At 37.5% G+C, this 138,050-nt stretch overlaps 14 protein-coding genes and 1 long non-coding RNA gene across 30 annotated transcripts in view; 5 read left to right on the top strand and 10 right to left on the bottom strand.

Moving 5' to 3' along the window:
• crlf2 (cytokine receptor like factor 2) overlaps positions 1-3,032 on the bottom strand; it is a 3,789-nt gene extending 757 nt beyond the window's left edge. Inside the window, exons 1-4 of one of the 2 annotated variants that reach the window (XM_083537897.1) lie at positions 2,896-3,032; positions 1,300-1,410; positions 448-581; positions 91-238 (exon numbers count right to left, since the gene is read on the bottom strand). In XM_083537897.1, the coding sequence (XP_083394023.1) occupies positions 91-238; positions 448-581; positions 1,300-1,378 (361 nt within the window). In that variant the 5' untranslated portion in view covers positions 1,379-1,410; positions 2,896-3,032. Of the gene's footprint in view, positions 1-90; positions 239-447; positions 582-1,299; positions 1,674-2,895 lie in introns of those variants that run through there. The other variant, XR_014532985.1, reaches the window with a different exon arrangement.
• A 6,400-nt stretch (positions 3,033-9,432) lies between these two features.
• slc25a6 (solute carrier family 25 member 6) lies at positions 9,433-14,839 on the bottom strand. The gene is made up of 4 exons (XM_083536574.1): positions 14,601-14,839; positions 10,988-11,474; positions 10,744-10,884; positions 9,433-10,572 (listed from the first exon to the last, which is right to left on the bottom strand). Exons 1-4 carry the CDS (start codon positions 14,709-14,711, stop codon positions 10,415-10,417), a joined length of 897 nt encoding a protein of 298 aa, XP_083392700.1. The 5' UTR covers positions 14,712-14,839; the 3' UTR covers positions 9,433-10,414.
• An 11-nt stretch (positions 14,840-14,850) lies between these two features.
• On the top strand, positions 14,851-16,028 carry LOC310723482. The gene is made up of 2 exons (XR_014532699.1): positions 14,851-14,901; positions 14,989-16,028. It is a non-coding gene; the product is annotated as an uncharacterized lncRNA (long non-coding RNA).
• asmtl (acetylserotonin O-methyltransferase-like) lies at positions 15,096-22,837 on the bottom strand. 2 transcript variants are annotated; one of them, XM_083536561.1, is made up of 14 exons: positions 22,637-22,837; positions 21,984-22,091; positions 21,776-21,907; positions 21,620-21,667; positions 21,475-21,539; positions 21,295-21,359; positions 21,100-21,208; positions 20,432-20,777; positions 19,797-19,968; positions 19,453-19,637; positions 19,159-19,291; positions 16,819-16,959; positions 16,146-16,268; positions 15,096-15,523 (listed from the first exon to the last, which is right to left on the bottom strand). In XM_083536561.1, the coding sequence occupies exons 1-14, from the start codon at positions 22,742-22,744 to the stop codon at positions 15,309-15,311; spliced, it is 1,950 nt and encodes a 649-aa protein (XP_083392687.1). In that variant the 5' UTR covers positions 22,745-22,837; the 3' UTR covers positions 15,096-15,308. The 2 variants fall into 2 exon arrangements, with proteins under 2 accessions (XP_083392687.1, XP_083392688.1); XM_083536562.1 differs by having other exon boundaries at positions 21,984-22,124; positions 22,637-22,754.
• Positions 22,838-24,456: 1,619 nt separating this feature from the next.
• On the bottom strand, positions 24,457-28,456 carry p2ry8 (P2Y receptor family member 8). Its single transcript, XM_083536571.1, has 2 exons — positions 28,361-28,456; positions 24,457-26,139 (listed from the first exon to the last, which is right to left on the bottom strand). Exon 2 carries the CDS (start codon positions 26,116-26,118, stop codon positions 25,081-25,083), a length of 1,038 nt encoding a protein of 345 aa, XP_083392697.1. The 5' UTR covers positions 26,119-26,139; positions 28,361-28,456; the 3' UTR covers positions 24,457-25,080.
• A 3,326-nt stretch (positions 28,457-31,782) lies between these two features.
• Positions 31,783-36,656, bottom strand: upf3a (UPF3A regulator of nonsense mediated mRNA decay). Of its 2 annotated transcripts, XM_083538177.1 has the most exons (11): positions 36,407-36,656; positions 35,431-35,537; positions 35,225-35,331; positions 34,959-35,057; positions 34,719-34,829; positions 34,495-34,550; positions 34,221-34,379; positions 33,955-34,091; positions 33,543-33,831; positions 32,982-33,059; positions 31,783-32,544 (listed from the first exon to the last, which is right to left on the bottom strand). In XM_083538177.1, exons 1-11 carry the CDS (start codon positions 36,602-36,604, stop codon positions 32,380-32,382), a joined length of 1,506 nt encoding a protein of 501 aa, XP_083394303.1. In that variant the 5' UTR covers positions 36,605-36,656; the 3' UTR covers positions 31,783-32,379. The 2 variants fall into 2 exon arrangements, with proteins under 2 accessions (XP_083394303.1, XP_083394304.1); XM_083538178.1 differs by lacking the exon at positions 32,982-33,059 and having other exon boundaries at positions 36,407-36,654.
• Positions 36,657-36,948: 292 nt separating this feature from the next.
• LOC310723479 (uncharacterized protein) lies at positions 36,949-40,223 on the bottom strand. Its single transcript, XM_083536580.1, has 2 exons — positions 39,973-40,223; positions 36,949-37,231 (listed from the first exon to the last, which is right to left on the bottom strand). The coding sequence occupies exons 1-2, from the start codon at positions 40,142-40,144 to the stop codon at positions 37,080-37,082; spliced, it is 324 nt and encodes a 107-aa protein (XP_083392706.1). The 5' UTR covers positions 40,145-40,223; the 3' UTR covers positions 36,949-37,079.
• Positions 40,224-42,078: 1,855 nt separating this feature from the next.
• On the bottom strand, positions 42,079-50,626 carry cdc16 (cell division cycle 16 homolog). Its single transcript, XM_083536563.1, has 18 exons — positions 49,784-50,626; positions 49,392-49,446; positions 49,170-49,267; positions 48,753-48,791; positions 47,361-47,501; positions 46,416-46,575; positions 46,184-46,278; positions 45,936-46,069; positions 45,361-45,440; positions 45,229-45,278; positions 45,070-45,143; positions 44,772-44,897; positions 44,526-44,678; positions 44,367-44,430; positions 43,772-43,833; positions 42,859-42,994; positions 42,665-42,755; positions 42,079-42,584 (listed from the first exon to the last, which is right to left on the bottom strand). The coding sequence occupies exons 1-18, from the start codon at positions 49,829-49,831 to the stop codon at positions 42,355-42,357; spliced, it is 1,836 nt and encodes a 611-aa protein (XP_083392689.1). The 5' UTR covers positions 49,832-50,626; the 3' UTR covers positions 42,079-42,354.
• A 2,006-nt stretch (positions 50,627-52,632) lies between these two features.
• dcun1d2a (DCN1, defective in cullin neddylation 1, domain containing 2a) lies at positions 52,633-58,608 on the bottom strand. Of its 2 annotated transcripts, XM_083536572.1 has the most exons (8): positions 58,478-58,603; positions 56,773-56,887; positions 55,633-55,849; positions 55,308-55,476; positions 54,404-54,534; positions 54,223-54,305; positions 54,019-54,115; positions 52,633-53,527 (listed from the first exon to the last, which is right to left on the bottom strand). In XM_083536572.1, exons 1-8 carry the CDS (start codon positions 58,549-58,551, stop codon positions 53,448-53,450), a joined length of 966 nt encoding a protein of 321 aa, XP_083392698.1. In that variant the 5' UTR covers positions 58,552-58,603; the 3' UTR covers positions 52,633-53,447. The 2 variants fall into 2 exon arrangements, with proteins under 2 accessions (XP_083392698.1, XP_083392699.1); XM_083536573.1 differs by lacking the exon at positions 56,773-56,887 and having other exon boundaries at positions 58,478-58,608.
• Positions 58,609-59,742: 1,134 nt separating this feature from the next.
• On the top strand, positions 59,743-69,696 carry tfdp1a (transcription factor Dp-1, a). Of its 6 annotated transcripts, none has more exons than XM_083536564.1 (12): positions 59,743-59,892; positions 62,046-62,147; positions 62,253-62,319; positions 62,442-62,545; positions 62,889-63,010; positions 63,218-63,383; positions 63,568-63,714; positions 64,841-64,909; positions 65,002-65,153; positions 65,354-65,520; positions 68,256-68,334; positions 68,476-69,696. In XM_083536564.1, exons 2-12 carry the CDS (start codon positions 62,136-62,138, stop codon positions 68,612-68,614), a joined length of 1,224 nt encoding a protein of 407 aa, XP_083392690.1. In that variant the 5' UTR covers positions 59,743-59,892; positions 62,046-62,135; the 3' UTR covers positions 68,615-69,696. The 6 variants fall into 6 exon arrangements, with proteins under 6 accessions (XP_083392690.1, XP_083392693.1, XP_083392692.1 ...); XM_083536567.1 differs by having other exon boundaries at positions 59,744-59,892; positions 62,063-62,147; XM_083536566.1 differs by having other exon boundaries at positions 59,807-60,183.
• Positions 69,697-70,809: 1,113 nt separating this feature from the next.
• On the bottom strand, positions 70,810-72,216 carry mettl21cb (methyltransferase 21C, AARS1 lysine b). The gene is made up of 4 exons (XM_083536576.1): positions 71,926-72,216; positions 71,724-71,841; positions 71,251-71,522; positions 70,810-70,980 (listed from the first exon to the last, which is right to left on the bottom strand). The coding sequence occupies exons 1-4, from the start codon at positions 72,067-72,069 to the stop codon at positions 70,861-70,863; spliced, it is 654 nt and encodes a 217-aa protein (XP_083392702.1). The 5' UTR covers positions 72,070-72,216; the 3' UTR covers positions 70,810-70,860.
• A 4,266-nt stretch (positions 72,217-76,482) lies between these two features.
• On the top strand, positions 76,483-78,767 carry jam2b (junctional adhesion molecule 2b; the record flags this gene model as incomplete). The annotated part of the gene is given in 7 exon segments (XM_083537892.1): positions 76,483-76,543; positions 77,798-77,833; positions 77,991-78,095; positions 78,098-78,155; positions 78,252-78,325; positions 78,328-78,425; positions 78,648-78,767. Coding segments are annotated over 7 exon segments (552 nt in total).
• Positions 78,768-80,817: 2,050 nt separating this feature from the next.
• gabpa (GA binding protein transcription factor subunit alpha) lies at positions 80,818-86,753 on the top strand. 4 transcript variants are annotated; one of them, XM_083536821.1, is made up of 10 exons: positions 80,818-80,916; positions 82,517-82,615; positions 82,810-82,954; positions 83,048-83,132; positions 83,231-83,458; positions 83,742-83,936; positions 84,019-84,072; positions 84,349-84,477; positions 84,715-84,907; positions 85,361-86,089. In XM_083536821.1, exons 2-10 carry the CDS (start codon positions 82,539-82,541, stop codon positions 85,605-85,607), a joined length of 1,353 nt encoding a protein of 450 aa, XP_083392947.1. In that variant the 5' UTR covers positions 80,818-80,916; positions 82,517-82,538; the 3' UTR covers positions 85,608-86,089. The 4 variants fall into 4 exon arrangements, with proteins under 4 accessions (XP_083392947.1, XP_083392944.1, XP_083392945.1 ...); XM_083536818.1 differs by lacking the exon at positions 80,818-80,916 and adding an exon at positions 81,014-81,158 and having other exon boundaries at positions 85,361-86,753; XM_083536819.1 differs by lacking the exon at positions 80,818-80,916 and adding an exon at positions 81,336-81,640.
• Positions 86,754-87,483: 730 nt separating this feature from the next.
• Positions 87,484-101,172, bottom strand: appb (amyloid beta (A4) precursor protein b). Of its 4 annotated transcripts, XM_083536814.1 has the most exons (17): positions 100,703-101,172; positions 96,779-96,946; positions 96,225-96,354; positions 95,951-96,063; positions 95,385-95,572; positions 94,980-95,233; positions 92,693-92,863; positions 91,653-91,786; positions 91,487-91,561; positions 91,063-91,221; positions 90,847-90,975; positions 90,662-90,761; positions 90,208-90,405; positions 89,339-89,392; positions 88,305-88,396; positions 87,998-88,144; positions 87,484-87,885 (listed from the first exon to the last, which is right to left on the bottom strand). In XM_083536814.1, the coding sequence occupies exons 1-17, from the start codon at positions 100,760-100,762 to the stop codon at positions 87,784-87,786; spliced, it is 2,274 nt and encodes a 757-aa protein (XP_083392940.1). In that variant the 5' UTR covers positions 100,763-101,172; the 3' UTR covers positions 87,484-87,783. The 4 variants fall into 4 exon arrangements, with proteins under 4 accessions (XP_083392940.1, XP_083392941.1, XP_083392942.1 ...); XM_083536815.1 differs by lacking the exon at positions 91,487-91,561; XM_083536816.1 differs by lacking the exon at positions 92,693-92,863.
• Positions 101,173-107,955: 6,783 nt separating this feature from the next.
• Positions 107,956-119,211, top strand: LOC310723478 (uncharacterized protein). The gene is made up of 6 exons (XM_083536579.1): positions 107,956-108,223; positions 111,575-111,615; positions 113,093-113,410; positions 113,515-113,571; positions 116,862-116,986; positions 117,200-119,211. Exons 1-6 carry the CDS (start codon positions 108,216-108,218, stop codon positions 117,254-117,256), a joined length of 606 nt encoding a protein of 201 aa, XP_083392705.1. The 5' UTR covers positions 107,956-108,215; the 3' UTR covers positions 117,257-119,211.
• The last annotated feature ends 18,839 nt before the right edge of the window (positions 119,212-138,050 follow it).

The raw sequence follows: 138,050 nt of genomic DNA, 5'->3' as shown, positions 1-138,050 counted from the left end.
TTTCATGTAATGGAAAATGTATTTAATATATATATTCTATTGAGTCCAGATCTAGAAGACTTAACTGCCAAAATGTAGAGACACCGTTACCTGTGTCATTCCTCCAGTTTTTTATGGGACTCCATTGTCCCCAGTTCTTTTGGGTACATTCTAGCCTCATCCTTAATCTGAAAGCATAGTTCTTTTTCATATCAAGTGCAGGCAATTCAAACGTGAACCCTGGAATGTCAGTATGATTCTGTAAAGAACATAAACCAAGCAGGTGTGTTCATATTACACAAAACCCATTATGTGATAAATCATGAGGAAAAACTCAAAGCGTCTATTATTATATATAAGATTTACATTCTTAAATACTTAGTCGATTGGGTTATAAATTAAAATAGTCATTGTGGTTAGAAATGACAGGATTTTTCCCACTGTATTCGGACGTGCAATAACCAATACCTTCCAGGTAGTGTCACACTGGCTCCTGTACTGCAAATCGGTCCTGTAACACAGCTTGTTTTTTTTTTCATCTGGTCTCTCCCAGGACAAATTTATGCTGTGTGATTTGTTCCTGACCTTTAAATTAAACATGTCTAAATAAATGAAAAGAAAAAAGAAAACATACATTTTACAATTTTACATATTCCATCTTTTTGTAGTAAAATTCTTTTTTTTAACTTCCTGCACCGGATTTATGAGCTACTGTGGGTGTCACGTAATGTTGAAGCAACTTTTGATGTGGCTCCTCAGTCAATGTCAGCATACTTGCCATGACGCACTTACCACTGTGTGGCTCTGAGCTAGAACCATGTCTCTGTGGTAATGCATGCTTTTCTATGTGGGTATGTCATCTTTTTGAGATTTAAATCCTATCTATCTGAGCCCATAGTTTTGCCAGTTGAGAAAGTATTCTTATGAATATAAGTTATTAGTTTGTTTAATTATAAAAGCTTAATTACATTGAATAAATTATTTATACAGATTGTAAATGTATTATTATTATTATTATTATTATCATTAATAAAAAAAATAATTAATAATTAATAATAATAATAATAATAATAATAATAATAATAATAATAATAATAATAATAATAATAATAGTCCTTTAAATGTTATCATGAATATTTATTCTCTAAATAATATATTAATTTTCACCAATATACATGTCTTTATATTCTTTTATCATGGTAACCACACATTTAGGTCATTTTTATGAGGATAATATGAGGACTTTATTTACACAGTTTTTAAAATTATATCCCAAACAACCAAAAAAAAAGGACACCATTAAACCCTTAAGCCACTTACCCACTGAAGAACATCTGACCCTGGATTGAGCCCAAAGCACAACAGACAAGATTAGCAGTACAGAACAAGTGCACTTCATCACCGGTCCTCATCAATGGGTGCACTCACGCTCTTATGAAGTAAGGAGCACAGTGAGAATATATATAGTCTTTTACCACTTAACCACGCTTACTTCCTCTTTCTTATCTGCGATAATCTTTTCACTGCTCCTTAGTTTCTTATAGCATGATCTGTCTGCGGAAATGCAAACTACACATTCAAATGAGAGTACTGACCTTGTATATAGAGGCTTGACATTTGAAATATTTTTTCGCTGTAGTCCATGTCAAAGGTTATTGTAATAGTGTAATCTTTCTTTCTAAAACCTGTATGAGTTTTTTTGAATGGTGATTATCATGACTGGCGGTCTACTGTTATTAAAAAATATATATAACCTGCTTATATGTAAGCAAAGTAACAAAAAAAACAGTTAATTCATGCTACCATGTAGCATTGTGGTAAATACACACAGCTCAGGTTTTAATGGGGGGTTTCCTGAACATATAGAACCTAAATTCTTAGAAAATATTTCTCTGTTTCATTTGAAACATTTATGTGAATGGGGTTATCTTTGGTAATGTGTTAACCAGTCTTGCACTGTTTCACCAGGTTGCACACGATGCACTTTATGTGGCGAGGACACTTACTAGTCTTTAACTCTGTTTCATTTCACTGTGTACTGCGTCAGCTATATATGGTTGAAATGACAATAAAAGCTTCTTGACATTTATAGTATAAGTGAAGGAGGCACATACCTTATTCTATGTACTTGAAAAATGACTGGCTAGTAATGAAAAAACTCTTTTCATAGGCAGACAGCAAAGCGTAATGTAAGCAGCCACTCTGGTTTATATGGTGGTTCAGGTGTCCGTGTCAAGATAATCTAGTCAATGACAAATATTTTTTGTTACTCACCATGGAAGAGTTAAAAATGACTGTTGTTGTTTGCTATTACAAAGCTTACAAAGCTTATAGCTTCCAGCAGATTTTATAACAAAGCATATTTTTAATCTATTTTTTTATCTATTTTAATACTATATTTGGCCTGAGATAAATAAGATTTAAAGGAATGAAAGTTAATAAACATGTAAATAACTGGTCACATACAAACAGATCTGCAAGTTTCCTGTATAATACATTGTTAATCATAGTCCAGAGAGCAGATAAAATTGTGTACATGATGCTATGAAGATTATGTTTGTCTTCATTAAAAGCAACAATTGCTTTTGTCAAAATATTTTTACAAAATTGTTTATTTCTAAGTCTAGAAAAAAATGTTATATTATAAAATAACTCTTTACCCTTGAGAAAAAGAGGAGAAATTGCCTAACAATCTAAAGAACCCTCAACATAACCTTTTATTTAAGGTTGAAAAACAATTAAGGTCCTTTTCAACATTAAATTTAAACATGTCATAAAATAAAATAGTTGTACCCTTTAATACTATTAGATATGTAATATGAAAATGTCTGTATTAAAAAAATGTTAATGTAAAACCTCTCAATCACTGGAACACTGTTATTTTCTGGAACATTAAAGAAATAAAAGATAACCTACCTCCTCAATAATTTTGATCAACAGTAATTAGTTAAAAACTTGTTAAAATGATGTGCTTAGTAAGTTTAAAGCTACATCATTTATATGGGAAACCACCTTTGTATTATTTTTATTATCTTGATTATCTCTGACTGTACATGCTGATTGCTCATCTTGGTTTGTAGTCTTGATTTCCAAGAACAATGATTATCTATCTCAGTGATTTAATCCAATATGTGCTGTCAGAGCAGATGTTTCATTTATATGTTCAGCTTCTCAATTATATAAAAATCAAAGCTGTTCACCACAAGAGGGTGATGTAGGCATCTAAGACAGGTAACTTTTTTTTTTAAAGGGTCCTTCAGGTAATTATTCTTTTTGAATATTCAAAAAAAAGGTTTCAGAAATAAACTGAAGGTATGACTACAGCTGAACACTTAGGTTAGAAACAAAGATATGGAAAATGCACATGGGTAAAAAAAAAAAAAAAAAAAAAAGGTATCTAGGTATGTGTCATAAGTGTCATTTTCTTAGTTTCATTTAATAAAATTATTCCATTCTTTATCAGTTTAGCATCTCAAAAATATTTTAATGGGGCTGGGGCTTTTAGGAAAGAAAAGAATCCTGCCTCTGATTTTTTTGATTCACTTGAAGAAAGATACTGAGTTTCACTGGAAAAAATATTTTTTCTCCAAAACCAGAAAGGATGGTTTCTCTTTTTAGTGCTGCAGTGTGTCTGTGCAATGGTACAGCATGCTAATCGAGGCTCGTCAACTACACCTAAGCAGTTCCAGATCTGGAGCTGGAAACCATTACTGTGCACCTCTCCCCCGTCCCACAGCAAGGTTTAAGGTTTTCAATTACTAAAACTTTCACTAAAATGTTTGTTTATCCTAGTACAAGCTGGCACATGGGTTTAAGCAACAGCAAGGTTCAGTTAACTCCTATACTGTTTAACCTGTTTCCTGTGTTGTGTTACACACCAAAAAAAACCTAAATGTAGTAAAAATTTTTCAATGTACAATACTGAGAAATATAGCGGGATTGTTCTGTGGCCATGAGTCATTACGGCCATATGGAATAAAATGTCTGTGTTACCACATGATGGTGCTTTACTAAAATTAGTCATACACCATGTGGTTAGTAGGATGTTGGTTTATGAAATGTGTCAGCTCTCGCTGTCAAAAAAATTATAATTGAATTAATTAATACAGCTTTTTTTCACATAATGTTAAATAATTTTTATAACAATTACTGGTATAGTAGGAACATATACAAACTTATCAAATGTTTAAACCGAATAAATGTATAATTTGAAAGAAAAATAAGGTCATTCTAAAAAAGATGGCACAGGGACAAAAAAAGGCTGGAAAAGTAAGTGTTATTTTAAAAGAAACATGGTTATTATTATTAGGGTAATAAAAGTTTCCGGGTGCTGAACTGCCCTTCTTGCAATCCAAACCTTTCACTATTTGAAAACATTTCAATCAGACAATTGGACAACATTCCTCTCCCATCCCAAAACTCCATCAGCTGGCGTCCTCAGTTCCAAGACATATGCAGACTGTAGTTAAAAGCAGTGGAGAACATGATAAACAAGTTAACATAAAACGTGGTAAATATGACTCTGTCCCACATTTTAAGAAATGTGTTGTAGCAATCAAATTCAAAATGACCTTATTTTTTCCCTGAAATGGTACATTTCCTCACTTTAAACATTAACTGTGTTGTATCTTTTATTTGCCACTGATCACCATAATATCTACAAGTTTTTCCAAAGATTCAAGCCAATGTGTTTATGCATGTAACAATAATTATACATGTGTGGTTTTTTCTTATCTACAATACAAGATTCCTAAATTAATATGAACCATTTCTGCTCAAATATTTACCCGATTTTCTCTCAGACAGTGACAAACACTGCAACAATCCAAACTGATCTAATACAAAAAATTTGTAGGACATTTTAACATGCTTTTTTTATTTGTATTGTTGTGTTTTATTACATAAACACAGCAACAGTTTTTAAAAATGTTTGTAATCATGGTAATGTATTGATGCCTTGATGCCTGCTAAATATTCCAGTAAGCACAAAAGCTGATAAGTAGATCTGATAGAATTTACATTTATCTTGCACACATATTTTTTGTTTGATTTATTCAGTGTGATAAATATTAAGAAGTTGATGTTTAATTTTTTGGATCAGAAGACCGACTGGTTGCTTGTGTTGAGAGTCAAAATTTCCCCCTGCAATCAATAGTCCAGAGTCTTAACTATTAAGCCACATCATTACTCAAGCTAATCATTAACTAATTAAGCTATTGATTTATTGTTAAGGCTAAATTAAATCCATTAACAGTGTGCTCACTGACTGATTGTGAAATATTCAATCTATAACATAAAGGTAGCTAAACCTAATAATGAACAAGTTTGTGTCCTAGGTCTCAAAGTGACTAATGAATAGTTGACTAAGATGTCATGTCTGCTATTCAATACCTTTACATGCCTTATAAATTACTAATATGTAAATGACTACTACCATCATGAGCTAGTTTTAGTTTCAATACATTTGTTCTATCAACATGACCTTGAAATGCAGTTTTTAGAGGTGAGACGCTTCGCCCAGTAAGTAAAGGGGAAGACAGAGAGTGAAAAGGAAAGGCATACTCAAAGAACCAGGAGAACTCTTGAAGAAATGCTCAATTCCACACCAGCTATGTTATATGATCCTCCTCTGGGAAAGAGTGTTAGTGTCGAGGAAAGACAAGGCCTGTCAGGACAAAGAGTCAAATTCCAATGATATGTTTAGCTAAAAGGGCGAGTGAAAAGTGAATCAAAGCATAGCAGGATCAAAGAAACTCTGCAGAAAAGTCAACATGGCTGCCATGGGAGCAGCAGGAGATGCATATCATTTTTTAGTTGTTCTTCAGTGCCTTCTGATGTTGGGCAATTTATTGATATAGTTGGCAGAAAGAGAGAAAGAGAGAATCACTGAAATGATCATGAAAGTGGACATAAAGTCCAGCATCAGGAGAAGGTGGTCAGTGCACTGCATTTAAAGGAGTTCATTGACATTTGTCATGCCCCTAACACTGATAGGCAGTGATTGTAGTTTGTTAGATAAGGGTTCAAATATGATTTTCATCAATTCTCCACCAGTGAATCTATTAAGGCTGAGTAAAGCATTATAACACAAGGTCTCACTGATGGCAGAATAAGTATAATGTAAAGCAATCTCTATCACAATGTTGTTTATTTGTTATTGGCATATAACTTATTGTGGCTGTTTAAAAGAAAGAAATTGTGTTATAATTTTTTTATTATATATTTAAAAAAACACAAGACTAAGTCCCTCTAGCACTTTTATACCAGCTTTATCTGGAAAACTTAAACAAAAAACTCAAACAATGAACATTGAACATACATGTTTTTTTGCCATTCAAGCAAATGAAAAAAAAGACATCAGTGGCATTCACTTCTAATTCAAACACGAAATTGGTGTTATTTCATTAAACAGATTTCTATCATGCCAAAAAATATTGTCATTATATTTCATTATCTGTGCACTAATGAAACTTTACTTCAGAGAGAAGCAGAACTCATCAAATTTATACCAAACATTATTATCAAATATTATGAAAGAAAATATTTCCCAATATAAAGCATGTCCTGAAGATTAAATTAAATTAATTGAGGAATTAACAATTGGTGGGACTTTTTAAATAATATTCTCTCTGCGGGAATTTTATTTTTGACCAGTTCACAATTGGTTAATTCCTCAATTAGGTCATCATTACAAAATCTCTGGAGTTTGTGTGTTCAAAGGAACCAAGCCTTTTATCTTGTATTATCTTTTTTTTTTATTTGCAAAAACATGTTTGTCAAACAAACCACACCAGCCGCTGTTTCCTTTCTCTGACATGGAATTTTTCTTTATCAACGATTGTTATCACTTAAGTACATGCACAGGTTTATCGAATTCTGCAGTGTTAACAATGTTTCCTTTAGACTTTACATCATCCACCTTACATTCTTCATTCGACCCTTAACTGGCCAGTGAGGCAAAGAGACATACAAAAGGAAGGGTGGAATTGACAATTGTGAAGCCTGTGACTTTTGTTGCTTGCTAGTTGAGGAGTAATTGATATTTAACTGATAATAAACTTGCTTGCAAGTAGGCCTGCTTTCTCAGAAGCAATCCAGCAACTGTCAAGATGTTTCTAGATTATATATATATATATATATATATATATATATATATATATATATATATATATATATATATATATATATATATATATATATATATGTATGCATGTTTGTATGTATGTATTCATTTAATTTGCACTTTCACATTGAACTTTCATTGTTACAATCTCAAAAGTAATCAGAAAATGTAATGGTAAGCAATTTCCTAGCCAGTTAATTCCAGTAATAAGAACTCTTAATACTGGACTCAAGCGTGATGATGATACATTGAAGGAGGCCATCTTTAGGCTGAAAAAAAAAAAAGAAATAAATCCTATTACAGATATAACAGAAATCAACAAATTAGGATATTCTTGAAAGGAGGAAATGCAATAGTCAACAAAAACTAAAGGCCTGGAAGATCACCCAAGACAACTAAAGTGGATGATTACAAAATGAATTTCTTGGTGGAAAAAAACACAGTTATATGTAGGTGTAGGTGTAGTAGGTGGTGGGTATATTATTGTAATATCTGCAGCCAATAGACACCTTCATTAATATAAATGTAGGTTTACCTCAAGGTTTACCTCAAGATACTGGCAACTACTAGTCACATTTAAGAACGGAAAAAACAGACTGAAAAATATCTGCCCAATAGTGGAAAAATATTCATTTGTACCAGAATATTGGTAAGAAAAGAGTATGGAGAAGGAAGCCTGCCACCAGAGATGGTGGGATGATAACAGAAGTGAACTGTACTTTATTTTCAAATGCTGGAAACCTGATATAGTGGCACTTCAAATTATAGATAGATAATGACCTACAACATACTATTCAAACAACCCAAGAGACAAATAAATAAAATGTGTTGGTCAAATGGCTGAATCAGTAACCTGATCTCAACCCAACTGAGCATGCGTTTAAATTGACTGCAGAAAGACCCACAAACAAGCAGCAACTGAAGGTGGCTACAGTAAAGACCTGGCTAAACTTCTCAAAAGAATAAACTCAGCATATAAAGATGTCTATGGGTTCCAAACTTCATGCAGTCTTTGGCTTTAAAGGGCCTGCAATCAATAGGTAAAAATAATATTAATATTTATGAATATGTTTATGAATAAGTTATCTTTCAGCCCGACATGAACTGAAGGAAGTAAAATCGTAAAAATGCCTATAATTTCTAAAAACAATATATATAAACAAGAAGGGTCGGGGTGATTTAATGGCATCAAAATATCTAGGATTCAGACACATGTCTCAACACTGAGGCTCCTTGTAAACTTTAATGATTGTCAATAGTCCTGCCTTTTTTTCCCCCTCTTTTTTTTTTTAATCAATTTCCTTTTCAACAGTGCCATCATGTGGATATTGAGTGTAATTGCGTCACCGATTCCAGAACCTATATTATGAACAGTATATAATAAAACAGTTATTATATTATAATAGTATATTATAAAAAATAAAAAAAATAAATAAATAAAAAAAAATATATATATATATATATATATATATATATATATATATATATATATATATATATATATATATATATATAAAGTATAATGTAATATAATGCCCAGAGTTTTTTTATAATTACATTTGTATGTTATATTTATGTACTAGCTAACGGATCCAAAAATACTTTCTTAAACATTCTGTAGTAAAAAAAAAAAACAACAACAACAGATAAGTTTATGTCACATACTATGCATATACACAGTTTTCTGTCCCAACAACATATGGAAGCAGTTGTAAATTTGCTGCTATCTGAGAACAGTTAATGGTTTTAAACCAGTCATTTTAATATCAAAGCACTTAACACTAGTGCAGCAATTACTTGCAGGTTGGCAATCCCAAACCGTTGTTAGAGCTGCACTTGAAGGAAAATGGCTTAATATTTGACATGTACAGTATGATGGGAGTCAGACAAGGCAGCTCACATTACAGAAGATTGCTCAGTTTCGCAGTCATTTCAGTAATTGACATTGGCCTTTGATCTCTACATACGTTGCATGACTTGTGTGGGTTTCATTACATAGACTTCCAAAATCTTTCTGTTGATAAACAATTGGTAGACATTACAGACTGAGTGTGGCCAGCTGCAATTTGAGACCAGTCTGATTACAGACTGTTTGAAAATTTTGGTTCAAAAGAACTATTATTTTCTATTTAGACATAGATACTTATTTTTAATTAATCTATTGTGCTGATTTTGGATCAATTTACAGTATCAGGTAAAGCACAATGAAATTACAGTATATTATGCAATATTTAAGTGTAAAAGTGTACCAATATTAACCTATTCATTTTATATATATATAATTATTAGATTCTTAGGACAAGAAAGACAAACAAAAAAACAAGTGCATCTGAGGTATATACTTTTATTGTGTTACAAGCATTCCTGCTTTTTAGTCAAGAATAAGATCTCTGCAAATGTGGTTTCTCAATGTCTGATTACAACATACTTCACATGATGGGCGATGACTTTTTTCACTGTCCTATGTGGACACAAACGGCTGTCCTTTTCACTTGAGGCATTGAGATCAGTCTCACATAATTTGACATACTGACAAGAAAATCGCCTTGAAAATATGGTTTCCCATATTGCTTGAGAAAGAAAATACTTTTAGCAGTGTTCCACAAAAAAAAGCAACTTGTCATGTCACCCCGGCTCTGAATGTGAAGGCCATTACTCTGGCTCTGTGGAAACAATGTTGGAGCCATTTATTGTGTTGATCATTCTCCAATTCGCAAAGTGGGGAATTAAAACATCATGCTGAATATATCTCTGAACCAGCCAAGCCTATGTTTATCCAACTTTGAACATAAAGGACAAAAAAGACCATTCATGGCTCAAGTATTAATCTGTTGTATTTGATAATTGATCTTCTTTTTTATTCTTGTTATTAGAAACCTTAAGTAGCATCTTGCAATTTTCACCAATATTTCATGGAGTGAAGATAAACTATTGCTGAATAGTACTAGCCATTACATTAGAGCCTGGTCCATTGGCAAGGCAAGTACTGTTCAAACCTATTACACAAACACAGTCTTGTTTTAATTTCAGACAAGCTTTCGTATGCAAGTAAACAATAACATTTCCAAATCAAAAAGATGTGCAACAAAAATAAATTACTATTTAGATTTGTGCATTAGTGCATACTATAAGAAACTAATTCACATAGTGTATACATTAATGCTCCACAGGTTTAATACTATCATTTATGCTGGCTGTTTACATAGATAACTGGCTACACACTGCATATGTTCGGGGAAAGCATGAAAAACTTTAGCAGTTAGATCTATTATATTATTATTTTTTTTATTCTTACTGCTTTGCTTGGCATATTTAAACAAATTTCTTAAATTCATCATATAGCACAAGCACAAAAGCACCTCCCATGCCTCTGAGAACATTAGACCAAGCTCCTTTGAAGAACGCTTTGGCACCCTCATCGCGTGCAATAGTCCTCCAGCAGTTGATCGTCCCAGTGTACATAATGTCAGCTGTGACAACAAAACAGGGCTGAGCTTAAATAAACACTCATTATGGGGAACAGTGAAAGTCACTAGTTAAAAAGTCACACTGTTCCTACTATAGTGTTAAAAATATGTTGTTCTCAGTATTATTATGGTGTGTGTTTGTGTGTGTGTAAATAGTACGCTTGAGAACTGTACCTCCTTTGCGTCCAGACTGCATCATCATGCGACGCCTCACGGTGTCGAAAGGATAAGAGATCACACCAGCCACTGCAGTGACACTCTGTGCAATCATCCAGCTGACCACAATGTGGGTGTTCTTAGGGTCAGGAAGCATACCTGGCCACCACCACATAAAACAACAACATATTTAAATCAGCTTATGGTATGCACTACACACAATACCCACATCTTTCATGCGTCCAAAAAATTGATGTTTTACCTTTGGCTGTATCGTAGACTCCAAAGTAAGCTGCCCTGTAGATGATGATGCCTTGCACAGACACATTAAAGCCCTGATACACGCCTCGCAATCCATCAGACTTAAAGATCTTAGTCAGGCAGTCACCAAGGCCTTTGAATTCTCTGGTGGCGGAGGCTTTTCCAACATCAGCGGCCAAACGGGTACGTGCAAAATCGAGGGGATAGACGAAACAAAGAGACGTGGCTCCTGCTGCACCTCCAGATGCCAAGTTTCCAGCAAAATAGCGCCAGAATTGAGTGTGCTTGTCCACACCACCCAAGAATACCTTCTTATACTTGTCCTTAAAGGCAAAGTTGAGGGCTTGGGTGGGGAAGTAGCGGATGACATTGGCGAGATTGCCACGCCAGAAGGAGGCAAAACCTTGCTCTTTGGGAATCCTCACAACACAGTCGATAATTCCTTTGTACTGTTTGTCAGCGCTGATTTGCTTGCTGGCATGCTGTACCTGCATGGTGAAATAGGTAAGTCAACAACTGTCAAGAATTTTGCCATTTATTTTGAAGTTAATTAATAAATTACACCTTAGCAGCTCACATGTTATTCAAACTTTTTTTTTTTTTACAAAAATGTTTTAGCTTAAAGATGACGGATAGCTAAGTGTCAGTACAAACAATGGAAGAAACAAGTACATTTTTAAATGTACTCTATTCTAAAACAAATACATTTATTGATTGACAGTACAAGTTAAAAGAGAGAGAATGGGAAGGGGATTGTCAGAGGTTGTTTAAATATGGCCTTATTTTGGATTGAGGGTTTTTCATTTTCAATTTGGGTACTGAACCCTGACTGCAGGACCATGTTCAATATAACATTATAGCAATTTGAACTCAGTTCATTCTGTAATTACACTTTATTTTAATTAATTGTAGTATTTTTTTCAGAAGACTCCCAATTTGTGTGAATCTGATGAAGCACAGATATACTGCCAACAACTGTTTACTGTGAATGTATCATTTAATTAATATTAATTTACTATTAAGTTATAAGCCCTGGAGACATCTTTTAGTTAAAAAAAAAATCTTGCAACAAGTCCATGCAATTCTTTCCAGCATTTTTATAATTTTTTTTCAGATAGTTTGACTGTTCTGTACTTGATACAGTCTGGCAGCTCAAATCAAAGCTCCTGGTTATGCAAGTTTAGAGAATAGTTCAGCCATTCAACAAAGGTGTGTGAGTCAACAAACAATAAATGATCACCAGTGATCCCAACAACTTGACCCTTATTTTTTTCTCTTAGTTTTATTTATTTTATTTATTTATTCTTTACTTTTGGCTACATGTACAGCTTATTTTATATATATATATATATATATATATATATATATATATATATATATATATATATATATATATATATATATATATATATATATATACACACTTTATTCCATCATGGCCCTAACTACCCATATATATATATATATATATATATATATATATATATATATATATATATATATATATATATATATATATATATATATATATATACAGTGGGTACGGAAAGTATTCAGACCCCCTTAAATTTTTCACTCTTTGTTATATTGCAGCCATTTGCTAAAATCATTGAAGTTCATTCTTCTTCCTCATGAATGTACACACAGCTCCCCATACTGACAGAAAAACACAGAATTGTTGACCTTTTTGCAGATTTATTAAAAAAGAAAAACTGAAATATCACATGGTCCTAAGTATTCAGACCCTTTGCTGTGACACTCATATATTTAACTCAGGTGCTTTCCATTTCTTCTGATCATCCTTGAGATGGTTCTACACCTTCATTTGAGTCCAGAAATTTTTGATTATACTGATTGGACTTGATTAGGAAAGCCACACACCTGTTTATATAAGACCTTCCAGATCACAATGCATGTCAGAGCAAATGAGAATCATTAAGGTCAAAGGAACTGCCTGAAGAGCTCAGAGACAGAATTGTGGCAAGGCACAGATCTGGCCAAGGTTCCAAAAAAATTTCTGCTGCACTTAAGGTTCCTAAGAGCACAGTGGCCTCCATAATCCTCAAATGGAAGACGTTTGGGACGACCAGAACCATTCCTAGAGCTGGCCGACCGGCCAAACTGAGCTATCGGGGGAGAAGAGCCTTGGTGAGAGAGGTAAAGAAGAACCCAAAGATCACTGTGGCTGAGCTCCAGAGATGCAGTCGGGAGATGGGAGAAAGTTGTAGAAAGTCAACCATCACTGCAGCCCTTCACCAGTGGGGCTTTATAGCAGAGTGTCCCGACGGAAGCCTCTCCTCAGTGCAGGACACATGAAAACCCGCATGGAGTTCTCCAAGATGGTGAGAAATAAGATTCTCTGGTCTGATGAGACCAAGATAGAACTTTTTGGCCTTAATTCTAAGCGGTATGTGTGGAGAAAACCAGGCACTGCTCATCACCTGTCCAGTACAGTCTCAACAATGAAGCATGGTGATGGCAGCATCATGCTGTGGGGGCGTTTTTCAGCTGCAGGGACAGGACGACTGGTTGCAATCAAGGGAAAGATGAATGCGGCCAAGCACAGGGATATCCTGGACGAAAACCTTCTCCAGAGTGCTTTGGACCTCAGACTGGGCTGAAGGTTTACCTTCCAACAAGACAATGACCCTAAGCACACAGCTAAAATAACGATGGAGTGGCTTCACAACAACTCCGTGACTGTTCTTGAATGCCCCAGCCAGAGCAATGACTTAAACCCAATTGAGCATCTCTGGAGAGACCTAAAAATAGCTGTCCACCAACGTTTACCGTCCAACCTGACAGAACTGGAGAGGATCTGCAAGGAGGAATGGCAGAGGATCCCTGAATCCAGGTGTGAAAAACTTGTTGCATCTTTCCCAAAAAGACTCCTGGCTGTATTAGATCAAAAGGGGGCTTCTACTAAATACTGAGCAAAGGGTCTGAATACTTAGGACCATGTGATATTTCAGTTTTTCTTTTTTAATAAATCTGCAACAATGTCAACAATTCTGTGTTTTTCTGTCAATATAGGGTGCTATGTGTACATTCATGAGGAAAAGAAATGAACTTAAATGATTTTAGCAAATGGCTGCAAAATAAAAAAGAGTGAAAAATTTTAAGGGTGTCTGAATACTTTCCGTACCCACTGTATATATATATATATATACTCGAAGTCTCACGTGACAGATCAGACAGAGGATGCAGTATATATATATATGGGTAGTTCTCAAGGTATTTCAGCATGGCCAGAGTGCAGGCGTACTATAAATAAAGTGTGGTACAATACCGAGGTTAAATGTGTCATGTGTTATTACAGTGCGTGTGAAACGGAAACTTGGACCACCCCAGACAGAAGGCAGCCTAAAGCACATGCCAGGTGCAGATGATCCACAGGCTGCAGTGATGCTGCAGAGGACTCCAACATGGCCTCCCACTGATCACACCGGGATGTAGGAACTACTCACATGTCCAATTCAATTCATGCATGACCACAGATAATTAAACGTGCTATAAAAGCAAATAAATACATATAAATTATTTCTTAAATAACAGCATCGGCGAGAGAGCTCGCTGTCGTGTCATGGAGCTGGAGAACAAGATGTTCTTCTCACCTGCAGAAGCAGTTTCACTCTCTCGATCGGAGCGACGGCTGTTTTAGAAATTGCAGCCGCAACTCCGCCGGCCAGAAAGTCTTTTGCAAATGATATCGCGGCGTCCGCCATGGCACCTTAGATTAAATCTAGTAAACGCACGGATTAGCTGAACAGGAGAAAGGATGGCGATGAGCTGCTCAGCTGCAGAGGCCGTTCTGCGCAAACTCCCAGCGTCCGCGCAGGTGCGGAGAACTCACTTATCGCGAGAGCGATGCGGAGGAAGCGCGAGGCCTGAGATTCAGGAATAGCTGCTGTGTTTGTATGTACACTTGATGGGCAACATTTGCAATTAATGAAACCACTGTGCCCAGTTTCCTGACTCCCAAATGCACTTTGTCTAATCCAGCATACTAAGAAGCTGCACCACATAGACACACTGAACCTTGCCAGTCAAAAGCACAGAGGTTAGTGACATGTCTGCTCATCTACTGTGGACACTGAAAACCAAACCACTTTTATACAAGTCACTTTTATTACATTTGTGGTCAGAAAATTCATCTATCTTTTAGTTCTTGTTTTTTTTTTTTTTTTTTTTACAGATGTACAGGAGACAGCTTAAAACATTTAACTGACAATTGATACATTCCTGGACAGTTAAGTTGCCATCTAGTATAAAAATCCTTCTAATCATTTTTCAGCTTTTCAGGCAACCACAGAATAAACAGGCTAAGCTTCATCATCTTTCACAAAAAGCATGGCGTCTAGCATATTGCCTGTGTATCGGGTTTGTACAGGACTGAAGCCATGCTTCTTTATTAAGTTACTGTACTCTGCAGCACTCCTCTGCCTTCCTTCAGTCATGCTGAGTGCCTGCAGCAGGGCTCGACTCGGCTTGGTCCTGTCCTCATCCAGCAGAATCTCAGACAGCAGCAAACCACTGCCTGTATCACAGTGACACACAAATGGTTCATTCTACTTAATGAATGACCTATCTGTAAGAGTTTATCAGCTACTGTAAATAAAACTAAAACGTTTGGACCCAATGGACAGAGTGTCACAATGTTTCACAACTTTCACAAATGTTTATTTAAGGTCAGCTGGATAAAAAATATATACATTTTATATGATTACCTTTTCATATACAGTAATTTGGCAAAAGAAATACAGTTTCTGCACAATATATTGTGCAATAGAGTTCATTGTTGCCGTCTATCTACTTACAGTAACCCCTAGTGACAAAGCAAAAAAGTCTTTAGAACTGGCAATTGCAGCTTCTTGTGTAATACTATACAATATTTGCACACATGGATTTGGGCAGTGTTTCCCATTCTTTCTTAGAAAAATGTTTTTGCTTTGTCGTGATAGGTTATTTTGTGTAGATTATTGGAAAAATTGTAATCCATTATGAATTAAATCCAAACACAATAAAAATGTAAAAAAATAGAATGGGGTTTGAATACTTTTTTTTTTTAACCAACTTTATGTTAATACTTTGTGTTAATTAATGCTAATAATAGGGTATTTTAGAGGTAGTCGTCTGGTCTGCAGACAGAATGTTCTTACCTGGAGTGCATGTCTTGGACAATTTACTTAACAGCTCATGAATCTTCTCATCAGACCAATCGTGGAGAATTCGTGCCAGGATATAGAGGTCTGCTTTGGGTAGGTCATCCTTGAAAAAATCTCCTAATACCACAAAAATAGACAATTACACTATTTTAAAATTAGTAATATGACCACACTTTAATGCAACTTCAATAACTTAATAACTAACACAATTTTATAAAGTTTGCATCCCACATAGTTTTCGTACTTAAACATAGAAAATTGACAATTCATTTTAACTATTCAAATACAAATAAAAAGAATTCCAAGAAATTAAACATTAAATTTAATGAAATTTAAGAAATATGAAACCAGAAAACAATCCAAAACATAAGGCAAAAATCGAGATCAGTAGGCAGAGAAGTCAAGAATAACTGGAAGCAAAGATTGGCCTGAAGTTGAACCAGAGAAGTCATGAAGAATAGGGGAAATATGGCTTGCTGTACAAAGAATTTTTAAGAAATTTGAGGCAGGTATAAAGCAATTAGTTAGAAAACATATTAAATCCAAAAAGAAAATGCTAATCTTCGCAAACGGATTTAATATTTTAAAATAGTATTCTTTACATAGACATTTACTATTAGTGACTTATTAAGAGTAAAAATCTGAAGGTATACAAATTTGTGCTGACCAGCAACAAATGACACTCTGCTATCCTCTTCTACAGATTGGAAATGACTTCTCATTTCAATAACTGCTGGCAAGTCAAAAACTATTACAGATAGTTCAGGATGAGCTTTGGTAAACTCATATGCCATGGCACCAGTACAGCCTGTGAAAATAAAATACAGAGATACAGAGAGAAAATCCTTAGTGTGAGTTTAGCATCTAAATGGTTAGCACATTAAATTTTGATTCACTGCTTTTAACTTTATATATATATATATATATATATATATATATATATATATATATATATATATATATATATATATATATATATACACACACACATACATACACAGTTGAATTATGGTTATGACATACACGGTTATGTCGATGTCCTAGGGGGACGCCAAAAAGCGTCGAGATAACCGATGATCGAGATAAACGAAAACCAATATGGCGGCAATATATTAACGTGTTTGAAATTTCTTTATGTACATGGTGTGCGTTAATAAATGAGAATGTACATGCACGTGTTTTTGGAGGTTTTTTTACACAGCAGCGTTGCCGCGATTTGTTTGATGAAGGCATGTTATAAAAATGTACATACATGTTCGTTAACAACAAAAGGCATATGTGCACCAACTAACAGCAGATATTTACCAGTATACAATACAAACCACCAAAAAACGTGCGGGGTGTAGTTCGTTTTTACAAAAAGCTAACCAGTGTCAAAATTTAATTCTTGAGTCATTTCACTTTGACACACAGCTCTGAAAAGTATCCTACACTTCCAACATAACATCTGTCAGGCTTGATTTTTCCGCCGCTTCCGCGAGTTCTTCTGCGGCTGCACAGTGCCGTCTCACTACCGTATTTTCGCGTATATAAGATGCACCCTGTGTGAGGGGTATGTAAAACTTTCTATAAGACGCGTCTTATATACGCGAAAATACGGTAGTGAGATGGTGACGTGGCAAGAGGGTTCAGCGACATAAAAGAATCGACAAAGTGAAAATTTGGCGGTTACACTTCAAAAACGTCGACTGAATAGGGTACAAAGAGATAAGTGGGTTCGACTGTATATATATATATATTAGGGCTGGGAATCGATAAAAAAAAATTTACTAATTAATTGCACATTTTCTGTAATTAATTGCAATTAATTGTGTTTTCCCCCAAGCTTGTTATCATCAATATTTACATGTAGAATCACCTAATTAAATTAAACAACACAAAGTTTTTAATGTCATAACATTTTAATGACATTTGAACTGTAAACTGACATTTGAACGCAATCGCCACTCTTCATCTATGAAGTGCGCTGTGACACCCAAGTAGTTGTCATTGCTCACCGATGTCCAGTGATCTCCTGTGAGAGCGACATATTTTGCTTTCTCTAATATGTCCATCCTTCGCGCCCTCTCGCTGTCATACAAACTGTGTATTCTCGACATAATCGTTCTTCTCGAGGGTAGATTGTAAGACGTGTCTCCCGATGCAATTTGCATGCTTTCTCTCAGTCCCTCGTCTTCCACAGTGCTAACTGGGCGGCAGTTTCTAGCTATCCATTTAGCTAAAGCATCGGTTAATTTATCAGTTACAGGTTTGGTCAATGGCCTGCCACGATTACTGTAGCACTCTAGTAACGTGGATTGGCGAGGCGCTCCTGTAGCCTCGCTAGTTATGTTGCTAGCACCTGGGTGCTTTGCTTTTAAATGGTAGATTAAAGACGAATTGCTTCTATAATATTTGAATTCAGCTTTGCAAATCGTACACACCATCTTTGTTTTGTCAAACAGGCCATCAGGCAACTTTTTAAATGTAAACATTCGTCCTAAAACTCCATCTTTGTTCATCTCCATCATGACAGGGTGACTGTTCGGCACATTCACAATAAGCAATAGGAAGTCATGGAAACGAGCAAAAAAAAAAAAAAAAAAAAAAAAAAAAAAGTGCTGCGTCAATTGCGTTATTTGTTTTTAACGCGTTAAACATCTAAAATTAATCGCAAAGATTAATGCCTTAATTCCCCCATCCCTAATATATATATATATATATATATAGATATATATATATATATATATATATATATATAGATATATATATCCGCATGACCAATCAAACAAATCGCTGCAACGCTGTTGTGTAAAAAAACCTCTAAAACAGGTGCATGTACATTCTCATTTAATAACGCACATCATGTACATAAAGAAATTTCAAGCACGTTAATATATTGCCGCCATATTGGTTTTCGTTTATCTCAATCATCGGTTATCTCAACGCTTTTTGGCGTCCCCTAGGCCCTCGACATAACCGGGTTCCACTGTATATACAGTACATACACGAAGCACAACAGCGTTACCTCCAACATCACAGGCTGTTCTGAAGTGAGACAGATCAAATGCTGTGGCCACATCTCTTCCAGTCACCTTAGCAATGCTGTGCATGGCCTTCATAAAGTGAACAGTTACTTCATCATTGTTGAAATAGACATCCTTTTACAAAAAAAAAGAAAAAAACAAAAAACAAAAATTGCAATTCTTGTTTGCATTTAATTCTATTGTGCTGTAATGCTGTATTATATACTGTAAATTAATACTTATTATTATTATTATTATTATTATCCTGCACCACCAACTTTACTATCATGAGCAACCTTGAACCCATTTTCAGACTTCTTCCCAAAACTCCTCTCATGCTGTCGTGTGCCCTCCCTGACAGCGTTCTCTAAGTGGGTGAAAAGCGGCCAGATCTTGTCATTGCAGTGCAGGATATATGCATGCAGAGAGAGGGGACTGTCTGATACCAGGAACTGTCTGGCCTGGTCTGTGTTCCGATACACTATGACAGAAAATATACACAATATCACTGCTGCAATATGACAAAACACAGTCTTTACTTCGATTTACTTATGTTTTTACAGGTGAGTATTGCACTGAGACACTAAGCTTATTCTGGATTGTGTTGAATTCATTATTAACCTATATCATCGAAACTCACCAAGCTTATCTTCACATTTAAGTTTATACAGTAGCCCTAAAGACACAGCAGCATCCAGTAACCTTTCAGTGCCGAGCAACGAGGCATCGATTCGATTGGCTACTTCCTCCACTGTAAGCCCAGAGACATTTAGAACGTCAAACACTCCCAGTCTGGATGCTGTGAACAAAGTCTGGTAGAGAGGGTATCAGGTATTAAAATGTATATATTATCAGATGAATCCAAAATGTTAGGAAATCCTGAAATTTCAGCCTTTTTTTATTCACTCATCTTTATCTGTTTATCTTTACCACATTTGCACATGGGTTTGGTCAAAACCACAACCTGCAAACCTGAACGTATGCCAACCTGCTAGAATTGTTGTAATTTTGTTTTGTTTTTATACTGAATAGGTGTGAAAGAAATTATTTAGGTTAAAGCATTAAATTATATATTTTTATTATGTTTGGATACTTTTCTAGCAGGTTGTTATTTATTTGTAATTTTTCTGTATTAAAAAATTATGAACAGTAAAATTATACACATAAATCCAGAATATATTACAGTATTCTAAAGCATCACATTCTCGACTGTCAAGCAAGGCAATAATTCTTTTTTCACAGCTATCATCTTTCAAATATCAATACATTGCAAACCTTTGAAGCTTTAAATCCATCTAGTAGTTCCATTATGTTTTGAGGGAAGCCCTCAGTGTTGTCCTTGTTATCTTCAGGTCTGACCACATTGCACACCGAGTCAAAGTGGTTGAAGTAGCTAATTTCTGGTTTTACACATTTTTCAGACTGACAGCTGACTGAAGTCCACGGCTCTTTACACATGGCCAAGTCCTTGTGCTTTATCTCAGGGCAGCTGTTGTAAATCTTTCCCAGCTGTTTGCAAAAGTGATTTAGTGGGAAGCCCACCACATTGAGAAAATCTCCGTGCACGTATTCCACCAGCATGCCACCCAAAGCCTGGATCCCATAACCACCAGCCTTGTCCCTGTCAAAGATATAGGAATGTAGAAACTGTTTTTACAAAAGACCTATAAAAAGGTGTTGATCAGAAAGCACAGTTTTGTATAATTCAACAAAAAAACCTAATTGTAGTTAAGAATTCAGTCTGATTATGACTTATGAGAATTCTGAGAAATCGGGGGGGAAGTCTTTTTCAAGAAAAAGCAAACATTAGTATCAAGTAAACATAAGTATGGACTAATCTGTACTAAAGGGCACAGATTCAAATTGTGTTGTTTAGCTTGTCATTACCAAACCAAATCTACATTGTATCAATAGCAAATTTGGCAGATGAATAATGAACTTACATGGGCTCTCCACTGTTAATGTATTCCCAAAGCATCTCCTCAGACAGCTCTGCAAACTTCACCTTTGTCTCCTCATAAAAGTCCACCACTTTGTGTTCTGTTTCTCCACCTGAAATCCAGTGGTAACAAAAATCAGCTTTCCCCTTAAAAAATACCATCCAGCTAAACATTAAGTTAAGATTACAGTTAACATACCCGCTCTTTTATTACAGAGGACTATGACTACTCCTGTAAATACGCTGTGCTCTTTTCCACTCAATCTGCAACGTGTGCATAATAAAAGTAACAGTCATGAATAAAGGCAAAGTATAAAACATATATTACACATGTATAATATATTTTTACATCTAGCTTCATTATTTTAGGCCAAAGCACCTAGACAGCATGCGGTATGCATCTTCCTTGTCCACAGGCTTCTCCAGAATTAACCCATCTACTGTCTGGAAACAGTAAAATGCACAATTACTATGACATTTATCTTACAAACAATGTGTATTTAACAGAATGCACCTTTACTTACAACTACAGTGTCTGCTCCAATCACTATATCTGGATTTTTCAGGTGTTTCTAAAGAAGTTAAGACACACAGATTAACACCTAAATAAGAAACTCTCACTTGAGACAAAAAGAAAAATCTGAACCCGATATTTTTGGGAACAGAGATAACAAGCTCACAAGTCTCATTCTCTGAGCCACTTCCAGGGCCTTTTGCTTTGCTGTCTCCACTGCATATTCATAGGGCCTTTCAAATGAGGTCTTATCCAGAGTCTCTTTAAACCATGAGGGCACCACTTCAAAACGTAAACCCTACACAAACACAGCGTGTATAATTAAGTGTGATTATTACTACATTGTTTTATCCATGATACTGTTTTAAACTTACCGTGTTGGTCAAAATCTCTCGTCGCCTCGGAGATGCACTGGCCAGAGCTACGAGCTTGCCACGCAGCTTAGATATGACTGGGTGCAACATCATTTTGTTTTTAGAGGTCTACCATAAGAGGCAGGACAGTCATTAAGAGATCTGTGCATGTTATATTCATACAATTTTAGTTATTGTGAGCAAATATGAAAAACAAAAACAAATACAAAAATACTGTGGCTCCTAAAGCCTAAATTCAGTGTTCCTGATATTTGTCAAGCACATATCTAAAAACAGCAAATTCAGAACATGTGTTAGAAAGCATATAATATTTTGATTAATAGCCATTAAAAGTGCGTAGATGTAGTTCATAAGGATTGAGGGTACTGTTTACATTCAGTAGATCCTTTACTCTTTTTACATTTCAGATCGAGGTCCTGCTTTGCTGGTTGTCCCTAGTAATGTTAGTGATTTATAATCGAATCTAAACTGATACAATGCATTTTAAACACTGTAACATTTAACACTTAACGTTAGATATGATACATGGGTTTGACTGCACATGTCAGCGACACTTTAACGACTCTACCATATCGTATTTAGGACTTTTTAGATATACTAAACCTACATTTGATTTTTTTGGGCTCTCAAAGCAAGAAGCAGTCGATTTTTACCTGCACCACTTGCAACTCGGACCTTCTCGTGTACACCGCGAAGCTCAACCGGAACGCGGTGGGCGGGGCGTGCCTGCGCATGCGTATTTGCATCGTGGTGCCAAGCATGTTATTCACCGCTAGGGAAGTTAGCAAGCCCTGTACCCTGTGCACTTTAATGCTGTCAACGGGCAAACTGGGAACTACACTACTGGTGGTAATGCAGCGTCATCAAAGAGAGTAGATCGTCAACAGGGTGAACATGGACGATGATAATAAAGGAGATACAATAGCACTCTGGTGTAGTTACGGATGCTGTTGAATTTTGATTTGTGTTTGACCACGGCAACTTTACTTATCAATGTGCCAAAGGAATAGATGGTCATGGTCTGAGGTGGTTTCCATTTTAGAGGGTCAACAGGCCAAGGCATCACATGGGGTTTTCCACCATATATTTGTATTAAATTGGAAAGAACCTAAGCATTTAGAGATATTGGTGGCAGAGTAATTAATTGTTGGAAAATGAAATAGATGGGGGTTACACAGGTTGCAAAAGAGGATATATAAAGATTGTGGTTTGACTGTGTTTTTGGGTGATTCCATGGAACTGCATGATTTTGTTTCTGATGAATAAAGTCCTAAAGCACCACAAATCTGGATTATGAACTTAGTTTGTTGCTTTTTTTTTTTTTTTTTTTTTTTGCTCTTCATTCTAATGAATTTGTTAACTTTTATATTTATTAAATTTTATATTCATTCAAAATTATGCCACTAATTCATTAGGATTCGGGGAACGTTGCTTTAATGTAAGAGAAAGCTTTTTTCCATACATGCTTGTTACTGTATTGATACAGCCCTGGCAGTGTATCATTGTTCCCTCTGCTCTTCAAGAGTCAAATTTGTTTGCTTGTGATGCAACTCAGTTGCAGACATTGACAGAACAATAATGTTTCACTCATAAACTAAGATATTAAGACATCAGTGGTTGATGTTTTGCTTTAGTGTAGGAAGTCACTTGTAAGAAGTGGTGGGAAATGGCAGAGTAAAAATATAATGTAATAATTAATGCAGAAAAGTTAAAAGTATCTATGAATTCTCAAGATATGACAGCGATAGAGTACACATAAATATAAAATATAATAAAATGACACATTTGAGTGTGAGAATATTATTTGACCGAACGATCTATAGTAACCAGAGTAGTCATGTCATGCATGTGTACTGATACGCCCAGAGAATTTATCTTGAAATGTGGGTGGAGTTAGGGCAAATCTCTTCAAAGCAATTAATTTCACACATGATGGTAGATGTCTAATGGCAACAGAGAGATTATATATATCAGTTTAATAGTTACTGCGGGTTTTCTCTGATAATCCACAATCTAAAATTATTTAATCTAAAAAGATACTAAGCCAAATGTATGAGCCTGAATGACTTCTTGCATAGTGATATTAGATATAGTTTTAAACAAGCTGTTAGAAGAATTGAAATCAAATTAAAGATATGTTTTCTGAGCTACAAGCACAAATAAGATGTCATGCTTCAGTATTAAGTCTAGAAATATTACATATGAGATTGTTCCTGCATTGTTTAACACTTTATTATTTGTATTAATTTCTGGCAATAGGACTATTTTCTGTTGTTTATTTTTTTTAGCAAGCCAGTGTGTTCTTTCACTGCTGTTTGGTGCCTCTTGGGTGTTGCCTACCTTGCGGCTTTCACAGGATGCTATAGTTTGCTAGACAGTGACTAGGTTTAGGAAGTGTGTCAATAAGTCAGATCTGTTGGTGAACCTACTGTTAAATCTACAGGCTCGTATATACTATTACAGGTGGAAAAGCTTTATTTAAATAAGCAACATTTATTGTGAAGGCCAAAGTTTTACCTTAGACCTCCATTATACTGCATTATGTAAACAATGTAAACAATACAAGGTTAACAAAAAAACACATTTGTAAGCATACAATTAGGAGCTTTTAAAGAAATGAACTGAACTGAGAAAACAAATTCAGCTAGAATGTTACCATATAAATCCCAGGGATCTATAAAAAGTGCATGTCAATCAAATAATATTTATGGAATTGTGCGGAACAAACTACTGACAAATTCTGTGAAAATACTGTAAGAATTTACAATATTGCAATATAGTTTGTTCAGAGGTAGTCACTTCATATAGTGACCACATGGAATGGGCTACAAAATCACATAAAACACACTGTTTAAATATAAGTAAAAGCATGTTAAAGCATGGTTAAAACACTGTCAACAATGCGGAAGAAAAGAAGAAAGACTGTACAAATAGTACAAATGTGGGATTTTGTTAGAAATTTCATGTGACCATGTTGGTTTCCTCATCATACCTGAAAAAATATAAACTGAAAATGAACATTGATAAAAGAAGTAAAACCTGGTGCAAATTAATACGACATGTTTTACAACTATAAGATTGAAATGGCCTGACTAATCTATTTCTCTGTGTGTCTAGCATCGGCTTTACCTATAGAACCAGTACGAGCCGAAAGTAAACTTTCTTTGCGTGCTTCACTCATTTCCATATCTACAGTGCTGTGGTTTTGCAGCTTAAAAATCTGTCTCATTTTTCGTCGAAAATCCTTTGAGGCCAAATAGTAGATGAATGGATCTAGGCAGCTGTTTATGCAGCTTAATGACAGGGACAACTTATAGTACATGTAGAGAGATTTGTTATAATAAAGCTTTGCTATTGTGTGGGCCAAGAGTAATATGTTGTTGGGTGCAAAACAGAACGTAAACACAAACAAGACAATAAAAGCCAGGCGCACAGCACGCCCTTTCTGGTTGCTTTTGGAATTTTTGACGAGAACACAGATAATCCTTGTGTAGCAGTACACTGTTATGATGAAGGGACAGAGAAACAGAATGAAAAACATGCCAAACAGGAAGGCTGCCCAGTGTGCAATTGATGGGAGCATGTCCTTCTTTAGAATGTCAAAGCAAGTAATAATGTTGAGCTCTGGCACTTTAAATGTCAGATCCGTCTTCTCCAATGGGCTGAGAACTGCCAGAACTATGCCCCACATGACGATGCATGCAAAAATGGCATACCTGGCCTTGACATTTGCCCGTCTAAATTGCATTGGCTTCACAATCCCCATGTAACGGTCAATGCTGATAGCCGTCATAGTCAAAATGGAACAATACATGTTAACAAAGAAGGTAACTGTTAGTACATTGCACATGCTTGAGCCCAGGGTCCAGTTGTAGCCTTGCATTTGGTACATGATCTGAAAAGGAAGTGCTAAGCCCAGTGCCAGGTCAGTGATAGTGAGATTGATCATAAAGATGATAGAAGGTGTCTTTGGGTGGGTGCGGAAGAACAGCAGCCACATTGAAAGCCCATTTCCACAGAGGTTCACTATGGTCACAATGACATAGACGGCTGACACAAGGTTACTAGTCCATGTGGTTTGAAGTATAGATAGGGTTGTATTATCTATACTGCTGGCGTTGGTACGCTGAGGCATGTTTGAGTTTATTTTTCTCCCCTGCACAGAAAGACAGAAAGAGCGATTTGGCATTTCATCCAGCCTGTACATTATTTACATTGTCTTTCAAAACATGTTTATGTTTATGTCAGGCAATGTTAATATGTCAATATGCAAGTAATATACCTCAGCAACTAACTAATAGCAACTAATGATTCCCATCTAACCTGCATTTGTTCTATCATATGTGTATGTTTTCAACACTGAAAAAAAGTTTTCCGTGGTGTTTTTTTTTTTTTTACACCGTTTTTCACACACCAAGTTCACACTTACAGCAGATACTTCTTGATGTTAAAGTGCAACCAAGTATGAATACAGGATGTGCAGAAGTGTTGGTTAAATTTCTCACGATATGAGGTTATGCTTAATCTTGCAATGCAACTTGCTTGTGCATTAAGGCAATTTGGTTTATCTAAAAGCTTAATAAGCTTTTGACCATGTACAAATATCTGATTAATAAACATTTTTTAAAGCAGGTGGATATGTTCTTGCATGTGCATTCTGCACTGATTTTTTTTGCACTGATTTTTTTTTTCACAGATAGCCCTGAGGTTTCATATGTGCTCTTTGTCATACCACTCATAAAACATACAGAATGTGTAATTGACATGCTTTTATATAATCTAGCATTTTGTTGCGCTTTATGATCTTATTAATCTTTATTATATTCATCAAATATTTATTTGACTTGGATGATTTTACTTGTTTATTAATACTATTCATATGTTTAATTGAGCTAGTGACAGCTATTTAAATTTAGCACACATATATAAATAAACAATGTTACATAATTACCCATGCATTTATTCTACCAGACACAGCTTAAACTGTGTCTGGTAGAGCCTTGCAGTTTTCTGGGCAAATAAAACAGAACATTTTAGAATTGTATAAATTCTACTGCAAAAGAGAAAAATATGCATCTTGCGCAATCTTGAGTATTTATTATTTAAGATGTAGCACAATTTCTCACTCACTATTGGAACGTGAGCAAATCTGTGACATTGACCATCGTAACACCACTTTAAAAAAAAAAAAAAAAGAGGTCAGATTATCCATAAATCAAATTTCTTCCACTGAAGTGTTCAGTGTTCAGACGAAACCCTAATGGATTGATCTAACATGGATCATATGGTTTTGTCTACCTCTTCCTGAAACACTTAAATTAGCACTTTCCAAGTTTGTAAAATTCTAGGGTTATATTTATATTAAGTTTGTAATCTGGCGTACCAGTGTAGATTTAATCATTACTAAAGATTTAAAGCACTTTTGTACGTCGCTCTGGATAAGGGCGTCTGCTAAATGCTGCAAATGTAAATGTAAATGTTTTTTGGAATCCATGGTAACTTGAGTAAACACTGTCAACAAAACAAAAAAGACGGCATAATAATTAGTAAGAAACCCTGAAATTGATGTAAATGTTTTAAAGATTTTATTTTCTGATCAGGTGATTAAAGAGAATCGTTTGTCAAAGTATAATTTGTAATAAAACCTTTGTGCGAAATGTAAAAAAAAAAAAAAAAAAAAAAAAAAAAAAACAAACAGAAGCATTTGCACCAGTGGTCTCAGATTTTGGACCCCACTATATATTTTGTAACATTAAAATATCAGTAGAGTGCAAAAAATAATATCTTAGCAAGCACAAATGTCATGTATATTTTATATTCAGGCAACTTCAACAAAATTTATTTTATTGGGTTTTTTTTTTTTTTTTTTTTTATGAGTTCAATAAGCATATTTCTACATAAAGTTATAGCACATTAGATACCACTTCCATTAATTAGAGTAAACAAAAAACTCATATCCTCTTCTATTATTTTTTTTATTTACTATGAATGATCATAATTGTCTTTACCTTTGCCTTTTTGTGTGTTGTGGTAGCTCTGAGGGAAGACCAAAATGACTTGTTTTTTTGATCAAACAAGTGATAGCCTCAATATGTCCTAGATCACATTTCTTTCAAGTAACAAATGATAACAAAACAAAATAAGGCATTGTTTTCCACACAACTGCTTTGATGTACACAATATGTTACCATACTTGTTCTTCAGCACACTTCGCATATCAAATCACAACTCTTTTTGTTTACTCTGTTCCTCAGTAAAACGCATCAACTCCACACTGACTCGATTACAATATTTTTTCATTAATCCTTGGCAAACAAAGAGTCAATTTCTGAAGTGTTTTTATGTTTGTGGCTAAAGGTGCCTTCCAGTGCACTTACCCAACTGAGCACATGTAGACTCCCACGTGTAATACAGGCCGTTAGTGTGCAATGACTGTTTCATTCAGGAAACAACTTGTTCTAAGATCTGTGTCTGTTAACACAGGGGAAGTGCGTCATCTCAGACTTCTCAAATTCACGGATTAGCCCGAAATGTATGCATGAAAAAATACTATTGAACAGATACATACTGTACATACAGCCCTAAGAAATTAATTTTTTAAGGTAAATGTTATAAACTGTGCAGCTTATGGTAAATTGTGGATGAAAGTATTTACAATTTTTGTCTTATTTTCTTTTTAATGTGAAATAACCATAAAAACCAGACCCAGTTTCATTGTATTACTGCAACACTAAACTATGAATTATGATGCTGAAGAAAATGTTCTTTAAAACGTATAAAGGTGAGTAAGGATATGGGAAAGGAAGACATGCAACACTAACCATAACACGCACTACACCCTACACCATCAACAGAAGTTGCATCAAAAACAGAAGTACAATTAACTGCTTTCGGTTGTCACATGCTTTATTTTATCTCATTGCTTTGAAATGTAAAACAAAAAGAAAAATGAAATTTTTATTCATTTAGTCCTTGGTGTATATGTTGCAGACATTTTGAATGCTAGTGCTGCTAGATGACAATGCTTTTCATATACTTGTTGACTTGTGGTATATTAATCTTAATTATGTATTGCTTTGTTTTAACTTCTGTAGTTTGTGGGGTGCATCTTTAACCAGATATATTTAAAGCTTGATGCTTGTTGCCTGTAGGAAAAGTTCCTAGAAAAAGATTAATTTGTTTGTAGTGTCAGCGACTTATCACCACCGTCAGATCTATTTATCTATCAATATGTTTGTTATTCTAATATGCAACAGCAGGTTTTGACCATCTTGCCGTGTTTCCAGTCTCAAAGAATGCAATCAGTAAGACACAGTTTGGGGTTTATGTTAGATTCCTGATCATTTTTTGATTATTTGTAGTATATATTGTAGTTATTACTCTGGAGTTCCAACAGTAATTAAGTATTTTCTTGCCATTTAATACACTTTGCATTAGTAACGTATAATCAGAGAAGTGGTAGGTCAGTGGTTTGGATGTTGACCTTCTTTGAAAGGTCATTAGTTCAAGTCCCAGCACTGCCAAGCTGGTGCTTTTGGGCTCTTAAAAAGCATTAACTATATACTGCTATATATTCAGAGGTAAAAAGCTTGTAATCTTTAAAATGTACACTGTTTGTTGAAAAGATCACATTCATGTTGACTAGATTGCTATGTATCTGTCAAACCTATACATAAACAGGTCATAAGTTTATGCTGTACAGGCAAAAATGGAGATTCAAACCGATACAAAAAAAATGTTATGAGGCATACATAACCCTGAAAGTACCAACTCACGCATAATTCTCGATGTTCAACTTTCTGTGGGCAAAGCAGTGTGTGATAGGTGAACCAGCTTCAGAGGAAATGCAGACACATGGTCAGGCTTATTTGTTATAGATATCTAATATATTATAGATATTTAACCCGTTAAAAATTGCTGCTTGATTTTACATTACTGTATTGTGTAAAGCACCTCTTTATAACACACAGTAGTGAAGTACCTTTTGTCAGCCTCAGAACAAGCCAGATCAAATGTCCTTGCTTTAACAAAGCTGAAATATTTATGTGAAGCAGAAGAGAAATATGACTTGTTTATGCATATCATGAGATTTTATACAACAATACAACCATCTGTTATTCCTAGGTTATCGATTATTTCCTGTGTTAACTGCGGTATTGTGGTACTAAACTTTAAGCAATGCTCAAATAGAAGTTAGAAGTATTAATAGAATAGTCATTTAATTGAGGGTTTTTTTTTCATCCTGTTAAGTGAGTGGTTTAGTAAACCAGTTAACGTTTTTCATTCATGTCTGGTTACAACTGTCTGCAGTTGGAAATTGAGTCAAACCTGGTAGATGCATATGACTAGGCTTAAATGTAGACAGGATGTAACTTGCACCACCCAACATTATTAAACTCTCACATATTGTGCACCATCATATGGTGAGATGAAAAGCAGATAAGAGAAAAGGAAGGCCATGGGTGACTATGACTACTGAAGTGGAAATGCTTCTTTTGATAAGATAGATTGCCATTAGTATAATCTATTGTCATTGTTAAAAAGTTTTTATTCTTAAAATGTCTAGGTCTAGAATAAGCAAACGTTTTTTACTTCCACAACTGACAGAGAACATACAACATACATCATTAAATCATTATCATTAAAACATTCAATCAAAGGTTAAATCAAGTCCAAAAACCAGGCAGTGTTTCAAACTTTAACCACATCAGCCTGCTGTGCCAGCTTGGAAAATGTCACTGTAAAAACTTCACTGTATTGGGATAATATTTTAAGTGCTCACAAAGCTCACCATGGGTTTACACACTGCAAAAAATAACACACTGTTTAAGATATTTTCACTAAATATAAAATAGTCTGCTTTTTTAGTATTTACTATTAGAAATTTACAATAAACCGAATATAAGAATACTGTATTTTTCTGTACTAATTATTTCCGTCTTGAAATAGTCTAAGCACAGATGTGTAGAAAGTAGCAATATTATCTGCCAAATGATTCGGGAAATGTAAAGCTTGAAATTAGTAATAATAATAATAATTATTATTAATAATAATAATAATAATAATAATAATAATAATAATAATAAATAGTAATAAAAATGTTTTAATATTCTTACAATTGTTTTTTTGTAATATTATAATAGGAAGTTGTTATAGTTATATAATTATAGTTATTTCCACTATATTGAAAATATTTTCATTTGCTAGGTAATTATTTTTATGTCAACTGTTTTCATGAATGGCTTGTAAAATAGTCATTGTTATTTCAAATATCAAGGAGAGGCAGGAAAAGAACACTGACATTTTTGGTATTTGGTGTATGAAATTTCTGTCCTGGTTTTGGTATTTTGTGTAATTAGTGTTCAGGTCATTAAGTATTTTTTGACAAATAGATGCAATGTTCCATTTACAATCTGAAATTTCATTATATTTTACAAAAAATATTATTAAATCTATTAAAATGGATTATTATGTCATTTTTATCAAAATAATAATTAAAAAAAAAGTTTTGTTTGTCTTTTGAAAGAGAGCAAAAGAACCTGGTAATCCTTTTTAAAAAAAAAAAAACAGAGGGTCACATAGGCATGTAAATCACAATTCCAATGAATTATACAACCATATAAACTGTATGATTAATGCTCTGTTGACATTTGATACAGACTTAAGTAAAAATTTCTTGTTAGACACATGACATTGTTAGCATTTGATGAAAGCCAAAATGTGTACTTCTTGGCTCCTACCTATTTGTTACAATCAACATCATAAACTGGGCTCAGTGTACTGTAGGTGTGCTACAAGAGTAGTTGCTCAAATGTCAGTTTAATGTGTAAAAGATCAGGCATTAATATTTTAGCGTTCTAAACTAAAATAAGGATGCACATGCTAAATTATTCAATAGAGTAAATATTTTTAGATCCAAGATAAAATAAATAATCTGCATATTCACACATACATTTTATTAGTTTCTCTTATGAACCTATTCTGCAGTTGCACAACATAAACATATATTTCATATATTAAAAAATATGCATTTCACAACATCTGCTTATGGTTTTTACAGTAAAATCTGTATACTATCTGTACTATACTACACATATAAATCTGTCCTCTGTAAATGATGAGGCAAGTGGAGGTAAAAAAAATCAAATAAAAAATAAACATGTGATAAGTGCATATGTTGTGAAAATGTAGAAAAAATGTAAATCCGGTGAGGCAGTGTTCTTTATCATGAAAAACCATACCTACAGTAAAATCTATTAACATTAACATAATCTATGACTCTGAATATACCGCTGACACGGTGCATGGGAATACGGATGGAACACATTGAGAATGTGATCAGAGAGGTTTATTCTCTGGCCAAACAAATCTTTTCAAATGAAGCAAGTGTTTTCTGTCACTCATCCCCACTTTTTTCAGAGCCTGTTCCAATGGTCAGCTCATAGCAGGGTTCAGTGCTTGGCTCCGGAGAGAGCCGGTTGAAGTCAAAGCCTTTGTTCCCAGAACCCATCCGCTTACGGTTACGTGCTCCTGGCTGGTACAGCTGCATGGCAGGTCGGTCCTGTTCCCGAGATAATATTAAGACACAGAAGACAAAAGCAAGGGACTCACATTTTATTTCTCTGCAACTGCAGTAAGACCTTCCCAAAGCCCTAATTTACCAGAATAGAAATACTCTCTGGCTCTGACCAATGTCCTACCAATGTATTTACACTTTAGAAAAGCACACGATATGTTTTTGACAGCAAAAGCACTATAATGTTCTGGAATATATTATTATATAAACCGAATGTATGTTAATACAAAAATGGACAGTGTTGGTCTTGTGCATAGTTTAAAATTGGAATGACAATTGGCAGTTGTCAAAAACTATTACTAACATGTTGTAGTATTTGCTGTCAACAACGAGGCCTAGCATGATAAAGTGTTGGGCCTCCCAGCGTACATCAGTGTGGTATCCCCTCCCCTTGGGTAGAAAGGCTCAAAGGCTAGCTGTACCTTGGCTGGCAGAGCCCCTCCTATCTGGTCTGGCCCCTCAGACTGGGAGGTCCTTTTCTCCTGATGCACTAATACAGACTGAGAGACATGTTGCCTTCCATCAATCATCAGCCCAAAATTGCCAACAGCTAAATTCACAGCTAACTGCCTCGACAGCACATCAGCATTCACAACACAAGCCTGGGCTGCGATACAAACCCTAGGAGGGAGGAGGATTTGTATTGCAAACCCACTGACACAATGGAACTTCAAGACAATGACTGATGAAAAGTTTAAAGAAAAACCTGCACTAATGACTGTAACATTGATGTAGTACATAGCTGAGTATTGGGCAAACAGACTGATGAGTATATTTGGTTTATGCTCATAATGCCATGACACGTGCTTGTGCTCTTTTTTTAAATAATGTATGTGATGTTCTTAACAATTAACCAAATGATGTTTCGTACATTTTTTACTGAACGCTGAGTAGATTAGTTATGCATTGATAGCACTAGAGCCTGTTGTTTGTAATATATAGACTGTGGTGGTGTCACTGATGTTCTATCAACTTTTGCTCACCTTATTACGAATACGCTCCTTCCTGCTCCCCATCTCATCCCTGTCCTCCTTGCTTGACTTGTCCCCTATTTCAGGGCAGTAGGAGTAGCCATGGTGATGGCCATCTTTCTTTGCCCGGTCATGACAGTAGCCTTTGCCCCATTTTGTCTCCTCCTTGCGTCGCATGAACTTGTCAAACTCGTAGTGATGCCGCTGCCTCTTGCGCTCCTCTTCTCTGCCCCTCTGGTCTTTATCTCTCTGTCGGCGTCCATGTCCTTCACGTTGCTCCTTATCACTCTCCTGAACTCTACTGTATAGTAGAGAGAATAAAAGAACAAACAACACTCCAGTTCTTAGGATTGTGTAGTTGAAATTTCTACGGGAATCACATTTACATGTCTATACAAATATAAAGCATGAAAAGATTCTGTACTTGTCTTTAAGTTCTTTTGCCTTGGTGTGGCCTGTGGATTTCTCCCACTTATTCCTCTCTGTTGTCTCTCCACTGTCTCCTTTTTCTTTCAGTCTATCTGATTCCACCTCATCATCCCTGTCACATTTCTTCAAAAGCTACAGAAACATTGAAATCATTATTACAACTACAATGCGAAAATGTTCAGTGTACCTTGCTCACAAAATGGACACACTGGCAAAGAACAAACATCTAGAAGAAGATTCTGAAAGAGGAAGTGGTTAGACCTTGATTTTGATTTCCTTTTCTGAAAGTTTCTTTTGCTTCTCTGCCTCTTTACGTTTACGTCGTTCCTCTTCCCTTCGTTTCCTTTTCTCTTCTTCCCTTTGCCTTTTTTTCTCCAGTTCTCTGCGTCTCCTCTCCTCTCTTTTTTCCTCCCGAATTCTCTGTATTAAACAAAAAAAAATTATAATTAAAAAAGCATAAACATATGTCCTTACAGTATTAATATTAATTACACTACTTTAAAGAACACATTAAAGATCAGTTCAGTATCCCAACCTGCTTCTCCAACTTCTTGTTCTTAATGTATTCCAGAAGTGGTGTTGTCCGTTTAGCTGAAATTAAGTGAAATGGGGAAATTAATCATTATCATTTTGCAAGAAAAAGAAGTTATAGTTTCAGTAGTAACTGAATCAGTTTTGCACTCTAACCCATATAAAATGTACAAATGAAACCACAATCACTTTCGCTTTGCATGGTGACACAGTACTGTACATATTTACCTATGAGCTCTCTTGTTTTAGCTTCAATTTCACCCAATAGTGTTTCTGGATTGGCCATTGACTTCTCTTCATCACAAGAGTAATTTTCCAGAAATCGTTTGTATTCTGGATCTAACAGGAAAAACAAACATTTGGAGTATTAAAATAATAATAATAATAATAATAATAATAATAATAATAATAATAATAATAATAATAAAACATAACAGAAAGCATGTATTTTTCAACCATTACAAATACCTTCTTCAATGCTTCCTGCTTTGGCATCTTTCTTCTTAAGCTTCTTCTTGGAAACTTTCTGAAAAGGTGCAAATTCTACAATTGCTGGATATTCTTGACCTAAATAAGAGGCAGACAAAGAAATAACTCTGATTCTGATTCATTAGGTCACAGACTAAGAAAACCAATTTTAAAAAAATGGGTGTGAAAGTGGGCATCCTTGCTTTCCAAATAACTTTGTATGCAAGTGTCTCCTTTTATACAATATATGAACATAAAAACCTTACCTTTATTATCAATAAAAACATAACCATCAAAACGATCTCTGAAAAGAACAATATCTTCTGGGTTTTTGAAGTTGATGTATGCTCTGGAGAAAAGATGTGGATACAGGCTGCAGAATGAGACCCCAACAGGTTTGTTAAAGATATATTCCATTAAGAATACATTTATCAGAATCTTCTACATTATATGTTTATCAAAATTTAAATACCTTTGATCAGCAGGAAAGAACTCAAAGTAGTCATAAGAAGGCAGTGGACTGAGATGCTCCTCAAGCTGGTCTTTTGACAGGCTGGGTGGAAGACGTCGAATCACGACCTAGAAATAGAGCTGTGCGTTATTTTCACAAATCACCGCCAAGTATTGTAATAACACCTACAGTACTGAATTTGCTGTGTGACAGCTGACCCTGCACTTTGACCCTAGCTTCCTAACATCACTGAGTTATGCGAAGAAAAAATTCTACTGTACTAAACTGTACACGTGACAAGTATAAAGCATTTTTACCTTTTAATAACTTCAGAGCTCAGAATGTTCTCTTTGTATTCTTCGTTCTTGTATCTATAATAATTTTTTATTAGTTTGTGAACAATAGTATATTTTAAAATGAAAAACTGAATATACATTGAGGTGAGGCTTTAAGGGGTTAATTTACACTAGGACCTTTGGTGTTGTTCTTGTATAAAAGCCTTGGGGCAAATTTGATTACTCCACGCACACACTGCTGCACACATAACTCATATAACTCTGGTCTCTCTCTCTCTCTCTGCGTGTGTGTGTGTGTGTGCGCGTTAATATACTATACAGTAACCTACCTGCATTGTTTTGTTTTATTTGAACGAAAATGCCTGTGCTCCCTTATGAGCAAAACACAGACATTTAAATGTGTGATTAAATAGAAAATTTTTTTTGTTTGTTTTATTTTTTTTTTTTATTGGCAAAAAAATGTATATATATTTATTTATTTTTTGCCAATTTAAACAATGCATAGTATGTTTTAGATGTGTTTTACGCACTGTACTAAATGCATCATCTTAAAGATCTTTACTCTGGATGGTTGGTGTGGTTTGAAGACCTCGTTTCCTGCGGCGCTCCTGGTGCGCTGTCTGTGGTGCTGAATCCTTCATCACGAGCTGGACGGCGCCGAGTTAAACGCACCGTCACACGAGCGCCGAGTGATGACCTACCTTGGTAAAGATTTCCTTTTTCTCCTCTTTGTGCTTCGAATTGGCCGTGGCGTTGTCCTGCTCTCTAGGAGCGTCTCTCAACTGTATCTCAACGACGCCTCTCTCTCGGTTTCCCGTGGTCGGTTCCTTTTCAGCCCTCATCTCTCCATTTCTCCTCTTCGCTTTAGGAATTCGCAGCTGCTCGCGAGACTTCAGCATCCAAACAACGCGAGATTTGGAGAGTCGAGCTGTGGAGCTATCATATTTCTCTGTTTTTTTGGGGTTTTTTTTCGCTTCGTAGATTCTGTTTCCTTTATATATATATATATATATATATATATATATATATATATATATATATATATATATATATATATATATATATATATATATATATATATATATATATATAATTTTTTTTTATTTTTTTATTTTTTTCATATATATATATATATATATATATATATATATATATATATATATATATATATATATATATATATATATATATAAATATATAATAATAATATTAATTATTTATGTATCAGAATGTGGGTTAGAAATGTTAAATACAATGCACCGATACAGTCTAAGGTTTAATGTAACAAAAAATAGAGTAGATTAGCGTCTGAAAGCTTTTCCCAGACCACACTGCCAAAGTGTCGTTAATTAGATTCACTGAAACGCGACGGTTTCACCGCTTTCCGGCAGGTGTCTCACTACCCTCGGAATCGCTAGAGTCGCTGGCTCTCGGTGCGAAAGGACTCGCCGTGCTCATGGTGCTCCACTCGTCCGGGCTTTCAGGCTGCTGACCCGCCATGCGGCCGTAACAGTCCCGTGTAGGCACTGCAATAAACACCACGACTAGTTTAGGGTTCAAGTACGGGATACACATAAACCACATACTACTGCACTGTGTAGTAAAGTACTAAGTAAAAGCGTCACGTGGGACATACGTAGAGGGAAAAGTGTTAGGTGGTGTTTACAGTTCGTTTAAACTTCGTTTAGTTCGTTCCTTATATAAATAGGAAACACAATGTCATCTGCTAAGACACTCCTTCTGAGTGTTATACAGAGAGGACACAAGTACACACATCCTTAACTAAAGTAAAGAAGTTTGGGCTCTGACATGAAAAAAGTAAAAGACCATGTAAAAGGTGGTTATTACCACTACCTGTTTTATTGTCACGCTGGTAACTGAACCTCACATCATATTAATATATTAATGCAAAACAATTTCAAATGTTGTTATCTAATGAATTTATCCAGGCTAAACATCTACCATATACATCACAAGCAGAGAAAAGATGATGATGATGATGATGATGATGATGATGATGATCAGGTGATCAGGAATGTCTTTGTTTACATCACTGACTCCCTCTGTCTCATCCACGTTATTCATACTTTTGGCCTTGTTTGCTGTTATCTTGGTAAATTAGACATCATCTGTGGTGTGATGTGGAAATGATACACCAGTGGCCTCAAAACAGCGCGCAATGAGAAGAAAATATATTGATTATGCCACAAAATAGATTCAAACTAAAGTAATGAGATTTAATGAGTGAAAGTAAAAAAGTTGTCCGAAAAGTAAATAGTGAAGTAAAGTATTAATACCAGAAAAATCGACTTAAGTACAGTAAAGAAGTATTTGTACTTTATTTCCCATCTCTGCAGTTTTATATCAACTAAATGCCAGTGGTGGATGAAGAACACCAGACGTGTCAAACTCAATTCCATTACATTATATTCATTATACACGAGCTTCCATCATATTTCTATTATAATTGGTAATATCTGATTCTGTGGGCGCTGCACAGTTTCACAGCTTCATCCCTGAAATGATGACACATCTCAGCCTACAGGATGCTCGAAAGCTCTGCATGTACATATCTGTGGGCAACTCTTTCCCTGTGCTGAAGATGAACAGAAGCACACACAGAGATCATGTCAGTGATGCACACCTTTACTCTATCCTTATATCCCCAGGCACATAATCTAACCCTGTCTCTCTCCAGTCTTCTGTATACACTAGAACTAGACTCTTGATATCACTCAAATGAGGATGGGTTCCCGTTTTGAGTCTGGTTCCTCTCAAGGTTTCTTCCTCATAACATCTAAGGGAGTTTTTCCTTGCCACAGTCACCATGGCTGCTCATCAGGAATAAATACACACCATTCACCTTAACTCTTAAATTATGTAAAGCTGCTTTGAGACAATGTCTGTTGTAAAAAAGTTTTAGAAATAAGCTTGACTTGACTTTAATGTGACGACCAAGAAAAATGGCAAACATCTTCATGCGATTGTGCATAAGAGCAGAATGTATTGTTTTTTACTGACTTTCGTACTTTATTCTGTATCCTGTCTGTCCTGTTGTCCAATAAATGTTTACAGTGTTTAGCCCACAACTAAGACCGAGTAATTCATTTCGACCCCCTATATGAACGAGTTTGACACCAGTCCAGAAAATACACGGTCAAACCAGCCGCGCTTTTCTTTGTGTTGCGCGTCTAATCGTGCGCTTACGGTACATGGGTGGTGAGAGCGGTCAAAATAGATGTAAAGACGCTTTAGAACGGCGTTTCCATTATAAAATTACAAAAAGACCTAAAAAAAAAAATGTGGAACCTCAGTAAATTTTTTAATCATGTTCCACATTCAAACACTCATAAAATACTTTCCTTTATAGTAATTTTTATTTAGAGTGTCCCTGTCTATTATATTCTTCAATTTCAAGTCAAGACAAAACCACCTCAGTGCATTTTCAATCATGTTCCACATTCAAACCCTCATAAAATATTTGGCTTTATAGGTTTGCTCAATCTTTCAAATAATTCTTATTTATAGTGTCCATGTCTATTAGTGTCTTACATTTTCAGTCATTTTACGACTTTGAGGAAAGTAAAAGCAAAATCACTCCAAACATCAGTGCATTTTCAATCATGTCCCACATTCAAACACTCTAAGGACAGAGACAGAGACAGAGACACTCTAAATAAGACCTATTTGAAAGATGGAGCAAACCTATAAAATAAAATGTTTTATGAGTGTTTTATGGAAACTCAAGTGCATTGATTTGTTTCTTAAAAATTGTACAGTAGAACGACCTGAAAATGAATTCAGTGATAGTCAGGGTCACTGAGTAAAAAGAAACTAAATGAATTAGCAAATATTTAAAGGAAGGTAAAATCAAGGTGATTTTGTTTTTACATTTTACTGTATAGTCTCAAACACCATACAGTAAAGATGTTATAAGAGGGTTTGAATATGGGATATGATTATATAAATATTTACACCACAAACATATGCAAATATATATATATATATATATATATATATATATATATATATATATATATATATATATATATTATAATTTTTTTATTATTATTTTTTATGGAAAATAGCATTACATTAATTGTTTTATGTCTTTTTATTATCTTTTCATCTTTACATATATTTTGACCACGCCCACCACCCATACCGTAAGTGCACGATTAGACGCGCATATATAAAAAAAAAAAAAAAAAAAAAAAAGAAAAAAAAAAGAAAAGAAAGTGCGGCTGGTTTAACCGCAGTGTCTTACCCGTAAGGAAGGTTTCTTTGCAGTGTGTTCCGGTGTCCACGCGCAGTCTGGTTGAGTGTCTCTCAGGCGTGGACACGGAGCTTTTCGGTAAGAACGTGGAGCAGGTGTCCAGATCCCCACACACATGCTCATGAGCGTATGTGATGTTGGCTTTAGACGGCGTGCAGCCCATCACTGCTTCTCCTACAGGACACCTCTCATCTTCCAGATATCAGGCTATAGAATAAATCTGCTCTAAATCAGATGCTGTTTACCCGCGAGCACTGAAAGTCACTGAGCTGAAGAGTCATGACGTTAGATTTCGGAGGAGAGGCGGTGTCATTATTGAAAGACTGAGTGGTCGTGGCAAAAGAGATGAAAAACTCTCACTATCGTTCCGTGCGACGGCCAGAGAGTGACGATGGCAAATCGAAGTCCTTTGATTAAAATATTTGTTGATTGTTATTATTAATAAGAAATATTTATATATATTAGGTCTGGAAAGGACCAAGTGCAAAAATACGTATATACAATTGCTAAAGATGTTTTGTTAAGTAACTAAGAAACTTTGAAATAAAGTTTTAGCACATTAGGAGAAAACCAGAGTCACCTATGTAAACACACCAAGATTACGCACACCTGCACAGAGACAGCAACCTTGGCTCATGATCGAGACCTCAGTCAGTTCGGATCGGGAACAGCATCTCCAGCACCATCACACTGAGCACTGGGGCCCCTCAGGGCTGTGTGCTCAGCCCACTGCTGTTCACACTGCTGACTCACGACTGTGTAGCAATGCACAGCTCGAACCACATGGTCAAGTTTGCCGATGACACAACCGTGGTGGGACTCATCAGCAAGAACGACGAATCAGCTTACAGAGAGGAGATGCACCATTTAACAGCCTGGTGTGGAGCCAACAACCTGTCTCTGAATGTTGACAAAACCAAAGAGATGGTTGTGGAATTCAGGAGAGCACAGAGCGGCCATTCTCCACTGATCATCGATGGATCCTCAGTGGAGATCTTCAAGAGCACCAAATTCCTTGGTGTTCATCTGGCGGATAACCTCACCTGGTCACTCAACACCAGCTCCATCACCAAGAAAGCCCAGCAGCATCTCTACTTTCTGAAAAGGCTGAGGAAAGCTCACCTCCCTCTCCCCCGATCCTAACCACATTCTACAGAAGGACCATTGAGACCATCCTGATCAGCTGCATCACTGCCTAGTTTGGGAACTGCACCGTCTCAGATCACAAGACCCTACAGAGGATAGTGAGGACAGCTGAGAAGATCATCGGCGCCTCTCTCCCCTCTATCACGGACATTTATACCACACACTGCATCTGCAAAGCCAACAGCATTGTGGACAACCCCACACACACCTCACACACACTGTTCACCCTCCTGCCATCAGGAAATAGGTTCCCGAAGCATTCGGGCCTCAGATCCAGACTGTGTAACAGCTTTTTCCCGCAAGCCATTGGGCCCCCCAAATACATAGAACTGAAATGGAACTCACACTCACCCTCACCCTCACACACACCCACACGTAACCGAACTGTACAACCTTAACTTACTTATCTCAATCCAGTCCACCATAATTTATTTATTATTTATACTTGACCGTATTACACTGTTTACATGCTGAACCTCTTGACTGCTGCTACTGCTGTATTTTTGCACTGCATTGTGTCTGTTTATATATACTCGGTTATATTTTTTATAGTTCTCTTTGCACAGTACTGTATATTGAGTATACAGTAGGTTTACTGGTCAGCATTATCTTGTGTTGTGTATTGTCTTGTATTGTTTTGTGTGTTGCACTGTCTGTCTATACTGTTTTTTGTCTGCACTGTTTGCACTAGGGTGCATTCGATGCACTTTGTGTTGTGTTGTAGCTCTATGTTGTTTAGTGTCGCACCAGGGTTCTGGATGAAACGTTGTCTCGTTTCTCCTGTGTACCACTGTGTATAGTAGAATTGACAATAGAAGCCTCTTGACTTGACTGCTGCAGTGGAGAAAAAAATGACCAGAAACTTTAGTCTGTAACAATATATCTTTCCATTAATTTGATTTAGTCTGTTTTCTAATCAAGAATAAACAATAAAAAAACAATGACAATCTCTAAAAATATTGAGACAGGGTTTATTGTAGGAAGTGTTTTCCCCCACTGAAACCCTTGTGCATCCAGCTCAGCATTTACTTGTAGTAAAAATCCACATGGGTGCAAAATACAAAGTCATCATCGATTTTGACAGTTCACTTATGGTCCTCCTCAAAGCAGCTCTGTCATTTGCAAATATTCATTTCTATTTTCTCTAGAACCCATCAGCACTCAGGTTCAGCACGGTCATCACATGCTGGTGTCAGACATGGAGTTTACTCTGGTTTAGCATGGTCATCACGTGCTGGTGTCAGACATGGAGGTCTCTAGCATCATGTCGCTCTCCCGCAAGTCACATTCTAAGAGGAATCGCTGAAAAGCTTCGGCAGGTGGAGTCTCCAGGGACATGGCGCTGCTCTCCTCCACAGGCTGTGCCGGAGTCTCGCTCTCTTCAGCTGAAGTGCTGAGTATCTTCTTTAAGGCAGTTGTGCTGGGGATCATCTTTACTTTGTCCTTGATATCTGTTCCTGTGACAGAATTGAAATAAGATTGAACACACTGGTAGACAACAGAATCCAGAGGTTGTCTCATATAGTGAGAGACTTACCTATATATGCATCAGAGTCACCAATGTACATCTCAATGCAGTGGCCAAGCATTGTAACAGAAAACGTGTCATCTCTTTTCAGACCGAGAGCCTGCAGATTGATAAGAATTGATTTGTGCTCACTGAAAATATTAAACATTTAACTTTGTAACAAACAGTATTTTGGCAGCTAATAGGGCAGCTGGATCACCTACAGTGTGAAAATAGTCAATGGCACTTTCAAAGTCCCCCATAAGGCTGTGCACATAGCCGATAGCAGAGTAGGTAGAAGCATGCTGGGGGACAAGAACTAGAGCCTGCCGGTGGTATTCCAGAGCCTGCTCATACTTCCTGTGATCAGAAATAAAATGAGTATAAACAACAATTTAAAAAAAATGATAAATGACAACAGCAGTATTATTTAATAATATCAGGATTATTAGCATCATTAATAAGTTTGCTCAATTAGCAACTCGATTTTATTGTCTAGAAAAACAAATACAATGTTGCATAGTGTTTGTTTTGATATATTTTTAAGAGAATAAAACAAAAGGTATTTAATTTCTAACAGTATTTTTTTATTTTTTTATTTATAACAAAGCAAAAGCATTTTTATAAACCTCAGAGCACCTCATTCCAAAATCAACAAGAAAATGTAAAGAGCCTGGACTCAAAGTATGAATTGCAAGTGGACATGAATAATTCATTGAGCACTGTAATGACAATATAGACTATTTATGCAGTACAATACTCTATTCATTAAGAGAGACAGGAGGAGGACTAGAGAAGCACAGAGAATAAACAGCAGAAGAGGGACTCAGTGTGTGCAATGCTTCTGAAAGCTCTTCATTAAACACTAGCACTCGATCATTTTCGAAGCCTGTCCTTTTCAGGTAATTTCCCAGTTAGAAGAATCTCTGTGTGTAGTGCTTAGAGATAATGCACCCTATTTATGAGATATTTTGGAGCATAAGGGCAGCACCACTCTAAGGGTTTGTAAACACAGTTTACAATGAACAGTAATTAGGTAATTTTGCACTATTAAGACAATAAAAAAACATTATCAGCCAATACTTTATTTGCTGTTAGTTATACCAGAATAAATAAAATACTGTTTCATTAACTTACTTTAACTTTCGACACACATGACCTAGATTGTTTAACAACGGTTCCCATTTGTCCACTGTGACCTAGAGAAGAGGAGAAATATATTTACTTGGAGTACAACTTCTACAATCTTAACATATGTTTATCCACAGGATTGACACTTTTATTTAAAGAGGCAGGTTGAAGCTAAGTAATTAGCACAGTTAAGAGTTTTGTTTAAAGGACAGGGACTGCGTTTGGGTTTGAACTTGCATTTACATTTACAGCCTTAGGCAGATGCCCTTGAAATGATCTCATTTATACAATGGAGTAGTTCCCCATAGTTCTGAGCCTTGCTCAGGGGCCCAGCAGTGCTGAGATACAAACTCATGACCATCTAATCAGACACCCTCAGTAGCAATTTCTCCCCAGCAGCCTAGACTGCCTAATACAATTCAACAAGCCAAATAGAAAACTCACACAGTATAGCTATGACAGTGTAGGGAGGTGGTATCTCAGTGGTTAAGGCATTGGACTTTGGATCAAAAGGTCACAAGTTCAACTCCCACCACTACTAAGCTGCCACTGCAGGGCCCTTAACTCTGGATAATGGCTTCTGACAAATAAATGTAAATACCTCGTTGCCAATAGCCTTGATCTTCTCCAATGCATCTAGAAACATCTTCTCTGCTGTCTTCCAGCTGAAACATTACAAATAGTGAATCAGAAATGATACAACCATACAACAATAATTAACAACGTGCAACTCAATTTAACATTTAAAAAAAAAGCTTACTCTCCATTCTGAAAAGCCACCACAGCAACCTCATGAATGACGAATGGGTCCTCTGGAGCTATGCATAGAGCCTGGCTAAAAAAGCGCTCTGCCAGCTTTGGGTTGTTGGTGAGGCCATACTCCAGACCGATATACAGCATGGGTAAGTGACACCTTGCAGAGGAAGAGTCAATGTACACATGCTCATTGTGCATAAAATGGCATCTGTTACTGTACACTGAACCTGAACCATGCAGGTGTACTTACCCCTTCATTAGTTGTGCAGCTGTGAAGTAGGCTGCCATGGCCTGGTCATGCTCACTTTCCACCGCAAATGAATGACCATATGCTATCCATGCTGGTCCATATGTGCGCTCCAGTGTGGTGGCTTTACTACAACCCAAAAAATATAAAATAAACATTACACTCACTAACAGCTCACCAGGCCTTTTGATCATCATCACTTTTTATCAAATAAACTAATGTGTTTTTATGAAAACTCAAAGGCTCATAAATGTGCTGAAGTTGACCAGGCAGAACTTGAGTTTGACACTCTCTCTCTTACCTAAGGTACCGCCGTGCATGTTCATTTTTATGCCCAACCATTAGATAGTAACATCCAACAGCGAACCATGAGACCTAGACAACAAGTAGAAAATGTATAAATATAAAAGCACTGTACTCTGTGCATCAGTGACATTATGGCATCGAATACTGTACTCACTGGGTTATTGGGGTATAAATCCACCAGCTTATGAGAGAGGTAAAACAATTCTGCATAAGAAAAAAAGGAAATTAAACTTGTATGCATAGATTTTCAAGCAGAAGAGTAAAACGAGGTAATTTACTGCCCTACCATTTGCTTTGCTCAGCTCCACTAGGGTTCCAATGTGCACCGGTAAACAGTTAGCATGAAATGGATCTTTGACCATTACCCTGGATAAAAGTGCAGACAATTTACAAAAAGTAAAGAAATTTATACTTATTTTCTCACTTGTCTATCAGATCTTGTATACATTTTGTGGTGGGTGGAGGTTGGGAGGTTAAAGAAGGGGTTAAGTAAGAAAGCGAACAAATGTTTTAAAAACAATCAAAATAAAGAAAATCAAGAAAAATGTGATTTATTACTGTTCTTTTGCTAAAGCAATGTTGTGCCAGTCAAATTAACCTGTTCATTACACAGAATTTGTTAGCAAATCAGATTATCTAATCCGATCTGATACCAATTCAGAATTTTAAGATACATTTTATTCTACACAGTAACTTTTTTTTTTTTTTTAGGTACAAATAGCAAATATTCTAATTTTGGTGTCGCTTTATAAAAATTGAGTTTATTCCAGAAACCAATGAAACTTGGAATAGTCAAAATACTGGCTAAATTCTGACAGCAGATAGAAGAGGACTTTGGGCTTAAAAGCAAAGCTTACTTACATAGACGTGAGGGTGTAGCACATCTTAAAGTCACAGTTGTAATAATGTCGCTCTGCAAGAGAAACGACTACATCCAAGTTGTCCTGAAGACCATTCACTATGTCGGGTACCACTATTTCACTAGGCTTGTTATACTGTCAGAGTGATGCACAGAAGTATGTAAATCAGTATTCAATAATGGTCGTGTTTGTTCAAATTGATAAAATTGCATGAAAAGAATGTCTAAATGAAAATTTAAATCATTTTACCTTCTTTAACTTATTTTCATAAAGAAAGTGTAGCAGCTCCTCTTCCTCCTCAGTACAATGTTGGCTAAAAGGAAGGGAATTCAAGAAATCCCTTTCTGCAATGACAGGACAGAAAGAAAGATGATTTCACACCACTAAAATATTTCCATGGCTGAGTGATATACATACAAAAATGATTATTACACTGTAGTTAGCTTGACTACAAAATGTGATTAGTGAGATTTTCTCTCACCCTCTTGAGCAGTTAGCATGTGATGGGACGTTAAAAGGTCAAAGGCTTCAAAGCAGTAAACGTCGAGTTTCAAGGCCTCTTTGTAGCTGGATGTGGCTAGAGGTCTGTTGTCCATAGCATCATAGATCTTTCCGCGTAGGAGGCAGATAGAACTGCTGATCTGAGAGAGAAAACCACAGGGAGTCAGACCCATTGAAGCCCCAATGCCTTCTGTTGTAACTGGGCTTGCTACCATGGAGACCCGGTACTGTGAGCAATAAAATCATTAATTCCCAAACTAAATACAGAATGTTCTCAGTGCTTTAAAACAATAGTAAGTAAATATGTAACAGTACATTTTCTGCAAATGGAAACTATTCAGGTCAGAAAGTATTTGATAACGTGTTGCTTTTTCTGTCTTACTTGTTTTAAGATAAATGAAAGAGATTCTAGTACTGGAATGCCTGCTGACATCTGCTATTTCATAACAGGAACTAACTTTTTTTTTGGTTGTGCCACAACCATAAACGAAACTATAAATGTGTAAAAAGTACAAGCAAAAGTTCCAAAAAAGTTGGGATGCTGTGTAAAATGTCAGCAAAAACAGAATAAAACAGAAACCCATAATGTATTTAAAAATAGAACACAGAAAACATATCAAATGTTTAAACTGAGGAAATGTGCCATTTTAAGAAAGATTTTTAAGCACAAGGGCAAAAAACAATTGGAACTTCGGACCCTCGGGCAGCACTGCATTAAAAACAAAAACTGATTTTGTTTACATTTTACACACCGTCCCAACCTTTTTTGGACCCTTTGGGGTTGTATAATATTTAAAAAAAAAAAAAAAAAAAAAAAAAATTATCTTAAGCAATTGATATAAAATAAATAGCAACATTTTGTTTTGCTCTTTACATATAATACACTGCAGCTTTAAATATTCATAAATAGAGGAGAGTAGCTCACAGAAGCTGGTGACATTTCCCATTCTTTGGTGGTTTCTCTAGTGCCACTGTCCTCCTTTAGACCCTTATCCAGTAACTTTTTACTTGCTGGTTCTTCTACATCCAGTATGTCAAGGGCCTGCTGGTATTCTTTAGCAGCATACTGTAAAGAAAAAGTCACATGTTAGTGAGAGAATGAACACAAAGCAATGTATCAACGCCATGATACTGATACTTGAACAAATATGCGCAATCTAATAAGTGAAACTGGACAGTACACACGCTATATGGCCGAAGGTTTGTGGACGTGATCATCAGATGTGTGTTTTTGTAAATCCCATTTCAGAATTAATCCTTAAACGTGTGTGACTGAGAGGGAGGGCGGTGGAGGGGTGCAGTTGCAGGGAGAAGAGGTGGAGAAGGTGGAGGAGTTCAGGTATCTGGGGTCAACAGTGCAAAGTAATGGAGAGAGTGTTAGAGAAGTGAAGAAAAGAATGCAGGCAGGGTGGAGTGGGTGGAGAAGAGTGGCAGGAGTGATTTGTGATAGAAGAGTATCTGTAAGCGTGAAAGGGAAAGTTTATAGGACTGTGGTGAGACCTGCGATGTTGTATGGTTTGGAGACAGTGGTATTGAGTAAAAGACAGGAGGTGGAGCAGGAGGTAGCAGAGCTGAAGATGTTGAGGTTTTCGTTAGGAGTGGTGAGGATGGACAGGATTACAAATGAGTTTATTAGAGGGACATGTAGGACGTTTTAAAGACAAGGAGAGGGAGGCAAGATTGAGATGGTTTGGACATGTGCAGATAAGGGACATGGGGTATATCGGTAGAAGAATGCTGAGGATGGAGCCACCAGGCTCCAAAAAGAGGAAAAGAGGAAGGCAAAGGAGGAGGTTTATGAATGTAGTGAGGGAAGACATGCAGGTAGTTGGTTTGAAAGAGGCAGATGTCGAGGACAGTAGTATGGAGACGGATGATCCACTGTGGCGACCCCTAATGGGAGAAGCCGAAAGAAGAAGAATTCCAGAATTAATCCTCCTTTGAGGTTTAACAACCTGTACTTTTCTAGTAAAAAGGCTTTGGGAATTTATGCTCATTTAGTCACAAAAGCAATAGTGAGTTTATGAACAGATGATGTCTGATGAGGCATGAGCTGCAATACATCCTACATGTGTTCAGTGGGGTTGAGATCAGAAGTATGTGCACGGCACTTTAGTTCTTTCACTCCAAACTTCACAAACCACATATTAATGTACCAAATATTGTGCTCATTGTCATACATCATATATATATATATATATATATATATATATATATATATATATATATATATATATATATATGTGTGTGTATTTCAATCTTAGTGAAAACAGTCGGAAAGCCCACATATTTAGCCCAAATGTCTCATCATACTCACATGGCACCTTGCGGCAAGATACTGACAGGCCCCATATAACTAGGTAAAAGAAGAAAAACAGGGATAACTATATATTTCAAGTGTAATGGATGAATTGATGAATTGGTGGATGAATCATCTTCAGTCAAGTGTTTGGATCAGCCCCTGAACAAATGTGTGTACAAGAATGTAAATTCAATCACATTAACTTGTCAGTATATCTAGCAGGCAGCAAAGCAACAGACTAAACACACTAAACTATTAACAATAATTCTAAAAGACATTGCTTATTTATGAGTTATATCAATTCTGAGATACATAGAATCAAGGTGAGGAATAAGCAACGTTAGTTTTGATAGACTTGGTCGTTTTGGAAAAACTGATTGAACTGACTGGTGGCAAAAGTCAACACAGAAATAGTTAAGTAGCAGCTTTCACCTTGTCAAGTTTGCGAGATCGTAGAGCATGAGAGGCTCGGTGGTACTGAGACGTCAGATAAAGGCACTGTGCTAGCCAGTAAATGTCTTGAGGATCCTCTAATGAAACAAAAACACAATTTTGTCAGCATCCCACAAGTGGATCTAATCTGTAGGCCTGTCTTGGCTATAGGATAGAGGAAGAGTCCCGCTAAAGTAGATTGATTCAATACAGGAAACTCACCGTGTGATAAAGACGCAATTTTGTCAGCCCAAAAGAGAGCACTTTGATATTGTTGCTGCGGAAAAAACACATGTAAACTTTAACATTAATAATTGCATCTGCATTTAGACATCTCAGACATGCAATACGTAGTTACTGTTTCCAACACACAGGCAGTCTGAGTAACGCCTTAGCAATCCGGCTAGCCACATGGAAGCTAGCCGGCTTCAAATATTTGCTAATCTATTAAAAACATGACCTATGGTGAGCTTTAGAATTGTGTATTTGAATGTTGTGATTACTCACAGCATCATTGTAACATCTGACAACCTCTAATAAACCCGCTAACTACTAGCTCGCCCTTTAGCAGTCTAGCGGCTAAATCAGGAGACAGGTTGCTACGCGTCTTTTACCTGATCAATGTAGTGCCTCACACGCTTCCGGAGTCTGTCTAGATTCATGGTGATTGTCTGTTTTTTCTCAAACCCAACAAAGTAACATTCTAGTTGTTTTTATTACGTTGCTGTGAATAATAATAATGCACCACTTTCTCAAAGGCTAGCTAAGTTTAGCTCCTGAAATAAAGACTAAATCCCGCGGTTAGCATAAACTTGGTGTAACGCAGACAAATTCCCCCGGAAACATTGACCGTCAGAAAAAAGGTCCTATGTGCTCTACAATCGACAATTTGTAATTTAAATATATCATTTCGAAATTTTTAAGTTATAACAATGAAACTGTCGCATTATTTTGGTAGGAATAAAATGTAAAAAATTAGTATCAATGACAACTTTAAGACTAATTGACCACATTCTGGAAAATATGATTCAGAGGATGAGACAAGGAGAGACAGGGATCTGGCAGTGTTATGTATGTACAATAAATAATTAAAAACTAAGTAAACAGATTGGTCCAGTGTTATTCACTACACTAAATCAGGAGACTGCATTTAAAGGTTTACACTGAATAAACAACGACGCCAAGTGCATCTCATATTTCACATTCTTGGTAAGATCACATTATTGGTAAGACAAACAACACTGTGCAACAGTGTTGCAACAGAAACAAGCAACCAAGTCTATAACAACAAAATGATCAATTTGCCTGCGAAAATACCAAAACAAGAGATAATACAAGAGAGATACCACCTGATGAGTTTATGAATTTGTTGTGCATTTTACAAAAAAACATTTTGAAAATACTGAAAAACTACATTGTAATTTTACTTACACAAAACCAATTGACCAACCCAAAATAAGGAATAAATGAATACAAAATAAAAGTTAATAACTCAATGTAATAATCTGAATAAGAAATTATTCAATGACCAGTCTAAGGTAACACTAAATAAAATAAATAAATCGAATAAAATACATTTACAGTTAAAAGGTAAAAATAATTTCCTTTTATTTAGTGTAAACATTTTGAGAAGTCATCTACACCTGCGGTCCCCAAAGTTTTTTTAATCATTACCAGATTCGAGACAATTTTTCCACGGTTGGTAGATATATATATATATATATATATATATATATATATATATATATATATATATATATATATATATATATATGTGTGTGTGTGTGTGTGTGTGTGTGTGTGTGTGTGTTACGATTTCATTAATTGATCTATTAATTAATAACTTGGTTATTGCATATTCCATGAAAATGTAACTCAACTCAGTATCATGCAGAATCAATCAGTGCGATCTTAATTTACGGACGTATACAGAAAAAATACAAATGAAACAAGTGCGGGAAATTGGCTCTTTTTTATTTAATGAAACACCTTTTAAAGAGCGTGAAAGTCAATAAAATGGAAATAAAATAATAACTCAAGCGTATTTATTCTCTCTGTTCGGCCCGGTACCAAATAGTCCACGGGCCGGTGGTCGGGCCACTTCCACCAGCAGGTGGCGAGAGTGGGCCAGGGCTGGCACTACAACCTACAATACTACCAACATGCGCAACAAACACAATATTAACGCACAATTATTAACATAAATCCAAACCATTTAAACAAAGAGATTAGGAAAAAAAGACAATTTAAAAGTAATTTTCCAGTAAAATCAAAATAAAGCAAATATTAAAGAAGATGCACATACTGGACATCAATCACTGTTATACGCTTATTCTACGCGGGATCGCAGGAAACTCATGCTCAGTTTGGAAACCCTATTTATGCCACTATGCATGTCTTTGGAAACTCACCAAACACAAGAAGCCCACGCAAACAGACCCGAAATCGGGACTCGAACCCTCAATTCTGGAGGCGCAAGGCCACAATGCTTAACACTATGCCACCTTGCATCCCAGAATGCAATTATTATATGGGAAGGAATCATCTCCCGCTCGAAATCAGTCATTAATACAGTCCCACTCTTTATTATATTTTTCCCGCATTTACCCCACTTTCCCTCCTGTCATGTTAAATAGTATTCTGTGTTGTATATGAAGGAAGAGAAGGGGCGTAGGGAAGGGGGGTTGTGAATGGAGTAGAAAGAGGAAGAAGCCCAAACAGGCGACTGCAATTAAAATAGACAAGCCCAATAACGTTTATAATAAGCGGACATGGCAACTTTGCTGTGCAGTTGCAAGGTTATTGCTACAATTGATTTGGTTCCATCTAGTGGTGAAGTTGAGAAATATTATGTTGTAAAAAATATACAACGTACGGCCAAATTTATGACACTTGACGATCGCACTCATACGTGGGCCTTTTCCAAACTGCTGCTAATGCTCCTAAAACGTCATTCTATAAAACTTAAACTTACTTTTGGTCAATTAGTGCACACTATGACCTTCTCTTTCTGTATTTCAGACACCTGCATACATAAAAGAACCCAAATCTAGTCCGATATTTGTATATTTATATGGGTAAATCGCCAGGCATATGTATTCCTTGGGTCATAGCTGTGATGGATTTGGGAACACAAGGTGCAAGTTGGAAATACACTCTGAATGCACTATTCATTAATTCATGGCACCCACACACTGAATTGTAGCTTGTGGCTTCACAATCCAACTACTAGTGTTTAAAAAGGTGGGAGAAAACCAGAGAACCCTGAGAAAGCCAGAGGAAATGCAGAAGACTAATCAAGGTTGTCTATGGTTTGATACTAAAACCTGCAAACGGGTTCAAACAATAACCTCTATTACAGGTCATTTGCACTTTTGTTATCTTGTTGTTTTTCTATGTACGTCCCATAGGGAACACAATACACAGAAATTGCCTTATTAAAAAAAAGCACTCCAGAAATATGTAGAGGTAATAATTTATTTATAACATAATCCTGGCATCTGGTAAACAAAATTGAGAAACACTGAATGGCATTCTTGTCACAACAGATTCTGCAAGACAGCAGACATTATTGTAATATGTGGAAATCAAAAAGGATGCATTGAGTTAATTAGTTCATTTACACAATTAATCCTCCACACATTAATAAATGGTTCTTTTATACTTTATAAAATATTGTTTATTTATAATATTTATTTCTGTACATACCGCTACAGTATTTTACAACGGCAACAAGTGTGCTGGTGGTATGAGCTACATGTTGCTCTGTCCATGGGGCTCTTTTTATTTTATTTTTTTAATGCATCTGACCTATCCATCTTGTTGAGTCCTACAGGAGGTATGCATGCTGAAAAGAAACGGCGCTTAAACCACATTTTGTCTCATACTATGATTTGTGTATGTGGATGGGGGAGGTGTGCAACTGTGTATTTGTCTGCAAATGAGAATGAGGTACTGGATTTGCAGAGATCCTCCAGAATCCCTCAGGGTCTCCGTACAGGGTTAGTTAGCTTGCCAGCAGCAGCACCTGACATTGTGCATGTGACAGCTCTAAAAGAAATGTTGAGCATCCAACCTTCACCTGCTGTATTTTTTTGTCCCCTTTGTATTGCTTGAAGGTTTGATTCCCTTCTATTCTCTTCTTTCTTCATCAAGCCTGCCGGTTTCAAGTGTTTCTCCATGTTTTCCTTTTTGTATGTTTCATACAAGTCTTTAAAAAAAAAAGCTGAAGTCAGTGAGGCAACACAGGCCCATGATGTCAAACTGCCACCATCAGATCTATACACTTTTGTGTTTCGATCCAGTAACGATCGGCCGAGCAAATTCCACAAAGTCATCTATTAGGACTGGCCATGCTCCTAAAATAAGAATGTTAGTCAACCGTGAGACAAGTTCACCAAGTTCAGAGATTACTTTCAGCTTTCTCCAAATTATTCACAATACAACCTAACAAACAATCCACTATAAAATCTAACAATCATAATGATCTTTACATAATTTAAGATGTAAAGATTTAATTTTACTTGCTCAGCATTTTGAATCTCAAAATCCCTAATATTGTGTCATAAAATAATTCTATATTTGAAATTTTTACTAATGAAAATAGTCCTGTAGTTAAATCTCTCACCACAATTTGGTCAAATTACCAAATTATTAACTATATCATGGTTTATGTTGTAGGAAAGTGTACATTTACTACCATGGACAAATATTTTGGAATTCTTCTGAAACATAATACCAAGTGAACACACTAATGAATGTCACTGAGGGTCAAGGTGAAAGAATGCTAACTCTGTTTAGGAGCTGATTAAGCGGGTCTTAAGTCTCTAGGGTTAATTACTAAACTTACCTTCCTCATCATAATTTGACATGTCATCTGCAATAATGTTGCCAAAATCCAGAAGCAAGTTCCAGGTATCTCTGGGAATAGATCGCTTATGGTGTTCCTGTTCAGAGGGGAAAAACTCAGGGTATTTCTGATCAAGAATTTCTGAGTAGTGCTCATTTCATAAAAATGTTTTGTTTCTTTACAATGAAATTGCAAAACTCCTACCAATAAAAATTTATTCCAGAGATCAAGAAACTTGAAACGCCCCGTCAAAACGAGGTTCCAGTACGCGACTGCCATCTCCAAATCTAAAATACAAAGCAAACAGGCAATAAACGTACTTATTTTGCTCAAATATACGAATAGAAGTTGCATTCTTCATTCTGTTTCCCATCTGTACCATTACCTAAACCTTTCTGCCCAGGATTCTTTGCAAAATTAAAGGTAAACTGGTAGAAGTCCTTAAACTTTCCACTGTCTTTCAGTTCCTGCTCCAATCGAGGAAGCAAAGTTCGTAGTTTTTCTGGACTGTCACATCTGCAGGTAAATAGAAAGCAGCCAAGTTTGTCTCGAACCCAACAACAAGCATCTTCACTAATCATAAATGCTTTATATCAGTGGTCCCCAACCCCCGGGCCGCGGACTGGCACCGGTCCATGGGTCAATTGGTTCCCGGGCCGCACAGAAAGAATAAATAACCTACATTTCCATTTTATTTATTATCTGATTCTGAACGATGTTTTATTTTGGAAAATTACCGGATTCTCTCCGCCACATCTGTCTATGACTCACTCTTGATGCATGTCATGATGGCTAAGTCACATGTCTTACCTCCATCCTCTACCTTGGGCTATTGGGGCTATGGCCACTGACACATAATACATTACTGCTAAATTGAAACCCCCAAGCGAGCAAAATGAACAAAAAACAACACAGTGGATTCGAGTTTATTATTATATTTAGAAAATGCCAGTTTTTATGCTGGTCGTATCATTTTATTTTGTTGTATTTATCCACCACACCTTAAAGACCGGTCCGTGAAAATATTGTCCGACATTAAGCCGGTCCGTAGCGCAAAAAAGGTTGAGGACCACTGTTTATATGACATCTACCCCAAAGAAACATGTGCTGTAACTTTTGTGTTTCGACACAAAAACTCCTGGATGTGTGTACATAAAATAATTTAAAAGTATATCTACTATCACTGTCTGTATTTGTATCTGTCGGTGTCTAAAATCGAAATATTGGTTTACAGAAATTGAACTATGGTGTTTGTGGGCTCATACAATTTGAATTGCACCGAAACACACCCCAGTTCAGTCATGCCATCAAGGAACTCCTTCTTGCTAAACTCGCATTGCGTTGCTGCTCGGAACTTCCACGCTACTACTAGAACGCTTATGCTGGCCGGATCCAGGTTGAGGTCGTCGCAAAACTGTTGGATTCCATCAATCCCAATCTTATTCTCATCCTGAGGGTCTGTGAGGAACAATATCTTAGGTTTAGTCTTATATAAACATAGAAGGTGCATTGAGCAACATCATGCAAAGTCATTGACACATCCCAGTCAAACTTGGGAGAAGTAAACATACAGATCCTTCTCACAGTATAGAAAACAATAACTAGTCTACTTGCCTTTGTATCTGTTGTAGAGCTGCTCCAGCTTCTTTCGATCCACTGAGGATTTCATGGATTCCTTGAAGTAGAGATCCGGGTTTTGGAAGTAGTTGTCGGTAGCCACTTCTAGTTTCCAGTCATTCTGAGTGAGACAGTAAACAGCTGTCTTCTCGCCTGCTTGTGTGAAGGACATGAACTGTCGTACTTTGTCCTTCTGCGAAGATTTCAGCTTATGCTGAACAGGCACAGAGAAGAAGCACTCAGTCACACAGGAGGACACACGGAGAAGGACTGTCAACAGCGTGTACAAACAGAGACCAGCAAGAAACAGAAATACCCACATCAAGAAACTCAGAGACACCGGACAGTTAGGAGACGTACGAGAGACGTAAACAGGAACTAGTCTGAATAAGACGCCAGGATTATTATCGAAAACACACACACGCACATATCAAGCAAGGGTAAAGATTTGTTAGATTGCCGTCATGAGACAAATACTGAAGTGTGAAGTGTGACAGACTACTTGCTAGAGCAGCATGTGGTGGTAATATGAGCTGACATGACAGACCCCAAGAGCAAAAACACAAACCCTGCGCTGCAGAAGTGTATTATAGGTTAGAAGTGCAGAGCAAGCTTTTAGTGCAGACTATCTTTCCAATACATGAGAAAAGGGTGAAAAACGAGAAGCTGGTGGTTTAGGTGTAGACATGCACTAATACAATAAATAAGAGTTATAGGCTGTATGAGTTCACAGCGTTATTTAGTAAGTCCTGATCAAGCTGATCTGTTAGACGACTGCGGAAACACATTTACGCTGCCCCCTTTTCCTTTCCCATTCAAAATCGCATGATTGGTAGCATGATTGGTTTAAAGTCTACTGAAAGCCACCAGTCCGTGTGTCAGCGCTGACCAACCTCGAAAACGAGTGTACACAGCTAGTGTGCACTACACGCTAAAAAGGGAAAGGTACGTGCAGGGCGACAGCGGACTCCAATATCAACAACTGACCTTCCTGCTCACTACATATCTGCACTAATGTTTGGAAGGAGGCTGAAGAAAAACCCTTCTGAGTGGCGCTACAACTACATGCCCCAGACCCCCATCGGTGTTCCGCTCGCATATACGAGCGTTTTTTTCTGTCGTTTCCAGATCACCTACCATTTTTATCACTCGCTGTTTGACCAAATTGTTAGTCCCCATATACGGCTGCGCGTGAACATCAGGGGGAATGCGCCAGAGGAGCACCGCGCATGCGCACTGCAGCTCCCGTATTCTGGGAATGGTAGTGTTGGAAGGAGAAGGAAGATTGTTTGAACTACAACATATGATGCAGTAGGATTACGTCTAGTAAAATGAAGTTGACTATGGCAGGGTAGCTGAGTTTAGTGTCCTCCGCCTCGTAAACATGTGCTTCGTTTCCAACTGTGTCTATGTTTCAATGTCTTTGTAGCAAACACCTGGTTATTTCACTGCTGTCTATATCATTATACAGATTTACGTTATTTGTTAAATAAATCAAGCAAAAATCATTATTTATTTGTATTTTTATTTTTTTATCAGTTCGGGGTTTATACGTCCTATTAGTTCACTGCAATTTTTTTTTATGTGATACATTTTAAATATTTTTTTATTAGATTTTTATTCTAAAATGTTGCCATTCAAATTTATTTAATCTTTTTTTAATATACTTTATTCGTCCAATAACAGTACCAAGAGTACAGTCATCTTGCTACAGTCATACTATGCATACAGTCATCTTATTACAGTCATACTAAGCATACAATCATGTTGTTACAGTCATACTAAGTGTACAATCATTTTGTTACAGTCATACTAAGCATAGAGTTGCCTTGTTACAGTCATACTAAGCACACAGTCATCTTGTTACAGTCATATTAAGTGCATTACAGGTGTACTATGGTGTTTTTTTTACCTTTTAACCTTTCCATTAAGTCAAATTGATTTCTATAGCGCTTTCACAACAGACATTGTCTCAAAGCAGCTTTACAGAATTAAAGGTGAATGATGTGTATTTATCCCTGATGAGCAAGCTAATTATCATGTGTTTCTGTCAATAATGAAATATATATTTTCTGGGACACAGCCAAGTCAGTGTGTATTTAAAGATGAACTTAATGGGTAATTAGAATCAGCACATTTGAAGAAGTAATGAGCACAATATATTTTGTTCTTGATGGATGATTTGTCAGGAGACAATCTAAAGAATTGATAGCCAATAGTTGAAGTGGTGGCCAGGATAGAGGGTTATGAATACATGAGCGATACATGAATTACATACTTTTTTAGAAAATAACGAGGAACGTGAGGGTTATACATACAGTATGTCTATGTCTGAAGGGGGTATATCAAGACTGTGTTTTTGGCTAGTTCCATGTAACCTCCTGGCTTTATTTCTGCTGAATAAAGTCTACCATTATGACACCACAATCCTGGATCCTGGACTTTTATTTCTTTACTTGGTAGTTCAAATTTGTTACTGGATTTGTTGCTATTGATCAGAATTTGCCACCACAGTACTAAGCATACAGTCATCTTATTACAGTCATACTGAGCATACAGTTGTCTAGTTAAAGTCATAATAAGTGCATAATTAAAGTCATACTGTGCATACAATCATCTTGTTACTGTCCTACTAAGTGTAGTCATCTAGTTACACTTAGTACACCTCAGCTGTACTAAGCATACAGTCATCTTGTTACAGTGATACCAAGCATACAGTCGTCTAGTTAAAGTCATACTGAGCGTACAGTCATCGTGTTACGGTCGTATTGAGTGTACAGTCATCTTGTTACAGTCATACTAAGCATACAGTCATCTTGTTACAACCATACTAAGCATTTACCTGCATGTTGAACCGTGTATTGTTTTGTAGATTTCATAAAATTTCAGCTTGGATTTGAAATAAAGAAAACTCATTTATAACGAAAGGGCGCCTTCGAATACTGACATCATGACATGCAATAAACTTTATACAAGTTTATACGAGGATATGCAGCTGAGTGGTGATTAGCTGAGAATTGTTATCTTGAATTCACAGACTGTCTATCACCCTGTGTGTAACATGATTGCCTCTTATTCCTTTTTGGGAACAAACCAACAAGAATTGCATGTCACGTAGCTCTTTTAAAGGATCATATAATATACACTGTTTTGCGGACACAAAACAGTGGGAAAAGTCCATGAATTTTTGATTGTACAGTTAATTTCAAATGCTGCTGTGGTGACAAGCCATTAGTCTTAAGCCATTAATCACACACCAATCCACTCACTGTATTGTTGTTTATGTACTGTATGTTTATTCCACGCTGCAATACGTTTCCAAATCACCTACCATTTTTTATCATGTGCTGTTTGGCCAAACTGTTAGTCCCCATATACAGCTGTTAAATGATTAAATAATATATGCTGCTTTGTGGACACAATACATTGAGAAAAGTCAGGGAATGTTCACTTGTACTGTTTATTTCTATTCTGGTTTGAAGACATGTATTTACATGCCATTCCAGTCAGTGAGTTGTTCATTTTTGTAAGTACTCTATGTTCGTTCCACCCTGCATTGCCTGTAGTTGTTACAGCAGTTATATTGTATTTGTTATTATTTAGTAGTTCTATTGTATACTGTGTGCATATATTGTATTGTATCTTGTCTGATATGGTTGATACGTTTCTGTCATATTTTGCACTGAGGCCTCAGAGAAGTCTATTGCTTTTAATTGTATGCTTGTATAAGGCTTGATTGACAACAAACTTTTGTTCTTTAACAAAACCTTGGAATGGTCCTGCATTTTAAAACATCAGGTATACTTTTGATATGCAAACTTCATATCAGTCATTATTATTTGTCCTATGCATTGGACATGTCATTGAAAAAAAATTTCCAATGAGCCAAATGTCTAGAGTTTTCGCTGTCAGTAATGGTGTACGGCTTCTGTCGGATTCCCAGCCACCAATCATTCCCAACGCGGTAGTCACGTGTGTGGAGCCGGGCCCAGCCGCCCTATAAGAGATGGAAGAGCGAGCGGAAAATGGATTTAACGGACCAATCGTATCGCGGCGGGGGCGTGGCGTAGAGGGAAACGATTCCGCGGCGTCACGCACGCTGTCGTCCAATCAGCTGCGGCGTGTGGTGGACACCGCCAAGCTCAGTTTTCGCTCGGACCGGAGAGGGAGTAGTTTGTGCACCAGATACGCTTTGGTTCGCCTTATTCAGAGCTTCTGGTTCAGCGGCGAGGACAAAAGCGTGAATGCGAGTCTCCTGTAAGCGCCTTCACGTCTGCTTTTCGCGTAATGACAATCGGGTGAACGTTGACTCCTGGAATTGACGCACGGTCCGCGCGAGCGCGCCGTTTATCACAGTTAGGCACAACGTGTTATCTTTCATTCCCCCCCAACCGTTAGCTGGGAAGCTAAACGAATAGCTTCTTTCGCCAGTTAGCTCGGCTAGTTAGCAGTCGCCGGCTTTGGAGAACACACACCACACGACCGTTGTGCATGGCCGTCTCGCCGTCCTCACTTCCATAAGGGGCCAGGACGCCGTCTTTATCGCAGGTTTGCGAACAAAACAATAGCCCGAGATAACTAGTTGCAGCAGGTCGTGTCATTAATATGCTTTATTATTATTATCGCTCCGTGTATATAGATGTATGTGGTTCTACCTAGTATCCTGAACATGATCTCGCCGGATCTGATCTGATGGCTTTTCAGCTTCGATCACGTTGGTTCATCACCAAGAAAGACACGGATATCCGAGCAGATCCTCTGAGGGCTTTTTTTTTTCGGTGTCCCGTTGTGCAGCCGCCTGGTTGATCTGATGTCTGTGTGAAATGTCTGAAGGAGCAGAATGACTGGTTGATCATCAGGCCTGTGACACATGAACAGTCGAGAAAATAGCAGGTTGGCTTAGCATGTAAAAATGGCTGACCTAGCAAAAGCACGGCTCTGAGACGTTCAATTTGGGGCTCTGCTTCCCTATATCGAGCCGCCGTGTCCAGATACGATCATGGATGTATAAACAGGTCCCCTGCTAGAGATTTAGGGTTATTTTCGACCTTCATGCATGTACAGTATTTGGCTGATCCGAGGTGAGCAATGCTCGCTAGCAGGAGCAGATTGAAGGCGAGAGGACTTCAGACATTTCTTCTAACTTCCCCCCCCCCCTTTTAATATGATAAGCCCTTGTTCTGAATGGTGCTCTTCCCCTTGTCTTTCTGAGTGCAATGTGTACAGATTGGTCTTAATTGTCGAGAAGAAGCAGCTGCTGTCTTTCTGTGTGGTTCGCATCCATTTTGTTGATGCAAGTTAGCAGAGCTGGTGCAGAAATAAAGAGGTCAGAAAGAGAGAGAGAGATGATCATCGGTGTAGATGTGAAAACTTTTCCTTGATCGATTTCCTAAAGCAAAAATTGTTGTACAATTGTAAACTTTTCCCCAAGCAGTAATTGGGTTATTGTTTCCTGTTTGGAGTGGGGCATTCAGACCTCCTCTTCCTCTATTCTTCAAGCTAAGCTAGCTAGTGAGCTATGCCAATAAAACCCCAGGACCCAGTGAAGGTAGGGTGCTTAAGACACTGTCCAGGTTTTAAGTTCACTGGAAAGTTTGCCTCGGTCACTTTCCGATGGCCGATCTGTCAGTGATCTGTCCGCGGAGCTTTGCTTGGGTCGACCGGCTGCTGATCCGGAGCGGATGACCGACAGCGAGCGCGTTTTTTTTGGGTGCATTTAAATAAGGCTTTTCGCTGCAAAACAACGTGTTTCCAGAGCAGCTAGCTGGCCGGCTAACTCTGCTAGCATGCTCCACATTGTACCTCCTTGTCTGGCCCTGGTTATAGACTGGGTTGTTTTTTTTCTTCTTCCCTCTTTAGAGCAGGTTGGAACATGGATGCAATGCATAACACGGCTCTTATGTCGCATCCTGCAGCTCCTCCTAAAACTTTAAAAAGTGCCTGAAAGAGCCAAGCTCACAGAGAGGCACTTTATTTGTTTGCAAAACAAATGATCACGCACCAGCAGCAGAACTTGGTCCTATCGATTGGTTTTGAGTAACTTTTAGCACACCATGAACACGCACAACGTGTAGAGTTTTTCACTACACTGCTGCTCGGATTCAATCGGTGGAGCATGATCTTTCATAAATATTGCACGTCGGGTTTTTGCGGATTTGGGCTATGAATAGAGCGCAGTCTTGTGCTCAGTTGGTGCACAAGTTTCTGGCTGAAGTCATGAAAGCAGAACGCGGCCTACTGTACTGCAGGTCCCTTGTTTAGATTCAAGCTAAAAGTTGCAAGGCCAGTGGGTTTGCATCTTGCATGCACTCAACCCTACTCCATATATCATCATCTTCATAAGAAATAGAAGTATTTGCTGATTTAACCCAAGTGGTGTTTGTACTGATGTTGTACATTTGTGCCAAAAGCACTTTTTCTTTTGCAGGCGTACACTGGAGTGAACATTCGGCTCTGCTTCTCTGGTTAGACCCAGCCTTTGCTCCTCTTCCCCACGGATCATGGCCAAAGATGTGTGTTTAATTTCTGCTTTTGGCTGCATGTGTAAGAATTCTGTCATTTCCACCAAGCGGGAGTGCAACCACAGATCTGATCTGTCTCTATCTTCCTCTCAACAGGCTGGTCTGATTGAGGCCAATGGGGAGTTGAAGGTTTTCATTGACCAGAATCTGAGTCCTGGAAAAGGTGAGTAACAATGTTTTCAGCTTTAAGTAGTATATGTTTGTCATATGGGTTGTTTTGTTTTTCTGTCTTTCATTATTGGAAGGATTGTGAGTTAAAATAATAAAGTACTTTTTTTCTTTTAGGTGTTTTGTCTTTAGTGACTGTTCATCCACAGACAGTTGCAGTAGGAAAACAACTTTTGCCAAAAACATTGGGCCCTTCAAATGTCAACATTGCTCCTCAGGTGGTAAGTACAGTAAAGTGATTTGAGAATGCACAAATACATAAACCCACTTCGCACATTTCCTAGTTATTGCTTTTTCTGCTTGCCTTGGGGCAATACAGTGCATAATATTCACTCGCATATCAAAACTGATAGCAGAACAATAAAGCGTTACAGGGCTGTATCGACCACACTAATACTAAGTGTATAATAGGTTATTGAAGCATTACTTTTGTACTAATTTGTAAGTTTTAAATTTGCTGAGGAACATTCTTATATCATTATTAAGTTATATGAATATATTTGACGGCATCCTTTTGTCAGGTAACCATTTTGAACTTTTTAATTTGTTCTCTTTGTTTGCTAGGTCATTGGGACACCTCAGAGGCCAAGTGGGTCCAGTGTGCTCCTAATGAACAGTCCCCACACACCCAGTTCTCAGTTTATCACTCAGAGCCAACCTCCTGATGCCTCCCCATGGTCCTCAGGGTGAGTTGGCTTCAAAGTTATCTTATTTGCATGTATTCAATTAAAATTTAAACCATATGTTCCTTTTTTATATTGGGTCCCTTTAATTATTTATCTCATGCAAAAAAAAGTTGTCAATGTAAAGCAGACTACTGTAATGCTTGTGGCAGTCATGTTTTTCAAATGACATCGTTATTGACGGTTACTGTATTAATGCTGTGTTCACAGGAAAAGAAGTAAGAAAGGAGAAAAGAATGGGAAAGGCCTGAGGCATTTTTCTATGAAGGTGTGCGAGAAGGTACAGAAAAAGGGTGTTACAACATATAATGAAGTAGCGGATGAGCTGGTGGCCGAATTCAGCTCTGGGGACAACCACATCTCCCCAAATGATGCGGTGAGATTTTTGTGTATAACTTCATTGGGACTGCTATTTTCGCTTGTGTATTTTCCTATGGTTTATAATTATTTAGCAACTTATTGAAGGCATATGTTCACTGTCAGAAATTCACAGCTGCAATGAGCATTTTATTATGGAAACGTAGTGATTCTGTTCCCTCTCAACTCCTATATTTATCCAGCAAGTGTACGATCAGAAGAATATTAGGCGGCGTGTATATGATGCTCTCAATGTGCTGATGGCCATGAACATAATCTCGAAGGAGAAGAAGGAGATCAAGTGGATTGGGCTTCCTACCAACTCAGCCCAAGAATGCCAGAATCTGGAGGTGGGTGATTTCGTTTTCAGACAAGCTCTTGGGCTACAACACAATGCTTTATTTCAGGATGGACGGATCACAGTTAATTTAACAAGCACTTTCCACAGGTGTGACTGGTGGAAAGGTGAAACAATTGTTTGAATGTATTCTTTGCTGTCACCAAATACATTATATAGCTAAAGGTTTGTGGACACCTGACCACTTAATTAGGTTTAGGAAGTTGTCTTTAAAAGATGTCTTTTGTGACACTGTTGCATTAGTTTTCATTTTTTTCATTACTGTGACCAAGATCCCCCAAAACCTGTTCCAGCACGACAGTGCCCCTGCACACATCTTTATGAAGAACTATGCTGCCAAGGTTGAAATGGAAGAATTTGAGTCTGGACAGAGCCCGGAGTTTAACCCCACTGAAATCTTTGGGATGAGCTGGAACATCAGTTGTGCCGCAGGCCAAGTCACCTGATGTCAGTGCCTGCCCTCACTAACTCTCTTGTGGCAGAATGAGCAGAAATCCCCACAGCTACAGTCCAAAACCTCAAAGCCTTTCCAAAAGAGTGAATGTTATTATAGAAGCAAAGGGGGCCACATTGGGAATGGGATGTTTAAAAAAAAAAAAAAAAAAAAAAAAAGCTGGTGTCCACAAAACTTTTTGTCAACCTGGCAAAAAAATGACTATGAACAATGGCTTTTCTGGCAGTGTTGATGTATACAAATTGCAACATATATACAGAATGAAGACAAAGAAAAAGACAAAGGCTGAATGCCCAAATTGTAATACAGTTGTAGACTTATTATGACGATCTTGTGACTTTTTGAATGCTGAAATCCATGCAGGTAATTAAGTCTTATTGGTCTAAGATTTATATTAATTCTGACAGGACCGCCATAGTATAGAACCTGCTGATTTCTGTTACATATTAAAATAGCCTTTACTATAAAATTCTACTTGAATAAAATATGATGGAAAAAAAGCGTTAGAAGGAAAGTCAACCACCTCATAATGGACATAGTGAAGATGTCTGTTTCAAACACATTTGAGACACATTTGCATGAAATCAAAATTGAGCTGTTAAAGGTGGTTTCTTTACTGCAGTTAACAAGTAAGTAAGTGTGTTGTTTTTCTCTTCTTTTCCAGGTGGAGAGGCAAAGACGTTTAGAGAGAATCAAGCAAAAACAGTCACAACTCCAAGAACTCATTTTACAGGTAACATATAAACTCTGCAACTTAGTTTTTTCTGTTTAGATTAATTGATTATTCTTCACACTAATGCCCTTGTTTTTCAAATGTGTGTTTAGCAAATTGCATTTAAGAACCTTGTGCAGCGTAACCGTCAAACAGAGCAGCAAACAAACAGACCACCACCAGAAAATTCAGTCATTCACCTGCCATTTATCATCATAAACACCAGCAAGAAAACGGTCATTGACTGCAGCATCTCTAATGACAAGTAAATACCAATGTTCTGTCTCCTTCTTAGTTTAAACGTTGCAGCTGTTTTTATTTGTTTGCTTTAAATAAATAATGACTCTATTTTTGGTTCCTTTGGTGAGACCTGTTCAGCGTTGGTTTAAGGGATGTTTCGTTGCCTTTACTTCCTTTTCTTCTCCCATTTTCTAACATTTATTTCTCCCCTGTTCTGCCATGCAGGTTTGAGTACCTCTTCAACTTTGACAGCATGTTTGAGATACATGATGACATTGAAGTATTGAAGCGCATGGGAATGGCATGTGGCCTGGAGGTTGGAAAATGCTCCGCTGAAGACCTCAAAGTCGCCAGGAGCCTGGTGCCTAAAGCACTGGAGCCTTATGTCACAGGTCAGTGACCTATAGATTTGTGTGCACCAAGCTTGAGCTTATAACCGTTTTCCAAAACCGTATGTGTAATATGGTAATCATAAAGTAATAATCAGTTATATTAGGTGACATTTACTGGTCGCTTTATTCGGAATACCATATTTAGTACTCAAGTACAATAGAGTCCTTTTTGCAATCAGAATGGTCTCAATTTTTCATGGCATGTTTTTTATTTATTTTTAAACAAGGTGTTAGAAAGACTTCATTGAGCTTGCTGTAAATTTGTCTTGTGCACATCCCAAATGTGCTCATGTCTGAGGTGGCCATTAAATTATCCTGAACTCAGCATAACATTCATGGAACCAATTTTAAGATTTGTAATTTGTGACCTAGTTTATTATCCTGCTGGAAGAACCCATTATAAGACAAGGAATTGTGGCTCTAAAAGGATTTACATGATTAGCAAATATCCTCAGATAGACTATGGTTTTCGACGATGCTCCATTGGTATTAGGGGGCACAGTGTGTGCCATGAAATCTTTCCTCACACTATTACACCACCACCACCTTAAACCGTTGAAACAGGCCAAGTTGAGTCCATAGTTTGATGCTGTTTAATGATCCTAACCTAACCATCTGTAACTTACAGCTAAAGTCTAGGTTAACCAGATAGAGTATCTCACAAAATGAGTACACATTTTAGTAGATCTTCTGAAGGGACAATATTATAGAAATGAAACTTGGATATATTTTAGTGTAATCAGTGTGCAGCTTGAACAGCAGTACAGATTTACTGTCCTCTGAAAATAACACAACATACAGCCAGTGAACCTGTCAAAAATGTGTCTAAAGTGTCAATATTTTGTGAGCACATTATCTAGCAGTGCCTTAATCCTCCTGGGCATAGAATTCACCAGAGCTGCACAGGTTGTTGCTGGGATCCTCTTCCACTCCTTCATAATGACATCACGGAGCTGCTGGATGTTAAACACGTGGGCCTTCCGCTTGAGGATGCGCAACAGGTGCTCAATAGGGTTCAGGTCTGGAGACATGCTTGGCTGCTCAGTTACCTTCAGCAAACTGTTTGTGAGCCAGCTTCAGAAGAGGCTTCCTTCTGGGACGACGGTCATGCAAACCGAATTGTTTGCAGTGTGCGGCGTATGGTCTTGAGCACTGACAAGCGGACCTTCCGTTTCTGCAACCTCTAAAGAAATGCTGGCATTCCCATGTCTGTTTTTTAAAGCCAGATTCTGCACCTGACGTGCAGCACGAGGACTCAACTTCTATGATGGACCCCTGCGAGGTCTGTTCTAAATGGAACACGTTTTGGAAAACCTCTGTATGACCCTGGCCACTGTACTGTAATTTAGGTTCAGTACGATCTTCTTATAGCCTCTGCCATCTTTGTGGAGAGCAACAATTCTAATCCCCAGAGTTCTTTGCTATGAGGTGCCATGTTGAGCATACAGTGGTCAGTATGAGAGAATTGTACTCAAAGCACCAAATTCTAACTGCTCTGATACAAAATAATTTATTTTTTTGTCCTGTCAAGCAGATAAAAAACATGAACATGAATAAGACATGTGGCTTTGCATGGTTAAGTGACATACAGCTGTTATCACTTAGGGTGTACTCACTTGTTTGCCAGCTATTTTAGACAATAATGAATGTTGTATGTTGGGTTATTTTCAGAGGACATTAAATCTGTACTGCTGTACAATCTGCACAATAACTACTCTAAAATATATCCAAGTTTCATTTCTATAATACTGTCCCTTGAAAAGATGCACTAAAATGTGAGGGGTGTACTCACTTTTGTGATATACTGTAGGTCACTTAATTTGCTATCCCAAATAAAGTTTTCATTTTCAGGTTTCATTGTAAGCTGCAAATTCCTGTTTTGAATTCTTAGGTGAAACTGTGGTCTTTCACTGTTGTAGCCCATCCACCTCAAGGCTTGTCATATTTCTTGTCACCAAAGATTGGTTGAGTTACTGTAGATTTTCTGCCAGTTTTAAACAGTCTGGTCATTCTTTTCTGATCTTCCAATGTTTGTGTAAACAGTCAAGGCTGATGTTCATTAAAATCCCAGGCAGTCGGCAATTATACTCGGAAATACTCAAAGAACCCCATCTGGCACCAAGAGCCATGCCAAAGACATGGGGATTACATTCTTGTCCATTCCAGCATTTGAAAGCAACTATATCTGAAACTCTGTCTTGTAAGATCAGCATGATTTAATGCCTTATGCTGCTGTGACACGATTGGCTCATGGAATAATTGCATGGATAATCAAATATATGCTTTTTAATATGGTATTTTTTGAGTTATGAACATGCACATTTGCCTAAACTAAAAGTTTTTCATACATCAGAAATAGTTGTCGAGATTAAAATATTCTGCCATCTTATGTACAGAGGCGACTTCGGGCTGCATTTACAAAAAGTGGCAGGTTCATCTAAGGAATTTTAATAGCAAGGTGGCTTTTGCAACATGGGGAAAAAACTGCTGTACTACAGTGGATCTCTGCTTAATGTGTGTCTGGTTAAGGGCATTAATGTAGAACTTTGCAACGTTTACAACTGCTGTGTATGTGCTATTCATGTAAAAAGAACTATTCTTATGTATACTAGTATGTGATGGAGAAAAAAAAAATTTTGTTAACATTTTGCATAAATATTTACTATGAAACCAAGCAGAGCCTTAGAAGAAATGTTGTACCTCGAATTTATTATTCTTTTTTTTCCCCAATGCAGAAATGGCACAGGGCCCTATCAGTAACGTCTACATGACGGGGACCTCATCTGCCAATGGCGGTCGCTATCATATCAGCAGGTGAGTCATATTTTCTGCTTCATGAAGCCAGTAAACATATGACTTCTTGCCAAGTTATTTTATTCAGACTGAGTGGTTGTGTGTTTTGGAAGTGCACTTAGTATTTAAGGGTTAATGTTTTATTCTGCTGCTTGTCCTCAGTGAAAGTGGAGCAGATGGAACAATGGCCTCCAGCTCCAATGACTCTCACTACAGTGGTTCTCGTGTCGAAACCCCAGTCTCTTACATGGACGACGAAGATGACGATGATGACTATGATGAAAACGATGAAGATGACTAACATTTCTCAGGCCACACTTCTTTCAACAGCTATATTCATGGGGTTATTGTATACACAAGTTCCCTTTCCTTGTCTGCTACTAGCACACCTTTAAATTTCCCCTCTCTCTCTTTTTATTGTAAAGGGCATTGAGAAGCATGGGCTTTAAAGGGGTGTGTTGATTTCATTCCAGCCCTTTCTGCTGTATGGCTTAGGCTGTTAAATCACGACACCATGCTAGTGCAGATATTTGGTCCTTATAGCTCTAGTTTTCACAAAAACAAACAAACGGGAAAAAAAAAAAAAGACTTAACGGGACTTTGAAGTCGTAGCACTATGCCATCCAGCATCTGCTGGAATTAGCATGACTTACAAAAGAACCCTCCTCTCAGCCAGACATCCACCTGCTGTTGGAGAATGTGTAGTGTGACCTCTGTATAACATAGTTAGGCTATCTGCTTTTGAACAATTTTTTTTTTTTTTAACATGCTGGCTAATTCTGAAGATTCAGATGGCTGCCACCTCCTAGACTGTAGGGGCGAAGAATCGGCAGAGCCAGCTTACCATTTCGCCCCATTGGGGCAAGTCTTTGGATGTATGGTCACTTTTTGTAAGATTGGAGGAATTAATGGCTTTTTTTATTTTATTTTATTATTATTTTTTAGATCTTTTTCGTGTGTGTGAGCGAGTGCAAGAGTTTGTGTGCGTGTGTGTGGCTTCCTGTTATTCTGTGGGCAGCTGTTGTAGGGAGCTCTGTTAAACAGCCTTCTTTTTTTTTTTTGTTGTGTGAGGTTTAGAGGGGAACCTCTCCTGTTGTTCCCTCTTTGTGTTTTACAACTGACAGTCATCAGGAAATCAGAGAAACTTTATTATCCAATGGAATTTATAGGAAATCAAACCTCTGAAGATTAGTTTCTCATTTCCTTTCCAGATTCCAAGTCAGTAACACTACGGCGTATGTATGATTATTATCTAAGTATGGTATAAATATATTTTTTGGATTCCCCTGGAAAAAAAAAAAAGAACTGTTGTACTGACTCCACAAAATTAACTTTTCTGTAATCTAATATAAGTTTGGAAATTAAAATATAATGTTTTAAAAACATTGAACTCAAAGTGGTTATTGGTTTATTGGTAAAATGTGTGTGTATTTGAGTATATATTTCTTATGGTATTTACATAAAAAACACAAGTCCATAGTCAGGTATTCCAATTGGCAAAGAATGGTTAGGGTTTATTTTTAATAAATTAACATTTTTAGATAATATAGCTTGCAGCAAAGAATTTGACATCAAGGCAGTAAGTCATTATTAGCAGTTCTTTTAGAATGCACTTGCTAGTTTATGCCTCAAGGTGGCACTGTGAGCTTCAAAATTGTCTCTGATGTATGTGTTACTCAAAAGAGAGTGCAGGGTTTTGTTTTTTCCCACTGCAGTCTCTCAACGTTATATTGTATTTCATTCGATGCAAATTTGGTGATTAGGTCCATGCGGAATGATGTCCAATTATCATAACACCAGCACAATTCTTGGATGTCAGAAGACTCCCGTCAGAGGGGTAATTACATGCTGCAGGCATGTTCAAAACAAAGTTTCTGCATAATTGCAGGGTAGGGTTTTTTCTCTTGACCTCTAAATAAATGAAGCACAGATGAAATCCACATAACAGGGTGACCCTAAAGTGGACAATTTTAAGACCGAAACTTGGATTGGAATGGAAATACGCAGTTTAGATAGCTTAGCATTTCAGCACATCAGCAGTGTTACATTTCGCTTAGAATTAGCTTGTTTATGCGGTTAATGGCTCAAAGGCCTAGCAGTGACAGCTCGGTCGAGCTGGGGTTTGAGCTCACAACCTTCCATGCAGAAGACTGACGTCCAGTGAGCTACCGTGTAGTTTTATAGCCTTTTCATTGGTTTAATATAATAAAGATTGTAAATGTGTTTTTGCTATCAATGTGCATCCACACCAGCTAGATCACCCACCATATGTGCACTTTGTTGCTATGCCCAATTTCAGCTCCAACAAGATAATATGGCAATCAATATTGAGTTATATTTTAATGTGTATTTATCTAGAATCTATTTTAATGATCATAACTTTGTTTTATGCACAGAAAAGTTGATATTTGATATTAATATTAAATAGCAGTATTTCTTTGTGATTAAGTATTCATTCATATAAACCTTTTGTAGTGGAAATGTACAATTTTCTTTTTTTATCTAGTTTTGTTTTCTATTTCTTTTTTTCCTGGGGTCTTCTCACATTCACTCCTTTGCTGTGGCCTGGTAGATTTGCACCATCTCATCTGGAAGCTCCACAAGCAGTGTGGTATTGAAGGCCTCCTTGAAGTTTTCAATAAAATTCAGGTCTGAGGGGAAGCGGATCTGGTAAAATTAGATAGAAATCTGATGAGCAACATTATTACATAATGCATATTGTGATGGCACTGCAAATGTGTACATGCTCACAGGAATCTCATCTGCTTGTGTGCTTTTAATTATTAGTTGTATGTTAGACGAGCAGATTTGCTATTCGGCACAAGTGAGAAGCAACCAAAATGTATATTGGTTAATGGAATTCTACAATTCAGATATTTCACTAATGACATTTTTCCAGTTCTGTTTACGTGATCTTTTTTCCTATCGAGTACAGACCTTGTTGGCCCATATCAGAGTTGTTCCACGTTTGCAAAAGTGCTTCATAGTAAATAACAGATCATCCAGACAGTGGTGGTAATAGACAACATCTGCACATAGGATGTAGTCATAGTTATAGATCGAACTGGGAAAAGTATTGTCCAGGACTTCCCCCCAGATCAGCTGGGCCACCTGGGGTGTGTACCTGCAGCGGCCCTGTGTGTTGCGTGAAAGATTGAAGTTCAGATTGTCCAGGATGCCAGGCATATCTGTGGCTGTCACCCATGCACCTAGAATCAACACAGTTTAAAAAACCTCATTAAGAAGTTGGTTTTCTTTGCCTCATTATGGGTAAGAGTATTTTATTCATGGTATTGCCCTTTATGTCAATTTTATTTTCCAACTGTGGCAGATTTTATTTTTGTACGTTATATCTCAGTTATGTATCTTTGGTTCTAATTGTGCCACTTTTTCTCCAGTGGATTACTCACCCATTAGACAGGCCACGATGGACACCAGACCAGTTCCTGCTCCTAGCTCCAGCACTGCCATATCTAGCAGACTGACATGCTTATGATTTGCTTCCAGGTAGCTGCAGAGAGCCACTGCCTAAACACACATTATTCACAATTACATTTGTGAAATACTAAACCCATCTTTCAGTCATGTTTTTATTCATGTGTCAGCTCTCACCCCAGGCCAGACAAGGGCACCATATGAATCAAACGATTCACGGATGCTGATATCATGGCCACCAAAACAAAACCTTTCTACTATTAGTGAGTAGAAGATGCTTGACTCCCAGGATTTCTGCATCTCCAGTGTTTTTCCAGCCATTGCTTTGGTGTCCAATTGCTCTGTGACAAAGTAGTATATCAACAGCAATAAGAATCATACTCCTAATATACACCTCGAAATTCTTATTAAATCAATGGAAATTATTGTATTTTGTCCCATAATATTGTTTTCCACTTGCTCTCAAGTGTGATGTTTGGCTGAGGTTTGATGTGGTCTGGTTGCTTAGTACTTCTGTTCTTTTGCAGATTTTTAAGGTTTTGTCTTCCACCTGTTGCCATAATTGAGTACACTTCAGGAATCTCCTCCACCCAAGGCCACGTTTCAAAAACTGTTGCAAGCAGACATTGTTCATGGTTTTTTCAAGAGTAAAAAAAAGAACAAAAAAAAGCTTGTGGTTTTTCAACAGCCTATGTGCTGAGCATCTCCATATTTACATATTTTATTTCCAACACAAAATGAAATTCATATACAGCATAATGACATGCCAAGTTTATCATTTAAAAATAGTATCATAAACAAAACAACTTTCATTCTCACTGTTTTGTGTTATGTTTTATGTTAAAGCGCAGTGAAACATCCAACAAAAGCTATTAATTACATTTTTCCTGCTTACTTTTTAGTTGTTTGTCAATCCTTTGCATGAATCTGTGCTCTTGCAGTCCAGTTTAAATGGCTGTTCTCCTTGAACGGTGGCATCATTTGGTCATGGCTGAGTTTATAAAGCTGCATTATCTCTCGTGTTTCACCCATGGAATCACTGAGCTAATTATAAGAGGCACTTTGTATTAAAGAGAAAGAAGAGGGGAGAACAGAGCAGCCCACTGCTGCAGATCTCCTGGTAGAGTGTGGTTTTACTGATCCCTCTATTTATATTAAAAAAAAAATATTAACCACCCCTGGTTGTATTTTTGTTGTTAACCATGGTCAGGAATTTACATTTTGCTTAGCTTTTTGTCATATGGTTTCATAGACTCTATTTTCAAGGCTTCTGTAATGCATCACATTCCTTCATTCACATGTACACAAAGTCTAATGACAAGATATTCTGTTCTCCTATATTTGTAAAAATTAAAGTTAGTCATTTATAACGTCAAAGTCATTTATGAAGTAATTTATAACAACTGAACTAGCTCACAGGTTTACAGACCAGGATATAGTGAGAGAAAATGGCATACCTAATAGTCTTCTGGTTAGCAATTTGTATCTTCATTAGAAACAAATGTCTAATTAAATACAAAAATCATACAATTTTAAACAGTGACTGAGTGTGGTAAAGGTTTTTCTCTCTTAATATGAACCAAAATGCTGCACTCAAATAAATAACTGAATATCATTAAGTTTAAAGTTATCACAATTACAATAAGACAGAGGTGTGTGTTGCAGTGTTGCTGAAACCTGGATTCTGTGGCTCATGCACATATCAATTCTTCAGCAGTATGCTTACAGATTATGCCTAGAAAACAAAAAAAACAAATAGGCTTAGTTATGCTTCATTTCTTTTGTATAACAGACTTTAAGTGCAGATTAAAAACGTATTTTTTTTTAGCAAAGCCTACACATAACATACATCTCACATCATAACCTTGTGCTCCAGTACATCTGATCACATGCACATTATCAACTTGTGCTGTTAATATCATGAACAGCAGCTACGCTAATTTCTCTCCACTGCTTCTCTTTCTCTCCCCATCCCGAGGCATCCTGAGGTTTGGCCAGCTCCAGTCACGTCCCACCTCATGAAGATTATGGACCTTTGAAGAAGTAGATGCCGAACTCGCAAACATCCCGAACCATCTAGGGACGTTCCAGTGCCAATTGGATCCCACTACATGTGTGGAGTTTTGACATTGGACCTCCTGGAGTGTTTAAAAGCTCTGGCATGGAGAAGCTGATGCTGGATCTGTGATGATCCCAAATGTTGAGCTATTTTATGAGTTGCTCAGTAGCTTCTAGTTTTATAACCATAAAGACTGTATAAGACTGTAGAAAGAACATTACTTATAATCTTATACTCCAGTGCTCATGTTAGTTCTCACTCTCCAGTGTTCTGTATTGTTGAAAGTTTTATGATCCAACTCTTGACGTCTCCCAAATGAGGATGTGTTCCCCTTTTGAGTCAGGTTCCTCTCAAGGTTTCTTCCTCATAATATCTAAGGAAGTTTTTCCTTGCCACAGTCACCACAGCTGCTGATCAGGGATAAATACATATCATTCACCTTGACTGTTGATTTCTGTAAAGCTGCTTTGAGACAATGTCTGTTGTGAAAAACGTTATAGAAATAAACTTGACTTGACTGCCAAGTCAAGGTTTTGTATGTGCTGTTCTTACTATATTACCTATACTATTAGTTTTAGAGCAGGTGGTATTTTTAGTCTGTGACCCCATGAACCAGTATTAGGATGTATTTATTGATGGGGACTTTAAAGCACTGGATAAGGAAAAGTCCTGGATATGGTGTCTGCCAAAAGCCATAAATGTATATAAAAATGTATATGTAAACTGATCTCCCAAACAGCATCAGCCAACAATAAGAAAAACTGGGCTGCTGGACAATCAGTTGTAAAACGATCAGTCCTGAGTGCTTAACCACCAATCTGTACTTTGTACAAAGGCAATGTAACAACCCAATATGGATATAAATGCAGTCAGTTATGATAGAGCAATAGGCAGCTGTCTGATCTGCTTTAATCTGCATTTGGGTTGTTTGTCGATCCAGATTAACTCCAAACTTTCCAGTTACAGTTTAGTGCAGTGCTTAGGTTGCATAGTGTGCACATTCCATACATAGCAACATGATATTTGCAGGAAAAACAAGATGCTACAGAGAACATTATTTATTCATACACTGACATTTGTATTCATAGTTCTGCAAACATATGCATATATATATATATATATATATATATATATATATATATATATATATATATATATATATATATATACTGTATCTGCATATGTTGTATATGTACTGTGAGTGTGGAAGCTGTGTGGAAGTGTGGAAGCTGCAGTAGATTATAAAACCACTTAATCACAGGGGATGAACCATTTTCTTGTGGTTTAATTTATACCCATGTTTGTGTGTAATGGTAAATTGAGAAAGGGTGGCGATAAGCCTCAAGCAATACTTTGATAGCATTGAGTTTACATAAAAGCCGTGCCTTAATGAATCTGCTAATTTCATTAACACTTGACCCCCCTAACACACCCACAAAAGCAAAACTCTCCACAGCATATCAACTTAACCTCTGATACTGATAATAGAAGTGATGTGTTTCAGCAGTGATGATACATGTCTAAATCATGATGATTAACAGAGGAGACTGCTGGTCTCAGAACAAATGCTCTGGTCGGACCAGTTGGCTGTCTAATTATCCTGCAGATGGCGTGTAGAAAGAGGAATTCTGGACAGGGTGAGGGGATGGAAAATGAGCATCCAAGGTGTTGAGACATACTGGCATAGAACCACTGCTTGTTCTAAAGCCTTTTTGATACAGTAAGCAAAGCTTTGGCATTTACCATTGTGGGTACTAGAGTTATTTATCTCCTTTTAGCAGGCGTAAAAAATAGGTACTGGGATTTGTGTAAATCCCCATATTTCCCTGATGACTTCTATAACTGTGTAGTCAATACACAAAAAGAAAAATCTTTCATATCCCCCAATTTTCGAACTTTCACTGTCCATTTAATGACTGACCAACAAATTCCTGGAAAAAATCACAGACTCATTCAAAGACTCAACATTTACTTACAATTTTGTTTACAATTTGTTAATATACCTGATATGATATTAGACTTAATCTCATCATAATATATTTTTATTTTCAAGTCTTTGTGTCACCCTGTCATAGATATTACCAAATATAACAAAAAGAATGACTGTATAAAGTACATATCTCTTTATAAAGGTGATTTAACCTTATTAGAATCCGCTTTAGTGGCCAAGTATGTCTGAGCATACGAGGAATTTGTTTCCAGTTTAGAATAGAGCAACAGTGCACAATTAACTTACAGGTACTGCACAGCAAGTGCATAAACAACGCACTGCAGTGTATAAACAATGCATAAACAGACATGAACGAATAGAAACATGATCACAACTAACAATGCAAAATGATCCAGCATAGAAGACAGTACATACTGGCCCATGTCATAATAGTGCAGTGATTGTCCAGGTGTCTACGTAGATAATTATGTTGTTAACGTTCACAATTGTGTACGTAAATTTATGAGTCCATATATTGCATTATAAATTAGTTTGGATAAAATAAATATGATGTCAATAACATGTATAGCGTTTCTTTAATGTTGTTTGTGTATATACAAAGTAAATGCAGAAGATGGTTAGGATCTGATTATTGCAATTGATCCTTGTGAAGTGTTTCAACATTTTCCTTCTGCCAATAAAACAGAAATCACATCTTAAACAAGTTGTAGCTTTGTAATACAAAATGAGGCAGGTGAAAAGCTTAATTAATAGCTACCCGACTCTTAGAGAAGATAGGAGCAGATGTAAGCTCCCAGGTCCCAACATGGCATGTCACTGAACTTTGAGTTGCCTGAAAATAAACATTACAATGGGGATGATAAGCTGAAGGAAGAACACTTCAACAGAGAAAACATTGATTTCATATTCAAATTGACAAGTGCCATTATAATAGGCAACAGTGTAAGTATAAAGATGGTTATTGGCGTGTTTGTGGTTTATCTATTGAGCTAAATAAATTTTAATGATGGAGATAGTAAATGCATCATTCTGCTTGCTGTTTATGTTTAAGTCAGTGCTTACTCAGTAACTAAACTCAGTTTTCCACATTTTATTCTGGCAGCAGAGCTGATTTAAAACAGAGGCAATATTAATAAAATATAATTGATTTTTAAAAGCTAAATTACAATTCAAAATCTGGTTTATGTTCTATAATATTATAGACAACCAGTGATATCTTTGCATCCTAGGCCATCCATAGGTTCTCTGAAGAACTGGTAAAGTCTGCCAGGGGCATTAATAATCACCATCAGCTGCTATGTATGTGAATACTTTATGGGGATGGGGTGGTTGAGTGATATTTGTCTACGTTCTATTGTTCCTACACAAGCTAGCTAGCAAGCAAACTCAATGTTTAACAATAAATAATAAGCAGAGAAGGAAAATGTGTACAGTGTAAATAAGATATTTATGTTATTATGTATCCTTCTTTATTCTTACACAGTTCATGGCATCATTTATATACACACCAAATGTTGAGTAGGCTTAATGTGACATTACTTCTTATGATGGCAATAGATGCTGCCCTCTCCTGTATGTTCCAGTCAGAAAAAGGGAACAACTGACAGAAAAAGCCAAGATAGATAGATAGATAGATAGATAGATAGATAGATAGATAGATAGATAGATAGATAGATAGATAGATAGATAGATAGATAGATAGATAGATAGATAGATAGATAGATAGATAGATAGATAGATAGATAGATAGAACTTTATTGTCATTGCATAGTACAGGTACACAGCAACGAAATGCAGTTTGGCATCTACCAGAAGTGCAAAATGTAGCAGTCGTGCAAAAGTGCAGATAAATATCTAGCATATTTACAGTGCAGATAACTATCTAGCATATTTACAGCAAGTGGTATATATGAAAGTATATACAGTGAATAAATATAAAGGCTATTTCAGTGCAGAGATGTGTGGACATTCAGAAGTACAGTAAATATATATAGAGGCGTACAGTAATTAGGAAAATGTGCAGAAATGAAAGGTTACAGATGTCTCCTATGTTTATTTTGATGGTGAAATTACAGGTAGATTTTTTCCATGTTTTTGATGCTTTAACCAAAAATGATCAAGAACAAGAATCAGGTAATTATCTTTTCCAGTCGCCCCTTGTTTTTTTTTTTTTTTTTTTATGACGCTGTATATCCCTGTGTTTTGTTTGGACTGCCTGATTACTTACTTTATGCTTATTTAAAGGCAGAGCTTCAATCGAAGGGATGACAGTAACCCTGCATGGTGTTAATCAAAAAGACTTAGGGGCCAATCACTGTGAAATCCCTGCATGCCAAGATCCATCCATCTTGGGAAGGTCACAGTATCTCTCAATGTGCTAATTGGGCATATTATATTGTTTTTATATCACTCTATATTTAAATTGTGTTTAACTTCTATTCAGTAAAGTCTATAAGAAAAATATGACTAAATTCGCATGTGTCCCATGGCCAGTACCTCCCAATGCTCCATCATGCCATGTGCAGTGAGCAGCTCTCTGGTGGAACTGCACTGTGAAGACAAGCTGACTGTCCCCCTGTCATTTACACCTGGTACAAGGACAACAGACTACTGAGCAAAGCTCATGTCCCAGTCATTAGCAACATAGACGGGAAAAGAGGCATTCTGGTACATTTTGAAATCAAACAATAACTGATTGATGTTTGTAGTATAAAAGTGCATTGTGCTCTGCTATATAGATGTACCCATACAAACACAGGCTCAATTTACACTTCATTAACACTTTGTGCACCTGGAGTGATTTTGACATTTGTTTTTATGATGATTTTAACTTATCTCAGACTTAATACACGCATATTTGTGTTCTTACTTTGTTTTGTTTTTTACCAGAAATGTAAAAGCTTGTTAAAATCTGATGCAGGACAATACTGCGGTGAGACCTCTAATGGTATTGGTCCACCAAAGAGCTGCCTGGGTCAACATATGTACATCATTAAATTTAAGTTATAAAATAATTAACATTGTTTAGCATTAATGTCTATAATGCAGTGTGCTGTATGTGTGTTTGATTCAGCTGAGCTAAATCTTATATTAGAGATCGCAGTTGCAGTATGTGGCACTTTCTTAATGCTCTCCTGCATTTTGTCTGTCCGTCTATTCTGACAGTGCATTTTCATATATAATTTTCACTGTATCTTCAGTTTAGAAGAAATTACATTAACTGATTTGAAAATCTGTTTTAAAAATCTAATTCCTGGATTTAATTACACAGTTAAAAACATTTGCAAAATTAAGATAAGTAACAAGATTGTAGATATGTAAATAGCCATGGCATCGCTGATGTCTGTGATACAATCTAAATTATTTTTGCTGATCATGATTGTTTTCTGTTCTCAGTCTAAACATTACAAACACACAAAGACCTTTGTGATTTAAACAGTTCTCCAAGAAGGGCATGTTGGGTGCATGTAAGCACTTGCCAGTCTTTTAGGTCAACACCTCTATGCACTGAGGAAATCTTATCTCGGTGTTATTGATTTGTGGATCATCATGACCAGAAAGCGAAATTCTCCATTAAAATATCTCCAGCATCTGGATGTTGACAATAATACACGTGACTTCCCTGATACATGGGCACAGACAATCTGCAATCACCCCCTAGTGGTAAGGTCATATTACTGCAGGCCTCACGGGAGCTACAGTATCACACATGACCTATTTAAAATGTGGACAAGTCAACATGGTCATGTGCTCCAGTTACAAAGTTTATCTCGGCTGTTTTTTGCTATTTTAATTTCATTAACAGGAGTTTTTTTTTCTTTAATTAAAAAAATAATGAATGAAAATATAATAAAAAACATGATTTCATACTATTGCAATACAGTTTGGAAAAAGATAAGTAATTGTGTTTCACAAGAGCTTTTGCATGGATCACTGACAAAGATAAGAAGAAGCAGCACACAAAAACTGTATGTTTAACTGATTTTATTCATTAGGTGTAAACATGTGATTGTTAAACAACCCTTCTGGCATTTGTGGATGTGATTATACAGATGTTTGAGTCCGACTTGTCTTCCAGATGAAAGCTTTTAAATGACAGTGATGTTTAAACAGCAGATTTCTAAACCCAATAATAAATGAGTTATAAATTGTGACATTTTATCTGATGAGTTGGAGGTTTAAGTTTAAAAGTATGAAACTTGGAAACTAGGTGGCTTCTAGATTCAATTCAGTTCAGTCTTATTTGTGTAGAACTTTCAAAAATGCACATTGCCCCAATGCAACTTTACAGAGATAAATAAGATAAACTATGAATTTATATTTTAGTACCTATAAGTTTAACTCTTATAAGTCTCTCTCTAATGAGTGACATTGGCGAGGGAAAATGCCCTGAGATGGTACAAGGAAGAAACCCTGAGAGGAACCTGACTCAAAAAGGGAATTATCCTCATTTTGGGGTGGCACTGAATGTCCATTCATTACAGTTCTATGGTTGTTGAGGTGTACAGTTCAATAAGGGGTCCTTAAATGCCGAACTGCGGTCGTAAGCCATGGCAGTAAAAGGTTTTATATTAATTAAATACTAATTACAATCCTAATCCATCCTCATAGTTCTTGAGTTGCTCAGTAACTTCATGGCTCTTTAAAATGTTCACATAGAACATGAAACAGTGATGAAGAAAATAGGTCTGATTGTAGCTTGGGATGTAGTTTTACAACTGAACTAGTCATTAGTGCTTATTAGGACATCACTTGTGCAAAGGGATTCCCGGTTTCTTTTTTTTGGGGGGGGGGGGGGCATTCCCATAATGCATTATTTATAGATATAAGATCATAACGGTTACAAATTAAGCACCTTTATTTACCCATAGATAGATAGATAGATAGATAGATAGATAGATAGATAGATAGATAGATAGATAGATAGATAGATAGATAGGAGACTGTGACGTTAAAGGCCATAGATAGACTGTGACGTTAAAGGCATTAAGCAAGGCATTGGTTTATATGTGCTGATTGTAGAAAAGTAAAATAAACACTACTGGTAGACTTGAAGACACCACAGGTACCTGATCGTGTAAACAGTGTAAATTGGTGACGAGCAACAAACTGCATGTAAGAAAAAAAAAAGATCCAAAAAGCTAATTTAGCGTAAATGGTGCGTAAACAATGTTGATTTGGTTTTATTTCAACTAAAGCTGGTTATGGAGTTGAGCAGCTCCCCCAGGCCGACTCAGGCCTCCTCCACATCCCCGCCCCCAGCGCGCTGCTCACCCAAAACTAGCATGAACACTTCGTGAAGTTAGCACACACTAAGCTAGCCGCTTACAGCCCAAGTCCTGAAAAAAAAAAAAAAAAAAACTCTTCAACACTTTCCCAACACATTCCCCAAAATAAGAGGTAAAGTGCTTATATTTATTTACATTTCTTCGGTCAAAAACAGAATTTAGATGTAAACTCGAGACGCCTGAACGTGTACTGTTATGTATTGAATTGTGGCCCGAGCTGTTTCCCGCTTTTTGTTGAAATTTCACTGTGTGGCTAACGCTAGTTAGCATCCTTAGTGAGTTTACCATTGGCACTAGCTAACCGCCTAGCCGCTGTGCTAACAGTGGATGTTGACGGAGCCGCGTATCTTCTCGATAAGTCATTTCGGAGCAGGTAACGGAGCGGTTACATGTTCGGCGTGTTTGACTGCATGACCGTGGGCTGTGAAAGACCAGACTACACGGTGAAGAAGTTCTCCATAAAAACGCAGGTGCGGGGGGCGAAGTGCTCGCTGTACCGCGTCCTGCGGAAGGACCAACGGCCAACTAAGATAGCCGAGTTCCCAGGCGTGTCTGCGGGCTGTGCTGAGAAGCTAACCGGTGCACAAAGGCCAGGTAGCGACAGGAGCATTATAGAACACTAAAATGTTGTTACCTGACCTCCAGATTACATTTACTTTTCCGCGTAAAACGGGCTAATCTGGAGCGCAGGCAGCGTCCCGGTTTGTGTAGCCCGCTTTCGGAAGTCTGACAGCGCCGCGCACTTTTCGCCAGGATTTCCGGCTGCTTTTACATTGCCCTTCTGTTGTTTTGTTTCCGTTTCTTCCATTTCCGTTCTAACTTTCCAGAATCAAAAGTGCGATGCGTGGCGATCGTTTTAAAGTTTCCAAAGTTTTTCCAAAGTCGCCGTTTCACACAATTTCACGGTTATATTTCGAAACTCGAAACGAGCCCAATATGGCAACTACGTTTGCTTGTTCTCGCGCGTCTTCGCGCTTCAAATCGGCTTTTTCGCGCAGCGCCGAGCTCCTGAATAATACCGAGTACGGCTGATCAGGCGCCCGTTCTGGTTTATGAGTGTTTAATTATGACATGGATGTGTTACTTAAATGGTAAATCATAGTGCTGGGCCTAGTCAGTGGCCAGGCCTCGGTTTTGCGTGAGAGTTGGAGAGGTTCAGAGAGGCGCCACGGCGTTTCAGCAGTCTCCTCCTCTCCGCTACTTCCACCGAGTCTCATAGTAAATCTGTATAGAGGAACTCATGTGAGCACCACTGACACGTCGGTCTCCGTTCCAAAACAAGGTCACAAATAGATTTCTCACATGTAGATTGTCATATAGAAAAACTATAGAGAATTATAGACACTTTGAACATCAATCACTTTGAACATCAATACATTTTCAAAAAGTTTTTTTTTTTAAATCAGAAATATCTTTGAACTTTTTCTTCTTGATGACAAAAACGATTAACTGTGCCGTTTGGGTTTGAAGGTGGCCGAATATCAGTGGTAGAATGTCAAAAAGTGAGGCTGAGGAGATGATCGAGATTGAGATCGATGGACAAGAGAAACAAGAATGCTTAGAAGAAGGGTGAGTTCTCTCTCTCTCTCTCTCTCTCTCTCTCTCTCTCTCTCTCTCTCTCTCTCTCTCTCTCTCTCTCTCTTTTCTTCTTCTCACTCATGCTTTCGGCTATAAAGTTGTGATGCCACAGCTCCAGAATGTTGTTAAAACTGCATTAGCTGTACATGTTTCAGTGATTTGTTTTATGCATGTGGCTTCTGTAGGATAGAGGAGCAGACCATTACAGCCAGCGATCTCATCACTCAGGACATAGATATCAACGAGCCGGTCGGTAACTTGAAGAAGTTGCTGGAGCCTCGTGTACAGATTTCTCTGGATGGATATGATATTTGTCTGCAGGACATTCAAGTGGGTTTTCATACATCTGCCTTACTCTGTTGCGGTGTGTGTGTGTGTGTAACAGTATAAGCTTATCCTTGATTTGTATTTTTTTTTATGTAGCTGCACCCTGACCACAGCCTTTTTGATCAGGGTGTAAAGACTGATGGCACAGTACAGCTCAGTTTGCAGATTATCACCAAACCAGGTATTATCACCTGTGTCATACCTGCACTTATTTTCTACAAAAAAGAGTCTTAGTATTTGGTCATAGTATTATTAACACTATTTTCATTTGCTCTGTAGGTGAAGAGAAGTTGAATATCTTAGAGATAGTGAAGCCAGTAGAGACAGTGGAGGTGGTGATAGATCCTGACGCGGCCACAGGAGAGGAGGCTCACTTGGTGGAGGATGGGCAGGTGATAGCAGTCGAGCGAGCAGCCATTGCAGATGAGACCTCTGAACAGGTGACCCGATGGGCAGCCGCACTCGAAGGCTACCGCAAGGAGCAGGTTCGACTCAGTATTCCTTATGGTAAGTCCCCCAATTGTGGGAAGTAGTTTATATTATTAATATCATATTAATATTAGCTGGTGCAAAAAAGGGCAGCACAAAATAATAAACTGTTATTTTTTATTTTTTTGCCATAAAACTGGACAGGCTAACAAATACTGATATGAAGATTGTATTCGGTTTGGAATCGAATTGTGCCTTTTGCAAATCTCAACCATAGAATGATTTTAGTTTATTTTGCATCCAGCATACTGCATTACAGTTCTGTATTATAAAACAATTTCTGTGTATGTAATTGTGCCAGATCCGGTGCAGTGGACAGCAGATCAGGTGATCCACTGGGCAGTGTGGGTGATGAAAGAGTTCAACATCGAGGAGATTGAGGTGGGAGGCATCCACATCCCGGGTCGGCAACTGTGCGCCTTCAGCCAAGAGGAGTTTCTCCAAAGAGTGCCTAATGGAGAAATCCTGTGGAGCCACCTGGAGCTGCTACGTAAATGTGAGCACGTGCACACAGTCTTTTTTTCCAATTTCAACTAAATGATTATTATGCATATTAATAAATGTCATATTTAATGCAGATGTTTTGGCGAGTCAGGAGCAGGGACAGGAAGCGACAGTCACTATTGATCAGCGTAAGTATCTTTGGCATTTTTACAGTACATGCAGTGACTTCTGATAAACCTAAGCTGAGACAGAGTTTTGGATTATTATTGACATAATTTCTTTTTTTTGCAACAAATAAACATGGTGAGTTATACAATCGGTTTAACGCATTTTAGATAGGTATGTAGAGCAGTTTGTGTTTAACTTTGCATTTTTGTGGTTCATTAAATTTGACATGAGTGAAGGATTAGTCTCTCTCGACCACTTTCATTAAAATTTTCGTTTGTCTTTCGCCTGGGCTCTAGCTGTTCAGATCATCCCTGCACCTGTACAACAGGCCACACCCACAACCATCAAGGTGCAGAAGCATAACAAAGTTCCCAGAGCACCACGCATCTCTGGAGAGGAACGCAGTTCCCCTGGCAACCGTACAGGTAACAGATGGTCCGAAATCTTGTGTGTGAAAATCCTTACATTTTATTGGTTGCAATAAAAAAAAAGTAACATTTAAACAGTTGACTTGTGTAAATAGCTTTTTATAATGATGCAGATTAGATTTTAGTAATAAAACATGTATTTAGGGACAGATATTTTTGTGTTTTTTATGCTATTGTTTTTCCGTTCATTAACAAATATAATGTATTGTAATGAGTTTGTGCCACTCCCCTCAGGTAATAATGGGCAAATTCAGTTATGGCAGTTCCTGCTGGAGCTGCTGACAGACAAGGATGCCAGGGACTGCATTTCCTGGGTCGGGGAGGAGGGAGAGTTCAAACTCAACCAGCCAGAGCTAGTGGCTCAGAAATGGGGTCAGAGGAAGAACAAACCCACAATGAACTATGAGAAGCTCAGCCGAGCCCTCAGGTTTGTTTAAAACCTTGTTATTGTGTAGTGGAAGTGTTTTATTTCAGCATAGCTTAAACAAGTCTAAACACACAGTCATGGAAATGTGGCTAATGGGAAACATCTGATGGCAGATTTCCAGCATGCAGCAACAGGAAATTATTTAAAGCACATACCTTTTAATGATTAGTAAAGGTGTTATTAATTTCTTGCTTAATTAGTCTGCTGTGTAAGTTGATTGTTAAGCTCATTAAATGTTTTATTTTTGTACTGATTTCATACTCGCTGTATTGTCTTTGATCAGTATAATTATTACTAGCTGCAGCAAATCAAGGTTATAATAAAACGAACTATGAATCAGCAGTGTCATTATGCAGCATGAGGTTTATGTCCTGCAGCTGTGTGCGGTTCAGATTTTCGACAGTCTGTTTTTTTTTTTTTTTTGCATGCTTACTGAATCCATCTCTCTCACAGATACTACTATGATGGTGACATGATCAGCAAAGTGCAGGGCAAGCGCTTCGTCTACAAATTTGTTTGCGACCTGAGAACTCTGATTGGCTACAGCGCCGCTGAACTCAACAGCTTGGTGACGGAGTGCGAGCAGAAAAAACTGGCACGGGTGCAGCTGCATGGCATCAACACCGTCGCCCTGACAACGCCCGCAGGTCAGCCAGTCACCACCGTCGCACTGGCCACCACATTGGAGAAGGACAGCTGAGTGTGAGGGGCTACGTAATAGATGATGTGGAGAAGGGAAGGGCAGCAAAGCATGGGCAAAGACTTTGGGCAGGACAAGTGCATTTATGAATGTGTATGCGTGTTTTATGAGTGAGTGTGTGTATATATCTATATATAAAAGAATGAGTGTTATGGGACAGTATAGCAGGTCCCGCAAGAGAGCATGATTGGGCTTGCGTGTGTGTAAGTGAGTGAGTGAGAGAGATAATGAAATTACTAATGACCATATTTGAGCTTTGATTTTTGTGTATGCTTTTTTCCTCTGACTGCAGGGTAGCATTGGCTGCATTTCCATTGTATATAAACTATGTTTTTGATAGCCACAATGGCAGTGTATTTTGATATTTTCCCTTTCTAAATGATGTTTTTTTTTTTATTATTATTTTGATGTTCTGACTCCCTCAAGGTGAGGTACTTTTTAACTGTCCACCAGGGGGAAATAAAGAGATAATTTTTTGAAAAGCTGTGTCGGGTCTATGCGTTACACACAAGCACACATTTCATTAAAATTCAGACATGAAAAAGTTCTATGTACATTCAAAACTTTTTATTAATGGGATACAGTGTAGAAAGCATGTTCCCCAGTCTAAGCCAATGACTCTGACAGATGCATACACAGGGAGAAAAAAAAAAAAAAAGACATGGAAAGGAGGAGTCTGACAAAGGTGGAGTCTTTTTTTTCACTGCCCCTCACTGACCACAGACACTCATCTCTGAGTATCCTTGCATAACCGGAACACCTGACTTAAGAGCATTATACAGAGTACTATGTCTGAACCATTTGAGCAAGTCTGTAATGTTGTACTGTAGTGAATCCCACTCCCAGCCTAGAAGGAGATGCCTGCAGAGCAGCTGAGAAAGTCATATTCCACATAGTTAGATTGACCTCATTTTGGTTCTAATACTTTCTAGTAAGCAGTAATGGCCATTTGACCTTCTGAGACACGGGAAAGACGACAAAAATCTATGCCGTTTAGTATTTTTGTGAATGTCACAGAAAGCAATGCAAATGTCAAATATATTTGTCTCCAAAAAGGTGTATAAAAACAATAAATCCACTGTTTTCTTATTAACTCCTGAGATGGAATGAAAGTAAACAGAGCCAAAGCAAAAGACCCCAGAAAAAGCCCAAACACAACATAAGAAATGCATAGGAAACCGACAGAACTCATGGGCTAGTATTTTACTTCAATTAACTTATTACAGCTTGCCCAGCCCCATGCAGCAGTGTGCGTGTGTTATTAAATAGTTTAAAAGAAAAGCACTGACTTCATTTACACCATTTCTCTGTCTCAACAAAGCTTTAAAGACATTTGGAATTTGCTATTCTTTTCAAATTACATGACCACAAGAAAACATTAAAATGTACAATCCTGCTATAATCTCTACATTAAGAGTGGCTGATGCCAGCATGTGGATCTGAAACCTCTCAGTCATAATTGCCATGCACTAAATAGGTACATCTATTTTATGCCTTGTCTCAATACATCACACACAATAAAAAACAAACTTTAATATTTTTCTTATGTATTATTTATATATGTATATATATATTTTTTATTTTTGTTTTAAATATTTTTCTGGAAAAAACACAGACCTTGGGCAAGACCGGCCTGGAAATGGAAAGCTCAAAATGACGAGTTACATTATTCTTGTTTCTGGCCATCTTCGCATTCAGAGTCACACATGAGCCCAGCATAGCTGTTGTCCGAATATCCAGGAAAGACAGGACGATGGAGGGAAGCCACAGAAGAGCGACAGGGGAAAAGCAGCCAATAAGTGCAGAAAAGAAAGGAACACAGACTGAGCTAGAGCAGAGACAACAGATGGATGGACTGGAAAGAGAAGACCAGGTGTAATGCAGAAAGATATTTAATGCTTGGAAATGACAGGTGCAGAAGTCCGGACAGACATATGGCTGGAAAAGGAAAAAACAAACAAACAAAAAACCCCACATGCCTCGCTTTTCTGTGCATACAACGTGAACACTCGTGTGACTGGATGAAATGGTCTGGTGATTGAAGCCACGCTCATCTCCATAAGTTCAGCACTAGAGCAGATGAATGATCAGCATTTATTATTATTATTAAAATTTTTATACTGTCCTTATGGAGAGAGATGAAAAGTGGGGAAGTGATATGGGTAAGAATGAAAACTTAGTTCTGCATCTGCTCAAAAAACTTGTAGGTGGGGTTCTCGTAGCCATTCTGCTGCATCTTACTGAGGTGGCGTTCTTCTGGAGTCACTGCGGCATCAACCTGAACACAAAAGCTCGGTTAGGGCATGGAGTGTATAGTTCATATTATTTTATAAGAACTTCGCTGCATTAGAACTTGCAAAAACAAAAAAAAAATCATTTAATGCACAGACCTCTATGACTCCATGGTGGATAGAGGAGTACTGCTTCTTCCTCAGCATTATGAGGGTGATTACGATGATGGTAGCGATGACAACTCCTCCTACCATTAGGCCTATTATGGCTCCCTTATTAGAGCTTACATCGTCTGCAAAGAATACCTGAGTGGACAACAGACCCATCAACCTTCTACCTTGTTACATAATTTCCAATGACACTTAAAACATTTTGAAGCTAATATACACCTTTGCTTTCTGTACAACCTTGTCTATGATAGTCGCTCTTTAATGTGTATGCTTAACTACATTTAAGTGTTTATACCAATCTCTGGTGATGTACATCATAGCCAGTGCTGTGCCTCTCTTCAGTGTTCATCCGCACTTCTGGCATCTCTTCTGGCTTTAGCCCAGACACTACACAAAAACACAAACAGGGAAAAAGATGGGAATGATTAACAACTTCACAAAAAAAACAAACCATTACACACTCAAAAGCTGAGAAGTAGTATCCAGAACTACTCTTTGCCATGTTAGTAGAGTATTATACATTTGGCTAAAACTACATAAAGACAGAACTGATAAGAATTTCTCACATTTATCCTCATCCTAAGACCATGTCCGTGATACCCTCAAATACAAAATGATCTCCTTGTGGAGATACATGTAATTATTTCTGCTGCAATATAGAGTGAAGCTTAAATAACAAGATCTTTGTTATTTAAGATCATGGACCTGATGTTTATTTAAATTTACTGTTTTGTACTTTTTTTGTACTGCTCTCTCCGCACTGTGAATCATATGAATTGCATGTGTAATTATGTGATTAAATTGGGTTCACATACTGTCTGTGTTTATATTATTGCAGGCCACACCATTTCCCTACGGGAAAACAAAGTTAATGACAGATGGTCAACTTGTCTATCTGTCCAGCATCTCTGATGTTTTGAGAAGGGTTTCCCTTTTTTTTAGTACAGAATAACATGCTGAAATTCTTACTGTGCCGATGAGTAACACACTATAGAAAATAAGGTTGATAGATGGTGGATACTGCTTTAAAAATTTTATGTGTAACTATAAAAGCTTAAGGGGGCCCTTGAGCAAGGCCCTTAACCCTCTATGCTCCGGGGGTCCCTTACGAGGGAAATATCAAGGTCCGTGACGTCGGAGTGACGTGGGGCCGCCTTCCCGTGGGCTCACCACCTGCAGGAGGGACCGTAAGGGACGGTGCTGTGAGGATTGGGCAGCAGTCCAAGGCGGAGGCCTGCTTAGACTGCTGCCCCCGCGACCCGAATTACGGATTAGCGGGAGAAAATGAATGAATGAATGAACTATAAAAGCTTCAAAACAGGCACTTACCGGGTCGTGTGGGAAGTCCCCTATCAGGAGCTGGACGGGCATCTACAGGTTCAACTGAGACCAACAAAGATGACATGTGATTACATACTACAAAACTTCCAGCATTGCTAATAAGCAGAGGTGGGAAGTAATAAAGTACAAATAATTTGTTACTGTACTTAAGTCGATTTTTCTGGTATCCGTACTTTACTTCACTATTTATTGTTGGCACAACTTTTTCCTTTCACTCATTAAATTTTTTCACAAATATCTGTACTTTCTACTTCTTACATTCTCAAACCAGGCTCGTTACTTTAGTTTGAATCTATTTGGTGAAATGATCAATATTTTGTTTTTCTAATTGCGCTCCATTTTCAGACTTTCAACCTATTTCTTGTCGTTGCGCTGCTTATTCAACTTACCAATGGCATATCATTTCCTGGTTGAGAACAGAGACATTCACGATCACATGATCATCTCTGCTTGTGTTCTATATGGTTGTTGAAATTATTTTATATTAATATGATGTGAGGTCCATGACACTAAAAAAGGTAGTAGTAATAGCTACTTTTTACTTAAGTACTTTGCAAAGCCCATATTTTTTGCTTTAACTTGAGTGTAAAAGTGTAGTCAGTACAGAAACACTAAATATTAGTACCTCTGCAATGACACACTACTGAACTTATTTTTAATATGTTTCAGGGATAACATGAATGTCTTAATGATTAAAGGAATTAACAAATTATACAAAGGCATTAAAGCGATTTTTGCAAGTTCTAGTTTCAGGAATAACAGCTTCTAAAGGCTTTTGTAAGCTGCTGTGCTGTCCCTGTGTGCGAGTTCTCTTCACTGTGGTTGCGATAATGTCCATGTATGTGAGTGAAGTGTACCATGATTATCAGTGTTGGCTTGGTTGAAGCTCTCGGGGTGGATGAAGCCCAGGTTGTCCTGTTCTACGGCCATGGAGTCAACAGATGGGGTGCTGTCAGGGGGCATCAAAGCGTCATTACCGTAACTGACTCTCATATCAGACTGAAGAGAGGAGAGCTGCTGAGTGGTCTCGGCCTGCACACGCACCAGAAGCAATGCTGCACAGACATACAGAAACGGACACAGATTAAGGCTTATGAGTCTCTCTATCTGGAAAACAATGCTTTTTAATGCATTAAGCATACATATATATTAAAACTTATATATATTAAAAGTTTCATATTGTGATTTTTGTGAGTTTTTCTGCCATCACTTTAGATGATTATTTTTTTAAATATGTTTTTTCAATAAAATGTTTATAAAAAATAATTGGAGAACAGAACAAAATCTAAACAATTAACATTTAGTACTCACCCACTTGGCTCTGGATTTCACTGGACACTTGCGGGACCTTGTAGAGGTATGCCACACTTTCATTCAGGCGCTCCTCAATGACACGCAGGTGAGCTAATACCTACAAGCAACAGGTTTACAGGTGACACTCTCATACAGTTCTATTAGGCTGAATACTGTTTGAGTGCAGGCAGGGATGTGATTACCTGAGGGCGGATCTGGGCTGCTTTCTTGGGGTCCACCATGCGTACATGCTCAAAATGCTTAAGCGTGTGCTGTCTGTCCTTCTGCTCGGCACGCACATACTTTTTAAACAAGCTAAACACCTGTCGAGGCTGCAAAATGGAAACATGATGTTCTACAGTTAACTCAGTGAGTGAAGAAGCTAGTTTATAGAAGGTTCAACACGGAAGATCACGTACCCGGGGCTCGTCAGCCTGTAGTGCAGTTAGGAAGCTGTCTAGTGCCATACGTCGCCGATCGTTAAGCAGAGCCTCCACTCGAGCAATGTGAGTTTCTACCAGTTGCTGCCTCTCATTGGCAGCCTCCTGCTCTAATGCTTCAACCTTCTCCTGGAAATGCTGTACACAAGAACACACACACACACACACACACACACACACACACACACACACACACATACATAAGGCCTACCACATTCACAATAACATCTTTGTATTGCTATTAGTAACACAATCTGTTACAGTAGTGAATTTGCTAAGTAAACAGTTTAGATGGCCTCTTTGAGCATTAAATACTAAATTACCATTTTAATCTGTTACTCAGCTCAGTACTATTGTTTGTATGAATTCGATCACCAATATCACATCTATTTTTTTTAACTACCTGAATGACAGCCTTTTTATCAGCACGGGGAAGGCTCTTAACCTGCCTCTCTGCCTCCTCCCACTCCCTCATTACCTGAAAGCAAAAAAAGCTGCACTACTACAAGACTATAAACAATATATCTGATCAAAACATACTCTAAGGTATTTTTTTTTGTGGGCCCCACCTGGGACATCCTTTCACGGTGTTTGGCCTCCAGACGCTCTTTAGCCTTTTGGAAGTGGGCATGTTCATTAATATCTCCAGGAGCCTCTAGGTAGCGGCCCACAGCATCAGGGGGGCTTGGAGCCATAGTGGGTACTAAGGTGGGGGTTAAATTGGAGCAGAGGAAATAAAAAAAAAATCATGATGCAACAATACTAGATACTTGGTTGTGAAGCAATTCATCAAATTTATCATTCAAACAAACATTTTCAATTCAAGCAAAACAGAAATGGTTAGTCATTTTTTTTAACTGATGCAATCCTCCTTCAAACCTTGTTCTTTATGAAAAGACAGGTGCATAATGCAGCAGACATTGATAGTGTTAGTGAGAAAGAAGCCGCTGTAATCTCAAAGTCTCAAGTTAAATACTAGACAGGTAGAGTATGTGTCAGTAGAGAAAGTGCTGTTGTCTGTGTGAACTGTTCACAAACATTGACCTCTGTGTGCTTTTGTCCGAGTGTGTCAGAGTGCAAGTGTGTGGGAGTATGAAACTTAGACTCCAGATTTTGGTGAGTCAGCTCCTGTGTGTGGTGTGTGTGTGTGTAGGTGCTATCAAAATGGTAGTATTAGACAGTGTCTCTCACAGCGCCAAACAATGTGCTGAACTGTGTGGAAACCAGAGAGATGTGGGTCATCGCCAGAGACTGGTCAGACCAGCCAAACTTGGACTACAGAGGCAAACAGTGCAAGAAAAACACGAAGTGCCACAGAGAACATATTTTAGTAGTTTCAGAGATAAATGCAGGGTGTTAGATAAAGAAAATATCAACACGAGTGATAAAACAGTAAACACACAAAAACAAATAGCTCATACTGTTCTTTCTTTCAGCATTTACATATGATTTCAAGTTAGTCAGTGCCTCCAAACAGGCCCTTCATAGGGCCCATGCACATTTACACAACCAGGCACAGTGCAGCACAGAGAACACAGAGACACAGTGCGAGTTATCAGAGAGAGTCACTCTCCCTTTCTAGACAGGACAGGTGGTCTCGGAGGCTTACACACGCTGCTGCTGCACACAGCCATGCAGTACTCCTCTGATTCAAAGTTATTGCGGTTGCCACCGCAGCCCCCGAAGGTGAACGGAGCACAGCGTCCTGTCTTGGCCACAAAGTACCAACGGGACAACTTGGCACGACACGGGCCTTTCCGAGCTGGAGCCCAGCACACGGCTGACAAAGGAGAGATGCTTCATGTTATACACATGTACACACCAGAGCTGCAGGCAAGACCACTTCTAAAAATAAGATGGAAGATAATTATATGCTCCAGAGTCTGTATGTATGTATGTATGTATATATGTACCTTAATTTCCGGACTATAAAGCGTATATATATATATGTATATATATATATATATATATATATATATATATATATATATATATATATATATATATATATATATATATATGTATATATGTATATACACATATATATATATATATATATATACACACATATATATATATATATATATATATATATATATATATATATATATATATACACATATATATATATATATATATAAATATAAAAGCATATATATGCCGCACCCACTGAATTTGACAAAGATTTTTGTCTTCCTTTAGGAGCATAGCGGTAATTTGGGAATAGCCTGGCGCCGCATTTTTCCACTATTACTGCATGTGTGGAGACCGAGGAATATGTCCTTATTATTTATTAATGCTTATTTTTAAGTTTCTTTGACTAACCCGTAACGCTGTTGCCAGGAATAATAAAAAAAGCACGAGTTTTGGAACCCTGCCTGTGCTTATATGATTTCTGTTGCAACTGGAGTTAGTAAACTCTCCCTTTACCCAGACTCAACGTGCTACAACGGCTTGTATCTAAACAGTTGCCTACCAAGAAAGTCATTGTTCACTGTCTTTCTCCTTCCTTTCACAACTATTTCTCTCTGGAGTTTATCTTTTGGCATCGTCGTGCGTTTAAGAAAAACTTTTTTTCTCCCGATGCCGTGCAGCTTTCACTGAAATTTCACTGGTCTAATGTTATGGGGTTCAGTTTTTTGGCTTGAAGTTTGTGAGACCGGGAAAAACCCAGGAAAAATTCATAAATAAGCCGATTCGTTGTTTAAGACGCGGGGTTAAAACGTAGGAAAAAAGTAGCGGCTTATAGTCCGAAAAATACGGTGTGTGTGTGTGTGTGTGTATGTACGTGTATATATATATATATATATATATATATATATATATATATATATATATATATATATATATATATATATATATATATATATTCAGCATGATTCATTTCTAGAAATGACAGGTAGGTATTGGTCACAATGTTTTCGTATAACAGCATGTATGGTTCTTTCGCTGTGGTATCACCGAATTAGCACAATCAAAAACCTGCAAAAATATGATGCAAAAAAAATAAAATAATAATAAATAAATAAATAAATACAAATTGTGCCTATAAAAAGTTAGTCTTTTTTCCATTAAACTACTGGAACAAAGTTTTATAAAAAAAAAAAAAAAAAAAAAGATTAGTCCATCTTTGACACTTCATCTTTGGCTCTAGCAGAACTTATAAACTTATATAACTTATGCTACCGCTAAAACGTAGTCTATTTTTGCAGACCTACAAGTGATTTATAAATAGAAAAAATGAAAACGTCTAATGCTTGCAAACAGTTCCCAGTTACAAATTAAAAACTACTTAGGAAGAATACAAATGTAATGGCCATCTTTACAATTACACTGATAAGGAGACATGTTCATGATTAGGTGGTCTGATAAAAGCCACAGCTCTGACATGCACAGAAACACACACTTCAGAGATAGAATCAGGAGAATAATCAGGCGACTGCATGAAATACAAAATGCTGTAGTGCACAAACATGACTGCTGTATTGTTTTACCCCTCATGTAAAAAAAAAAGAGCCGGTTTGTATTTTGTAGTTATTGTAGCCAAAGATCACATTAATTTTGTTGTGTTTTCTTCTCAATCTATTTCTGGTATATTGCTCAATGACTATTAAAGTACACAGGAGCTTGGTGTTGCAGAAATTACTAAACTTCCCCAAGACTGGTGGCAAAACCTCAGCCAAATGAATAGGCTTCACTAGAAGGCCTTTATGCACACACTTATATACACACACTCATTTTGCCTTGCACACAGTGGATTCACATGCACTCAAGGACTCTAATTCCAAACACAACAATGCTTAATTAGACAAACCCTGGAGAATAAAAAGGTCGGATGATGATAAATACCACTTCATCTGCCAAGACACAAAAACCTGCAAGCAAATGTGTCTTACCTCGTACAACTTCTTCTATAGACTCAGTGGTCGTAGTAGTGGTGGTGGTCATAGCAACATTTGAAGCTTGCTCAGTAGAGTCATGGTCATTTATAGAATCCTCATCCTCATCATCTTCCTCATCGTCTTCCACACCATCACCATCTTCATCATTCTCCCAGGCCTCTTCAACATCGTCTCCAATGTCATCTTCTTCATCCACAGTAGCAGACTCCAGTTCCTGCTGTTCTGCTGTAGGAGCTTGTTTGGTCATGCTGAAATCGAAGAAGAAAAACACGTGTTCACCCACTGACGGCTAGTATTCTAAATCCATACATTTGAATCATGTACTGCATGTCACGTTTCAGGGTGTACTTTATTAGGATAATCATATTATGTACCACTCTTCCTGCTGTATGAAAGTACCTGTCTGTGTATTCATTCTCAGCGGCTCCCCACCAGACGTCCGAGTTGGCTTCCTCCTGCTCTTCAGCCTCAGAGTCTCTCTGCTCCTCCAGAGGGCAGCACACAAACTCCACACCACGGAAACGGTCAATACCGCACGGCAACAGCATTCCAAAGTCATGCAAATTCATTGATCGGTCACCGCATGACTGCAGGCATGGAAAGAGGGACGAGAAAGAGAGAGGGAAAGGATTACAAAAATTACAGTCTAAGGCGTTTATTGATTTTAATATTGTGTTTCATTTTGGTATGAAATGGAGGCTGCTTTAGTTTTCGGTTCAGTAAGGAAATTTTGGAAAATTAATTTAACCACAATTAGTCTGAACAGTAAATTAATGCTAATTTATTTAGCTTAGCCAGGTCCAACAAAGAAGTGTCGGCATAAGCATTAAGACTAGTAGTAGATTACCGTTTAAATTTAGGTTACCAATAATGTAACCCTGCTGCAAATGTTTTACCGTTTCTCTACAAGGAAATGTGCTGAAAATGTACTGGGAACATGTGCAGTGTGTTCTGTAGATCCTGACCTCTTTGGCCACAGTGTGCCAATGCAGGTGGCTTTCACACATAACCATTCGCTCCTGGTGGAGGAACTTGCACTTATCAGGAACCAGAAGGGCATCGCTCACAAACTCACCGACTGGCAAACACAAACATGAAAATCGCTTGCTAAGTAATCATGTCTTATCTTCAGCTGAGACAACAGCCAAACACCCTGTGATGGATAAGTCACATTCCCAGCCACAAGATAGATGCATGTGTAATAAAAGACATCCACAACAAAAGCACACACTTACTCACCCAGGCAGCGGTAGGGAACTACAATGTGTCCATTGCTGCGGCACTGACGTTTGCCCTTCTTACACCAGTTCTGGATGCTGACTGGCTGGTTGGCCTCCACAACATTAGTGATCTGCAGTTCAGGATACACCTAGAAAAACAACAAACTACTTAGTAAATCTTTTTATTTGGTACTGGTTGTAATTATATATATATATAAATATACCGTAATTTCCGGACTATTAAGCGCACCCAAATATAAGCCGCACCCACTGAGTTTTTCAAAGAATTTCATTGGTTCACCTGAACCCATTCGCCAATTTCATTAGTCTAATGTTATGGGGCTCAGTTTTTAGGCCGCATGAAGCTTGTGAAACCAGGAAAAACCCAGGAAAAATCCATAAATTAGCCACTTCATTGTTTAAGCTGCGGGGTTCAAAGCGTGGGAAAAAAGTAGCAGCTTATAGTCCGGAAAATACGGTATATATAAATTAATGTTTAACCTCAATCTATAGGCAATATTTGAACTCCCAGGTTATCCTGCCCTTTCACTCACCCTACCCCACCCCCTTTACCTCCTGGCAGTACTGTAGAATTCCTTCCTTGGTTCCGATGCAGCTCTTGGTACCAGTAGGATCAGACTCCCACTTGCCACTCTGGACGTTGATATGCATGTTGAGTTTCCCACAGAACATGGCCACCTGAGGCTCAGCAAGCAATCCCACCGAGTCGTCTGATGGCACCTACCACCAAGAGACATGACCCAGAGACATGTGTGAGCTTCTGCACTTGATTAAGCTATAGGACAATTGACAACATTGACATTAAACAGTAAATTGCTGCCAGTATTTTATATACTTATGTGAGGACTATATTATTATGTGAGGTCCATCTTGTCAGGATGTTAGAAAAACTAAACATTTGAGAGTAATGCATTTAACATTACAATTTTTCGTTGTTGCAGGAGCCAAATTTCATCTTTCTCCCAAAAAACAGATTGCTTTACAGATTACTGAATAGCAGTGACTGTTAGTGCTTATTCTATGAACAATATTTTTCAACCTTGATGTAAAAGAAACAAAAAATATTTTTAATAATAAACATTGAAGTAAAATATATGTACAAGAAGCAAAACTCAAACCACATATCTTACATTGAAGATGTTTACATTTACAGCATTTGGCAGATGCCCTTGTCCAGAGCGACAAACAATTCTCTCATTCATACAACTCAGCAGTTGAGAGTAAGAGCCTTGCTCAAGGGCCCAGCAGTGGCAGCTTAGCAGCAGTGGGATTTAAACTCATGACCTACTGATCAGAGGTTCAACAGATTTATAACACAGTTACCACTTCCATTGTTTTTTTTATTTTTTATTAAAATTGATAAATTAAAAAAAAGGTCATAATGGCAAGGCAAAATGTGAAATAACCAATGTAGGAGAGCTGACGGTTCAGGGAAAGGAAAACAACTCAGGGCAGGACCTGTTCTGAATGAACATACATTAGTCACAATTCCCCTCAGGTGTGTCATTTCCACGCTTCCCAACTCCTGGCTCACCCATGCCCCCGCTGCCACAACCACTGATTACCTCAAAATGCAAATTGCAAATTTAGATACATCTATTCTAGTCAAAAAATAAAAACAGCAAATCAGATCACATAAGATGCATGTTTGCAGCAAGTATGTAGCTTATTGTTTCCTCTAATAAAATATCCCAACAAATAATTTCCCATCTAAAGTAATTTTACCATACAAAAAAGATATCCATTCAATTTTTTTTTATATTTCTTCGATATTAAAGTATTTTTTGCAGCAAAAACTTCTACAGAAGGATAACACCTTCAAGTCTCTTCGCTTTTAGTCAAGAAATTCAATATTCTCCCTGAAGCTGTCCCTACATAGAAAATGCTTTCTGAATATCACTGAACAATTTAACCAGTAGCCATGCTGTAGTGCTGTATGCTCTGCCATCAATTAAAATGTAGACATCATGCCAGTTCTGACCGCCACAGTATCGGCCTGTACATCTCACTGGATTAATGCTTGCTGGAGTAAAACCATTATGCTCCCAAGGTTATTTTCAGTCCCAGTGCACACCACCACAGTGCTGCTCTCTATAGACATTTTGCCAGACGTAGCTTTTTAAAATAACGATGAACAGTACAACTCTTTCATTCTCGGAAAGATGCTTTGCACACAAAGTGCATGTAGACTGTAGGGTTAGCAGGACAGTTATGCAAAACATTTCTGTTCTTATTCAAAATAAACATTAATTACAGTGTGAAAATGTATATATGAGAGAGAGAGAGAGAGAGAGAGAGAGAGAGAGAGAGAGAGAGAGAGAGAGAGAGAGAGAGAGAGAGAGAGAGAGAGAGAGAGAGAGAGAGCGAGCAAGAGCAGAGCTTTATTCTGGCTGCTCTAATGTGTTTATTATGACCTGGCTTTGCCCATGAATGTAACAGAAAACACATCCCAACAGCAAAAGACAGAGACTAACGCTTAACACACTAACACAGCTCCACTGAGCACAAGGATTATAGAACTGTTGTTTTTTGTCCTCCATATATTTCCTCAGAGTAACAAAGAATCTGATACTGTTGCCATTCTGTAATCGGCTTCTGGCCCATGAAGCCAAGCAAAAAGTCGACACAAATAACAAAATAACTACCAGGCATCCACTAGAGTTGGGCTGAATTATGAGCTCCTCCCCATGTCCCGAGTAAAAAAAACAAACAAACAAACTGTCAGTGCATGGCAAACCACAGCCATCCCCAGTTACAGGGCTGATGTTATTAACTGTTATTATGTCAGATCCAGGACCATAATAGTATCCAGCCGTTGACAAATATCCCATACTAGTGAACATCGTATACATAAAGATGTACACAACTGCACTAAGCATATGCACAAGGCGTTTCTGAATCTGATTGAGAAAACAGTCCGACTTAAGCATTTGGCAAATTCCACACCTATCAACCCAATTTCTAATGAACTATTACGTCGCATGTGCACATAGTCACAGTTCTTATCTTGTCTCCTAAGCGTTTCCTCAGTACACTGTGTACCCCGGTGGCCACATTCAATACAGGTACCTAGCAATAGTACAGGTAGTAGACTTGGCAATGGAAAACTGATGACTGTGTAGGTTTGCTGTACTGTGTGATAACAAACTGCCCAATTAGTATGTCCAGGGTATGTTTTCTTAAGTGTATATAAAGGGGGCAAAATGTATCAGTTTGTTTAAAGCAGTTTGCACATCTGGATGACAAAGATGGCTGGGCTCCACAACACACATCCTCTGGTGTTTTCAATCAAAGAAAACATTACAATGCTTTACCGTTTTATAAATAAACAATGAGATGTTTATTACACCTAATATAAAACTACTGAAGCTTGAAGTGCATTTCTGCAGTTACTGAAGTCGCAGTAACACAAACAAGCACACATCATTGTCACTAACACAACACTTGAGATGAATCACTGGCAGACACTGAGAGCAAACACTGGGTCACTACACGAGTGTAAATGAGTGTAAGCGTGTCGTTTTCTCAACATTGTGCTGAATTACATAAGGGGTGTGTGTGTGTGTGTGTGTGTGTGTGTGTGTGTGTGTGGTAATCACTGCAGCCCGGCTGCTCAGGGCCTGAACGATGCTGCCGTGTCGGCTAAAGAAAACGCCGCAGTTCTTCGCCGCCATCTTGCTTCTGTCAAAGCAAAGCATCTCCTTCCATCCGAATCCAGAATCCGACTGGACACTGCGATCATTTCGACGACGCTCTTAGCAACACCTCTACTCGACCTCGTTTACACACCAATTACACATTACTCATCTGGAGGCAAACAAAGTGAATGTTTAAAGAGGAAAAGAATAGGAGGGAATTATTTATTTCTAATTCACCAAAAAGTGTGACGTCTCAGTGGCGCAACTTCAGACCCCAGTCGTCTGGCAGATTTTAACTCGGTGTTTATGTTTACGTGTTTTTAAAATCATGTAAATAATCAACCAAATCCCTGCAGTAAACATCCCAAGCCTGCAGATCAGCGTCTAAAAAACCCGACAGACTGCAATGCTTCCTCTCATCCATATAAAGAAATGGGGAAAATACAGATCCAGTGTTATCCACAATGGAATAATAGGAGTCATAATATTCACATCTGGTTTGGGTGACATGATGGGCTTATTCATATGAAATACCTGCCACTTGCGGTGAGTGTCATCCAAGTACCCTTCACACATTACAGCAGCATTATACAACAAACCAGGAAAGCCATGAATCTATGAATCCAGCCTAACGGATGATGTTAATCCCTGATATATAGAAGCACCGATATCACACACACATACACCAGGCTTGGATGCTGGTGTTGACAGTATTTGCTGTGTCTGCATCCTCCAGGCCTATCGCGCCACAGCGGCTTTTGCTCCCCATGCCGTAAAGGGGAAAAGCGAGCAGGGAGGAAAGGCTCTCTCGCGTTACACAATATCCATGTTTTCTTACCTCGACAGCGAGCGACAAAGTCGCCGCTATCAGGAGCGCAAAGGCCGTGCTTTTGCCCATGCTGTAATCCCTGCGGCAGCGCTGCAACGCCGTCCACTAATCGGTATAAATCTCCTCTCTTCGATCCTCCGCTGTCTGATGCGTTTAATGGGGTAAAAGTGCGAGATGCGCAGATGCGCTGGCGCCAAGTCACGTGACACAACGTGGAACGGCTGGAATAGGGAAAAGTAGGCGTGGTTTCAACGGCTGCGTGGGTGGAGCTAAGCCCAGGTATTTAACTCTCGTCCAAACGTCCATCAGAGGCCTGCAGGTGCACTAACAACTCAGTATTTTTAGAGGTTCATCTAGAGTGACGAGGATGGACAGGGTTGGAGACAAAGTGAGAGAGGCCCGATTGTTCTAAAGTATAAATTATACTTTGACGGAAATTACTCCAGAACGTCCCATCAACAGAATGAGTTTTTGGTCCTGGAGTTTTCTACTTGCTTTGCTTAGTCTGTAGGTATTGTGCTCCTTAAAAATCTATCCCTGGTGTTGCGTTTAATCAAGCCAGACATTCCTTATTCTTCAGACTAGGTGATTAAACCTCAGTGTGCAGTTGTATAGAAGGCACATTTAGAAGAGTATCAGCATTTTAATCTGTGGGTCCATGTTTCAAGGCACAGTCATTCCATAATTATGGCTTTGTTACTGCTTAGAAGATTGTCAGTCCAAGTCAATGTTGGGTCCCTGGGCATGGCCTTTAACCCTATTTGCTTCAAAGTCTTCCATTTTAGGACTAACCCCATGCTTGTGCTATCAATTATAAACCTACTTATGTTTTCTTGTGTAATAGTGCTGAGCAGAATGTGCACAAGCGACACACCACATGTCTGCAGGGTATGTGCTTCAGCCATCTTGTATAAATGTATAAAAGCAGGTATAATTGATTTGTATCACATTTCAAAACATGACAGTTTTTTTTCTACTGTTTAATGCCACACAAAATCAAAGAATGACAGATGTTTAGATATTTATTGATGTTCTGTGATTTACATCACCTAAAGGCACATCTTGCTAAACAGCATGATTGTACATGATCAAATTAGCCACAGTATAAGGCTACTGTTAGTAGTGTGGCACGTTATATTCACACATGCCACAATATCATGACTGTTTTACTGTTTTCTTTCTTTCTTTCTTTTTTAATTTCTCGCTCTCCCTTATCATATGACAGCTACTCCTGACTGTGTAGGGTAAAGGCTAAGGTGCTTTCTCTGAGACAGAGAAGCCAGCCAGCAGAATCTTTTGAACTTCTGATCTTGCAGTGTCACAGCACATTACACACTAAGGAAAGCACTATCAGCCTTCATCTATACATACAGTATGTGCTCACACCTGCCAACAATTAGCTAATGTTACTGCAGGGAGTGAAACTATGCCATCCTTCTAGCCAAGAGGGAATGTTAATTTTTGCTCTTTTGGGTACTGTGCCCCTCAGGATGACAAGACATATCCTATCTGTTGTGCTGCTATTTTAAAGCTGTCTCATGCAAGACTTGTATCACAGAGGAGAAAATTGGTTAAAAAAATCATTTAGAGACTGGTTTAAGTCAATAGCTAAATTCTGTGTCCAATATTATATAATATAATAAAAGTTGCAAATGTGAAATGTTCTAAATATTTTCTGAACCATACAAAAGTAAACATTAACAAACCAGGACTTCCAAAAACACAATGGTCTTGTTTATATTGGGCATGTATGTGGTTATTTCTGCAAGCACATTGTAGAATTATATTTCCCTTCACTGTAACCATGGACATGAGCACAAAAATGTATGGTTTACCAAGGTAAACGTGGAAGAATGTGCACATTGAAAAGAAAATAGACTGCAAACAGGCATGGGTCATGTCAATGTCTGCCTATTTTATAATGATCACGTTGTTGATTATAATGTTGAAACTTTCAGCCTTGATTAGATCAAAAGAGCTGTTAAACACTAAGGTTTGTGTAGGACCTTTGGGTTCCTGTAAAACAAACATTTCATCTTTTAGGTGATTTTCACCATTTAGCAGTCATAAAATAGACTTAAAAAAAAAAAATCTAATTTGTCACATACACACAGTGAAATGCTTTTTAAGGTTTTCGCATATCCCAACTCATCTGAAAGCTGGGGTCAGAGCGCAGGGTCAGCCATGGTACGGTGGCCCTGGAGCTGATAGGGTTAAGTGCCTTGCTCAAGGGCTCAACAGTGGCAGCTTGGCAGTGCTGGGGCTTGAACCCCTGACCTTATGATCAGTAACCCAGAGCCTTAACCACTGGACCACCACTGCCCTGTTTAAAATAAATTCACCCCATAATTAACAGTTCCTTTAATTCAAGTCAAGTGCCTCAAATGTTAATAAAAATAAAGAAGATCCTATCTACACAGTAGAGAAAGCTGGCATTTTCTTTAAGTAGTGTTAGCAATAAAATGAGTGCAGCATTTCTAACAAGACCCAAAAACAGATACAAATTACTGTACATTAGGTACAGAAACTGGAGTTAGAAATTGACTAAAATATAGTGACGTATTTCCAAGACAGAATGTTCAATAAGAAAATTTGAAGACATGGAAAAGTAATCAAAATTACTCACACACACACAAAACACAGATATTAAATCCTATGTGATTATTCCAGTGGGGGGAAAGAAAACAGGGCATAAATAACACTTCACAAACCAAATATGCATTAAACACAAGTAAATATTTTTGGCTTTAGAACATTTAAATGCTAAATTATAACCATGCTCTATCATCACTTTGATTCAGCATGTGCATCTAGTGGTGTTCCATTCCAGTTGTTTCAGAGTCGACTCAGACTCCCACCATAGGAGTCAATTGAATCGACTTTTCGACTCAATTTCCTTTACATCAATGCTCTGGATTGGATTGTTATGCACATTTTATTATAATTTTTTCCTCCGACATAAAGCCTTATGTTCCCATTATTAAAACAACACACTTTTTGCATACATGTAGCCCACTTAGCTATAACTTGCAATGATAAATAGCTACTGTATCACTGTCATTATTTTACACCGGGTAAAAATCTTGACTCGAGGATCAGCCGTGGTCGAATTATCAATGAGAATTAAAGAAACGAGAAAGAAAGTATTCTTTACTGAAATGTATTTAATTTTAATGGTCGGGTGATGGCGCTAAAAGCATGTGATGTGTATTTTGTCTTAGAAACTGCTTGACCCGGAGCTTTAAAGCTATAAAAAATAAGAGTACATAAAAACTCATACAATACAGTATGTAAGATTGCTGTGAGTTTGTAATGATTTAGGATTAATTAATGATAATTAATATTGATAAGACAAATAATGGAAAACCAAATGAAGGCTATATTACGTTACAATAATATAATATCAGTTAAAATACAGTGCTACCAAAGGGCCAACATTAAGAACTTTTACACCTGTTAACATAAGTCTGGGAAAAAATACTTACCGCAAACCGAGTATGTGTAAAAGCCTCTGCCTTCCACCCGGTTCGCTTTTATTTGAATCGGCGCCTAGTACACTTACCGTTAACGATCAGCTTCATTGAAATAAAAAGTCACGCTTCTGATTCGAAGCTCCTCTCCTCATAACACAACTATCTTACTGTTACCGACAATATAATTAACACTGAACAGAAAATAAAGGGAGACTGTAACTTAAAAACAGGAGCAAAATCAACTTAATAGGGATTTTTGAACCTACGACGCCTGTCAGTGCTAACATTACCCAACAGTATTTTTACCTCAGGTAAATATTATCCATTTTGCTTTTAGTATCACCATTTAACACAATTGCTTCTCTAACAAATATATGTATTAACTGATGTCACTAAATTGTCTAAAAAGTCATTTCCGTGGTTCTTGACTCAAAAAGCTTAGTGAATGTGTTGTGTAGGCCTACTGTTAGTTTACACTTCAGGTTCTTTGCTCTGCAAGGGCTTTACATAGAACTAGTTCTTTGGTAAAAGGTTCTATTTGCCAAAAAGTAGGACCTCAAGGAACCCCCCCCCCCCTTTTTTTAGAGTGTATTATGGGTGGTATAGTCTAAACAAAATTTAAATAAGGCCAGCTTTTATACTCATTTGTATATGCAAAGGATACTCTAGAGTCTAGAGTCTAAAGTTTCTTATGCTAGCCTTGAGCATTATCTGTATAGTCTAGAGTCTAGAGTTTCTTATGCTAGCCTTGAGCATTATCTGTATAGTCTAGACTCTAGACTATACAGATAATGCTCAAGGCTAGCATAAGAGAAAAACTGTAAAACACTAACATAGCTAAAAACATCATGACCCAAAGAAAACTATTCATGGAAAAACAAAAAGTAATTCCAATTAATTCTGTTAAAATGTCTCAGTTGTCTTAATACCCCAATAAACATGAATCTATCTTATTTTTAGTATGGAATCTGTAATCTTGGTCTATCTTTAAAAAAAAAAAAAAAATCCCTTTAATTGATCAGTACAAATGATACATTCCAGTAAGCTGTTTATAAATTCCTGTATGTGCCATATTTAGATACAGGCTTTAACTTATATAACAACATTCTACATGCAAACTTGAATCAATCGAATGGGATATTTTGATAATTTGCAAAAGACAGTTCGAAAGAATCTGTTCGATCAGTACTGGATTGATTTAGTACTGTTGCTGCACTTGCCCTGTAGATGTCACTGTTGCATCCTGAGTGAAGTTCTACCAAAATGTAACTTTTAGCAAATTGCTTCATTCATTCCCACTTCCTTTGAGGAAGTTATGTTAAGAAACTGAATCTGGTTAGTCTGGTTACCCATATAGCCATACATCCTGTTATTGTGCTGAACAGTGAGAATCTCAGTGAGAATCTCAGTGAGAAACAGTTTTTAGATCTCAAAAGTGAGATCTAAAAAATAAACAAGCACAATGAACAGTATTAAAATGACACCACACTGAATTCCATTTTAATTGAAGGAAAGTTCTTTGAAAAGACATGCTGCCCACAAACCGAGTCCTGAGTCTCTATGAAGTCCACTACACTACTACATACCCTGGGGAAATACAACCTCGGACTGTTTCAGTCAAGTCGAAATAACTGAAATTGAGGAACTGCTGACATATCACATGAGCAAGAGAGAAATTTAACAATCTCAGTTTTGGTTTTAAATGGCCATTCATAACAGTTTGTAGCAGCAACCCTTCCAATCTAAATATCTTAACAAATAAATTATGTTCCAGTTATCATGTTACCATCCTCTAATGAGGTCATATATTATAGGTTTTATGTGCTAGAAATTCAGCATATCTGAAAAGTATTACGTTTATGCATTAATATGCTACCTTTTAAAAAATACTAAACCCCTAATCTTTATCTACCATAACTACAGCACATAGGAAAACAAGAAAGAAAGCATTTTTTATTATTATTTTCTTTTACAGAATTCAAAAAACATTTATGTGACATTTTTGGGAAAAGAGTTCATAGATTCTATTGTATTATATTCATCGATTTTATAGTATTATATAGAATTTGTGAATTTCAGGTTTTGTAGTTTTATTTTTAACATTTTTAGAGAGAATATATAGAATATATAGAAATAGAAAACAAAAACAGAAGGATGCAAGCATACGATCTTTATTCAGAGTAACAATTTTGTATCTATGTTATAATTGTGTGTCTTAAATTTTTATTGTCAGTTTAACAGCTGCCCCTAATCCAGAGAAATAATTTTTATCTTGCTTTTTGCACATATTGTACAGATGAGGGTTAGATGTTATCTTGAAACACTGCTAGAGTTCTCTTCAAGATTACAATTGCAAGAAAATTCTTGTAAATCTGATGAATTTATGAAGAATTTCCCTTATCTTTGTGACAATGGAGAACAGTTACAGTGCACTCTAAAAATCAAAACTCATCAAAGTTTTGAACAAGCATCAGGATTTGTTGCTGATTGGTCCTTAAGGGCTTGTGATCAGTGAAAGAATAACAACTTAATAACTTAAAAATTAATTATTAATAACTTATTATATTATAAATTGTAAGATAGTCAAAAGTCCTAGAAATATTACTATGTTGTTCTGTATAGAAAAATGATCTTCTCACCCATTGTCTGACCAAAAACACTGAAAGGTGTAGATGATTTTTAAGAAGGTTTAAAGAGTTATTGATTACTTAGGTTTACATTCATTTTCTGTTACACTTGATCAATTGGAAACAAATCAAATAATAAATCAGATTGCGTGTGTTTCACATATTCTGTCCACATTTTCTGAATAACTAATGCATAAAATAATTACAGGTAATTACAAACGGCTCACAACTGCAACACAACTGTCTTCTATTTAGATGTGAAACTGGTGTTGCTGTTTAAAACATTTGATCAAACACTAATCAACACCCTTTAGTAGGAACATTTAAACTACTCAATCATGCAATTATCCAAGTCATGTTTTGGCAGTGCAATTCATAAAGTCCTGCAGATACAAGTCAAGAGGTTTTTGCTGCCAAATGGGCTGTTTGATATTTTCAGAAGAGGATGATCTTCTAGGAAATTGCACAACAGTCCATTGAGTTTATCCAGAATGGTGCAAAAACCAAGCTGCTGAAAGATCAGCTCAGGTCAGACTATGAGAGGTCAGAATGGTTTATGCTGAGAGGAAAATAACTCAATTTTTTACAAGTGTGGTGAGCAGAAAAGAATCTCAGAAGAAACAATTTAAGCATTGAGGTGTATGCACTACAAATGGAAAAGCGAAAAAACGCACTGGGTGCAACACCTGTAAGACAGAAACATTAGAGCAGGGGTCACCAACGTGGTGCCCGTGGTAGCTCGCAAAGACCACACGAGTAGCCCTCGAGCCTTTTCTAAAAATAGCTGTTTCCTATTTTGTTAAATCATTGTTGATAATTATTATGAGAAATCATTAACATGATCAGTGTCTTAACATAGATGAATATTATTAATTATTAATAATAACATATAATAAAGCAAATTTGTTATTTCAGATCAAACTGAAAACTGTGTGTATTAAACTGGTAGCCCTTCACATGAATCGGTACCCAAGAAGTAGCTCTCAGTTTCAAAAAAGTTGGTGACCCCTGCATTAGAGTATAATACAGGTTTTGGGAACAGTTTCATCAAAACTGGACACAGCTAACCATTTTCTAATCTTCTGCTTCGACATCTTACAGTCATTAACTGAAGCTCTTGTATCTGCATGACTTCATGCATTGCACTGCCACCACAGGATTAGTTGGTTGGATATTTGCATAAAAGTGCAGGTGCACGGGTGTTTTTATTGACGTGAATGTGTGTCATCATCAGAAACCAAAGTAGACTGGTCATTTAGATTAGCATTAATAATTAACCAATAGGAAAGGACGCGTGGGCGAGAGGGAGAGCGCGAGAGACACAGACCGCGCTTGCGGTAGAGGTAGAGGAGAGACGCGCCCGCTGAAGAGTCCAGACAAGAGGGCTGTATATCATAGAGCTGAAACTGCATAAACACGGCAATGTCAAGGTTTGTCTCTTGTACGTTTTTTCGACTTTCCGTTGAGTTATTTACGTATACTAAACGTTTTGGTCTTAAAGAATAAAATTCAATTGTTGTGAAACATGTCAGACTTTTTACACAGAGGTGACACTGTGCATTCTTGAACGGTGCAGTAATCGAAAGTGAACCGCACTTACAAAAAGACTAGAAAGAAGCCGAGAAAGTAGACATTTTGGGGGTTGCCTGTACAAAGTAATGAATACAGTATGAGGAAGAAGGAACTGAAACAATGTTTTCGGTTAAATCCAGAAAACTGGCTACAGAAAACCTGCCATTTTCTGTTTTTAATATTGTAAAGAATGTACATATACAGCAGAGGCAACGTTAAATACTCTTTCTTTCTTTCTTTCTTTCTTTCTTTCTTTCTTTCTTTCTTTCTTTCTTTCTTTCTTTCTTTCTTTCTTTCTTTCTTTCTTTCTTTCTTTCTTTCTTTCCATTACTCTGTCATAAAGTGTATACTGTATATATACGTGGACTCCAAAAGTCTCAGACACACTGAAAATCTGAAATATTTTCACAAGGTTTCTGCACAAACTTGTTCACACTGTAAATCAAGCAAAATGGGAATATGCGCAATACTGAAACACTCTCATTACGAGTCATGTAAACATCTCAAAGATTTTACTTTTCACTCAAACTGTTGTCATATAAATCGCAGTAGAAATTATAGTACTTACACTTTAATTTTGGACCCCACTGTTTGCCTATGCATACTTAGGGTCACTCTATTCAGAACCCTTACACAACTGCTCATTCATGCAGTTATCTAATCAGACAATTATGTGTCATGACAATTGTTTACATGATTTATGCACTATGCATAAATCATGCAAATACAACTAAGAAATTTAGGCTTACATAAAACGTGTTTTTGTGACTTTAACTGTGGCATGGTTGTTGGTGCCAGACAAGATGCTTTGAATATTTCAGAAACTGTATCTTGTTTTTTTTGTTAAACACACAACTTTGGTGTCAGAATTAGCTAAGAAAAATCCAGTGTACAGAGGATCTGCAGCCTAAAACACCTTGTCAATCAATTGTCAAACACCTTGGCAAACGATCTCAGGCGAATACTGGTTTGATTTGGACTTTTCACAGCACATCAACCTTCAGGTGGATGCGCTACAACAGCAATAGACTGCCGTAGGTTTCACTCTTGTCAGCCAAGAACAAGAATCTGAAGCTATTATGGGTCTCGACTCCCATAAACTGGACAATTGAAGACTGTAAAAAGACCTTTCCTTCAACTGTCCAGTTTGGGAGCCTCTGTGCCCATGTAAGCCTCAGGTACTTTGCTTACAGGAATGTTACATGTTATGGTCTTCTGCTTTGTTAATAGTGACTAAGTTACTTGATTTTCTTTAAACAAACTGTCCATTTTGATCTCTCTTTTCAACAAGGCATTTCCACCCACAGATCTGTGACTTACTTGATATCCGTTGCTTATTGCACCATTCTGTGAAAAACTATAGAGAATGTCGTGGTTGAAAATGTCAAAATATCAGCAAATTCTAGAATACTTAGACCAGCCCATCTGGTACTAATAATTATGATCAACGTCACAGAAAAAACACTTCTTCATTCATCTGTGTTTTTTACAATTAGAGCAATAAACACAAATGCGGAACAGTAAAATGGGTACAGAGTCAGTGCTCTGGCAGAATAATATTATTTGATGGTGATTCATCTATGTAGCATTATGCTGGGTTGATTAGTTGACTTGCACAACTAAATGTGGCTACGGTGTATGTGTTTGTGTGTGTGTGTGTGTGTGTGTGTGTGTGAGAGAGAGAAAGAGAGAGAGAGAGAGAGTGGGAAGGAAAAGTGAGTGAATAAAGGAATATATGGACAAAGTTACAAGTGTTACAACTGTAACTTATCTACAAGCGGATTAATAATTAATTTTTTAATAATTTCCTGTTTTCCACACAAAGACCTCAATGCCCTAAGCAGCTCAGTACTGTACAAATGACGCACAAACAACTCCTGGTCTGTAGCTGGGGATTTTTTTGGGATAACCCAAACTGATTTATAAGCTTTATGTGGTATATTCTTATTTAAAACTGCAATATGAATTCTTAGGCGCCGAATAGTTTGTAAAAAAATGTGTATGGCTGCAGGCAGCACACAATGGCTTTTTGGTGACAAGACACTTCTCCCTAATCACTACAGGTTCAACTTATACAAACATTGCAAAGATTTGTAAGGGAAATATTTTGAACTTGGGATTTTCTAACAGCTTAGATTAGAGTTTTAGATTTCTGTTAACTCTGTGTTCATAAGAAGATGCAGAAATAGAAGATCGTACAATAGATACAGTATAAGGGACTGTTAAAACTATTACATAGCTTACATAACTTACATTTAGATGATTTTTAAAATTATCTCCCACATTATGTCGATGGTAAAGCCAGTGTGACTAGTGTACTATCTTAAAATAAACAGCAGCAGTTATGGCCCACACTAAAAACATTTTCATGTCGACCAGTTGTGGGCAGAATAATTAAAGTGTGGCGAATCTGTCAAATATGATTAGGGTACATACTGGCACTAATAATACAGAAACTTCCATGCATTTGCACAATCATCATTTTTGTTGTCAATCTTTAAAACAAGACAAAACATGAAGCAACACCTGCATACATTCACAGGCACAGCTATCTCTGTTGCACTCAACCAGCTTTTCCTTGCTGATTAAATCTTGGCTTTGAGAAAACCCAGATTGTGCAATTGGGATGTTCATTTTCAGTATTGTGAATGTAGCATTAAAAAAAAATACCTTGGGCTACAGGGGGCCTTGGTAACCCTACATAAGACCTTAAAAATGTAGAAAGGACAAGTTTCATGGTTCAGACATGCTCTTTTTAATGTACACAATTGAAAGATTAAAGACATGTTATGTTTTGTTACATTCTAATGCTTTCGATGGGCTTCAGATCTCCTGCTACACTGATCATTGTAAAGTGGTGACTGAAGATGAATGAATGAATAAATGAGCATAAGCATATCGATTTAAAAATGAATATGCACCTAGGCTGATGTGTGACCATTTTGTTTTTTTAATTAATCTTACTCTACAGTTCTTCAGGATTTTACATATAATGATTCTAGTCTTTTCCAATTTTAGTGCATCATGCAGTAACCTTTTGTTAAGACTAGCAAGAATTGGTTAGAAAATACAAGCTTTGAGCTTAGATTGGCTTTGACTACATCTGCAGTGGTTGTGCTTAGATAATGACCACAATCCAGAAACTGCATTGAAAGTAGGCTGGATGGGTGTGTGTGTGTTACAGCTAATCTTTTTTTTTTCCGTTTTAGGTCAGCTGTTTTGATGTGGCTCTTGGCTGTGTTCTGCTTTGGTAAGCTTACATTTGAGTTTCAGACATTGGATAATTTGCCTGAAGAAATAAAATCCAAACAGCTGTGGCTTATGTAATTTTAAATAATGATTTGATTATTCAAGCATTGTTGGTCCTTCCCAGATATAGTGACAGAAGTTTTTTTTTTTTTTATGTGTAAACTAAATCTATCTCACATTCTTATAATTGAAACCCTTTTAATGTTGCACAGTCAAAGCTGGTGTGTCTCACTGTAAGTGAATTAAAGATTTTATAGTAATAACAAAGGAGTTTTAGATAGTTATTTAGCGAATCAACATTTCAGTTTGAATAAACATGGGCGTGTTTGTATTAGCCAAAGTTCTAAGTGGTTAGTGCAACAAAGGAAGTAGCCTTTGTAAACCAAGATTTCGTAAGTGAAATAAAGAGTTTGATACAAAATAATACTAATAAGTAGATTCCTGAGACCTGTTTTTGCATATGCCTGGACATTTATATGTAAATATACATGCTTATAGCAGACTACATGCTAACCAGAAACATCCAAAGTAATGTGAATGATACTTCAAGGAAAGTGCAACTATAAATATTATATTTATATATAAATATATCATTTATATACACTGAATGTGTGTGTGTGTGTGTGTGTGTGTGTAGTTGCTATTCCCTAGAAGTAGCATTTAGTGTTCTTTTTATCTTACATCTCTTAATTATTAAACATTAAATTAATATTCAGATTTACACTTACCATCCACTTTTTATGGACTTGAATATGCTTGCACATTCTTGTGGTTAAATAATTATTTGTGGTTAGAGCTCTAGAGGTCAGGTTTTTTATTTCACCAGACAATACTTGGTTATAAAATGGCTGGATTATGTAAGTGCATGCTTTATACATGCAGGTTATGTTTCTTCCCCTTTTTTTCATGTTAGTATTAAGTAATTCAACACTGTTCTTCCTGAGCCATTCTGCATTCATTTTCAGTGACATGGAGGTTTTGTGACATGCAGGACCACCCCAGGGGCAGTACAAGCAGAGATTTTTGTATGGCTTTCGTGATTGTTCCTAGAATATTATTTACCAAATAAATCACAGCAGTTTCAAATTTAGAGCAGGAAGTGAATAAAGTTTAAAACAAGCTCTAAAGTTGTCTTCATTTGACTTGTATTAAGGAATAGCAAGTTAACCAAATTAATAATAATAATAATAATAATAATAATAATACATGCTATTATGGAGTAGTTGCACATGCCACAATTTTCCACATCAGCCATATTTTGAAAAAATAAAAAATAAAATCAGTCAATATGACCAAACAAGTTACATCATGATGGTCTATGTGAGATATTACTACATCCTTTCCTCAGTATGTATTAGGTATTCTTTATTTATGCTGCAGAATAAACAAAATGTCCAGAACAGTTATTATTTTCTTGCATTATCATATTTTTCATCTGAAGTATATGTACTGATTCTATTAATATGTTTATGTTACAGACAGCAGAGCAGCAAAGACATCTGAGAGTATAAACGTCATTGCTGGGCAGAATGTGATGCTGCCATGCCCTTGCTCTGAACATACTAAAAAGGTTGTATGGCAGATTGGTGAGAAGATAGTTGTAAATCAGTGTTGTCAGGACCATCCACAAGATAAATTCTATGTAAACAGAACCCAAGTCTTCCTATTGTCTGCAAAAGGAAACTGCTCACTGCTTCTTCGTAACGCGACCTTGAAAGATGCGACTACGTTTATATGTTTTACTTTTGAAAGTGAAAGCTCCCTAGACATGCAGAAAGTTACATTGAATGTTGAAGGTAAGCTAGTATAAGTTGAACTTCTTTGAATTACAGTTTAAATGAAAAATGCTGAGAGATGCTAAGAAAATGTAAATGATTGTGAAGTGATTTTCTTTTTACAGAGCCATATATAAATAGCCAGAGTCAAACAAGTTCTCATATTGTTCTGCCTACTCCAGGTGAGTACAATATCAGCAGTACAGTCTTTTCTGCCCTTGATTTTCATTTTGCCTTAAATGGTTCAATAAAACAGTCGAACCTAGCCATTAGGGGGGCACAAGCCAGTGTACTCTTAGTGCCGGTCCCAAGCCCGGGTAAATGGGGAGGGTTGCGTTAGGAAGGGCATCCAGCGTAAAACATGTGCCAAATCAAATATGCGGATCACAAATGAGAATTTCATACCGGATCGGTCGAGGCCCGGGTTAACAACGACCGCCACAGGTATCGTTAGCCGACAGGGTACCGGTGGAAATTGGGCTACTGTTGGCCAAAGGAGGAGAAGGAGAGGAGGAAGGCGTCTACAGAGACGGCAGGAAAAGGAGCAGTGTAGGAGAGTAGAGGTTCGGGTTGGTACTTTAAATGTTGGTACTATGACGGGTAAAGGGAGAGAGATAGCTGATATGATGGAGAGGAGAAACGTAGATGTGTTGTGTGTTCAGGAGACCAAGTGGAAAGGGAGTAAGGCCAGGAACATTGGAGGTGGGTTTAAACTGTTTTATCATGGTGTGGATGGGAAGAGAAATGGTGTAGGGGTGATTCTGAAGGAAGAGTACAGTAAGAGTGTAGTGGAGGTGAAGAGAGTTTCTGATAGGGTGATGATCGTAAAGGTGGAAGTTGAAGGGATGATGATAAATGTCATCAGTGCCTATGCTCCACAAGTTGGCTGTGAGATGGAGGAGAAAGAAAGATTCTGGAGTGAATTAGATGAAGTGGTAGATGGTGTACCTAGGAAAGAACGATTGGTGATTGGGGCAGACTTTAATGGGCATGTAGGTGAAGGGAACAGAGGTGATGAGGAGGTGATGGGTAGGTATGGTTTTAAGGAGAGGAATGTGGAAGGGCAGATGGTGGTAGATTTTGCTAAAAGGATGGAAATGGCAGTGGTGAACACGTATTTTAAGAAGAAGGAGGATCATAGGGTGACGTATAAGAGTGGAGGAAGGTGCACACAGGTGGATTATCTTCTGTGTAGGAGATGCAACCTGAAGGAGATTGGAGACTGTAAGGTGTTGGCGGGGGACAGTGTAGCTAGACAGCATCGGATGGTGGTCTGTAGGATGGTTTTGGAGGTGAAGAAGAAGAGGAGGAAAGTAAGGTTTGAAAGAAGAATAAGATGGTGGAAACTGAAGGAGGAAGAGTGTAGTGTGAGGTTCAGGGAAGAGGTCAGACAGGGGCTTGGTGGTGGTGAAGAGGTGCCGGATGATTGGGCAACTACTGCAGGAGTGATGAGGGAGGCAGCTAGAAAAGTACTTGGTGTGAAATCTGGAAATAGAAAGCAAGACAAGGAGACGTGGTGGTGGAATGAGGAAGTGCAGGAGAGCATTAGGGGAAAGAGGTTGGCAAAACAGAAGTGGGATCGACAGAGTGATGAGAAAAGTAGGCAGGAGTACAAGGAGATGCGGCAGCAGGTTAAAAGGGATGTGGCGAAAGCCAAGGAAAAGGCATATGAGGAACTGTATAAGAGTTTGGACACTAAGGAAGGAGAAAAGGATTTATACCGATTGGCCAAGCAGAGGGACCGAGCTGGGAAGGATGTACTGCAAGTTAGAGCAATAAAGGATGGAGAGGGAAATGTGTTGACTAGTGAGGAGAGTGTGTTGAGAAGATGGAGGGAGTATTTTGAGCAGCTGATGAATGAGGAAAATCAGAGAGAGAGAAGGTTGGAGGATGTGGAGTTGGGGAAGCAGGATGTAGATAGGATTAGTAAGGAGGAAGTGAGAGCAGCGATTAAGAGGATGAAGAATGGAAAGTCGGTTGGACCAGATGACATACCGGTAGAAGCGTGGAGATGTTTAGGAGAGATGGCAGTGGAGTTTTTAACCAGATTGTTTAACAGGATTCTGGAAGGGGAGAGGATGCCTGAGGAATGGAGAAGGAGTGTGCTGGTACCGATCTTTAAGCATAAGGGAGATGTGCAGACCTGCAGTAACTACAGGGGAATTAAGTTGATCAGTCACACCATGAAGTTATGGGAAAGAGTAGTGGAAGCCAGGCTGAGAGAAGAGGTGACCATCTGTGAGCAACAGTATGGTTTCATGCCGAGGAAGAGCACCACAGATGCCTTATTTGCTTTGAGGATGTTGATGGAGAAGTATAGAGAAGGACAGAAGGAGCTGCATTGTGTATTTGTGGATTTAGAGAAAGCGTACGACAGGGTGCCGAGAGAGGAGTTGTGGTATTGTATGAGGAAGTCAGGTGTGTCAGAGAAGTATGTGAGGGTGGTGCAGGACATGTATGAGGACAGTGTGACGGCAGTAAAGTGTGCAGTAGGTACGACAGACTGGTTCAGGGTGAAGGTTGGACTGCATCAAGGATCGGCCCTGAGCCCTTTCCTGTTTGCAGTGGTGATGGACAGGTTGACGGACGAGGTCAGACAGGAGTCTCCCTGGACTATGATGTTTGCAGATGATATTGTGATTTGTGGTGAGAGTAGAGAGCAGGTTGAGAAGAGCCTGGAGAGGTGGAGATATGCGCTGGAGAAAAGGGGAATGAAAGTCAGTAGGAGTAAGACAGAGTACATGTGTGTGAATGAGAGGGAGGGCAGTGGAGTGATGCGGTTGCAGGGAGAAGAGGTGGAGAAGGTGGAGGAGTTCAGGTACCTGGGGTCAACAGTGCAAAGTAATGGAGAGTGTGTTAGGGAAGTAAAGAAAAGAGTGCAGGCAGGGTGGAGTGGGTGGAGAAGAGTGACAGAAGTGATTTGTGATAGAAGAGTATCTGCAAGAATGAAAGGGAAAGTTTATAGGACTGTGGTGAGACCTGCGATGTTGTATGGATTAGAGACAGTGGCATTGAGTAAAAGACAGGAGGTGGAGCTGGAGGTAGCAGAGCTGAAGATGTTGAAGTTTTCGTTGGGAGTGACGAGGATGGACAAGATTAGAAATGAGTTTATTAGAGGGACAGCCCATGTAGGATGTTTTGGTGACAAGGTGTGGGAGGCGAGATTGAGATGGTTTGGACATGTGCAGAGAAGGGACATGAATTATATTGGTAGAAATATAATGGAGAAGATGGAGCCACCAGGTAGGAGGAAAAGAGGAAGGCCAAGGAGGAGGTTCATGGATGTGGTGAGGGAAGACATGCAGGTAGTTGGTGTAAAAGAGGCAGATATAGAGGACAGGGTGGTATGGAGACCGCTGGTATATGGTATATGATCCGCTGTGGCGACCCCTAATGGGAGCAGCCGAAAGAAGAAGAAGAAGGTTCAATAAAACAGTCGCAATTATCAGCTTGTTGTTTTTTTCTTTAACAGAAACAAGGAATGAACCTCATACAGGATTTTCAGTTGGAGTTCCCATAACATTGATACTGGTAATCCTGTCTGGACTGATTGTGGCACTTTTTATCAGAAAGCATCGGCAGAGGCAGCCAAGGATGGTAAAAAAATATTAATTTCCTTGCATTAATAATTTTTGACCTTCTGAATTTATTTTGAAGCTTAAATTATTATTAAGTAACAATGATTGGATTAAACTGATGTACTAATCAATAACATTACTTTTACTAGCTTCTCATAACTGATGTTAACTTCACACTTACCTTAGACAGCATTATAATAAGGATTCATTTTTATTTTACTTAATGTTACAGATGGAGATCGAGGAACCACATTTAAAACTGCCTATAGTGGACCACACTCCTGTGTGACTAATAATATATCATTATGGGTGAGCCAATAAATATGGAGTCAAATTACTGTGAAGACCACTTGGAACTTAATACGATCACCAACATGGGGCATTAAATATCTGTAGATATGTCTACAGTATATATATATTTTCCATTGTGGATATACACTGTAATATACAAAGGGGACCCACAAATTCCTGGAATTGTATAAAAAAAAACAAAAAAAACCACAGCATTTCCTCTGTAATCCCCTTCAAAGCACTCTTTCTGTGATGTGATAAATTTGTGTTTTTTTCCATTCCTTTACACTTTCTAGTTTTCAGCTTTTGAAATTATGTCTAGAGCCCCATGTGTTTATTCCCTTGGATTTTTTCCATTGTTTAATGTTTTTTTTAAATGTAGGGAAATCGAAAATTTTGAGAAGATCTGAATAATGAGGTGAATGTAAAGTGATAACCACATTGCTTATGGACAAGGCAGTGTTTGTAGGTGCATTGTCCTAGTGAAAGAGCCACTACTGTGTTTGTCCGTTAATGTGAAAAACGAAATCATCTTTGTCCCACCACAATCGAATTCTGGGAATTTGTGACCCTTCTTTTATTTTTGTGTATAAATGTACATATACTTTAACAATTTAGCTTTTTGATTTAAATTCATTTAACGGGCAGTTTAGAGGTACACGTATCCAGAGGGAGAGGGCGGTATCTAAATAGTAAGCTAGAGTGGTAAGAAAAAAATGCTGGAGGCAGTGTGTTTCATATCGTGGTTCATTTATCTATGGTAAACAGCTCACTACACATGCATTTTGTACATACTAGTTTTCACCTTCACTGGTTCGTAGCTGTCTTAAACACGTGCTGACTAATGGGTGGGAATTGGCCAAAGAAAAAAAATAACACAAAAAGCTTTTTGCGTGTCAGTGGAGATGAAAGTGTAGCAAGAATGAGTTTTATAATCAGCCAGAAACATGTAGAGATGCATCAATAGTATTTCAAATCTTGGCATTAATATCAGTATTCAGTTGGGTCTAGCATATTTTTTGTCTGCTTCCAGGTTGTATTATATTTGGAGATACTAAACAACCACATGATATTAAAGGGCATTAACACTGTACATGTGATCTTTGGAACGGTACCAGTGTGAGGACGTGATGACTGAATGGACACAAATTGTTTTCTTTTGTTAAAAAGCAGGATCAGTGCATCTCTAAACAGAACCTAACATAAAGCACTAACTACAAATGTGTTGATTTGAACTTGAATGATTTCACTGATTTACACTTGTGCTTTCATGTGAAAATTTTCAAAGAATTTGTATATATACCAAAGTAATCAACTTATATATATGAACTTGCAATATTTGTTAGCGTGACTTTTTCCTGAGCTGAAAGCCCAGAACAGGAAAAACAAGAATCATTGTTGAAATCTGAACCGAGACGGTTTAACAAGGCAAGAACAGTTTTTATCACACATTTTAATTACTTATTACTTTATTACTTTTATTTTAACCCAGCAAACATCCGTTCACATAAAATGCAGCTAGGTAAATGATAGACTGATAAAAAACAACAGTGAAAACATGTAAACAATTGCAACTCCAGGGCTATGTGCGTCAACCTTGGAAACTGTACCGGCTGGTATGTTAAAAATGTACTTACTACTTTTTGTGTCAAAGGTCTCTGGTGTTTAATATATTCAATATGTAAACTGTAAAGGACATATTATATTTGCAGACAAACAGATGGCCTCCCTTTTTTATTATGAAACTTTTATTTCTATGTAGTTGGTGTTAAGTTAATGGCAGTACTTAAAGCACTTAAATATACGCCTGGGCGTGCTTTCTTTTGGTGGATTTTTATTTTAACACTCCCTATGGGATATTTTGCTTGATTGTATTTGTTACAAATATAACAGAAATGTTAAGTGTATTTTTCATATGCCTGTAGTGCTAATAAACTTTACAGTACTTTTCTATACTTGTGTCTTCTATTAATCTGTCTGATTTATTCACAAACCTTTCATCGTGTCCTTTAGCCACATCCATGCAAGATTCAGTTAATGTACAGTATAGAACACTCAAATAAGGGTGTTATTTATTATGGGTTAAAGAGACACAACTGTAAAAAAAACATGCTGTTTTTCAAGAAGTTCCTTCTTCTGCTTCTGCTTGTGTACTTCCGTATACGGTAGTTAAATTAGACCATACACAAAAGACCAAACACAAATACAAAAAAAATTTATATTTTATATCCCATATTTTACTTATTAAATTCTGTTTTATGTGGTTCTTCTTATGTAGAAAATATGAAATGCTTAAACTGAAATGACTGACATGACATGACTTTTGGCATTACAATTAGAAGAAAGCATTTTAACTTCTCTGAGGTTCCCGAGTGCGCATGTGTGTGTGTGTGCACTGTAAATACTGCAGCATTAGAAAGTTTAAATATAGGATTAGCATTAGGGGAAATACAGAGAATGCTGTTCCATTCATTCTTCCATTCAAGTGGTTTAGAAAATTTCCTTTTTCTGCAACACCAAGACCAGATAGTCATGTCACACATTGGCAATCACAATACAGTGTTTCCATTTAGTGTTTATGGTTGATGGTTCAACCTCTGATTGTTTCATGTCTACAGATTTTTATTATTATTATTGTTAATGGCCAAACACCAACGTTGAGTAGGCAACCAGAATTGTAATTCTGTCTTACAGTGTGCCAAGCACCATAAGTACATAGGTATGTGAATGGAATAGTATGTTTTTCTTTTTCTACTTTTTCTACTTCTTCTTCTTCTTCTTCTTCTTCTTCTTTTTCTTCTTCTTCCAGTAATATGTTAACATAGATGCCCACAGAACACTTGGTATGCTTTTTAATTAAGTTTTTATGAAGACAGTTCCAAAGTATTATGGTGAACAAGAAGTGCAAAACAGTCATTCATTCATTTTCTCCCGCTTATCCGTAATTCGGGTCACGGGGGCAGCAGTCTAAGCAGGCTTTCGACTGCTGCCCAATCCTCACAGCACCGTCCCTTACGGTCCCTCCTGCAGGTGGTGAGCCCACGGGAAGGAAGTGCAAAACACTTAACAAATCCAAAAACAAAACAAAGTATGGACACAATATCAAATAACTAACCAATATATATATAAAACTAATAATATCCAAAATAACAAAATGGAAACGTAGGTGTACAGCAAGGGGAGGTGGTAGGCCAGTGGGTAAGGCATTGGACTTTGGATCTGGTGGTTGTGGATTTAAGTCCTGGCCATACCAGGCTGCCACTCTTGGGCCCCTGATCAAGGGCTGTAAAGGCTTCAAGAGTTTCTCTTAAAGGAAAAGATTCTGACAATTACACACTAAAAGAGTTAGTAAATGAAGGATGGCGGGAATGGACATTTTGTTTAAGTATGCTGAAATAGGTAGAACAGTTAAGTAGATTGTATCTTTAGGAAATTAAATATTAAATGAAAAAAACACACACTTTTATACACATCTGTATTTGTCAGCCAGTCGCACGAACATGTCCGCGGTCACGATGTCCACTTCCAGTTCGGCGACATTTTGCAGCCGGCTGCACCAGAACGCCGGCCATCTTGTTTCTGTATAAATAGTCACCGGCTGCATGCGTTTGCTGCCAGATTATCTCATTCAGCTCCATGCTTCGTTTGAGACCTTCCAGCCTTCTATTTCCCCTTGTGGAAAGTTTACTTTCCCGGTTTCTCAAACTTTTTTCCGTGCCCTCACTTTCGGATTGGATTTTCTTCTATTGCTCTGTTCTCCGGCTCTTAACCTCGAACTGTTTTTTCGGACTCGCTTTCCTCTCTCGGATCCGCCCCCTGCTTTGCGCTTTAGCAGCAGCTTCAGGAAATAACTTCGGGTCTTCAGCAGCTCATACAACGCCTCAAAACCCTACCGGCTCCGCCGTTGCCCCCCCAGGCCCAGCCCAAACCCGGCGTTTTTGCTCCCTGGGAGCCGCACCTTGTTCCCCCTGCTCGCTTCTCGGGAGATCCCGAACTTTGTCGGTCCTTCCTGGCACAGTGTAGCCTGATTTTCAGTCTCCAAACATCCTCTTTTTCCACTGAGCAGGCTAAGGTGGCCTATGTCATCTCCTTGCTCTCTGGACAGGCCTTACAATGGTCTATGGCAGAGTGGGAAAATCAGTCAATGACACCTTCATTTGGGGACTCTCCGCTCAGGTGAAGGATGAGCTGGCGGCTCGTGAGCTCCCACACTAATAAAGGAGCGAGGATATGTACCGATTGGCTCGGCAGAGGGACTGAGCTGGTCCTTCTGCCTGGAGGTGCTAACTTGCAGCAGAATGTGCTGCAAGTTAGAGCAATAAAGGATGCAGGTGGAAATATGTTGACTATTAAGGACAGTGTGTTAAAAAGGTGGATGGAGTATTTTGAGCAGCTGATGAATGAGCAAAATGAGAGAGAGAGAGAGAATGTTGGATGATGTGGAGTTGGTGAAGCAGGAAGTGGATAAGATTAGTAAGGAGAAAGTGAGAGCAGCGATTAAGATGAAGAGTGAAAAGTCGGTAGTGTGTGTGAATGAGAGGGAGGGCAGTGGAGTGGTGCAGTTGCAGGGAGAAGAGGTGGTGAAGGTAGATGAGTTTGGGTACCTGGGGTCAACAGTGAAAAATAATGGAGAGTGTGTTAGAGAAGTGAAGAAAAGAGTGCAGGCAGGGTGAAGTGGGTGGAGAAGAGTGGCAGGAGTGAATTTAAAGAATTTAAAGATTGGATGAAGCATAACTTTCTGATAAGACAGAGATTTTGCTCATCGGCCCAAAAACCAGTAGACAGACGCTCCAGCATTTCAACCAGCATTTAGGAGCATGTACTGTAAATACTAGTTAAACAGTAAAATACCTGGGACTTATTTTAGACAGCAACTTGTCTTTTGAAAAACATATGACCTATGTTACAAAAACAGCCTTCTTCCACCTTCTCTTCCAGAAAAATTGCTAAGCTAAGCTGTTGTCTATATCTGATGCAGAAAAGCTTGTCCATGCATTCATAACCTCTAGACTGGACTATTGTAATGCATTACTAGTTGGTTGTCCTGCATCATTAATATACAAGCTACAGTTAGTCCAGAATGCAGCAACCAGAGTTCTCTTAAGTTAAAGAAAATATACCATATAACCCCAATCTTATTGTCCCTACACTGTCTACCTGTTAAGTTTCAAATTGACTACAAACTATTGTTTACTTTCCTACAAAGCCCAAAATGGTTAAGCTCCCATGTATCTATCCAGTCTTCTAACATGCTACAATCCATCACGCTCCTTGAGATCTTAAAACTCTGGACTTCTAGTAGTTCCTAGAATAGCAAAGTAAACTAAAGGTGGTAGAGCATTCTCACATTTAGCTACTTCATTTAAGCATTTCACTGCATGTCGTACCCTGTATGTATGTGTATGTGACAAATAAAATAAAATTTTATTTGATTTGATTTTTAAACATTGGAATAGTCTTCCACTTCATGTAGAGTTTGGACATTCCGGTGCTCATGGCAGTTCCCACTCTGCTGTGTTTTGTATTGCTTTAAGATCACACTCTTAATATCACCAAAATGAGGATGGGTTCCCCTTTTGAGTCTGGTTCCTCTCATGATTTCTTCCTTATAACATCTAAGGTAGTTTTTCTTTGCCACAGTCGCCCCAGGCTGCTAAATTCTGTAAAGCTGCTTTGAGATAATGGCCATTGTAAAAAGTGCTATAGAAATACACTTGATTTGACTTGACTTGATTTGTGATAGAAGGATAACTGCAAGAGTGAAAGGGAAATTTTATAGGACTGTGGTGAGACCTGCGATGTTGTATGGTTTAGAGACATTGACATTGGCATTGACTAAAAGATAGGAGGTGGCACTGGAGGTAGCAGAGTTGAAGATGTTGAGATGTAAATTGGGAGTGACGAGGATGGACAGGATTAAAACAAGATTATTAGAGTGACTGTGCATGTAGGACATTTTGGAGACAAGGTGAGGGAGGCACGATTAAGAAGGTTTGGACATGTGCAGAGGAGGGACATGGGATATATAAGTAGATGAATGCTGAGGATGGAGCCATCAGGAAGGAGGAAAAGAGGAAGGAAGAGGTTTATGGATGTGGTGAGCGAAGACATGTAGTTATTTTGAAAGAGGCAGATGTAGAGGACACGGGATATGGAGACGGATGATCCGCTGTTGCGACCCCTAATGGAAGGAGCCGAAAGAAGAAGAATAAACTGCATTAATTAAAAACAACAAGCAATTTTATGTTTTGCATTCTTCCCCATAACTGTACCGAACTTGAACTTAAAAACTGAGGTACGTTCCGAACTGTGAATTTTGTATAATTTTGTTACACCGTTAATTTGAATAGATATTTTAGTTTTGTTTTACTTTTCATTCCACAATAGCTGACAGCGGAGTACAAATTGATTTGTTCGCATATACACTTACAAGGACATTAACAAGACAGACTTTTCTAGAAAAGCTGGACATTGCTCAGGAAATTTCAGGCAAAACAGTTTGAAAAAAGCTTATTCATAAAACATTTATACTTTTGAGCTATCTTTCCATTAGAATTTGCATAAATACACACAATTTGCCTTTATTTAAAATCAACAAGAAAATATGCATGGAACAATGCACATGGAAATGCATGGAAAACCCGGGGTAATTTCATGAGGTTAATATTGCTGCTTCTGCTAGAAATTATGTATGTAGGCAGTGCAGCTTCGGCGGCAGTGAAACGAGACTTGTTGAATTGTGTTCACTGGGTTTTGTACTTAAGTAATGGTGTTTATTGTCACTGCATGAGATACCTGTCAATGATAAAAGTGCTCCCATACACTGCATTTTTTTTATAATATTGATGCTTCCCATAGCTCTGGATATTAGGAAGTGGACTAATTTAGGTAGGACACCACTGAGGGCCTTGGTTTTAAATGCGGTCCCGCACTTTATTTACAAATTAAATACTTACCACTGAATGGATGAGACGACTCAAGATATACAAGAAGTACAGCAAGTTAAAACTTTTATTTTCAAAATAACAAATCAAAGTTAGATACACAATTTCCTACTTCCTGTATATGTTGAATGACAGATGTCTTGTCTGATTAGTAAGTATTCTGTTTACAAACTATACCCACCTTTTCCATTTGGTCTGATTTGTCATTTTGTTTTTTGATTTGTTTGTTTTGTTTTCACAAATGTTATTGAGATTTCTGATGTCTTATTTAGTTTTCTCATTATTGTTATTTTGTTTTGCACTACTAAGCCTGCTTGGAATAGTCTCTCAAAGCAATTTTGTTAATGGCCCTCATGCACCATCAAGAGAATTGGATATCCATTAATAATCATAGCTATACAACTTAATGTTGTAAAACGACGATAAATCTTTCTTTCATAGCTCATGCTATGTTTAACAGGTTTATCGTGTTTTTCATTTCATTCAATTCTGGTCTTCTCCTACAAATTTTATCTAATTATTATGAGTCATATGAGTCATCATTATTAGGATGCATTATGAGACAAACCTGAACTTGTTTCTCCTTGAATTTTAATTCATTTTCAATGACTCATCCATTAATTGATAATAAATATGATGGCAAAGATGTTAAAGTGATGTTATTTCTCAATACAAAATAAAAAATTATTGCTCTACAACTGTTTATCATATTTTTCATTTCCACCAACTGTCTTGTTTTTGTTTCAGTCATCATGAATTTTAACACAACCAGTACAAAATGAGCTTTATGGACTTTTGATATGTGGTGCTTTGGTCAAACTGGAAATGACAGCATATCTCCGCAACTGTGATATATTTGGTCTAAATGATGACACTGACCAGAACCGTTGAACTTCTCATCATGAAACTTAAGTCCTTGACTGGTGATAGTATTTATGATGTAACAAACGTATGTTTTGCTTGGTATTTTGAGTTTTAACCAAAAACATTGTTTTCAATTATATTCTCATTAAACTGTTATCGAATTACTCTGCTACTGGTTTAAACTCTGGACTGTTTTTGGATTTGGTTTTCTCACACTGATTGCATTGTTCTGTTTTCCGGCTTTTGATTTTTTTGGACTGTTTTTTTTGGCTTTGGGTTGTCTTTCCTGCATTGCCTTTTTTGCCTGTGTTTTAGACCCTGACCTGTTTTTGGACTGTGTTTTTGCCTTGCCCCATTGCTGAGTGTTTCTTTATTAAAGCCTGTTTTCTCCTTAACCCTGTCACATCCTGCATTTGGGTTTTTCTATCCAGTCTCCACTCACCCAGTCACACCCGTGACTTTCTGACAGAATAATCTGACTGTGCATTGTGTCCCGTCGCTTCACTGACAATTACTATGAGTCACCAATTGCATGCATTGTGGGACCAACCTGAACAAAATGTGCTTCTCTAATTTTGATACATTTTGAATGACTCATCAATAAAATGAAAACGAATTTGAGTGCAAAGTCGTTAAAAAAGGTGAGGTTATTTCTCAGGAATGCTTTGATGTATTGACAAAAACTTGGCACATACAGTATATTTCACCCCATAATCTAACAAACAAGCTTAAACCTTATTTGTAACTTGAGAAGACTACTAATGTGAGACAATAACTCAGCATTAGTTTGATGTACTGTCATCTTATTACCAAGCATTGATGGTATTAGTACTATTGGCTTCAGGTCTGGTGCCACAAATTTGGGTCATAAATAAATAAATATATATATATATATATATATATATATATATATATATATATATATATATATATATATATATATATATATATATATATATATATATATATAAAGGGATATAATATGTAATATTTAAATATAATAGTAGAATATATAGAATAATAAAATTTCTCTTAGCAGAAACCTCCATGCGCATTTTTCCACAGTCACTGCCTTATCAAGACTAGCAGGCAGGCCAGTACATCCTTCTAGCATGTTTCATGGCTTCAATGTTGAACAAAAGATCCATACTGTTGTTAGTTATCTGTGTAATCAGATGAGCTTTAAAACAATGGCCACAAAATTATAAACCACACTTCAAACACCAAGTATATGCTCATTGCTTAATGACTGAATCTGCTTAAGATGGTCACCAAATAAAGCTCTTTGCCTGAATGTGTAAACGTAACTGGTCAAACACGCAGCAATCCACCAATCAGGGTAGAGCGCGTGCTCTGTTTTGAACTTATTTTGATTGCCGCTTGGTGGTATATACCTACTTAGCACAATTCATACAATCAAGCATCAGCAGAACAATTTGAGAATAACAAATTATGGAAGAAACTCCTGACTTTACTGTGCCACCACACCCATGGCCTTATTTGTGTTTGTTTTATTTTTTAAGTAGTTGAAAAGAAGAATTTGGGCTCGGTAATCTCAATAGATATCAATCAGTGTTCGACTAATTTATATCATTCGATTAATAGACTGGTGTGCTTAGAGTAACATTAGAGCCTTTTGACATATACTGAATTGATTAAGCAAAAAGTCTTATGACAAAAATGACAATAGGAATATTATAACCATAATAAATCATACTTTGGATACTTAAGTATCTTTGAAAGCAAATACTTTTGTACTTTTACTCAAGTAAAATTTTAAAGAGATCACTTTTACTGGAGTAATATTTTATCTACTAATTTAACTCAATTACATAATTTATGTTCTTCATCCAACACTAGGTTTAACACTGTTTTCTGTACATATCACAATTAACTTTTGAATCTTAAATAACTTAGATCATTTGCTGAATTAATGCCAGGCTCCCTTGTCATTCTTAGCTGCTATCCATGGGAAAGTTTGTCAAGATAGAGCTGGCAAATAAGTAATTAATCTGCTGTATCATGTATCGCTTTGTCATAAGTTTTAGCATGTATGTGCATAAGCACAAGACGGCATCCAAGTGATTCTAAACACTTCTTCCATCTCTGATATGTAAACCCCCCCCCCCCCCCCCCAAAAAAAAAAAAAAACCGCTTTAGGCTTCCAAATTCTTTATCATAAAACCACTATCAGGTTTGAGCGTGTCCTTGTGTAGTGAAAAAAAATATTTTTTTGTATCTGATTTGTAGCAAAACCTGCACATAAAATCAAGTAGGAATATGGTATTCCCAAAACAACCAGACCAAAATGGGTAGTTTTACTGTTCCCATGGCACCAACTGATCTCTTTTAGCCATATTAAATGTCAGGGCAGAGATCAGATTAAGAGTGAAGAAAACAGTGTAACTTTTGTAGTTGGGTAGATCTTCTTGTTGTAAGACCTCATGCAGAATGTTATTTAACAGTAAATGGCATCTGGCATGTGTGACTCTCGTATAGGTTTACACCTGTGTTAAGCACCTAAACACACCTAAGAAGGCAAACAGGAAAGTAGAATTTCTTCTGTACATTTTATTACTGGGCCAAGACAAGACCTAACACTATGACATAAAGAAGTATAAATGAATGATCAGTCATATGAGGCAGTGGTTTAAATTAGAGAAGTAAAAAATAAACGTCTCTGCATACGCAATATAAATGTCTGATACCATAACTTTAATCTGTTCCAGTATTCGACAGCTTTCACTTCCCTGTCACAAGTCAGAAGGTCACATGATTGTGAGTTTGTTTTTTATAAATTTTTAATGATCCTCATTATTTTTTTATTTGGGGATGTTGTTCATCATGTATGAATATCCTTTATTTCTTAAAAAAAAAATACTCTAAAGCCCTTTTTGTTATAGAGTGCTGTTTAAATTTTGAGCTAAATTTAGGTTAATATTGCATAACTTTCCTTTGAAATTATTCTGTTTTCTTATATGCTCAGTGAGTGGGAGTCCCATGAAAAAAAAAGGTTGTGTGAAACTCACTACTGAATTTAAAGGAAAATGTGAATGTGTTTGGAAAAATAAAAAATAAAAACCCTGTGCTTAAATATGACAAAAAATATAACAAGGGTACACTGCTTAATAAATGATATTTACATTTATTTATAAGCAAATTTCTGTAAATAAGTTATATTTCTAACTTTACTTTACTTTTGGCCATAGTATACTGTACATAAACAATTTGCGTAGGTGATCAATAACGTATACTGATTCTGATGATAATTACCCAGTATTTTATACAATTGTAGTGATCAATCACAATTCTGAATTTTGTTATATACATTTTTTATCACCTAAAATTTGTCCATTCTGCATTGGTTTCTTAGTTTGTCTGATAGAAATAGTTATACTTGAATGCATGACAAAAGCTGAAATACTTTTCTAATGTGTGTAAAACATGAGTAATTGTACACTGAACTAACCTGATTTTAGATAAGATGGATGATGATCTGAGCTTGTTTGTGTTATTTAAGGAACTGCTGAAATACCCACTGTTTTCGCTCCATGGAAAAATACATTTGCTTATCTACAGTTTCTATCTCTTTGGAAACTACAGGTTGTTTTTTTTTTTGTCCACTATTGAAGAAGTGTAACATGAAAAGGAATAACTATCCATAGGTGGTTTGTCATGCCATTGTGGAAATATTGTAACTGAACTAACTGTATTTGCTGAAGGTTAACTATAATCAATTATAGAGGGTAGAGATCCATGATCTGACCATGTCTAATACTTTACAGAACTTTTCCTGCAATTGTAAATGGAAATGTGGCATTTTACAGAATTTGTACAGTGCTGTGGAGCTGATCAATGTCAGAAAGTGTGATGATTGATGCCTCTACCAAAGGGAGATGATGAGTAAAATGTTAAAATCACAGGGTGTATAATGCAGACACCCTTCCCCTGTACCAGTGGGGGACCGAAGCAAGGCTGTAGGACAGGAAGCTCTAGTTGGCATGTAATAAAATTTGCTGAGGCTTGATGTTATGAATGGCAGAGTAAACCTTCGAGCTGGATAAGTGTGAATATTGATGTAGCTGTCAGTGTGCCATGGTAAGCTAGTGAATGCTTGGCGTGCAGTAGCATGTACACCTGAGTGAACATTTTGTGATTGACTAGGGGATGTTGTGAAATATCAGCATTTTTTAAATGTCAGCATGCACTAATAATGTTGATTTTGTCTCAGCTCATTCTAATTCTCATTCTTTCTGGTAGGTTTAGATAGGATGTAGTCTAATCTAGTCTGCTAGATAGGGATATTTGAATAGGCTGCTCACTCTCAAAAATGAAACATATAAACTAATTTTTAATGGCCTCCAAATGTTTGGTCACTTAACAATGCCAATGTTTTCATTGCATTTCCAAAGATGTGCAGTAGGTGGCAATATTGTATTAGTGCAGGCATACCAGTGGTACGGTCTGAACACACAATTACCTGAAACCAAAGATTTTAACCCCTTCATGTAGGGGGTACAAGTTTTAATCTCCATCTCTATTTTCTATTTATAAAGTCAATATCTCTTTTATTCCTTTTAACCCGAATTCCTTCGATGTCTTAAATGTGTACACTGGTGTCCTCAGAGGAGTGTCCCATGTCCTTCAGTTAAATACTGACATTTCTTCAGAAGAATATGTCAACCTGTCGGAATGTGCACATAAATGTGTTTATTTATTGCACTAGTGTTCGTAATCCTTCTGGATTAGACTTGATATTTTACCTGACAGCTTCCTTGGTACATTGCTTATGTTTTGGTATTTGATCATTTAAGTGTATAATTTTTTTAAGTAAGGTGGGAGATGCAACACTGTGTAATTATTTTGTGTAAAACATGTCTATTTGAAAAATACACTAAAATGATAAACAGATTCCATATATTAAGTATATAATTATTACTTATTACCAAAGAATAACTGTAAACCAATATCTTAATGAATGTATTAAACTGACAGTATCTAGGTCTGTGGATTATAAAAGGTCTGAGAGTAGGAGACAGTTTATGCTTATTTTATGTTAGATGTGAGAAACGTCAGGGAACTGAAACACTAGATCATTTCAAACTGTCTGTGAGGGAGCAGGCACACATATTGCATATATGCAACTTCTTATATATATTTATATACATACACACACACACACACACACACACACACACACACACACACACACACACACACACACACACACACACACACACACACACACACCGTATTTTCCGGACTATAAGCCGCTACTTTTTTCCACACTTTGAACCCTGCGGCTTAAACAATGAAGCGGCTAATTTATGGATTTTTCCTTGGTTTTTCCTGGTTTTACAAACTTCAAGCCAAAAAACTGAACCCCATAACATTAGACCAATGAAATTGCCGAACGGGTTAAAGTGAACCAATGAAACTCTTTATATTAAATCGCGCTCCCACTGAATCGGGCCGCACCACATCATAAATATGGATGAGGTTCCTCTGACGTTTGACCTGCCGCTCACTCGGACTGTCTACAGGAAATGCGAATCATTCGTCACGCTGAAAACAACCGGGCATGAAAAACGCACTTCACCTGTGTTCTGAGCTGCACGGCATCGGGAGAAAAGCTTCACCGATGGTGATTTTAGATACAAGCCGTGTTACAGGCACTGTCTTTCATTAAAGCCTGTGTAAAGTTCATTAGTTTCAATGTAGACATAGGCTTATTTATGTTAAAAAGAAAATTTTTTGTAAAATTCAGTGGGTGCGGCTTATATTTGGGTGCGCTTAATAGTCTGTACGGTATATATATATATATATATATATATATATATATATATATATATATATATATATATATATATATATATATATATATATATATATATATATATATATGTATATGTGTGTGCGTGTGTGCGTGTGTGTGTGTGTGTGTGTGTGTGTGTGTGTAAAATATGGGTCACACAACTCACCATAAATTTAAAGAACGTAAGATCTGAATATGGACTGGAGTGTGGATGATAAAGCAGATAAACAATATTCTGTCACTAGAAATTGGTCAGGGGTAGATCACAGTAAAGGAGAACAAAGAGACACAAAAGAAAAAAAGGAATGGTGTTCAAAATCTAAATGTTAAATGAAAAGCAACCAGTGAATCCAGACAAAGGAACAATAAAGTGCTGCAGATACTCAGTAAATTCTTTATTTCTAGTTACAACCTTGTCAACATATTCAGCTATTAAGATTTTGATGGGAAAACAAGACTAGGAAGACTCTAAAATAAAAAGATGTGCAATATGTACTTATGACAGTCCCTTGATATGCAAAATCATCTGACTAAACAGGTTGATTTTTGCTTGTGGTGACTGAAAACCTACACCCACGATCACACATTGTGTATTTGTTGTAGATAACCCCCCCAACTTCATCCCCTTAAATCCCCAATAAAATACATTGGAAATCCAAATGTTTACACTCAATCTCTTCCATTTAGAACAGAATAAAATTACTTTCCCCTATGTTCTATCTGCTCTATCTCCTTAACCGTTGCTCTGTTGATTCTGTTGAAACCTGTTGCTCTTTTAACAGCGTAATATGAGACAAGAAATAGTTTTGAAGCTTTCAATGTATGCACTCATATTCCTTGGAACACCTTAGTTGTAAAACTGTAAAACTAGCTCGTGTTGTGTTAGTGGTGGAAGTAACAAACATTATTTCAAGATTGTTTGTTTTTCTCTCTAAAATCTTCTGCAGGTGAAACAAGCAAAGCTGTGATGTTGTATGATTTCTCCTGTGATATTGAGGTGGTTGCCCACATTCTAAACTTGGTGTATGGTGTATTTAAACCAGTACTATGCTTCTCCATGTACAGGCAGGATACATCAATCACATACCAAAGAACGTTAGGTAGGAGTTGTTCAAGAACAGTTTAGTTATAGAACATTTGTGTTCTGAGTTCGTTATCATCCTGTATGGATATTTTCCTTACACATTAAAAATGGTCAATAAACATCTGTTGGTGTGTTTGGTATGATACTGTGTAAAGACTGTGTAAGAGTAGTTTGACAGGGGCATATGAAAGCTGTAGGTTGCTTTCCTTCAAATAAACCCTGAGGAACTCTTCTTAGTTGCTCATATGTTTTTGCATCCTTTATTCATGTATTGACATTATAGTACAAGTGTTAATAATGTCTATGTGGCTGAACCAATGCAAATATTTTTGGCAGTGAACTCCTGTTATTGCCATTTAACTCTGCCATCTAGACTCATATTTTTCAGGCTGCTCTTTTATAGCCCAGGTGTTCTACTATCATAGTGTGTAGTGTGTCTGTGAAATATTTAATTCACCCAGGTCATGCTGAAAGTATTTGATAAGTCATGTTTTTTGAAATTATTATTTAATAATTTACTTCCTGTAGCTCATGAAAGTTCAATTGTTCAGATCAATTGTTTTGATTTTTATTGAAATGCATGTAATTGCACATGCTGAAAGCTTCCTTGTGAGTTGGGCAATATTTTACCTGTGGGCTGCTGTTGGCCAACAATTGAATTAAAGACTTTTGTAGGACCTTTTTTCTAGAAAGCTTTTTTGACAAATCAGAAAATGAACAAATACAATGTAGTTGGGCTACATTGTGCTCTGTTCATTCTCTGATATATTTATTTTTCCTCAATTGATCCATTTGTTCATTCTTGTAAGTTTCATCATTATGATTATGATCTGATTTAATGTGGCTAAGGTTCAAGATGCTCACCCTCAAGCAGGTTGTGTCCCAAATCAGATTCAAGGACTGGTTTGTCACGATAGACCTGAAGGACATTTACATCCACATATCCATCATTCATGGATGATGGATATTCAAAGCTAAACAATATCAGGTCCTTCCGTTCGGCCTTGCACTCTCGACCCGCATCCTCACAAAGTGTATTAATGCGGCTTTTGCCCCGCTGAGACTCTGGGGCATCCGCATTCTGAACCATATCGAAGATTAGTTGATACTAGCTCAATTTGAACTTTTGGCAGTCTGGCATTTAAATGTCGTTTTTCGCCTACATGAAGAAACTTGGGATAAGACTAAACAGCAAGAAGAATGTGCTTTCTCCAGTCCAAAGAAACCACTTACCTAGGCGTAGTGTGGGATTACACCTTTATGCGGGCACAACTGTCTTCTTTTTGGATCGATTCTATCCTCACAGCTGTCTCTTTAGCTGGATGCCATGGTACAGGTGCGTTCGAGGTTGCGCCTATATGCCTTTCCCCCTGTTGCGCTGCTCCTGGGAGTTCTGGAAAGAGTTTGTGGGGATGGAGTCTGTCTCCTCCTGGTGGCCCCGCGTTGGCCGGGCAGACCATGGTTTGCAGACCTGGTAGCCCTTCTAGAGCAACCTCCTTAGAATATTCCTCCCAGGAGGGATCTTCTCTCTCAGGCAGGGGGCACCTTAGTTCAAACCCGCCTGGAGTTAATGGAGGCTGTGGATGTGGTCCCTAAGGTGGCACAGCTCTTGGCCGCTGGTCTCTCTGCCGAGATAGTGGAGACTATTCTCCAATCCATAGCTCCCTCTATTAGGAGGTCATATGCTGCAAAATTTCACCTGTTTACTGTGTGTTGGATTCAGTTAACTGCTTGGTCGGTTTGCCACAGGGTTGTCTCCTTCCACCCTGAAAGGTTACGTGTCGGCTATTGCGGATTATCATACTCTGCTTGCTGAGCAGTTGCTGAGCAGGCACCTATTAGTGGCTCATTTCCTCTGCGGTACCCGGAGGCTGAGCCCTTGATTGCGACCTACAGTGCCTGTGTGGGAACAAGCAGACCCTAAGCAGGTGGATTGTGGATGCTATCTCATGCTCTTTAAGTCCACTGGTCTCCCCGCACCTTTTGGTGACAGAACTCACTCCACTGAGAGTGTGGCGGCCTCTAAAGCCTGGTCCTCTGGTGCATCTCTCCAAGACATTTGCAATGCTGCAGGCTGGGTCACCTCACTGACCTTTCTCAGATTCTACAACCTTGACCTTAGGGCCACTCCTGGTTCCCCTTATCTTTCGGCCTAGCTGTGCCCATTTAAACTAGGCAGGCACTGGTCAGTCTGGCGGTTATGTACTTTTGCTCCCAAAGTGTTGTTGACGCAGCTCAAGTTCCTGAAGGGGAATGTCTCTAGGTTACATATGTAACCCTGGTTCCCTACGGAGTCTCCAAGAGTCTCCAGGCCACACTCCCTGCATCCCTGCAGCACTTCCTTCCATTGCAGTGGCTAGCGTCATCTCCATCCCATTTGCTTTTATAGCTTCCCGGTGACGTCTTGCCTTTCTGTTGGACAGATTACACACGTGATTCAGAGCATGGACATGCAGAAGCGTTCACAAAGCATTGTTGACGCAGCATCTTGTTTACTCAGGGAACCAGGGTTACATAAGTAACCTAGAGACGTTAGTTTCGTCTAGGTAGGAATAATTATGTAAATCTGTGTGCCTGGTTTTCTGTAATTGACTGTTATCATATTCAGGGTATATTCGCACCACAAATGTTTTCTGGATCCTCCCTGTCCTCGACTATAAGCCACTACTTTTTTCCCACGCTTTGAACCCTTAAACAACGAAGCGGCTAATATATGGATTTTTCCTCGGTTTTTCCCGGTTTCACAAGCTTCAAGATAAAAAACTGAACCCCATAACATTAGACCAATGAAATTGCAGAACGGGTTCTGGTGAACCAATGAAACTCTTTATATAAAATCAGATGCCCTCCCACTGAATCGGGCCGCACCACATCATAAATATGGATGAGGTTCCTCTGACGTTTGACCTGCCTCTCACTTGGACTGTCTACAGGAAATGCGAATCATTCGTCACGCTGAAAACAACCGGGCATGAAAAATGCACTTCACCTGTGTTCTGAGCTGCACGGCATCGAGAGAAAAGCTTCACCGATGGTGATTTTTAAACGCACGACGATGCCAAAAGATAAACTCTTCAGAGAAATTGTTGTGAAAGGAAGACAGTGAACAATGACTTTCTTGGTAGGCTACTGTTTAGATACAAGCCGTGTAACAGACATTTTCTTTCATTAAAGCCTGTGTAAAATTCATTAGTTTCAATGTAGGCAGGTGTGGTTATGTTCAAAATAAAAATCTTTGTAAAATTCAGAGGGTGCGGCTTATATATCGGACTACTTAATAGTCCGGAAATTACGGTAAGTTAAAGTTGCTACTGAATAATGTACAAATGAAAGCTTAATTGTAATGTTTATAATTGTTTATGAATGGTGCCAGAAGTTCCAAAGTTGACTGCATTAAACAAAGAAAAATGGTAATGTGATTAAAATGGAAAAAATTCTGTTCCAGTGTTAATGCCTTATTCAATAAACACCATGTGCTGTTTTTGAGTAAGTATGAACCTGTCTCCAAATGAAATGTCTCACTGCTGAGTAGGGTGTTGTGCTCATTTACTCTGATTAATGAGAGTCAAGAAGGTGACTCTGCTATAGGTTGTTCATCTCCTGATCCAAAACTTATTTCTATGCAAATTTGGACTTTTAGAAGGTTTGGGGTGAACTGTTATCAGCTAGGAAGGAAAGTGGTATGCTTGCGAGTATCGCCATGTACGTGCTGGTACACTCTACAAACAAATCTAGACTTGAATTTGGCACATTTTCTCATTATGTCCATTTCATCATCACCCCCATCATATTAGATGTGGATCTGGTTTCGTCATATGATTTAAGAAAACAGTTTTTTGTGTTTAGAGTATTTTGATTCATTGCGGTGTTTTTTACTTCACGCACATAATCAAAGCTCAAGCTAAAAAAAAAACAAAAAAAACCTCGTTTATTAAAAATGACCTCATCGAGCAAGTTAAGACCAGACTGGTATTTTAATTGACCTATGCTTCATTCAAATTAATATTATGACTTCAAAAGTAAATGAAGAAAAGTATTCTGTCTGCCTGTGTCTGTTTATACATTTGCAAACATGCCCGATATTAAATTACTTTGAAAATCATTTTAGGGTTAAATTTTCTTTTGCAAAGCATGCCATCAGATCAGCAGTCTACCACATAGAACAGTAAGATTTTCTATAAACACACCAGCAATGTGTCAGGACAGCCTGACATAATTTTCATGTTAAGTCATAAATATTTAACAAGTAAAAATCTTAAGTGATATAGTCTATGAATTTGCAATCAATCTCATCTTAGATAATCATTGTGTTTAAAAAATGTGCTGATTACAAGATAATATTAAGTTGCAATTCTGCAAAAAATTCAACTGCAGTATTATTACATTTACTTCCTTAGTCAGTAACCATGACTTTTGAAGTTGTGACATGCTTTGAAGTACAGTAGTAATGGCGAAGGAAAAAAAAAGTACACCCCCTTCAGTTCTATCTTTTTATTTATTAGGATCTAAATAACTGTCTTGTGGTCACTAACTTTTAAAAATAAACAAACCTAAATATGTTGGAAAATTCATACAACCTATAATTTAGTAACAGGTAGAACAACCTTTACTGACAATAACTTAAAGTAAACATTTTCTGTCTCAGTATCAGTTTCATTCTCTAGCAGTTTATCAATCACTCAAAAAAATTATTGCCTTTAAACTTTAATCAACTGGTGCAATGTTGTAAATATGTGTGGGCCAAAATCATTAGAGACTGAAACTTCTACAGGAAAATGTTCTCATTGCTAAATCATAATTATTTTCCCCCATTTGGATTCTGAACTTCATTTTACTTTTGAGAAAAAACTACATATTAAAATTAATAAATCACTCTTTCTTTTAACCTTTGAGTTAATTCCCATAGTTGTTTGTGTGTTAAATCTATAACACTGACTAGAAAATACAATGTTTGAGGAGGACAATTTACACCACTCTTCCCAATTATCTAGGAAGCTTTTTGGTAACAAAAGAATAACATGAAGGTCTCCATACCCCCCACTTAGGTAGAGGTAGCCAATCCAACTTGAAAATGATCACTTACGGATTCAGTCATAGGCAGCAAAGTCTGACAATTCCTGTTAAAATGTCCCCGGGTAAGAATAATGTCATTAGCAGGATTTTAAATGATAAAATGTTTTAATTCTTTCAATTTGTACTTTTGTGTTTGATTTAAAGGAAACATGTGTTCACAGGCTTATTCTGCCAAACCACAAGATACCAGCACTGGTTCTGCACTGTTGGGAACTGCACATTTACCACACATTTACTGCACATTTCAGCATTTCCACTGCTACCAACACAATCACTTTAACTAAGCAGCTAACAGCCCTTTATGAGTTGAAGTGAGTGTGTTGTACAGGAAAAATATTATTGAGAGCTTTCCCAGAGGAAAAACGATCTCAGTAGCTACTTTGGTTAAAAAAAAAGTTGGCTGTCCCTCTGAAAGAACCACTGATGAGAGAACCCTTATGTAGAGCCCTAGAACAGAGTGATTTCTTATTTAAAAAAGTTTCCAAGTAGAAACTTTAAAGATGTTAAGGAACCCCCTGCTCTCTAACAAACACCTAAAAACCCTTACGTATCCGATGCACTAATATACAAAGAATGCAATAAATCTTATAAACCACTGGGTGGTGTCAAGTCAAGTCAAGCCAAATTAGTTTTTATTGTTTTGTCCTTATACACTATGGAAAATCTGTGGACACCTAACCGTATGATTTTGTGTGCATTTTGAACATCCCATTTCACATGTAGTGCCCATTTAAAGTTATAATAACCTCTATTTTTCTGGGAAGATGTTCCACTAGATTTTGAAGTGTGGTTTTGGCGTTAGAAAAGTTAAGTATTGAAGTAGCTTGAGGATGCCTGGGGTGCAGTCAGCATTAGAATTTATTCCAAAGAGTTAAATAAAGTTGAGGTCAGAACTCTGTTGCAGACCCTCAATATCCAAATCATTTAAACCATATCTTTAGGGAGCTCACTATGTGCACAGGGGCAATGTTATGCTGGAACAGGTTTGCATCTAGATCAATTGAAGAAAAAA

The sequence above is a fragment of the Silurus aristotelis genome, assembly GCF_946808225.1.
Source record: "Silurus aristotelis genome assembly, chromosome: 3".
NCBI lineage: Eukaryota > Metazoa > Chordata > Actinopteri > Siluriformes > Siluridae > Silurus > Silurus aristotelis.
The sequence above is the reverse complement of the archived record's forward strand: the minus strand, read 5'-3'. Positions and strand labels throughout refer to the sequence as shown.

Coding starts and splice junctions, on each gene's coding strand:
- slc25a6 (XM_083536574.1), bottom strand. CDS start 14,711: ATGGCGGACGCCGCGATATCATTTGCAAAAGACTTTCTGGCCGGCGGA. Junction 11,475..14,600: donor GAGTGAAACTGCTTCTGCAG/GTGAGAAGAACA, acceptor TTCACCATGCAG/GTACAGCATGCCAGCAAGCA. Junction 10,885..10,987: donor AGTCTACGATACAGCCAAAG/GTAAAACATCAA, acceptor GGTGGTGGCCAG/GTATGCTTCCTGACCCTAAG.
- asmtl (XM_083536561.1), bottom strand. CDS start 22,744: ATGCTTGGCACCACGATGCAAATACGCATGCGCAGGCACGCCCCGCCC. Junction 19,292..19,452: donor AGTCTGAAAATGGGTTCAAG/GTTGCTCATGAT, acceptor TTTTTGTAAAAG/GATGTCTATTTCAACAATGA. Junction 15,524..16,145: donor GTCCAAGACATGCACTCCAG/GTAAGAACATTC, acceptor ACTGTGATACAG/GCAGTGGTTTGCTGCTGTCT.
- p2ry8 (XM_083536571.1), bottom strand. CDS start 26,118: ATGCCTCAGCGTACCAACGCCAGCAGTATAGATAATACAACCCTATCT.
- upf3a (XM_083538177.1), bottom strand. CDS start 36,604: ATGCTGAAGTCTCGCGAGCAGCTGCGAATTCCTAAAGCGAAGAGGAGA. Junction 34,380..34,494: donor ACAAGAAGTTGGAGAAGCAG/GTTGGGATACTG, acceptor TGTTTAATACAG/AGAATTCGGGAGGAAAAAAG. Junction 34,092..34,220: donor AAAAGGAAATCAAAATCAAG/GTCTAACCACTT, acceptor ATGTTTCTGTAG/CTTTTGAAGAAATGTGACAG.
- LOC310723479 (XM_083536580.1), bottom strand. CDS start 40,144: ATGGGCTGCACGCCGTCTAAAGCCAACATCACATACGCTCATGAGCAT. Junction 37,232..39,972: donor CAAAGAAACCTTCCTTACGG/GTAAGACACTGC, acceptor TGTTTATTGCAG/TGCCTACACGGGACTGTTAC.
- cdc16 (XM_083536563.1), bottom strand. CDS start 49,831: ATGAATCTAGACAGACTCCGGAAGCGTGTGAGGCACTACATTGATCAG. Junction 44,898..45,069: donor CATGCACGGCGGTACCTTAG/GTAAGAGAGAGA, acceptor TTTGGGTTGTAG/TAAAGCCACCACACTGGAGC. Junction 44,431..44,525: donor GTGGCTTTTCAGAATGGAGA/GTAAGCTTTTTT, acceptor GTAATGTTTCAG/CTGGAAGACAGCAGAGAAGA.
- dcun1d2a (XM_083536572.1), bottom strand. CDS start 58,551: ATGAGTTTTCTTTATTTCAAATCCAAGCTGAAATTTTATGAAATCTAC. Junction 56,888..58,477: donor ATACACGGTTCAACATGCAG/GTAAATGCTTAG, acceptor TACCATTCCCAG/AATACGGGAGCTGCAGTGCG. Junction 55,850..56,772: donor AACAGCGAGTGATAAAAATG/GTAGGTGATCTG, acceptor GTGCCTGTTCAG/CATAAGCTGAAATCTTCGCA.
- tfdp1a (XM_083536564.1), top strand. Junction 64,910..65,001: donor TCCAAGAACTCATTTTACAG/GTAACATATAAA, acceptor ATGTGTGTTTAG/CAAATTGCATTTAAGAACCT. Junction 65,521..68,255: donor ACTGGAGCCTTATGTCACAG/GTCAGTGACCTA, acceptor TCCCCAATGCAG/AAATGGCACAGGGCCCTATC.
- mettl21cb (XM_083536576.1), bottom strand. CDS start 72,069: ATGGCTGGAAAAACACTGGAGATGCAGAAATCCTGGGAGTCAAGCATC. Junction 71,842..71,925: donor GTGCCCTTGTCTGGCCTGGG/GTGAGAGCTGAC, acceptor ATGTGTGTTTAG/GCAGTGGCTCTCTGCAGCTA. Junction 71,523..71,723: donor CATCGTGGCCTGTCTAATGG/GTGAGTAATCCA, acceptor TGTTGATTCTAG/GTGCATGGGTGACAGCCACA.
- gabpa (XM_083536818.1), top strand. CDS start 82,539: ATGTCAAAAAGTGAGGCTGAGGAGATGATCGAGATTGAGATCGATGGA. Junction 82,955..83,047: donor TTTGTCTGCAGGACATTCAA/GTGGGTTTTCAT, acceptor TTTTTTATGTAG/CTGCACCCTGACCACAGCCT. Junction 83,459..83,741: donor TCGACTCAGTATTCCTTATG/GTAAGTCCCCCA, acceptor TAATTGTGCCAG/ATCCGGTGCAGTGGACAGCA.
- appb (XM_083536814.1), bottom strand. CDS start 100,762: ATGGGCAAAAGCACGGCCTTTGCGCTCCTGATAGCGGCGACTTTGTCG. Junction 88,397..89,338: donor GGGACTTCCCACACGACCCG/GTAAGTGCCTGT, acceptor GTTTTTGTGTAG/TGTCTGGGCTAAAGCCAGAA. Junction 88,145..88,304: donor ATGTACATCACCAGAGATTG/GTATAAACACTT, acceptor TTGTCCACTCAG/GTATTCTTTGCAGACGATGT.
- LOC310723478 (XM_083536579.1), top strand. Junction 113,411..113,514: donor AGTTACATTGAATGTTGAAG/GTAAGCTAGTAT, acceptor TTCTTTTTACAG/AGCCATATATAAATAGCCAG. Junction 116,987..117,199: donor GGCAGAGGCAGCCAAGGATG/GTAAAAAAATAT, acceptor TTAATGTTACAG/ATGGAGATCGAGGAACCACA.